Source organism: Acartia tonsa, chromosome 15 (assembly GCF_053477335.1).
Source record: "Acartia tonsa isolate MP-2025a chromosome 15, ASM5347733v1, whole genome shotgun sequence".
In the NCBI taxonomy this organism is placed as follows: Eukaryota; Metazoa; Arthropoda; class Copepoda; order Calanoida; family Acartiidae; genus Acartia; species Acartia tonsa.
This window is the reverse complement of record NC_137274.1, coordinates 9,078,332-9,189,515: the sequence shown is the minus strand read 5'-3', so window position 1 is coordinate 9,189,515 and position 111,184 is coordinate 9,078,332. Positions and strand designations below refer to the sequence as shown.

The following is a 111,184-nucleotide window of genomic DNA, read 5'->3' as shown; positions in this document are numbered from 1 at the left end:
GTGGGGGGGTGTAGTCTGAGGGTATACCCACTCTCCTAGCAATACTAGTGGGGGGGTGTAGTCAGAGGGTATACCCACCCTCCTAGCAATACTAGTGGGGGGGTGTAGTCAGAGGGTATACCCAGCCTCCTAGCAATACTAGTGGGGGGGGGGGGTGTAGTCAGAGGGTATACCCATCCTCCTAGCAATACTATGGGGGGGGGGGGGTGTAGTCAGAGGGTATACCCATCCTCCTAGCAATACTAGTGGGGGGGGGGGGTGTAGTCAGAGGGTATACCCATCCTCCTAGCAATACTATGGGGGGGGGGGGTGTAGTCAGAGGGTATACCCACCCTCCTAGCAATACTAGTGGGGGGGTGTAGTCAGAGGGTATACCCAGCCTCCTAGCAATACTAGTGGGGGGGGGGGTGTAGTCAGAGGGTATACCCATCCTCCTAGCAATACTATGGGGGGGGGGGGGTGTAGTCAGAGGGTATACCCATCCTCCTAGCAATACTAGTGGGGGGGGGGGGGTGTAGTCAGAGGGTATACCCATCCTCCTAGCAATACTATGGGGGGGGGGGGTGTAGTCAGAGGGTATACCCACCCTCCTAGCAATACTAGGGGGGAGGGGGTGTAGTCAGAGGGTTTAGCCCCCCTCCTAGCAATACTAGTGGGGGGGGGGGGGGTGTAGTCAGAGGGTATACCCACCCTCCTAACAATTCTAGGGGGGGGGTGGTTAGTCAGAATGAATACCCATCCTCCTAACAATTCTAGGGGGGTGGGTTAGTCAGAGGGTATACCCACCCTCCTAGCAATACTAGGGGGGAGGGGGTGTAGTCAGAGGGTATACCCACCCTCCTAGCAATACTAGTGGGGGGGTGTAGTCAGAGGGTATACCCACCCTCCTAGCAATACTAGGGGGGAGGGGGTGTAGTCAGAGGGTATACCCACCCTCCTAGCAATACTAGGGGGGAGGGGGTGTAGTCAGAGGGTATACCCACCCTCCTAGCAATACTAGTGGGGGGGTGTAGTCTGAGGGTATACCCACTCTCCTAGCAATACTAAGGGGGGGGGGTGTAGTCAGAGGGTATACCCACCCTCCTAGCAATACTAGTGGGGGGGTGTAGTCAGAGGGTATACCCACCCTCCTAGCAATACTAGTGGGGGGGGGGGTGTAGTCAGAGGGTATACCCATCCTCCTAGCAATACTATGGGGGGGGGGGGTGTAGTCAGAGGGTATACCCATCCTCCTAGCAATACTAGTGGGGGGGGGGGTGTAGTCAGAGGGTATACCCATCCTCCTAGCAATACTATGGGGGGGGGGGTGTAGTCAGAGGGTATACCCACCCTCCTTGCAATACTAGTGAGGGGGGGGGTGTAGTCAGAGGGTTTAGCCCCCCTCCTAGCAATACTAGTGGGGGGGGGGGGTGTAGTCAGAAAGTGTACAATTACATTTTCTTTTTAGTTGGCTGAATAACTTTGGGGACTTTTATTGAATTTTGAATATCTGGATCATTTAGTTGAGTGTTTAAACAAATCAACTACTACTAGTACTCTTCAGAAGGGGTAATTATGTGTATCATCATTGAGGATGTGCATTAGTTTAGCATGGACAAATACAATTTTGGGAACAATTTTGTAACTAAAGTCACCTCTTTATAAGAAGCTTCACTGTAAAGGGGATATTTTTATGCCTTTTGACCCATTTTTATGTAAGAGAATCTTGTCGGTTCAGCAGTTTTCAAGATAATAAACTAAAACACAGAAAAACCATATACCATAGTTCTTAACCCATACAGAGGGGGGGGGGAGCTAATAAGTTTTTTCAATGTCATGTTTTTGTAGGTAAGATAGATAGCTGTGACTTCATGACTTTTTAAGTTTAGTAATTATGCGTCAGCAAGAGTTGATTTTATAAGGATATCTGGTCTGTGTCGGTCATGGTGTCTGGTCAAAGACGGTTAGGTGGCACAAAAATTAGAAAAAATTCTAAATAAATCTTAATTTCGGCATTATAGCGGCTAAGGAGCGGTCTGACCGCTATGGCTAGAAAAGATAATTTTTTCTGAAAATACACATGAACCACCAGAAAAACGTCTCTATCTATAACAGGAGCCAAGATAGAGAGGGTCTAAATTAGCCTCCCCCCCCCCCCATCTATTAAGGTGCGAATTGGGGCCCAATCTGTAAGGGTTAGTATGATTCTGCTAAAACACAAGAAAATTTTTAAAATTTAGATTAACAGATTTTTTTATATTTAATTTTTAAATTCTTTTTAACCTTTTTTCGTAAGAAACTGTAATAATGGGGAAAGGAAGAATAGACCCAACAACAAGCATGCTTCGCCCTTTCGCCCCCACCTTTGCTGATAACGAAGATTTACCCAATATCACCTATCACCCCTATCACCAATACCCAAGAAATTGACTGCCAAGCTCTAACCCCATTTTATCTGCCAAATGTCATGTATAGCTGTCAGCAGATTAATGAGTTACCGACTCCTAACAACTCTCACTGTGCAACAAACCCATCCAGATGATTTCCCCCCAACCCTGTGGGGCTCTATTGTAAATGAAAGAGGGTAGTTTTCTATTTCTCTTCTATTTAACTTTTGTTAAATTCTGTCAGGTCAGGTTATTTTTGGTGCTGGGTAGCCTTGCAGAGTTAGGGCAGCGCTGGTAAATGCCCCATAGGGTTAGGGCCCCCTTCACAGAAGCCTATACCTACTCTTCCCTTACCCAACTAATGTTCCCAGTAGCACTTAACCTAAACTAACCTTCAACAACACATACACTAAGCTAAAGGCAAAATCAGTATTAATTTTATGATTTTTAATTTTAATATCGATAGATGATAATATGATGTGATAATAACTTTTAGTTTATGATGACTTTAGTGGGACGTGGTGTCATTTTGGATTCTAGACCCTTCCCCCCCCCCCACAAACCTTAAGATAATTGTGGTTTAATAGACAATAAAACCCTTTGATTGCACAACCTTTGTCTGCTCTATAGGAACATTTTTGTAAAAGCGTTGGGTTAATTAAACATAATGGTGTTAAAAAATAAGTTTAATTTCACGCACCCCTTTGACAAAATCCTATTCACGCCCACACAACAAGTATATAATATGCATTTTAGATCAACTGAATTTGAATTGCCGATTGAGTACACAGTTTCCTATCTCAATATTTACTAGCTAAAAAACTTTTTAAAAAATTAAAATTTTAAATGTATAACAGATTTGTACATTAAACATTCAAAAATTAATTTTTCAAATTTTGATTTTTTTGGAGGTTTGATGATTTTTTTTATAGCTAGTAGTAGATATTGAGATAGGATGAGGAAACTGTGTACACAATCGGCAAAGTTGATCGCATTTTATTAATGTATTAAGTTATTAGCAACTTGAAGTATTTACCCCTTACTTTATTTTCTTTTCATATATATTTAACCGATTGAGTAATTTAATTGCCATTTCTCGCGGTCGTTTGCGGTCATGTGTCATGTTAGACGGGTGACGCAAATTTAAGATCTCGGTTTTTGCTATTTGATTTACTGTTTTTCTCTATTAGATGAAAGCAAAAGCTTGCAAGATTATTTAATTCGCTATAATATAAAGATAATTTTTTCTCAAATCACGAAATCTTGGATCTGAAATTTGCGTCAGCCTTCCAACACGCGACCGCGAGTAAGGCATTAATTTATATGACTCCATCAGATAGGGTACCAAATAATGCCACGGTCGTAGCGGTCATGCGTCTTGCGTCATATTGGATGGGTGACATCGTTTTACAGAAAATTTCCCATGAATATTTAATATTAATATTACACTTTAATGTGCGCGGAAAAATGTCTATAATACAATACAATAAATAACTATTTTAGCAGTACAGCTACTCTATATATTATATATTCAGCTACTCTATATATTATATATTTATGTCCGTATGTCCGTCCGTCCATATTTCACAAAGTTTAAGTATTATAGCAAACAAGGTTTCGTGATTGTATCAGCATTTACATTCACACTTTATTAATCACTAGTTGCTACGCCCCTAGAGAGGCCTCTAGTTGTACTTTAAATGTTTTATTATTTTTGGATTACTGATTCCTATTACAATAAGGTACAATATTATGAGCGAAGCAACTCTATAATCAAGTCCTAAAAATGTCAGTATGTCTTTACAGAATTCTGTATTGAAGAAGTTTTGCAACATATTTATGTATAATTTTGTCAAAACTTATATATTCATATTTTGTAAATAAAGTTCTGGCACTCTACAAGAGTTAATGTTCGTTTGTCATACCGTTTCAGAGCTTCGCTTTTACGGATCTTGTCATCCTAGTTTAGTTGAATTTCAACTCTTAACAGTTAAAACAAATATTAAAAGCAAATAAAGCCAGCTCAACATAAAAAAATGTTCGAAAATTTTATTATCATAATGTAATAGGATGACTATCTTCCATTCTATATATGTAATACACCTTACCATAATTAAAGACGTTAAAGCTGGTTTCTACTGCTGCTATGTCAGGTGTGAATTATAGATGATTAGAGTGAGGGGAATGCCTTGTCCCAAATTAGTAGAACTCATTATTATGAACAGTTAGAACTTCCTGACAAGGCTCGTGCAATCAAAGGGTTGTATGTCTGTATGTATGTATCCTCTAGAGGTTATCTATTTATCTATATTTGGTATTTGGGGGTGTTATTAATACTCGCCTCTTATATTATTGCCACTGAAAAGTCATGACTTGAAAATATTTTAGTACAAAAACTTTTTATATTTTATTTTAGAGTTTTTAAGTTTACAAAAACAAGGATGACAACATCCATAAAGGCGAAGCTCTGAAATGGTAGGACAAACGAACATTAGCACTTGTAGAGTGTAAGAACTGAATAATCAGAATATAAATGTATAAAAGTTTACACAACAATTTAAGAAATTTTTGTTCTTGAAAAACTGCTTAAATACAGGATAATGTGAAGGACATACTTACATTTTTAGACTTGATTATAGAGATGCTTCGTCAATAACATTGTACTTTGTTGTCATAGGAATCAGTATAGAAAAAATCAGATCAATAGGATTATTACATCACATAAAAAATCCACATGTTTAAAAAAGACGTACGAACATTCTGGTAACAATTATAGAGTTGCTACGCTTTCTAAATCGTACCTAACTACTACAGAAATTACCATAAAACGTTTAAAATTGATAGGACAATTCTAACAAGCCTAAATTGACGAAACAAGCTATCCGCCTTGGACGGATGAAACGACCCTAATTAAAGAAAAGCTTCAATTAAAAAAAAAACAATGACAAAGGCAGCAAAATAATTACAAATGTTAATCTTTATAATGTCATAATAAAGTAACAGGATGTCCGTTTGTCTGTCTGTTTGTCTCTGTGTAACAAAGGATCTCGCTAACCGTTGAACCGATAGGGCTCTCCTTAACATGGTAGCTTCTCATAGGTCCCGGGGAGGTTTATAACTATTTTGGGGGAGGGGACCCACCCTCCCAAGAGAAATCACAACAAAAAAATTTTAAAAATTTAAAATTTGTAAACTTGAACGCAACATCGTTAAGTATCATAGATACTTGAGCGCAACATAGATATATCATAGAGACTTGAACCAAAAAAAAACATTTAAAAGTACCACTAGAGGCCTCTAGGGTCGTAGCCGCTATTAATGTCATATTGAAATATTACAATTATATTACTTCTTTATAACATCTATTGTATTCTTAGTGGTGAAGCTGAAGATGATTAAAGTCCCTCCACAGATTATAACGGCAAAACAAAAATTAACCAATTTTATGAATTTTATCATTGGTCAATTACGAGGTTTCTACATTCTCCCTCCCCCTCTTTTCAAAATGAAATCTTTAATTTAATACAATTTTAGGGTATAGTCCCTTTCGTGACAACGCCTCTTGAGGGGCATTTAATCGTATTTTCACAGTAGCTTTAATAGGTTATTTAAGGTTGGGTTAAGTTATTGATCCGCATTGTGTGGCAATAGGCCGCACAGGGTTGGAGCCCCCCCCAGTGGCTAGAAACAGGAGAAAATCTACTGTGAAAATACGACAAAAGCGTGAAAGAGCGTTGTCATGAAAGGGACTATACCTTAATTATATATGTAAAATTATTAATAGAATGATTATGTATTATTACAAAATAAAACTTTTTTATATTAAAATAAAAATGATTTCTTATGCATATAATCATATGTTTTTATTTGCCTGTATTTAGTGTTGTTTATTTTAAATTCTTGTAATACATGATATTTCTTTACATATTTGTATTTTTTATTAGCACAGCTACTCTATAACTAGGATTTTCTACCAATGCAATGGAATGGTAACTTGAGATGCAGAAAATCTATCATTAGATTTCTATGGTCACTGAATATCTGCTCTAAAACATGTTTTCTTATCCACTTATGAATGTTGTCATACTTCTAGTAGCTAAAATTATGGGGTAAATATGATTTTCTCTGCTGCTATTGAAGATCTACTGCAAAATTATCTCTGTGCATCTAGTCTAAACTTTGTTTTGTCCTTCTGTCTATCGGACATGCCTCAAAATGTTTTAAAGATTTCGTGATTTTCTTTTTTTTTTGCATATTCTCTCTCTTTCTTTGTTTTAATAACCAAACATCTGCTTTATATAAATGGAGGAGTAGGTTGCGCTAAACAGAAATACACATAATCATTCTAAATATTACTATTTTTAAGTCTTAAAACTCACACCTTTACAGAATTTTAGTGCAACCTACTCCTCCCTTTATTAAAACGTTTGTCTATTCTTGATGTTTTGGGTTCTGTGCGTCTTATTGATATTGTCATCCTTATTTCTATAAAGGGATGAGAGGGGCCAATATGTTAAACACTATATCATAGATTTTGCCTTATTAGTTATTAATGACTATAATTAAACCATTTGATACATATTATATGAGCAATTCTTCTCTATAATTGATGTATGTTTGTATGTAGCCCTGGTTATATTTAGTTAGGATTCAGATGTAAACGAAGATTTGAGGTGAGAATCCTTTGGCCAATCTTAAAATGGTAAGCTTCGCGCTCTGTTGTTACATTTAAAGCTGTCTATATGTCTGTACCCCAAAAGATATAGCTATCTGTTAAACCAATATGGTTCTATTTTACAGTGGAGCTTTTTAGAGGTCCAGGAAAGGTTTAGGAAAATAAACCCTCGAAAAAAACACCTCCACAAAAATATATTTATTGTGAAGGTTCGACTCCTCCCCCTTTTCCTTCAAGTGCTCCTAGAGGCATCTAGGGGGGCTAAGTCGCTAGTCTAAGATATTGTTACCAATTGTTAAACTAATGAACTGCATTGAAATAAATATTAATGTAATCAATTGAAAATTAGCTTTGCATTTTAATTTAAAATTAATTAATGTTTTATATTATGCAAACATGTTGAATCAAATAATAGTTATTTGTTGTATCGTATTATAGACAGTTTTCCGTGGATAGTAAAATGAAAAATTAAAAGATTAAAACCAGTTTTGTTACCCCTAAGGCCTGTGCTACAAAAATTGGTAATTACCCCATGATTTAAAAAAAAAATATTTTTGGAAAATTGTCTGCAATACGATACTATACAAGATTTTCCTTTACGGCTGAGAATTGATTCTAAACCAGCGGATATATATTTTGGCTTCTAAGCCATACTGGAAACAAAATAAACTTATTCAATTAAAATTTTAGCTTTGTATTTTAAATAGAAATAGAAGAATAGAAGCATATTCTGAACCCTTTTTTCGTCAAATCTAAGAAGGAACATTTCTAGCAGACAAAAGTATTGTTTTCTTTTGACTCAAGCTGATGTGGATTCTTAAAAAATTATAGACTCGCTACTCGATAGTAAGGCAAAATTATTTTTGTGAAAAATCATCCAATAGCACATTAAAAATCTACAAAAATTAAACAAAATCATATGTTAATAACCCTTTTAAGATTTTATTTAATTTTTGTAAATTTTTTTATTTGATTTTGGAGGATTTTTCACAAAAATAATTTTGCCTCACCAGCGAGTAGCCAGCCTAACTTTTTTTTTAAGAATCTACCTCGTTACGAAGCTTTCAAATTTAAACGAAATTTTTGGGCAATTAACATTGATTCCGCAAAGCTTTCTACTAAGAAAATATACTGTTTACAGCTGACTTTTATCTATGTATGAAATGAAAAAAAAACATGCATTCGTAACAAGATGTGTACAAAATTTCAACCAATGAAATTAAATGTATGTACCGATGCGATTCTCCTATTGGCTCAATCAGACATTCCCTCTCTTTCTTAGTACCTTTATTGTATTTAAATATAAAATTTATTAATATTTAATATTATGCAAATATGTAATGTTGAATCAATTAAAGCAGCGCAAATACTCTATACCCAACTTTTGTCCGTCTGTCTACATTTGAGTGAATATAAAGTGCATAGAAAATCCTAGTTAGCCATTTATCTGGAACAATCCGACCACATTAATAATACAAAATAACAGACATTTGTAATTTCAATCATTTCATTCATCAAATATACTGGTCTAGTTTTATAGACAGCTTTCCAGTGGATATTATGCAGATAGTATGGTTGAGAACCGGTTCTAATCCAGTGGATATCCAGTGGAATTAATTCTTATCTTGTCTAAATAATATTGTTTAAAGATATATTGTCACTTATAATATGGAATTCCATGAACACAGTAATAGTGTCTGACTGATTATGACGTAACAAAAAAATTAGCCAATGATAGGTCGTTATTGACCAATGGTAAAATTTATAGTGGCCTCTCATTGGCTATTTTTTTTTTGTTACGTCATAATCAGTCAGACACTATTACTGTGTTCGAATTCCATCATAAGTGATAAAATAAAGTGATAAATTGTTAATTCATTTTTTTTAAACGGATTATTGTGTCAGATTGACCAAACTATCATTTTTTGTGACTAAAGAAGTAAAATTTTATGGATATAATTGACTACAACGAGATGTTTTGTTCCATATTTACATAATTGTTCTTGTTATGCTTTGTTTAATAGTTATTAATTAGTATAGCATAGTCTTTCAACGCGTGGTAATCGAACCTCACTGATAACATTGAGGTGAGAAAAACACTTATTTTCTTTAAAAGTTGGTTTTTCAGAGCAGTACAGATAAATATACTGATAGACAAAGCAACGTAGAGAATATAAGTGCTGCGCATCTTCTTTCAGAAAAATCTTAGTAAAAGTAGAAGGGTAAAACATTTTAGTCAGTGTAGAAATATAATGTTTCTTATGACTAGATGCTTATTGGTCAGTAGAATCATGACAAAAAATTCAACCTTCTATCTCAAATAGCTCCTGAGAAACTCACATTTATTTCCCAAATAAGACAGACAGACAGACAAAGTGAATTAGAACTAGTTCTCAGCCATACTGAAAAATCATGGATAACATTGTATTACATGCATTTTTCTTCATATATTAAAAAATCATAAAATTAAACCAGTTTTGTTAGCCCTTGCATTCGGCCCCTCAGAAGTAACAAAACTGGTTTAAAACCAATATTTTTTCATTCTTATAACCGCGGGAAGCAGTCTATAAAACAATAAATGACTATTATTGCTTTTCAAAAACTCCTCCATGAGGAAAAACTTTAGGTATTCTTTCAGAGGATGATTTTAATAAGGCTACGTTGTTTCATAATTGTGCTATGGGTGGCAATAGGAGGTGGAAACATTTACCTTCAAGATATTCACAAGGATCTACAAGGTAAAATCTGTGACTGTGTTGATTGATTGATTAGCCTCCAGAGCTTCGTCAATTCAGTTTGTTGAATTATCTGTTCATGTTAAGCCCTCGTCAAGTTGTAGAAAATTTGCTGCCATTTTAGGTTGGGTCCATAGGGATAAAACATCTAGGTTCGTAGGGTTATTCAGGCATTCAAACAGATGTAAAGTGGTATGTGGTGATTGGTTGCATGAAGGACAACTGTCATCAGGTTTTTCTCCTAGGACATTGAGGACGAGCCTGTACGAGGTGTATCTATCTGGAGCACAACAACACTGGAGCCTGTACAAGGTGTATCTACCTGGAGCACAACAACACCGGAGCCTGTACGAGGTGTATCTACCTGGAGCACAACAACACCGGAGCCCCAGCAAAGTCTTCTACCCTACTCCTCTCAGAGGATTTATCAAGTCAGTCTGTGACTATGTCGTAACATATAGTGCATTATGTAGCTTGTTGTTGGGAAGGTGATAAATTCAAATATTGGCCCGATTCCTCGTTAAACGTTAATAGCGGTCCCTTCAACTGTTTTGTCAGGTGCCAGCAAAGAAGATTAGGTATAGAATAGAATCCCAGGTAGAAGATTCTACCTTGCTTGTCTGAAATAAAATTAGAACTTTTGAAAGACCCAATAGTTCTTCGGGTTTTTAGTAAAATCACATGATCTTAGAAATTTTCCAGATATATTATTAAAATAAGTGCCGTTTTTAATAGTTTACCAAAAGCTAAAAGAACTGGCATTCGGCAATTCACAATGGATTAAAACTTTATGTCATGTGCAAACCCATGTACAAAATTGAATTTAGTAAAAAATATTTCTTCTTTGGGTGCCAGACATGAATAGTTAGAGTATGTGGAATGCTCTGACCCTAAAACAACTCATCACCATGCATAGTGAGGACTTCTTTACAAATGTCTTAAAATCAAAGTGTTGGTTGTATAAAGGACATATCACCATATAATCATGCACAGCAAAAAAGCAATATTTGAATTTCATTGACGCACTGAAATAAGTTATCGTGGTGTATCTTGTCCTCATAGGCATAGTATCTGCACAGTATGTTGGTTCAAAGCACTGTCTGTAAATCATAGTTTGTCCACTTGCCGTTTTGGAGGTGTTGGGTTCGAGTATTGACCACATTGCATCATAATAGAGATGTTCAAAACGCTAAAGGGGTGTTCACCTCCATTGAATTTTAAAACCACCTTTTTTATCCCCCTAAAAATTTAAAAATACATTATATCTGCCCCAACCTATGAAATCCCTCATTTTAACTCCCTTACAATAAAAAGCTTAGATATTCTTAGGGGGTTATCACCAACCTATCCCTAGTAACTCCTGTGCACGAAGTTTAATAAACTCTCTAATATTAGTAATAGTAATAAGATACATTAAAAATATTATCATCTTTTAAAAATCTTTATTATTTTCACTTTTCCTAATCTCACATATTCTTTTATGTTCGTTGAAAGGCTAAGGAACCCCCTACCCTAGAAAATTTAAGATTTGGGCCAAATATATTTTTTTTTATCATTGACCTATCCTTCCTGATATGTTTCAGAATACCTGAATTTTATATAATAATTTTATAATACCTAATTTATATTGTAAAATCAAATTCTTTTATCAAGTAAAAAGTTATCACTAATCTAAGATTTTCTGACAAAATTAACACAAAAATATGTTTGTAATATTTTCTGATGTTGAAATGGACATGCAAGACTAGTTTGATAAAGTTCCACTATTAATTAATGCATAAATTTTTCATATAAATCATGTTGATGTATTGACTTTTTAAAGTATGAACTTAGTTAGTTGGTCATAGAATCAGGACATTATACAACTTTGTAAGGAAGGTAAAGAATAAAGCAATTAAAGGGACTGTGAACGAGAAAATTTCTCATCAGATTATCAAACCTTAACATCATCTCATTCATATAATCTCAAAGATAGGGCAAAACTGTCTCTCATTTCCTTTAAAAACGGCTTTTTCCGCCGATTTTTACTACGTCCAAGATTGGGAAATAAATTTCCGGACTATATAAATGTGCAGTTATTTGTCTTTTTCTCCTTCTATAGCTAAAACTAAACATTTTGACATAGTTCTCTATTTTTCCCAACGGTTAAGCTGACGTTTAACATAATCCTTGCTTTAAACCAATGCAATGTATAGTTACTTAGAAATTGATAAAATAAGCAATATTTTTTATTGAATACCAATTACAATAACAAAGCTAGAAACAGGTTTTTTTATTAGTATCCAAGTAACTTTAGATGACCCTACTCTCGCCTACCTTTAATTACAAATTTGTAAATAATAAAGGTGCAATATTTCTTTATAAACAGTCTGATAAAAGTGTAAACAAATTCTCAAAAGTGGGTTATTTATTGTCCAACACAATAAAAAAGGATATTATTATTTTAAATAACCTCTGAGATTCAACCCTTTGTAGACAGTGAGGTATTTTTTTGTCAATAATACAAATTTAAAATAGATCTTTATTATCGAATTACTAGGTTATTAAAAAACTAATTGGCAATTTTATATCATAAAATAAATCCTTAACAGTAAGTAAATTTTTTCAACTGTAAAGACAAGTTAAATATCCCTACAAACATTATAAGAAACAAAAACGTTCAGATTTTTCTTGTTTTTTCCTTTTTCCCTCCTAAAATACCATAAAATCAAGGCATTATTCCTGGATATTTTTGTTAATAGGACGTTTTTGGTTGATCAGTTTAGTGAAATGTGCTTAGAAAATGTTAAGATTTGATAATCAGATGAGAAATTTTTACATTCACACTCCCTTTAATGTTAACAAAGAATCACTATTATTTTAATTCATAATTACCTTGTATTATTTGTGATAAAGTTAGTAACTTTAAACCTTAAGCACCTAATTAATATGAAAAATATTTTTTTTTAAAAATTTGTTTTGTGTCACTTTTAGTATTATCTGTTCTTTACTGTAATATTTACAAGAGGAATAAATAAATGATTTTTAGGTTAACAATGTTAAAATTTCTGCGATTCTTATCATTCTCATTGGCCAATTCTCAGGAACAAAAATGTGATAATTCTTTCAGCAAACTTGTCCCATTCAATTTATTGATTCTTAAATTAAGATGCGTATGTTACTAATGGCCTAGATAACTTAAATTAAGATGCGTATGTTACTAATGGCCTAGATAACTTTACTATGTTCTGTTGTGCAAGATATATATTTTTATTTGAATCTGTCTTTCTATTCTCATGCAAATTTAGATCTCTTTCTATTGGATACAACTTTAGTTAATAGTTACACTTGTTAAAAACTTTTGATTATCAAATTTTGTATGAAGGTCAATTTTGCACATTACAAGGTAATTTGATTACTTCAAGCATTTCAGAAAGATCACAAGGTCCTTTATTAGAACCAAGAACAGTATCAAACTTATAAATGTATTACATCCTGTCAACCTTCACACATACTCATCACTAAGGTTTTACTTTCAGAAACAACAGTTTTTGTTATCCTCTGAAACTGATTTGGTGCAGATTGGAGATGGCTTTAATAAGGTAATTTTAACTAAATTAAATTTGTTACTCCTTATAATACATTTTAGGGGTTACAGGCTTCATATATGAGCTCTCACTAAATAACTGTGAGTTAAATGTGTACATTTGATGATCATTGAAGAACTATTTCTAATTGCCTCAACAAATCTTATTGAAGCAAAATTTATTGAAATTTTGATTGCAAAAGTTATGGATTGAAGAAAATTTTATGAATTATTATTTGGATACACAATTACAAAAAATATGACAAAAGTACTTTTCTTGCCTGTTTTTATCTTTAATATCTAAAACAAAAGTTTAATACTTTCTATTCTTTGATCTACTATATCATCAATATATTTATAAGATGAGTTGCAGCTTGGAGTGTTTAAAGGTACCAGGGTGTGATGGATTCACTCTAACAGTAAGAATTATTGTTGATTTTATTGTGTAATTTTTAAAATCATAGTTTAATCAAATATTAAAGTCTGAGATAAGTTTAGATTTTTATGCACAATCTTAGTGCCAATGCACCTTACAAGGTTAGATGACGCCAGTAGTGATCGAATATAGTTTAAATAAAGTCTTCAGAAGCAGCTGAAACAGGAAGGTGTCAGCTAAGAACAGTATTTTGTGGAGGAGCTAATCCTGCAAAAGTTACAGGGCCAATGTTCAGCAAAGATTGCAGAAGCAGTAAGTTTCTTTCCTAAAAAGCTGAACAGATTTTAGCAAAGCCTTTTCTATTTTCTCCAAAGCTAATTAATAAAAAATATTGATTATTTTATCAATTTCTAAGTAACTATACATTTGTTTACAGCAAGGATTATGTTAAAAGTCAGCTTAACCGTTAGGAAAAATAGAGAACTATGTCAAAAAGATTATTTTTAGATATAGAAGGAAAAAAAGACAAATAACTGCACATTTATATAGTCCAGAAATTTTTTTCCCAATTTGTACATAATAAAATTGGCGGAAAAAGCCGTTTTTTTAGGAAACGAGAGACAGTTTTGCCCTATCTTTGAGATTATATGAATGAGATGCTGTTAATGTTTGATAATCTGATGAGAAATTTTCTCATTTACAGTCCCTTTAAGTTGATAAAACCTAGTTTTGTAAATTTTTTTGAACATGCTTTGTACAGTTATACAATATTATACTAATAATATTACCCTCACAAAAAAAAACAACATAATTTGCAATTTTAGAATTGGGAGGACTATTGTTTTCATGCTTCAAGAAGTATTTAAAAATCTGAATGAAATGTTATGATATTAGGATATTTATTTTAACCTTTAGGCATTTTCTTGCTGGTTTTATAGTGTTGTTAATGAATCATTCATAATAGCTTATTTGACCTAATAATCAAGAGAAAGATTAGGATTTTTATAAAATTTATGATGAATTTTCATTCCCTTAATTACCTAACATTTTTTTTTAGATATGTTTTATGAAAAGTCTTTTATAAAAGGTGGTAGATATAGGAAGTTTGAAGCTTCAAATCAAATAGTCCTAAGAATGCATATTTTAATTTGTTTATTGTTACAGGAATAATAAATGTAGGTGATCATCTGTTTGCTGTTGACACCTGGTCAGATCAGGATTATATCCAAGAGGTTGGTAACTCTATTGAAATTTCTCTTCTATTAAATCATAGTGATAAATGATTTTCAATAGCCTGAACTAACATATGTAATTGTAAAATAATTTTAGGTTGGAAATGTAATTTCTTTTTTCAGTTTAATGGTGTAAAGTACAGGTTTAGAACATTTTTTTCTTTGGATGAGCCAGATACTAAGCTGAAGGTTGGAAAGTAAGTTAAAAATAATTTTTTCCAAACTGTGTCTCATTTATGTTTGGAGTCCATATTACATTTAAGTAAATTAAAATGATAAAATGTGTTAAAACATTGAACCTTCCAACTAATAGATCTCCCAATAAATTAACATGCATGAGATATCATTAAAACTTAAATTGTTAAACATTGAATAAATAAAATTTTGTGAAGAAAAATCTCTAGAGGAAGTCTTTGACAATTTTAAGGTTCCCAAGTTTATCTTCCACTTCAGGCTAGAATCAAAATCACAACTTTTTTTATAAAAGGGGATCTAATATTTATTCTTTTGATGTTATATTTTAGGGAGGGATGGGTGATTGAAGGGGACAGTGGTAATATCTACTTTTTTCAAAATTATAAATATTCTTTTAAAAAGTTTTAAAATCAAAATTGAATAGTATTTGTATCTTTGATGATAAAAAACTAATGCACAATAATATTTACATTTTTGTAATATATAGCCTTATTTGCATCAAACCAACTCATAAACTTTCCTGAATATGCTACTCCAAGACCAATGGAATCTTCTGTATCTGCTAGGTTTTCTGGTAAACAGTTTTCTTATTATTAGAAAGGAATAATTTAAACTGCCATAAAGCAAATTTTTTAAATTGCTTTAACATTTAACATGAATCAATTAAGTAATTATCTTGATATTTTGTAATTGAATGAAATGTATGTAATCAATAACAATGTGTTTAGTTGACTGTAGTTATTCTGATGTCAGTTTTTTGGTACAGTAAGTTGAGGGGGTATGATGTTAGTCTGAATAGTACAAGGATCTCATAAACTTCTTGTAAGGTCATGCAATTTTGTAATAGAAAATAGAAATCCATAGAAAACATAATTTTCAAAAAAAAGTTGCCAATCTAACTCCATGGTTATACTGTTAACCCATATGTCTGCTAGATCTTGTCACCTATTAAAGATTAAGATTATATATTGTTCTATTTTAAAAATGGTTAGAATTACTAAGAGTTATTACTTAATGATATCTACATACTTTTCTTATCCAAGGAGGGAGGTGACAGAACAACTGATTATAAATACTATTCCACTGTTGACGAGTGTTATCTTTTCTGCAAGAACAATGATAAATGTGTAGCCTGGTTGTTTAAACCAGACAATGGCAACAGTAAGTACATTTTGATAAAGAGTGCTGGATTCTAAATTGAAAAGATATAAAAGATATAAATTACAGTTTTTATAAACAAAGCTCAAACCTGGTCAAACTATCCATGAGAAGTACTTCTTGCCTAATTTCCTTTCCATTCCACCTTTTCATTTTCAACATTTAAAGAAAAATGAACCAGGACGGTGGGGGTTAGGTTATTATGTTTTAATAATGCACTGAGGGGAAAACATCAATTAAATATTTCCAGAATGTGTCCTTCTGAATTACTATGATGAAATGTATAAGTATTCTGGAAGAATATCAGGTTACAAATATTGTGCTAAACTTGAGCCATTAACTACTGCTACCATATCTACCAAATGTGTTTCTACTGTAACCAGTTCACCAATAACATCTACAACAAAAACTACTACTACAACAACAACTCCACTACCATATTGTCCAAGTAATGATATTAATTTTACAGAAATGAATTTCTAACAAATTATTTTACTGCATATTATTAACTTAGGGTTATCAAATATTCCCTATATTATTTAACTAGAGTTGGCTCGATATAACTATCTCACTATTGGCTAGTTTTCTATAAGTACATAACTATTTATCTATTTCAATTTTCCTTCCTCATCATTACTTTCTAAAAGAAAGAAGTAAATGTTTAATATTTTAAATGATTTTGAAAAGATTTCTTCAATTATATTTTTTATTTACATTACCATCACCAAAGGGTTAATAGGATTAAAATTTTAGTTTTAATATTTGAACACTACGGAAGTGTCGCCACAATCAAATTCTTTTAAAACAGAGTTTTCTTAGATTTCTATATTATGAACGTATATTTTTTGTTTATTAAATTAAGATTAAATACTTCAATGTAATTCAAATATCAACATGGATTGAAAAACTTTATTCATTCCATAAACAAATAGAATAAAGGTCTTATCGCTTTGGTCAATGAGAGTTTAATGATGATTATTGGAGCACTATGTTAAAAATTAGAAGAATCTATTAAATAAAAGTTATCGCAAATATATTCAGTAAATAAACGAAATAATAATAATATTTTTTTAGGTGATTGGATTAACAATCTAGATGCAGGTGATAATATTATTACAATGTTTTCATCTAAAACTGACCACAACTTGTTGGGTAGGTGATAGATTCAAATCTCGGCCCAACACCATATCATAACTAAAGATGTTAAAAATGGATCATCACTTTGATGCTAGAATATTTTTTTTTAGGACTTTGTTATGTAATAATTGAGGGAGACTTGACATGGGATGAAGCTAGGAGTGCTTGCAGGTTATTCTTTTTTTTCTTCTTTATTTCACAGTTCTTTAAATTGATTTTAAAACTTCCATGAAAATCCAAAGTTTCTAAAAATATCCTTTTACTTAAAACAATCAACCATTTCTCTTGACAAAATATGCATCAAAAAATAGTTTACCAAAAATATAAATTTACAAGGAATTTGTTTCCAAAAAAATAACTTTATATGCTGGTAGGTAGCTGCTAAACAGCTGGCAGCACATTCTTTGTTCACAAACCAAAAGAACTTAAATTTAAAAATAAAATAAAAATCAGCTAGATTATACAATTACCAAAAAAAAAACACAAGATTGAGACATATACTGTTTAGCAGCTGGCTGCATTTAAAGTTATTTTACAAAAACAATTTTCTTGTACTTGAGCTTCTACTATATTACATGAAGAAATAAAGAAGAGGATGCTGATTTGGCTTATATCAGAAACCAACAAGAACAAGAATTCATCATAACAAGTAAGTATAATTAAATACCCAATTATAGCTAAAAACTTCAGTGTCTGTCCTAAAACAACAAATAAAAAATTATATTATCCTTTATATGAAGTAGTAAGTTACACTATAATTTACTATGGTTGTATGTCTTTAATTCTGTTATACTTTGGGGGAGGAAATGGTATTTACTCAGCTGCTATCAATACTAGATGTCTGATTTTTCCACATTCCTATTATGAAGCAGAGTTAAGAATATAACATCTTTTTTAAGAGTGTGTTCTTTTAACCCTTACAGATGAGGGGGGGGGTCATATTGACCCCCCTCCCCTCTAGTTTTTTCAATGTCATTTTTTTGTAGGTAAGATAGAGAGTTGTGACTTCATGACTTTTTAAGTTTAGTAATTATACGTCGGCAAGAGTTGATCTTATAAGAATATCTGGTCTGTGTCGATCATGGCGTCCGGTCAAAGTTGGTTAGGTGGCACCAAATTTAGACTTTATGACCGATTTTTGTCCGGCTTTTACTACAGACATATATCATGAATATCGTGGCTTCTATTTCAGCTAGAGACCTATAACTTTTTTTTGGTAAATCCTTGAGCAACAATAAACAGATAAAAATATTAATTGGCGCTGCCAACTGCCGTTTTACCGCCGTAACCGCCGAAAATGGCGGTTTCTGTTATTTTCCGTTTTTCGGCGATGATCAGTAAAAGTAATTTTTTTGTTATGAAAAATAAAAGTTTGTCCTAAAATTCATTCATCCTAGCTGCAAAATTGGCCGCTCTACAACTGTTTTAATATTTAGCAGCTGGCCACTATAAAGCGGCTAAGGAGCGGTCTGACCGCTATGACTAGAAAAAGTTATTTTCTCTAAAAATACACATGAACCACCAAAAAATTTGTTTATGTCTTTAACTGTAACAGGAGCCAAGATAGAAGGGGGGGGGGTCAATATGACCCCCCTCCCTGTTCTATTAAGGTGGGAATTGGGGCCCGATCTGTAAGGGTTAAACAGCTTTTTACCAGCTTTTGTCTCTTTGTCTAATTTCACATATCTTTTATTTAAAGGGAGTGTGAACGTAAAAATTTCTCATCTGATTATCAAATCTTTTCTAAGCACATTTCACTACACTGATCAACCAAAAACGTCCTATTAACAAAAATATCCAGGAATAATGCCTTGATTTTATGGTATTTTGGGAGGGAAAAAGGAAAAAACAGGGAAAATCTGAACATTTTTATTTCTTATAATGTTTGTAGGGATATTTAACGTGTCATATATAGTTGAAACAATTTACTTACTGTTAAGGATTTATTTTATGCTATAAAATTGCCAATTAGTTTTTTTTATAACGTAGTAATTAGGTAATAAAGACCTATTTCAAATTCGTATTATTGACAAAAAAATACCTCACTGTCTACAAAGGGTTGAATCTCATAGGTTATTTAAAATAATAATATCCTTTTTTATTGTGTTGGACAATAAATAACCCACTTTGGAGAATTAGTTTACACTTTTATCAGACTGTTCATAAAGAAATATTGCGTCTTTATTTTTTACAAAGAAGGTGTATCAACTTTTTTTTTATAGCTAGCCGGTTCTTTTAGTAAGTAGTAGATGTAAAATTTTTCATAGAATTCAGATATGCAATCGGTTTTTTTTGTAGACCTCTTATTTTTTAAGTAATTTAAGTTTTTTTTAAAGATAATTAAGTCAGTTTTAAGGTACTAAAACGCAACAAAATAAAAGAAGAAAATGGCCAGTAAGAACAAAAATAGTAAGATCTTTAATTTGACACCTTACTTTTAAAATTCTGTTGAGTAATTATTGAAAAGATCTATTTTTTTAACCTCGGTTTAATAAAAACTTTAGACCTAAATATTTTCTCAAACAGACATAAAAAACATGGGTTCATATACAGCATGACCCTCAAAAAAGTATTTTTAAGCATCTGCAGCCCTTATTTCTCAATGAATTATTAAAAAATGCATATGTCCTTGTTCTCCATAGTATTCCACGTAAGTAGATATAAAAATATTTTTTTTACCTCCATTAACACCGGAGATTTTTAGAGCTAAAGTTTTGAAAAAGTGACTGAGAAAAAGAATTTTTTTTTGGTTCTCTTATTTTTTGGATGGTTATATTATGTTTTTCTGGCAATTGAATAATGAGACATAAAGAAAAACAAGTTAACTAAATATTTCTTTTTTATTACACCTAAAAATATCAATTTTTAATGGCAAAAAATACTACTGAATGAATTGATTATTTGCAAATTTTAGGTTATTTATTAACCCTTATTTATAGAAAAGGATTAATTATGACAGTTGCTCCGCCTACTTTTCTGACATCTCAATTATTTAATAAGGGGTAAATTAAGCTTTTTAGACTAAAAAAGCATTATGTTTTATTTTTATTTTCTTTATAACTTTTTTGTTATTAAAGTTAGGATTGTGAAACAAAAACAATTTTCCTGCTATATTCATAGAGATTTATTTGGTTTTTTAATCTTAAACAATTTTGCCTAATAAGTAAGTTTTTCAAAATATCATTAAACTAAAAAAACTCAAAAAATATGTGTAAAAAAATGCTTTTTACTAAAAAACTAAATTTTTTATTTCATTTTTGTATAAAGTTTCTGCTAGTAACAAAAATAAAAGGATTTCTAGCTTAATTTTGCTAAAAAAGTCGTATCATGTTAAAAGTTACTTTTTCCTCAGTCACTTTTTCAAAACTTTAGCACTAAAAATCTCCGGTGTTAATGGAGGTAAAAAAAATATTTTTTTATCTACTTACGTGGAATACTATAGAGAATAGGACATATGCATTTTTTAATAATTCATTGAGAAATAAGGGCTGCAGATGCTTAAAAATACTTTTTTGAGGGTCATGCTGTATATACCTTTAGACTCAGAAAAATATTACGAATCCATTGTAAGCAAAATTGAAAAAAAGTAAAAAAATAAAAAAATAAACAAATGGCCAATTATATTTTTTGTTCAGGCAACACTATTGTCTTCCCTTTTTTACCCCCTCTTTACCCCCTTCCCATTTTTATACTCAATTCAAGAATTAAGACGTTGCCTGTACAATATAATATGATATTTTCATATAATTCCTTTTATTGTAGTTTATATACTATATTGTAAACTTTTTTTTTCAATTTTGCTTACAATGGATTCGTAATATTTTTCTGATTCTAAAGGTATATATGAACCCATATTTTTTTACTTGTGAAATAATAAAATTAAGTTCAAAGTTTTTATTCTCGTGGGTTTAAAAAAATCGATTTTTTCAATAAGTACCTGACAGAATTGAAAAAGTAAGCTGTCAAATTAAAGATCTTACTATTTTTGTTCATAATGACCATTTTCTTTCTTTTTTTGTTGCATTTTAGTACCTTAAAATCGACTTAATTTTTTTTTTTTAAACTTAAATTACTTAAAAAATAAGAGGTCTACAAAAAAACCGATTGCATATCTGAATTCTATGAAAAATTTTACATCTACTACTTACTAAAAGAACCGGCTAGCTATAAAAAAAAGTTGATACACCTTCTTTGTAATTAAAGGTGGGCGAGAGATGGGCCATCTAAAGTTAATTGGATAATAATAAAAAACCTGTTTCTGGCTTTGTTATTGTATTTGGTTTTCAATAAAAAATATTGCTTATTTTATCAATTTCTAAGTAACTATACATTGTTTTAAAGCAAGGATTATGTTAAAAGTCAGCTTAACCGTTAGGAAAAATCTAGAACTATGTGAAAAAGTTTAATTTTAGCTATAATGGGAGAAAAAAGCAATTTAATGCACATTTTATATAATACAGAAAATTTCTTCCTTTCCCTGTACCTTATAAAAATCGTCGGAAAAAGCCGTTTTTTAAGCAAACAAAAGCGCGTTTTGCTCAATCTGTGAGATATCATGAATTAGATGATGTTAAGATTTGATATTAAGATGAGAAAAATTTACGTTCACAGTCCCTTTAATTGACCAAACTTATAAATAACAATGTTTTTAGAGATGTGTCTAAGCCGCTGAACTAAATTAGTTTTGTTGAGATATCATTGATTTCTTTACTAGGTCTAGGTTTACAACTAGTAATTAAGTGAAAAACTTTGAGTTCAACCAGGGGTGCAATATATATATACTATCTTCGATTCTTGGGGGTAATTATTCACTAAAATGTTTAGTGGTGTGGGATATCTCAGAGGATAAGTTCTCACCTAGTTTCAAAAAGTAAATGTTCAAGGTATTTGCTATTTTTTTTTTTGTCTGCAATCTTAAGCCTATCTATATTTAAATATTTAATTTCATTAGAAAATTAGAACTTGCCTAAAATTGGTTAGCTGCCCTCTTATCATTCTATTCCTTGTTTTTTCCACCACTATACATAGCCGCCTGTTGTTTATATAAATATCTAAATATTGTTTTAATCTTGGGATATCAAACTATTTGTTTTTTTTTAGATTTTCTGCAGACCAGATCTTGCCCTGGTTTGTATTGTAATAGATGCGGGGTTTGGATTGGACTAAGAGACACTGTGGGAGAAAATCAAACTTATGAATGGTCTGCTAAGTTTCCAGGTAAATAAATGAACAACTTGAAAGAAAATTAATAAGAGACACTGTGGGAAAAAATCAAACTTATGAATGGTCTGCTAAGTTTCCAGGTAAATAAATGAACAACTGGAAAGAAAATTAATAAACTCTCAAAATCTAAACCAGGTGTACAATATAAGAACATTCTGTTCTATTTTAGTTACCTTTACAAATTGGATACCTGGAGAACCTAGTACAGATGAGGAACACAATACAAAAAGGATACCTGGAGAACCTTATGCAGATGTGGAAAGATGTGGAGCCCAACAGGTTAGAAATTTTATTGCTAGAAATGCCAAGTTTATATTTTAATCCTACTAGATAAGAATAATTCAACTACGAACTCTACTTTCTGTAAATCTAAGCTAAATTTATTATTTCATTGTACATCAATTTACATGGTTACAAGCCAAAATTAGCAAATGGCCATAAATCATATTTAAGTGGAGCTTGTTTTATAATTACATTTTTTGGCTATTTCTATTTGAAAATAAAAAATTTAGAGATTAAATTTATTTGTTGACATGTTTAGACACAGTAAACAATCAAAATTCAATAAAATGAGAGAATGTGGTATTTAATTTTGGAAATCAATATAATCTACAGTCTATTGTCTCTTTCCTCCATAAAAAATGTAATAATTTGGATCGTGGAAAGAAAATGAAGTAGCAGGTTTCATCGTATTTTCACAGTAGCTTTTCTAGCCTCTGCAGAGGCTTTAACCCTGCAGGGCAATCATTAACATTTACCTAACCTAAAATAACATATCAAAAGCTAATGTGAAAATACAACAAAACCTGATACTTTGTTTTCTTTCCATGAACTGTATATTTTTTTAGACTATAAGCCCTTATAAATGGTGGTACACCACATGTTCAGATATAAGACCTGCACTGTGTGTTAAAAAAGGTAATACAAGATCAAGGATACCAACATCCATAAGTAACAAAGTATAAATCACAAAACCTTTTACATGTTTAATATGGATAAATGTTAATTTTTTGTAGCCTTCCTCACAAACGTTCAGACATATTAAATATATATATATATATATATTCAATCATGTACTGGATCCCAATTGGTTATAGGTAATCTTCACTATAAAAAAATCAAATGTCTATTTTTAAAAAAACAGCGAGAAAATCACATTTTTACCATAGCTTTACAGAATAACAGACAGACAGACAATAAGAATCATCAAGTATATCTCACTTGGAGCAGTTTTTGTAGAGTATGATAAAAATAGGTTAATCATAAAAATAATTTGAATATACCTTTATTAGATGATTTTTGAGTTACATTTAAAAAGTTTAATTTATTTTGGTAAAAGTAACAAATTCAAACAAATTATTTCTAGCATAAGTTACAAGAATATAATTCAACATATAGAATTTTTATCATCATAAGTAACTAAGTATATAAGTTGGGCATCACTAAAAATAGTCACAATACTGTCTTTTTTCTAAAAAATAATCCAGATCGGAAGATTTTTAAGAAGCATGTATAACAAGAGTATGATTTTCAAGTCTTGATATTTTCAAATATATGTCCTATTAATAAAGTTTGAACTATTGAACAGGAAAAAATATGTGGTTCATGCATTTACTCTTTTTCTTAGATTTAGATTTCTCAAGCACTATATTTTATTTATTTATATCTTGCTAAAATATCATGACACAAAAATGATGCCTATATATAAGATATGTCTGTTTAAGCTGTTCAAATTGTTTAAATTAAAAGGAGCCACATTAATTGGTTTTCCTCTATGCATCTAATTGCTTAATGTTAAAAGATTTTTAGTGGTTAAGTCCAGATTTTATAGTTCAAGTGATATTATTTATTTGAGAGACAAAAGTACCTAATAAGAAGCCCAGTTAATCAAAACAATAATCACAAATTGGTGAAAAACAGTAATTGAAATTCAATCTGAAGAATACACAAGACAGATATTGGAGATTGAAAATTCTTGAAATCTATATTATTTGTTTCAGAAAATTCATGTCTTGAAGGATGGTCTCATTATCCGCCAACAGGTAAAGTTATACCTTCTATCACAAAAATAAATCTCTTTTAATTCGAATAAAAATCAAATTTAATATATTCTAACCTTTCAGGTTCCTGTTTCAAAACTTTAGATGAAAAATTGTACTGGGAAGAAGCTAAAACTAGGTGTGCTGCGATGGCCAGGGGTTCAAGCCTTGCCTCAATAACAACAAGCGAAGAAAACAATTTTGTTGTAGGTTAGTATTTAAGTAATAAAAGATGAATGAAAGGAATTATCATACCACAAATATTTTTAAAATCAGACAAAAATGGTTAAGATTTGTAAATGTTCTTACCCACAATAGATTTGGAAATTATTTAATTTTTGAGCAAAAATGTTAAAGAAATATAAAAAATAAAATATAAAGTTACATTCATTTATAGACTCAAAAGTCTCTTAGATCAACAGAAAATTTAATTTTGATTGCAGTACCAAAAAAATAAAATCAGACCACAACCACCTAAAACAGAATTGTAAGACAGTCGTGGTTAAAAGCATGCTTAAGACCAGTCTGTCCACTATGGATGTTTTATACTTAAATATGCTTCATAAAATGCATATGTTGAGAATAGCTTAGAAAATCACTTTTTTCCCAGATGTACATTTATTCTTCTTTAGATCTCATAAGAAAAGTTGATATGAATGAGCAAGTTGGATTTTTGATGGGAGCTAATGACATAGAGAAAGAGGGGTTCTTTGTTTGGCTTGATGGATCTGAAGGTAAACTTACCAATAAATCTACACAAAATATGTGTATTCTTATTGTGTTGGTTTTGAACTATTTTTAAACAAAACAAAAATTTGCTGCAAAACTCATGAAATTTGGAGATCTTATGTAAATTAAGAATGGCTTAAAACATCTATAAAAGCAAAACTCTGGGATGCAAGGACTAACAAATGTTAACACTTGTAGAAGGTCAGAACTGAATAAGCAGAATATTAATGCATAAACCAAAACAAACATGTAAACCTTTTACGTACAGGATAATGTTAGGAAGCCTGCAATAAATACACCGCTTTCACTGCTGAAAGACTGCCACAATTAGACCCAATAACCCAAATTTGATCCTTTAGCTTTAATAACAAAAAAGTTATACGCATTTCAAAGACATTTTAAGTAAATGTAAAAAATCAACATGTTTTAATTGAATGCATGAACTTTCTATTAATGATATAGAGTTGATCTGATTCATAATTCATACCTATTTGATAAAAGAATCATCATGCAAAGTTAAATTGAATGGTTAGATGGATAGATGGATAGACAGACATTCGGATTGACAGACATACAGAAGGACGGACCTGCACTAATTATATACCTTCTGGTCCTGTGGTGGTTTTAGGCTATTTCCTTGGGGGGTGGGACACCACCAACCCCCCTAAAAATAAAAAAATCTCCCCTATTTTTTTTAATGTAGTTACCTTTTTTTTAGGAAAGAAGGACCAATTTTTTGGGGGGGAGGTACCTAATTTTTTTTTTAAACTAACTCTTGGGGCAAAGCCCCTATGGGCAATAGGCGTAGTTGCTAGTAAAATATAAAGAAATATTTACAAATAATAGATCAAACATTAAGGCTAATTTCTTTTCAGTTACATATGCAGATTGGTGGACAGGTCAACCAGATAATGGATGGAAGAAAAATGAACACTGTATCCATGTAAGACTGTTTTTGTTAGTTGTAATAATTCTTTTTATCTGCATTGATATAGCTAAAATTATATTTTTAAAATCAAAAAAGCAAAAGTTTTAATATTTACCAAATTTAATTTTGACTTTATAGTGGTGGAAAAAATATGACTATAAATGGAATGACACACCTTGTAATACAGGTATGTCAGCAGTGTGTCAGATGCCAGGTATTCTTATTCATTTTTAAAACTCAACTTTAAACCTCTAAACTAGCATATTCAACTTAAATAACTCTCTCCTTTATTTATTTTTTTCACAGTTTTTATTCAATCTTCATAATTTTACTGAGCAGAAAACAAATAGACAGACAATCCTCATATTACTTTGCCCATTCCTTTGGAACTTTGCATCTGATTTGCCAAATTTTCCTCAAGTTTCCTGACACCATCTCTCATATGAATTGATTTTTCTTGATTTTAAACTCTTTGTTTATACAATCTTTCTATAAAATTTTACATGTTAACAATTTCTTTTATGTTTAATGTTTCTGAACCCCTTCATATTATTTTAAATGCCTGACATGGCTTCAGTAAATAAATCTTAACATACTTACATAAGTCTCCATTATATGCAAGCTAGTTATTATTTATGCATTATTACTCTTAATAACAAGCATAAGCTGGAATAGAGGGATATTTCTCAGTTTAACTGTAGAAAAGCTTTGGGGGAAGGTATAACAACTCAATATTCCTTGAAATCTAAATTATTTGTTTCAGAAAATTCATGTCTTGAAGGATGGTCTTATCATTCTCCAACAGGTATACCTGCTTTCAATAAATTCAAAAGGATGAAAAATATTTTAATGTGATTTAGTACATTTTAATTAAAAATCAGGTTCCTGCTTTAACACTGTAAATGATGCACTGAGCTGGGATGAATCCAAAGAAGCATGTGCTTCTTTAGCCTATGGTTCAAGTCTTGCCAAAATAACCACAGAGGAAGAAAACAATTTTGTAATAGGTTAGTATTTTAAAAAGAATATAATTAAAATAAAGCATACCTATTATGAAAGAAAAATGAAGATTTATCAATGGATGTTTTATAGTTAAATACTTGGCTTCAGTTGTCTATCTTAAATACAAGACAAGAAAATCATGATTCTCCCAATAGACTTTATTCATATTTAGAACTCATGAAAAAAGTTGATGATAATTTGAACTTTGGATTTTGGATGGGAGCTAGGGACATAGACAGAGAGGGATTCTATGTTTGGCTTGATGGATCTGAAGGTAAATTTACCTTATAATGTACTGGGTTGGTTTTAAGCTATTTTATTTACTAGAGGTTAAAACACACTGCTCACCAAAAAATTTTGAACTATTGGGAGCTTAATAAAATATAAAGAAATGTTTTTCAAATGAAATTAAAGCTTATTTCTTTTCAGTTACATTTACAGCTTGGGGTGTGGATCAACCAAATAATAACAAAGAAAACCAAGACTGTGTCCTTGTAAGACTCAATTTTTAGTTTTTTAACCTGAGCTGGATCTTTAAATCATTTCAATGGTGATCTAAACCACCCAGCGCGAAATTTCAGCCAATCACAGCGGCGCATTTTAAAAATACGCCGCTGTGATTGGCTGAAATTTCGCGCGGGGTGGTTTAGATCACCATTGAAATGATTTAAAGATCCAGCTCAGCATAAATATATCTAAAATTTGATAGATTTTCTTAAATTAAAAAAGTATCATTTTCAATTTTACCAAAAATTTCATTTTATATTTACAGTGGTGGAAATCAAATGGCTATAGGTGGAATAATGAAAATTGCAATAATGGGATGGCAGCTGTATGTAAAATGCCAGGTATTTTTATAAACTGCAGTTTGTGGGTGAAAACTATTTAATGATTTTTTCAGAGGTTTTTCTAATCTTCATCAGTTTACTTGGCAGAAAACAAACTTTACTTTGCCCGGTGATTTGATAATTTGTATTTATTTTGTTAAAATTAATTCCAGTTTACTGACACAATATATATTATGAGAATCAGATAAACAATCCTTTGTTTGTACAAACTTTTTAAAAATTAAGTTTTATCAAAATGGTTGTGTAATGGTTCTTCCTGAATCCATTCATATTTTGTCAAATGCTTGAAATAAATCTTAACACACTTTAGTACAAACCTTTCCATAAATCTCAGTGACATGCAAGCTAGTTATTATTTACATTAAAGGGACTGTGCATCTAAAAATATATCATCTGATTATCAAATATTATAATTTGAAAGCAACTTTAGCTATACTGTTCAACTAAAAACGTCATATCAACAAAAATATCAAAGATTTATGTCCATGATTTTGCTGCATTTTGAAAGGGAAAATTGGAAAATCTGGACGTTTTTTGTTTATTATAATGTTTCTCTAGGGATTTTTAACTTGAATACATAGTTAAAACAAATGTCCGTTAAGGATTTATTTTATGACATCAAATTGCCAATTCTATTTTAATAACACTGTAATTTAAAAAAAGATCTATTTTAAATTTGTATTATTGGGAAAAAAACCTAACTGTCTACAAAGGGTTGAATCTCAGAGGTTATTTAAAATGATAATATCCTTTTTTATTGTGTTTGACAAAAAATAACCAACTTAGAAAATTTAGATTACTGTTTATGAAAAAATAGTGCACCCTTTTATGTACAAATTTGTAATTAAAGGTGGGCAAGAGATGGGCAAACTGAAATTACTTGTATACTGTTAAAAAAACTGTTATTTTTCGGTTTGTTATTTTAGGCTTATTCTATCAAATTCTATGTAATTGTAAATAGGTTTAAAGCAAGGATTATGTTAAAAGTAGGAAAAACTGGCAACTATGTCAAAAAGTTTTGTCTTTACTATGGAAGGATAATTATAATGTATATACTCCAGAAATTGTTTTTAAGGAAACGAGAGCCCTTTTTGCCCTCTCTTTGAGGTTATATGAAAGAGATGATGTTAAGATTTGGTAATCTTATGAGAAATTTTTCATGCACAGTCACTTTTTTCATTTCAGCATTTTAATGTGGATACAAAATTGAAAGAAACTGACCTTCGACATGCTTAATGGAAAGCAATATTTTACATATATATTACATAATTTTGATATTTTTTTTCTCAATTTAATATGGTTTGGAGAATTAATTTAGATAAAAATAATTTTTTGTTTAATTTCTTATTTTTTAAAAACGCAAAGCTTTTATATAATTAGCGTTGGTGTTGCATGAATATTTTTGGGGATACCAATTCTACACAGTAGCCATGCCCACTAAGTATAAAAAAAACCTCTTTTTGATCAGAAGTTTACAAACTCATAAAAAGACCATTTCTCTATCCAGCTACAAATAAACACGGTCAAAATTTCTATGATTTATCAACAATTTCAATCAATAACTTGTTCTAACTTATTAAATCAATGACTAGAAAATGAAATCAAATAATGATAATGAAATAATGTGGGGTGCATTTAAATTAAATGTTGATAAAAATTGTAAAAACTCAAACCTTTCAACAGGGGTTAATAATATTTTTAGTTTGACCAGGCTAAAAAAAACTTTGTAAGGCTAATCTTTAAACAGGGGTTTGTAATAATTCAGTAAGTTTATAAAACTGTTCATGGCTACTGAACTAACCAAGAACAATTAAAACACATATATTGAAGCAAATAAATAAGTTGATTTTCCTTCTAAAAATTATAAAGATAAAATTATCAAGGCTTTATCCCAAAAATATTTTTAGAATTGTAATCATCAAAAACATTTTTGATTTGAAGACATATCAGAAATAAGTAGCCCCTTAAAAAAGATATAAGTTGTTTAGAATTATCTATAATACAAAGTAGAACGATGTCTGTCTGTCCGTCTGTCCGTCTGTCTGTCCGTCTGTCTGTCCGTCTGTCTGTCTGTCCCTTAAGATCTCGGTAACCACTGAACCGATCGGATTCTACTCTTCAGGGTATCTACCTATTGGTCCTGTGGTGGTTTTAAGCTATTTTCTTGGGGGGTGGGACACCTCCAACCCCCCCAAAAACCAAAAAATCCCCCCCCTTTTTTTTTTTTTTTTTTTTTTTTTTTGAAGGAGATTTCCATGGTCCTTTACGATTTTCGCCATATTTTTTTTTATCACCTCTTGGGGCAAAGCCCCTAGAGGCTAGGGGCAAAGCCGCTAGTCTATAATACAAAGTAGCTTGATGTCTGTCTGTCTGTCTGTCTGTCCGTCTGAAGCTTAAGATCTCACTAACCACTGAACCAATTGGGCTCTACTCTTTAGGGAATATACCTACTGGTCCTGTGATGGTTTTAAACTATTTTCCTGGGGGGTGGGACACCCCCTGTGAAGAGACCCATCGAGAGTTGTCAGCATCCCTAAAATTAACCTTAAGAAATAATATTTTATAATAACAAACAAATAAAAAAATCCTGAAATTTAAAAAAAAACGAAGAATTACAAGCAATAATAAACAGTTTAAAAATCAAATTATCAAGCTAATCACCAGAAAAGAATCCAAAACAAGAGAAATTTTTGCGAGTCTTAAACCAACCACGATCGAGTGAAGTTTGGACTCGCTGTAAGAGACCTAAGAATATTGAAACAAGAGGTAAAAATCTTATTTATATCTATTTACACTTATAAAGTAGCTACGCCCCTTAATTCACTCATAGAGTAGCTACCCCTTAATTCACTAATAGAGTACCTACGTTCTTAATTCACTTATAGAGTAGCTACGGTATTAAACAAGCTGTAGAGTAGCTGTGCTATAAACCCCTTATAGAGTTACTACGCTCCTTAAACGTCTAACAATAGGCTGCGCCCCTAAGGAAGCCTTGAAATAACCATATATTAATTTTTTTCTAATCTAGATTTGTTTGTAGAAGGCCGTTCCTTATTTAAACTATCTATAGAGTGGCTGCGCCCCCAAAGAAGGCTTAAAATAACTGTATATTAATCTATTCTAATCTAGATTTGTTTGTAGAAGGCCGTTCCTTATTTAAACTATTTATAGAGTGGATGCGCCCCCAAAGAAGGCTTAAAATAACTGTATTATTTTTTTAAATATCTATAATTGTCTGTAGAGAGCCGGACCTTGTTTTATTGAGTAGCTGCGCCCTAAGGAAAGACTTAAGAGGCCAAGCATTAATCTTCTTTTTTTTATTAAGATATATCTTTATGAGAGGCGGACTAAATATCTAAATATCTGTTGAGTAGCTGCACTCTCAAATACAGGCCTATAAAGAAAAGTATCTAATGAAATTAATAGTTTTTTTTATGTATCTAGAAATTCGTGAATGATGCACTGTTGTATGACTTAGGCGGACCTGTTTATCAGACTTCTGGGACAAGACAAGAAGCCTCATATTGGTCCACCCCAACAGAGCTGTCCCTGCAGTGTGCACTGTTTTACTCTACTTATTCTTAGGTAAGAAAAGGTAGCTATAGATACTGATAGAGTAAAGGGGAGCTTCCATGAATAGGGTTTCATCAGTTTAGGTATCTAAATAAACCCGAAGCTATACCTATACCTAAGACAGCCAGTACCTAATTACCCATACAGGGATGTAATGAGTAGATAACCCTAACCTAAATAAGAGGTTCCTAGATGGGTTTGTGTTAAAAAAATCGTCCTAACTTACCTATACATTAAACTCTATAATTCGTTGATAACAACTACAGCTTATGTTACATTAGAGTAATCATTTAAAAGAGTAAACCTTACCCTAAAGGGTCAAGCCAATGAAAGGTATTTAAAGGATTAAACCAGCTTATTTAATTGTACCAATAAGCCTTCCAGATTTGTCCGGCTATTGGGTTCTCTGACTTATAATAGTTTATTGTTTCAGTATTCAACGCAGTTGATGCAACCGTAGAGAGACACTGCTTACATGTAAATTAATTCATAACCAGAGTCCTACAAACAATTAATACCTACAATTTTAACCACCGTTTTATCTACATGTCTAATTTATATGTTACCTATATAATTATGTGCTATTATAAATAAATTGTCGTTTTTAATTTATTGTTAATTACTGGTGGAGAATTTAAGATCCATACGTAGCTATGTAGCACCCCCAACCATCCCAAAAATTAGAAAAAAACCACCCCATAAAAAAATTGAATTACATTTTTTGGAAAATCTCAGTAACCGCTGAACCAATTGGGCTCTACTCTTCAGGGAATATACCTACTGGTCCTCTGGTGGTTTTAAGCTATTTTCTTGGGGGGTGGGACACTCCCTCTCTCATTCTCTTATGTCTTCCATTTTTACACTTAAATTTGATCAAATTTATTTGGTAGATTTCATGAATATAATAGAGATCAATTTATCAGCCCATGTTTTATCCCTTTAGATCACTGGTTTTATAATATGATATTATTTCAGTTGATTGCAGAAATGGATTTGTCAATGCAAACACAGGTAAATTAAATTTGTTTATCTTTTCATTCACCTCTTAGGTAAATAAATGAGATCTTAAAGAAATTATTATGAGTTTGTTATACATTCATTATAAGTTTACAATCCTGACACAATTTGATATGAAAAGTGCTATAAAAATTCAATTTTTAAAGTTGCTACAGTACTTATAAATTCATTTATATGATTATGTGTTAAACAAACTTTTTAATTAAAATATTTGCATTTCTTTTAACACAGATAGAGTTATTAATATTGGTACATCTAAAATAAAGTTAAATTTCTGCTGCTTTTTATCATTTTTCTTGATGAAAACAGAAAAAGTTACAAGCATGGTTTAAAATGTTGCCCCAAGTGACAAAACAATTTTTTTAGTGCAACTAACATAACAGGAAATCAGTACAAGTGTAGAATAATATTTTTGGCGAAACAGCTCAAGAGTTTTTGAGGAATGTAGTATTAGGAATTCACAATTAAATTCAGTTTAGTTGTTGTGACAACTTGTCTCATTAAAATGATTATTAGAACAGGAAGATATGACAGAGGTATCATTGGATTATATATATATTATAGATATCCAATACAAAATATTTTGATTGTTGATTGATAAACAATAAGATATAAGTTTCTTAGTTTTTTAATATATGCGATCATAACATTTCATGTATTTGGCCATTTAAAAACAATGATTTAATTCATTGTCTTAGTAAAAATTGCTTTGGGTAAAAATTAACAAAATAGTGAGTAAAACCCTCATATTTACGCAAATACATATTTATACAGGGTCATTCAAGAGAAATTATTTTTTTAAAAACTTAATTATGCATAATAATTATTTAAAATCCTTTGTTTATTTGGAAAACCTATTATGGGACATTTATGTTTCAAACATCTAAAAATAATTATTTCAACAAATTATGCCCTAAAAATCGGTTTTTTCAAAGATTTACTAATTTAAAGGTTGTAAGAAAATGCGCACCTTTTTGAAATTCTAATTGCGCAGCTTGTGTTAATGGTAGAAAAATGTTGCGCATACCGTTAGATTCTTCATGAGCTCTAGTTTTTGCAAATATAAGTACCGTTTTTGTGCTATTTGTAGTTTAGGAGCTACGTTGAAAAATGTGAGAAAAAGGTTGAAAAGTTTTAAGTAATTGGAACATTTTATATTGGAGCTACTATACCATAGGTAGCACAGAAATGGTTTTTATTATTGGGGGGGGGGGGGGTAATCACCACTTTACCCCCCCCCCCTTGGACGTCCTTGATAATATCAATATTTATACATATAATATTAAATGGGAATTGTTATCTGATTTTTCTCACACCTCCCTAGTTTTGTTAGTTTTTTTAGACTAATTATGAAAGAGAGCATATTGATTTTTTTTCCTTCTCATATTTTTTCCAAATTATTTCTCCTTTAGATTTATTTAAATTTAATTCTTTATAAATCCTTAATATTTTCAGGACATTGTTACAAAGTGTTAAATGATAGAAATAGAACTTGGTATGAAGCAAAGTCTGAATGTGAGGCCCAGGGTGCAGAACTAGCTTCAATACGCTCAAGTCAAGAGTGGCAATTTGTAAAAGGTTTGTTACAACTCTTTAGAATATAAAGAAAAGACTATATGCCTGAAAGAATTATGGTTGGGGAAATGTAAAATTTGTCATCCCATTATCTGGTTAGAGGAAAGCCCCACATGGTTAGGGCACTCAAAGTGGCCTCACTCAGAATTTAATCTTAAGGTGGTTTTAGGCTATATTTCTACCTAAATTTTACGTCTTTGAATACAGAGCCACTAGATACAATGGGCAGAGCCGCTAGTATGAAATAATTGATGAATGACATGGTAACAATAAATGATAACATCCATAAAAGTGAAGCTAAAAATCTGGGTAGGACAAACAAACATTAATTAAGTATTTTTCCAACTAATAATGAAAGGTAACTTACAAATTATCTTATTATACAAAGTTACAAGATTTTAGGACACAGTTGCTATTATGAAACAAAATAATGAAATTGTATCAAAAAAGATGATAATTCATAAAAGAATGAAGCTCTAATATCATGGTAGGACAAACAACCATAAGCGCTTCTAGAGTGGCAGAACTTAAAAAGAATATATTTCTATATATTTAAACAAAACTGTATGAAAAGTTACAAAATTTCAAAAATTAGCAAAACTAGATAATTATTTTATTTAAAAAATGTTCTTAGACATACCTAACTCTTAAAGAATTCACCATGACAAGTTTGAAATTAATAGAAAAAATATATCTTTCCTAAATTAACAATACAATTATCCATAAATACCAACCAATAGAATTGAAACTGCAAATAGGACTAGTATCATGTTTATCTGCATGTTATATTATTATTTAGATAATATACTAAGTGGAGTTACTAATTATGTACATCTTGGTGGTACAGATGTTGAACAGGAGGACACTTGGTTGTGGAGAGATGGATCTCCAGGTATTAACTGTTTGGTAGTTAGTATATAACAAATAGATAAATAAAAAGGGTAATTTTTTTTTGTAGTTACATAAAGTTGGGTCCACACACCCCACCCGAAGGCGTGTTAGGTTAGAAAAAAAACCCGCAGAAACGGTTTACACAGGATGTACTGGGACCTTATGGTGAGTTCAGAACATGCTTTCCCTAAATTGAATTAGTACCTTCCCATTGTAGAAAATTTTAAAATTACTTTTGGTGATCAAATTTTACTTTTATTTTTAGACCACCTTCACCTAAACTCCTTTATTGTCTTATTTTGTCTTTCATGTTCATCATGCAAATTCGCTTACATTACAGTTGAATTGACAGATATTGGAGCTTCCTAAAAAGGTCTCTAACAATTTTCTAGCTCTAATACTTTTTGAGATATCTTATTTCAAAGTATTGTTGTAAAAACATCTTTTAAACAGCAAAAAGTTGAAATAAAAAAATAGTTATTTTAGAGAAAATTTCAAGTATCTTCATGTAAATCCTTCTAATATTGCTCCAAATTGACCAAATTGGACAGTTAAGGTGCCTAAAACTATCTACATTCAATGGACAATCCAAATCCACACTTATTAAGACTTTATAAGTCAACAGGAGCATGATGAAGTGAATTTTAAAAATGCTAAAGGAAAAAATATTTGCTGTTTATTTAAATAAATTAAAATTTAATCAATTTTAGGATAAGTTATGGTGTATAAAGTTGTCACTTTGTAATGAGAAAGCCAATAAAACACAATCATATGATATTTTGAACCAATAGAAACATATCTTAAGAAAAATAGACATAATCAATGAAAATAAACAAAAAAAATTGTTAGAATTTTAAGCATTTACAAGCAGTTTACAAATGTAATCTACTAATTCTAGTAATTTTTTCTAAGAATAGTTTATTGGCCTTTTAAATTTTTTATAACCTTATGAAACAAAATTAGTTTTTGCCACCTTAAATAAGAAATCATAGTATTTTAAAGACTTCCATGGATGATCTCATATATAATAAAAGAAACAATTTATTCTTAAGCCACATTTTTTTTGTTAATATACACTATTAGGTACTCTAAACTAATACTGAGATTTTTAAAAATAATAAATCATAATCAATTATGAGTTTCTTGTACCTTAAAACACATTTTACATTATTAAAAATGCCTTAAAAGTGATTTTTAAATAAAATTTAATTACAGTTTTTTCTTTGATATTACATTTTAGCCTTCTCCTGTTGACTTATAAAGTCTCAAAAAGTGTGGATTTGGATTGTCCATTGAATGTAGATAGTTTTAGGCACATTAACTGTCCAATTTGGTCAATTTGGAGCAAAATTAGAAAGATTTACATGAAGATACTTGTAATTTTCTCTAAAATAACTAATTTTTTATTTCAACTTTTTGCTGTGTAAAAGATGTTTTTACAACAATACTTTGAAATAAGATATCTCAAAAAGTATTAGAGCTAGAAAAATGTTAGGGACCTTTTTAGAAAGCTCCAATATCTGTCAATTCAACTGTAATGTGAACGAATTTGCATGATTAACATGAAAGACAAAATAAGACAATAAAGCAGGTTAGGTGAAGGTGGTCTAAAAATAAAAGTAAAATTTGATCACCAAAAGTAATTTTAAGATTTTCTACTATGGGAAGGTACTAACTCAATTTAGGGAAAGCATGTTCTGAACTCACTATAAGGTCCCAGTACATTCTGTGTAAACCGTTTCTGCGGGGTTTTTTTTCTAACCTAACACGCCTTCGGGTTGGGTGTGTCCAAAATCCAGTCAAATGCAATCATTAGATCAATCTGTTCTTAACCCTTAAAGATCGGGCCCCAATTCCCACCTTTTCAGATCGGGAGTGGAGAAAAGCCCCCCCCCCCCCTCTTTCTCGGCTCCTGTTACAGATAGAGACGTAAAATTTTTTCTGGTGGTTCATGTGTATTTTTAGAGAAAATTACTTTTTCTAGTCATAGCGTCCAGACCGCTTCTTAGCCTCCTCCCCCCCCCCCCCCTCGATATGTAAGGGTTAATTTTGATCAAATGCATATTGCATAGTATACTTAAACACAAAATTAAAAACAGTTTAAAAACCTAATAAGCAGATTTGACTGAAAGCTTTATACATATGATCTAATTTTATGGAATTACGAAGAAAAAATTACCCTCTTTTTTGGTTTTTCTCAATATATCTTTGAATTTTTTAGTGTTTAACAGGCTTTTAAAAGAAACAGATTGGGTACTTTCACTCAAAGTGCTGGTTGGGTACTGAAACTCCCTCCTCCATTATTGCAGAAATCCTCCCTATACAGATTTTTACCTGCCCAAAAATAAAAAAAAAGATTTATGTCCCTTATGTTCTAATTTATTTGATGTTTTAGGTTGATTTATTTATTCATATTTTGGTAATAATTGAATTTCTCGTATTCATTCGAATCCGGTGGATAGGAACCGGTTCTCATCCATACGAAAAAACTATGTCTAGCATCGTATTATATCTAGCTTTCTACGAATATAAAATGTACAATCATCAGATTAAAACCAATTTTTTAGCCGGTGCCTTCGGCACCTCAGGGCTAAAAAACTAGTTTTAATCCTATAATTGTACATTCTATATCCGCGGAAAGCCGTTTATAATACGATATGAGAAATAACTATTCTTACTTTATAATTTAGTTAGTTTTAATGACTTGAAAAGCTGGGCTCCACGAAACAACCCTGAATGGAACTGTATTGCAGTAAATTGATTTTTTATAATCTTAGTACCTGAAGAGAAGAATAAGAATAAATTTTAAAAATATTGATCCAAGCAAGAGAACTCCTTGTAAATTGTAAATTAAGTTCATGTCTGCAACATTTTGGGTTTGTTAGTTATTTTCATGATTTCTTTAGCTAGGATCAATATCTTCAAAACTAATTTTTGATCCTTACTGTACTTTAAAGAAAATATAGTACAATTTGGTTTAGGTTAATAAAGCTGAAAAGAAAGAAAAATTTGCCCCTAAATTTCAAAATTAATAGTCTGTTCAGTAGGTAAATGTACCACATTCAAAATAAAGAAAGATCATTGAAATTGACCCAATCTAGTGAATTCTATATTGACAGAATAATTTTTATAAAAAAAAGGCTATACATAATTTTGTTGTATTTTAAGCGAAAATGTATGAATTACAGAATAAAAAAAATCCTACTTGAATATGGATTACAATTACATCCCAATGCATATTACAGTATCATTTTTAAATACGTTAATTTTTCAAATACAATAAAAGCATCAAGGACGTCCAAGGGGGGGGGGGTAAAGGGGTGATTACCCCCACCAAACGAATTTGGGGGTGCCATGGGTACCCCCAAATTTTTTTCCATTTTACCCCCCCCCCCTCCCCAAAAAAAATAAATAATCCCTAACAAAAAAAATTTTTGCGCGCTTCACACACATTTTTATACTAAATATTTTAAAATTAGGTAGGTACCTTTTTACACTATTAAATTACCCCCCCAAAAATTATACCCCGGGGATAAATTGTGAGGGGGGGGGGGGAAATTTACCCCTGCCAACAGATTTCAGGGGGGATAATTATCCCCCCAAGCAAATTTTACCACCAAAAATTAAAAAAGCTTGGACGCCCCTGAAAGACATGATTGAATGCTAGCTTTTCTACTTTTAGACTTTCACTATCTCCAGTGACAATTGGCAATGGTTGGACGTTGACTGCGATAAACCACGCTATGCCATGTGTAAATATACATATAATTAAAATACAAGGTAATTATACAGATACTCATAATAAATATTTTAAAGACAAAGCGTAATAAATAAAAGGGGGTAAAGAAGCAAATAATGAGTAAATTTTACAATAGTAGAAACTCTTATATAAAAAAAATCAGTTTCGTCCAGAATGAATAGTTTTTTTTGTTAATTTAGGCATGTTAGAATTGTCCTATCGATTTCAAAATTTGCATAGTAATTCCTGTAGTAGTTAGGTACGATTTAGAAAGTGTATCAACTCTATAATCATTACCAGAATGTCCGTACTTCCATTTTATACATGTTGATTTTCAGCTTTTTTAACAACAAATTTTTATGAGATAAAATTAGTCCATTCTTCTGAATTTTGGAATAATGATTCCTAGGTCGACAAAATACACTGTTATATGCAAAGCATCTATATAATAAAGCCCTAAAAATGTATGTATGTCCTTAAACATTATCCTGTATTAAAACAGTTTTTTAACAAATTTACTTACAATTTTGTTAAAAATTCATATTCTGATTATTCAGTTCTGACACTGTACAAGTGTTAATGTTTGTTTGTCCTATCGTTTCAGAGCTTTGCTTTTATGGATGTTGTCATACTTGTTTGCATTAAAATTTAAATCCATGATTAATATTATGTAAATGTTCCACGCTAAAAAGACTTTTAAAATTTCAATCTTTTTTACTTTTTAGCATAATGAATTGAATGATGATGACCTTGGTAATGATATGAAGAAAATATTTTTTTTGAAATCTTTTTTTTCGTTTTTAAATTTTTTTTATAAAATAAATTATTTTTGGCTTCATATTTTGGCTCTATTTATTTAAAGATATAGGATGTTTGCCTGTCCGATTGTCTGAATTTTAGGATTTATATAATCTGAAACTTTAATTAGAGAACATAGGTCTTGAGATGGTTTCAGGCTATTTTTCTGCCCCCTTCGTACCACTTTGTATACAGAGCCCATGCATGCTAGGTGCGCAGCTGCTAGTATATAATAACACTTTAAAAAATAAAAAAATATCTAATTCACAAGAAGCAAGATGTACAAAATTGCAATACTGTGAAACCTTCTGTTCTACTGAAATATTATTAGCTTAGTGTTGCTTTACTGAACATATACTTGTTTATCATTTAGACAAAATTATTATGATGTGTAAACTTTAGATATACACAATACATGCATAGGTAATGTAATATTAAGATTGGATATGAGGATAAGTAACATCCAACCAACAACCAACACTTTGATTGCATGATCTTTGTCTGAGAAGTCCTAACTGTGCTTGGTAATGAGTTGCACTTTTTTATGGGCCCTACTCTTTTATATATTAAAGCCATACACCATACCCATTTTTAATTATGAGGTTGTGTTGGGCCAAGATTCGAACCTATCACTTTTCCGATGATGAACAGATACAGTAGGCTCCATAGTAACTTTAGAATTTAAAATATCAAATCAAATAGGATTTCATAGGATTTGGACTAACAGACTGACAGACATACAAACAGACAAAGTGAATTAATGATGAGCTTCCCTACTAAAAAAACATGTGTGTTTAAAGTTTTTATTTCAAAGTTATTTTGTAAAATCAGGATTTATTCAATTACGGTTCTTTCAATGTTTCTCAAATTCCATGGTGGAGTGTATGATTGTGTTGGATGTAAATTTCTAATGATTCTTCCTATCTCCATGATTATAGCCAAGTTTACACTCTTTCTTACAGATGAATGGTAATCCTCCTGTGATTCAAATTATGCTTTACTAGCCTCTAGAGGCGTGTAATAGTTATTTATCGCATAATAAACACCTTTCCGCGGTTATAAAAATGTACAGTTATAAAATTAAAATCAGTTTTTGCAGCCCCAAAACAGGTTTCAATCTTATGATTGTAAATTTTTAAATACATACTTTACATAATTTTTCAGTATGGCTGAGATCTGGTTCTAATTAAGCGGATATTGATTGGTTTCGAAGCAATATTAGTAAATATTTATATATGTGGTAATATGTTTTCACATGTGGGAATTCATCTTAACAAGTAGGGAAATTTTTATACCTGTGAGGATATGCTTGAATATTTGGGAAAAAATTTTACCATGTGGAAAATGTTAAAATGCTGGAAAAAATTTGAACATGTGCAAAAATATTTATACATGTGGTAATATGTTTGCACATGTGGGAAATTATCTCAACATGTAGGAAAATATTTGATTTTTTGAAAGGGTGGGAAAATAATGAAGAGCGTGAGAAATATAAGGCATTCCTGAGGTTCCAGTTGTCCAATTTGTGTTCATATCATATAGCTCTCCAAATATGGGATCTGCAGGTTTATCCAAATGGTCCAAACGCATGCAAACTAGAAAAACAGGACAGGTTAGTTTATTAATATTAGGGATATTGAGGGATAAGACAATGAATGATAAAATTCAAAAAATCACTTTGGTAGATTAATATTACAGTGGAAAAGTTAGTGTGATATTATGTGAACACCTTTATCAATTATTATATGTTATCCTATATGTGAATTTTGTCATTAGGACACTGCTAGTTTGTACCAACCAAACAAGCATTAATAAAAGTACCTAATATAACCTAACAAAACCTGACCTAAAGTAACAAAGAAATAAATTATAAAGAAGATTGATAACAATGCTGACAAGACACTCAATGGAAATTTTTAATACTTTCTGATCAATTAAGTTGGTACAGTTCTATATGAAACTATTGCTTAAAATTATTAGTTGAAAAGTTTAACCATCCAATTAATATCTAATAAAGATTTCTAAAGGTTTCATGCCAACAAATAATATAAAACTTTGGTTACCAAATTCACATAAATTTAGCTTTCTAAAGGGTGTTTAAAAAATAATTGCTCACCATATTAAACACTTAAAATCTTGGAGATAGACCCCATGATGTTAAAAGTTTTGATGGGCTATGTAAGACCTTTCTATAGACACATTAACCAGATTTCTTACTCAATCCTTGACGATTTGGCATCAAAAGACATACCCAAGAGATTAAAGCTTTGTCTATTTTTAGTTCTTGATGTTTGCCATATCTTTCTTTTTTATTGGCTGGGATTGTATTAAAAACCTGTTCTCTTATATAGAAAGGTCTTTACAAGCAAAATCAAAATCAATATGTTTATAAGTATTATAACTAGGTAGGAAAATTTACATTTTATAATTACCTTCAGATTCAATACCAACATTTTTATAAGTATTAAAACTAGGCTGGGTTATTTTTTACTTTATTATTACCTTCAAAATCAACTTGTTTATCAGTATTATAACTAGACTAGGTAATTTTTATTTTATCATTACCTTCAGATTCAAAATCAACTTGTTCGCCGGTGTCGTAACCATCATTTGGCTCCCAGCGAGCCTTGTTTTCTGGTTTAGCCAAGGTTTTACTGAATAGGATATTTTCAAAAAGCACTCCTACATTACAAATTATTTTTGTCAGTTCATCTGTCCATATGGTACACCAAAAAAAGTTTTTGTAATCTTTTAGTTTATTTTATATTTATTTAGAAACATTTCAAATACTGACTAATGCAACAAACCTCCTTTGATTGATCAACCCTAGCCTAGTATTTTGAATTTTTTTTTATCAAAGAATTGTTGATGAATCTTAAGGATAAGATAATTGACAATAGATTTATCTATATCCCCAAATTGTGATAAACAAAATTTCCATTTTGTAGTTTAATTTATTGGTTGGGAGATTGGACACCAATAATAGTTAAACCTGCCCAAGAATATTTGAATTATCAAAGTTTTTAAGCCAACAAATTAGAGAACATGTTTACAAAAACCTTGGGTTCTATTAAAATACAATCCAATGTCACCTCCCTCCCACTGGGCACAAAAAATGTCTCACTTATTTCTTTGATGCCAGAATAGTTTCCAATCTGTGATGGGAGTACCATCCAACCATCTCCATGCTGTTGCCATCTGATCTTCAGCCTTATTAACTAGTTGGCAACATGTCTCAAATTAGCCGAGACTAAACATGTAGCGCATCTGCTTGTTGGGAGGTAATAGATTCAAATCTTGACACCGCATCATAACTAAAGACATTAAAAATAGTTCTACTGCTACTATGTCTGGTGCGCGACATTAATAGATAGAGTAAGGGAGAATGCACTTGCCCAAAACAGACAAACTCTCTAAAACAGCCAATAGCATTTTCCAACAGTGGAAGATCAATATGGTCATGTTATGAGTTCTATGTGTACAGATTTTTGCTGGAAATTTTTTAATTTTGAGTTTTTTAAAGCAAAGCTTTTCTATAATAAGAACCAATCCATCTATAACAGTTAGCTCTTTCTTTAATTTAGACATGTTAGAATTGTCCTATTGATTTTTAAGTTTGCATTTTGTTTTCTCTGTTTTCCTCTTTTTCTGTTTTTCTGAAGAATCCCTAACATTAACTCTAAGCTAATTATCTTCAATAACAGCCAAGAAAATAATATTGAGAAATGTTTCCTGCGCCAGTCCAATTCTGATAGTTTCCATGCATCCTGAATATACAATTCAATGTTAAAACCAACAAATATTTTTTGTCACAATCACACCAAAAAATCACATTGTTTTTCCAATGCTAACTGTTTTTCCTATTTTACATGTTTTTGCCAGGGGGAATTTGCAATGGGGATGAGCAAAGCAAACTAGAAAATACACCTCCCTTGATCCAGAATCAAGAGAACTGACTCTTTAAGGTGGTGTATTCAGACAACATAGGTGTCAGGTGAGATGGATACACCCCCTTGTTGTCCATCCATCCAATAAAAATTCAAAAAAAGCATCCCCGAATAAGTAAATTGATTTGCGATACACACCCCTTCTGCATACCAAATTTATATCTATTTAAAATAATCTAGCAGTTGTGCTCATTGGGGCTCTGAGTTCAAAATAGAATAAGAGGTCTACCATTTTTAACATGTTTAGTATGAAGAAGTAGGGTCAAGACTTAAGCCTGATACCTCATGAATTCTTTAAGAATTCTTCAAATAGATTACTAACCTGATAAGTCCAATTTGAACACAGACATACTTGTAATTTGTGAAGGAGTTTATCAAACCCCTAACAATTATACAAATTATATGATAGGCCAATACACAGACTAATTATACAAATTATATGATAGGCCAATACTCAGACTAATTGATTAATGGCAGGCCAATATACATTACTATTGTATAAAAATCATCAGAAGTTTAAAGACCATAGGACAATTACATTACAATTATAATTACCGTAACCAATCAAGTTCTTGTTTAGAATTAATTGAAGTCAGCTGAGCACCATATTCCACACAACTTTGCAGCAAAATATTAGTAGCCTCTAGGGGCATTTAACTAAAGGGGGTGAGGGTCTTTATTACAATTAATCAAAATGTATCCAAACAAATGTCTTATGATAACGTTTTCTCATTTGTTGGCTTAGCAACTTATTGAATTCCGATTCAACCAATAATTGTAATCTACATAAGGGGATAATTTCATTGGGGATGTACATCAATTCTTAGTCAGAGATCTAAAGGGATAGAACAATGGCTGATATATTGATGTACATCCACATACACAAAACTACTCCTTCTGTAGATTGCAATTAGTGGTTGAAACATTTGGATGCTCAACTTAATGAACCAACCAATCATCAATCATTAAAAGTTTCCAATGTTTTTCAATCAACTAATAAGAAAATTTTATTATCAAACTTTTGGGACAATTAATAAATATCCCCATCCTTCTGTCCCTAAAGTACTTTATCCTTATATAGATATTACAGGATGTCTGTGTGTCTGTTTTAGAGATTATTTTAGAAAAATCTCTCAAAAAATGTTTCCTCAATAAAATTGTCTGTTCATGTATAAATATTGATTCCTGGCTTGTGCTTTGTAAAATCCCAGGGTCCCTTTTAAATCATCTTTTTAAATATTAATAAATAAATAAAACTTATAATAAATATTAAAACGATGATGACATCAAAAAAAGGGAAGCTCTGAAATGGTGTGAAAAAACGAACATTAATAATAGTAGTGTCAAAACTGAATAAGCAAAATATGAATGTATAAAATCTAAACAAAATTGTAAGTAAATTTGTTTAAAAACTGCTTCAATTCTGGTAACGACTATAGAGTATTATTGTTAATGACGTACCTAATTATAGAAATGCTTTGCTTTCAACAAGGGTGATAACATACACTAAAGTAAAGCAAACAGAATCAGACAGATGGATAAAATAATTTTTTTAGTTTGTAACTCAAGAAGCTCAAGAAAATAGGCAAATTAAAAAAAACTTTTGGACGAAGTATCTGGAATGATATGAATGTCATATTAGAATAATGTATTACAAGTTTTGCAGTATGGCTTCAAAACTGATTAATATCCACTGAATAACAACCATATTTCAGCCATACTGATAAATCATGAATAGCAAAAGTTACAGAAAAATAATAAAATAATCATAAAAATGATAACCAGTTTTCTCTGCCCCGGGACTAACAATAACCTTTTGTTTTAATTTCCGCAAAAAGCTTTCCATAAAACTACGCAATAAATAACTATTAAAAAGATGAATTTCCCTTTTGCATATTTGTGCCTATCAATCAGATACCAATAATCAGTCTCCTCTCTGTGGGACCAAGTTCTGAATATTTCAACAGTTTCATTTATAGTTTTATCCTTTAGTAATAGGATGTATGCCTGTCTGTGTGTGCCAAATTATTTCGCTAACCCCTCAACCGATAAGTTTTTCCCGTATAATGCTAGCTTCAGTTTTCTTGATATGGTTCTCCTTTAGTAAGCCAGCTTTTGTCTGCCTCCGAACTGGAATTAGACTGAAGAGGGTGCTCTGTTAACCAAAATATATTTGAAAATAGGAACTGTGAAGAAATTTAGCTCTATTCTTTAGTAACAGTAGGTATGTGTGTGTGTGTGTGCTTGTAAGAGTAGAATCCGATCGGTTCAGCGGTTACCGAGATCTTAAGGGACGGACAGACCAACAGACAGACAGACGGACAGACATCATTCTACTTTGTATAATAGATTATATAGCTATTATATAGATGATAAACCCATGATCATGGCTCAACACGGTTCCTACTGCTGATAATTCTGGGGCACAACATAAATAAGATTAGGGGGAATGCCTTGGCCAATAAACAGGACTTATCATATAAAGGTCATATAATCATAGGGTTGGTTGTCTGATGGATATCCTTGGGTGTCAGAGTATCATTACACATGGATGATGCTCTGGATTCTCTAGATGATCACTTAAATCAAAGGAGAATCCCGCCCATACGAGGTAATGGTTATTACAAGTTGATAAGTAGCATAGGTGGCGCTGTTATCAGTGGAAAGATATTACTCGGTCATGCAAGCTCTCCACTGAACAGCTCTGGGACAAGCATCTTCTGCTTCTAGCATAGCCCTGAAAAATCAGATATAACTAGATAGATAGTTAGATAGATAGATAGATAGATAGATAGATAGATAAATTGATAGATAGATAGATATATCGATAGAAAGATAGATAGATAGATAGATAGATAGATAGATAGATAGATAGATAGATAGATAGATAGATAGATAGATAGATAGATAGATAGATAGATAGATAGATATATAGATAGATAGATAGATAGATAGATAGATAGATAGATAGATAGATAGATAGATAGATAGATAGATAGAAAGATAGATAGATAGATAGATAGATAGATAGAAAGATAGATAGATAGATAGATAGATAGATAGATAGATAGATAGATAGATAGATAGATAGATAGATAGATAGATAGATAGATAGATAGATAGATAGATAGATAGATAGATAGATAGATAGATAGATAGATAGATAGATAGATAGATAGATAGATAGATAGATAGATAGATAGATAGATAGATAGATAGATAGATAGATATATAGATAGATAGATAGATAGATAGATAGATAGATAGATAGATAGATATATAGATAGATAGATAGATAGATAGATAGATAGATAGATAGATAGATAGATAGATAGATAGATAGATAGATAGATAGATAGATAGATAGATAGATAGATAGATAGATAGATATATAGATAGATAGATAGATAGATTGATAGATTGATAGATTGATAGATTGATAGATTGATAGATTGATAGATTGATAGATTGATAGATTGATAGATAGATAGATGGATAGATAGATAGAGAGACAGACATACAGACAGCCCTGCACAATAGGATGGGTGATTTTGGACATTTTTATCTGAGACCAAAGCGGGAACTTGCACATGTTTTTAATACACCTCTGGATGATTTAAAATTTATCTAAAGTCTAAAAGCCGTTGGCTACTGCACATACAATTGTATAGGAGTCAAAAATTAATTGATTTTTGACATATTTTATCTGAGGAACTTGCTCATGCTTTTTATAAGAATAACTAGCAGCTTTGCCCCAAAAGGTAATTAAAAAAAAAATAAGTACTACTTGTGCTGCCGCCAGTAGTTTTATGTGAACTAACTTCCCCATAAGAAAAAAAATTGAGGAAAAATAGGTACCTACACAAGAAAAAAAAATTGGGGGGTTATTTTTTATTTTTTGGGGGGTTGGGGGTTAAGAGATATAAGTTTTCCGGAATTTTAATGTAGGGAGTAGATTTGAAATCTGCAGCAAATTTTAAGGATTTTTTATAAAATTCGTTTTTTGTATAATTCTTTATCTAAAAGCGGAAATACATTTTAAGTTAATTAATTTTGACCAATAGGATAGTTGGATTTTAAACTACCTGCGCTCTAATTGGTTGAATGATGTACGACATCCAATCAGAGCGCAGATTTTTTAAATCCACCAATCACGGATACCAAAATTAATTAACTTAAATTGCATTTCCGCTTCTAGATAAAGAATTATAGAAAAAACGAATTTTATAAAAAATCCTCAAAATTTGATGCAGATTTCAAATCTCCCCCTAACTTTAAAATTCCGGAAAACTTATATATCTTATTACACATGGATGATGCTCTGGATTCTCTAGATGATCACTTAAATAGAATGAGAATCCTGCCCATACGAGGTAATGGTTATTACAAGTTGATAAGTAGCATGGGTGGCACTGTTATTAGTGAAAAGAGATTACTCGGTCATGCAAGCTCTCCATTGAACAGCTCTGGGACAAGCATCTTCTGCTTCTAGCATAGCCCTGCAAAATCAGATATAGATAGATAGATAGATAGACAGACAGACAGCCCTGCATAATAGGATGGGTCGATTTTGGACATTTCTATCTGAGACCTATGCGGGAACTTGCACATGTTTTTAATTAGTACAATACACCTCTAGATGATGGGACTATCCATGAACTAGAGCATGTGATTCTTCCAGCATTGATCCTAAGTATTTTCTTTCAGAATATAATAGGTCACCATTAATCAATAATATATTGACGAGATATTTTCTGTTTCACCATGTTTTTTAGGCATTTTGATTGATTTTGAAAACTATATAGTAATGTGATATATATGGTAAATCTACAGACACATATTTGTATTACGACTTTGGTACAGTATAAATAACTTTCAATATATATTAGTTTATAATATATATACAGGGTGGGGCAAATAAGACCGGACAAATTCTAACTTCTAAACAAATGAACATAAAATCGTCAATTTTAAAGATTTTTAAAAAAATTTTTGAATAAAATTGCTGCCAGCCCTAATTACCGCCTCTATCCGCCTTCTCAACCGCCGGCAGGTCCAGGTCAAAATGTACCTGTCCAAGCTGGCGTAGTTCTCCTTGATAGTGGCAATGAGGGAGGTCTTTGTGGTATGGGCAAGTCTATTGGTGCATGATTCAAAGTAGCCCTAGGCCCAAAAGGCCATTGAATTAAGATCGGGCTGCTGGGAGGCCAGATTTCCTTAGGAACGTGAGTAACCGCAGGATCCAAATTCGCCCAACTTTCAAGCTATCCTTATACACAGAGGCTCTTATTTAGACCACAGGTGAGCTAGAACAACGTGCTTTACCTTTTCGGAAATGGCATGAAGTTTCAGCTAGGGTTGTCAGCGCAACCCATAGTCTACAATGAGTTTTAAAGTTCAATATGGGTCCCTGAAGTAAATAACCGAGAAATTTTGACGAACTTTCTCATTTTTGTGACGTTTTTAACATCTCAAAATATGCCCCGTATCAATTTGCTGGAGTACTACGGCCAAGCCATTTCAGATAGAGAGCTCTAGTCTTTTCTAGTGTCTTACTTATGTATCTAACAGTATCCCCAGCAAGTTGCATAACTCTACCTACAGATGGGCTGAGGTCAGATTTAGTGGGCCCTAGTCGAGAATCCAGATTAAACCACCAGCACATTTGGAATTTGCCTTGTTGAACATATGCGCGGTTAGCTCGTTGTACATGTCTATCTTCGTCCAAAGATTTTTTTGTGCCAAAAGCTCATTACTTAAGCTTTTTATAGTGTGGTCAAATGTCCTAATTGTTCAAGTAGTTTTGGTGCTATGGCCGTTTAAAGTTTGTCCGGTCTTATTTGCCCCACCTTGTATGTTTTACCTTTATGTACAAGAAATCGATAATAGTAACATATACTTTATGAAGCTAATTTTTTTAATAAAATGGATATTTGATGATACATATGCAAATACTCATGTTATATATGTTGTAATATAATTTATACATATATGTTGTAATTTAATCCATATTAGCGTTAATCTAAACATACATATGAGAAATAGTTAGTGTACTTTTGACTTTTTATTATTATTAGCATTTGACAACATAGACAATTAAAGACACCTCAAACTTAACAAAACGTTCGATACAATTTTGACTAAGAATGCTGGACATTTTTTACTTATCTTATCTTGAAGTGGTGAAATATAAATTTTCTTGTCAATATACTAATAATTAATAGTGACCTAAATATATATTCTGAAAGAAATTACTTTTTTTTTAATTTGGACATTTTTATCTGAGGAACTTTTATAAGTATAATACACCTCTGGATGATTTAGAATTTATCTAAAGTCTAAATACTGTATAGCTATTATTGAATAGGAGTCAAAACATTGCCCGCTGAAAAAGCCATAATGTGCTTTGGTCTCAGATAAAAATGTCCAAAATCAACCCACCCTACTGCACATTGAGATATATATATTTTTAATTTTTAAATTTAAAATTTATTTTTTTACTTTTTCTTTTTTAAAACTAGAATAAAAAGAATTGGATTTGTCAAATTTAACCGTTCGCCCCCTCTATTACCTCTACAAGCCTCTAGAGGCCTATCTGCTAGAACCTATTTTCATATACAGGGTGCGCCACATAAATCCGGACTTTTTTAAATGGCCATAGCGCCAAAACTACTTGACCAATCAGGACGTTTGACCCTACTATAAAAAGCTTAGGTGATGACCTTTTTGCCCATGAAAATCTTTGGATGATGGAGGACGTGTACGCCGAGCTGGCCGCGCATATGTTCATCAAGGCAGATTCGAATTGCGCAGATAAATTACCGTGGATTTATGACTTGGGCCTACTAAATCTGACCTCAGCCCATCTGTAGGTGAGATGGACTAATAAAACTTGCTGGAGATACTATCAGATACCTAGTGAAAACACTAGAAAAGACTAGAGCTCTCTATCCCAGCTGACTTGGCTGTAGTATTCCGACAAAGTGGATCGTGGTAGATTTTAAGATGTCAAAAACGTCAAAAATCTTGACAATTTCTAGGTTCTTGACTTCAGGGGCCCATATGGAACCTTGAAACTCGTTTTAGACTAAGATAACCCTATCTTAATCTTCGTGCCATTTTTAAAAAGGTATAAAACGTTGTTCTAGCTTAACTGTGGCCCAAATGAGAGCCGCCGTGTCAAAGGGTAGCTTTAATTAAAGATAGGTTAATTTGGATCCTGTTGTTACTCACTCCTTAAGGAGATGTGGCCTCCCAGCAGCCCCGATCTTAATCCAATGAACTTTTGGGTCTGGAGCGCCATTAAAGCATGAACCAATAGACGCACCCATACCAAAAAGACCTCTCTCATTGCTCCTATCATGGAGAACTTCGCCTGCTTGAACAGGGACATGGTGACCAGGGTCGGCGGGCGGTTCAGGGGGCGGGTAGAGGCGGTGATTGAGGCTGGCAGCGATTTTATTAAATAATCTAATAGTCATATACCTAGGTTGCTTCCCAGTTTTTTAAATTCAATAAAATCTTTGAAATTGACGATTTTATGTTTATTTGTTTAAAAATAGGAAAAAGTCCGGATTAATGTGGTGCACCCTGTATATCCCACTTACCATTGACTTTTTTGTTTCTTGTATTTTCTGAGGGCATTCTTACATCTGGTCCCAATCTTTCTATCTTTTACATTTGGCCTTATAATAGAGGTACAATATAAATGGATATTATGACAGGGTGAAAATATTGTCAATTTAGGTAATTTACTGGTCAGTTTGTTCATCTATCAGGAGGGAAGGGGGTAAAGGGAGTGTATGGTGGATCGTTGTTTTAGCCTGCTAAAAGTACACAGAAACCGTTCAGAATTTGTCTTGTTCAAAGTGAAGCCCAGTGAGGTATATTAGACTTATCAGACTTATAGAGTAGATTCTTACTTTGAATTAATACCAATTGTATCAAAAGAGCAATTCTTTATTAAGGTTACAAAATAATGAACAAACACAGATAATAAAATGTAGATTAAGATTGAAGAAGCAGCCCTGCACTTAGGCGGCCAATGCTACAAGGCGGATGTCTGGTTGAAATAACAGCCACTCACAAAGGGGAGTGGGGACAAAACACCTAATTTAAAAATGTCTAACTAAAAATACCTAACTAAAAACATCTAAGTTTAAAAATTGCTAATGTTAAAAACACCTACGTTAAAAACACCTAATTTAAAAACAACTAATTTATAAATGCCTAATTTAAAAACTAAAAATGCCTAACTAAAAATACCTAATTTTAAAAATGTCTAATTTTAAAAATGCCTAATTTAAAAATACCTAATTCTAAACTATCTAAACGCCTAATTTAGAAATGCCTAATTCTAAAATATCAAATATTTTGATAACATTAATCCAATTGGCTGATTGTTATTGCTGAAGGATCTCGCTAGTCGATGAACCAAAGGGTAGCTGTTGAGGTCTTGATGCTGGAAGGACTGGCTATATCAAAACATAAATATCAACTAAACTCAAGATGTAGTGGAGAGAAGCAGGCTTGCTGGCAGGTTTACTGGTGGCCGCTGCGGGGGTCACAGGGAAAGGGATTGATATACTTGACTATACCACACCAGATATTTTGATATTCACGGATAATTGTCTGTAATGCAATTCTTAGCATGATTTTTCAGTTCTTATTTTTAGAACCGGTTCTAACCCAACGGATATAAATCGGTTTGGAAGCCATACTGAAAAAAAACTTACCAGTACTTATATTGAGTTCCACAGTCTGTCTCAGTGAAGGTTCTACACTTGGTCCACTCGGTCTTCTAGATAGATAGATGGCTAGATACGAGATAGATAGATAGATAGATACAAATATAGATAGACAGAAATTCAGTTAGACAGACAAGACAGACAGACAAAACAGACAGACAAGACAGACAGATAAACATAAAAGAAAGACACACAGACAAAAATACACACGCACAGACAGACACAGAGACCTACTGAAAGACAGATAAACAAGACAAATATATAGACAGACAGGCAGACAGACACACAGGCAGACAGACACACAGACAGACAGAGTGACAGACAAACATACAGACAGACAGGCAGACAAACAGGTAAGCAGACAGAAAGACAGACAGATAGATAGGCAAAAAGACAGACAGAAAGACAGAAAAACAGACAGATAGACAGAAAGACAGACACACAGACAGACACACAGACCTAGAGACAGACAGATAAACAGACAGAAACACATACAGACACACATATAGACATACAGACAGATAGACAGACAGACAGACAAAGGGACAGACACACAGATATATACCTACTTGAGCATCAGCTAGATAAACTTGAGATAAAATCAGAAACAATAATTTTAAAATTCTGAACATGATATCTTAAACAGAATATATAATTAATATAATTTCAAATATGGCTTCCAAACGAATTAATATCCGCTGGATTAGAACCGGTTCTCAGCCATACGGAAAAATCATGGATAACACAGTATTAAAATTTTAAATTTTTTCACAATTTTTAGATTAAAAAATATTAAATCAATACCAGTTTTGTTTGCTCGGGCCTAAAAAAAACTGGCTTTAATCTCAATAATTTTACATTTTAATATCTGCGGACAACTGTCTATAATATGATACTATAGATAACTATTCTAATATGGATTCAAAACCGAATAATATCCACTAAATTAGAACTGGTTCTCAGCCATACTGAAAAATCATGTAAAACATTTTTCCCCAAATATAAAAATGAAAATTATAACATTAGAACTAGATTGCCCCACTCTCTCTATTATTTTAACCTGCCTGAATAAGAGCTATACGTTACTGGTTACTACGTTACCCAAAGTTTTAAAATAACATTTTCTTATTCGTTTGCTTAACAATTTTTGAGATTTTGATTGGTTGGTTTATAAAGTTCAGTGTCCAAACGTTTCAACCACTTATTGAAATCTAAATAAGGAACCATTATTGTATAAATATTGGGGATGTACATCAATTTATTGGCCATTGTCTTATCCCTTTAGATCCCTGAATAAGAGCTACACAATACGATGACTGGAGATTGGGTTATTACATATCTTGGAATTCTTAAAACCTGTTCCCCCCTCTCTTTTTCGTTCCCCCTTTTTAGCGTCATTCTTGATGTTCATACAAATGCGCCAATTTTTAAAATATTTTTTTTATTAAAAATGACATCTGTTTGGTTTTCCAGTGCAATTAAGCTTTTTTTAGGTACGGGGAAGGTTTTTAACTATTTTGGGAAAGCGTATCTCCACCCTGCCAATTTAAAATCCCCCGCCTCAATTTTTTTTTTAATATTTTTTATAGAACACCTAGAGGCTTCTAGTGGGCGTTGCCCCTAGTCTTTCTTAAAATAAAAGCTATGTCTTGCATTTTTTTTTCAATTAGGTGTTTGATCACGAATTGCACATGACAAAATTTTTTTTCTAATTTAATCAATATCCTAATAAGATAAAAGTTATGCTTGAAAATTGTTTTGATAGCTATTATTATATATTGCATTTTTATAAAAACGTGAAAGTTGAGATCAGAATTTGCGTAACTTTTGCGTCATTTCTATTTTCGGAATTTTCTTACCCGTCATCATACAATACTGTCAGACAGACGGATGAACTGAAAGGTCCTAAATATGGAAAAAGCTTTCAGAGAGAAAGGGGACAATGGGTTGTTTATTGAACCAGTTCCCAAAGTTTTATAATAACATTTTATTATTCGTTGGCTTAACAATTTTTGGGATTTAGATTGGTTGGTTTATAAGTTTAAAGTTCAAACGTTTTAACCGCTAATTGAAATCTAAAGAAGGGATCATTTTCTATAAACATTGGGGATGTACATCAATTTATAGGCCATTGTCTTATCCCTTTAGATCCCTGAATAAGAGCTATACAATACTGTCAGACAGACGGACGGACTGAAAAATCTTAAATATGGAAAAGCTCAGAAAGCCCAAATTATGTCAAAATTATCCATGTGACGTAATAAAATTAGAGAGATAAGAGGAAAAGTGGGAAAGAAAACCCCTAAAAAAGGGATGTACAATCCCTCATTTTTATTACGTCACATGGATCATTTTTGACACAATTGGGCTTTGTTGAGAAGCTTTGCTTTCAATATTGTTAAACATGTTGTAAAGCAAAGTTTTGATGAAAAACTAAACTGATACATTTGTGAAATATGAGTTAGTGATTTATTTACATTTTTGCAGGGATCTAAAGGAATGAGATAATTGCCGATAAATTGAAATACATCCCCAATGATGATTCACATTCTATCCCTAGTAAATTACAATTTATGGTTAAAACGTTTGAACATTGAACTAATCAAAATTCAATAAAAGTCTCCAAAGATGTTAATCCAATAATAAATCATTACTTTTAAAGATTGGAGACTAGTGTAATAAACATCCCAATGTCCCCTCCCTCCCTGCATTTTTGGATCTAGTTGAGTTCATGCTATAATATTGCTGAGAACGTATATATTTATGACAGACAGATATACAGACAGACACACAGATAGACGGATAGACAGACAAACAGATAGACACACAGACAGATAGACAGACACACAGACAGATAGACAGACACACAGACAGACAGATAGACAGACACACAGATAGACAGACAGACAGACATATAAATAGACATACAGAAAGAATGACTGACAGGCAAACAGACAGACACACAAAACAGAAAGACAAACAAACAGACACACAGATAGACACACAGATAAACACAGAGACAGACAGACAGGTAAACAAACAGACAGACGGTTAGATAGACACACAGACAAACAGACAGACATATAGATAGACACAAAGACATACAGGCAAACAAACAGTCAGACATACAGAAAGACAAACAAACAAACAAACAGACAGAGAGACAGATAGACAGACACACAAACAGACAGACACACAGACAGACAAACAGACAGACAGATAGACAGATAGACAGACATACAGGCATACAGGCATATAGATACACACGGAGACAGACAGACAAACAAACAGACAGACAGACAGGCAAACAAACAGACAGATAGATAGACAGACACACAGATAAACAGACAAGCAAACAAATAGACAGACAGGCAAACAAACAAACAGACAGATAGACAGACACACAAACAGACAGACATACAGATATATACATAATTGAATGTTAGCTATAATATTGCAGGAAAAGATTATCTCCAAAAATAATTTGTACTTTAAAGACTACTGACTGCCAAACGGCTGAACGTACAGGTTATGACAGACAGATATACAGACAGACAGACAGATATACGGACAGACACACAGATAGACACACAGAGAAACAAACAGACAGACAGATAGACAGACACACAAACAGACAGACATACAGATATATACATAATTGAATGTTAGCTATAATATTGCAGGGAAAGATTATCTCCAAAAATAATTTGTACTTTAAAGACTACTGACTGCCAAACGGCTGAACGTACAGGTTATGACAGGCAGATATACAGACAGACAGACAGATATACGGACAGACACACAGATAGACACACAGACAAACAAACAGACAGACAGACAGGCAAAAAAACAGATAGACAGACACACAAACAAACACACAGACAGATAGACAGACAGACAGATAGACAGACACACAGACATACAGATAGACAGACACACAGATAGACAGACAGACAGATAGACAGACAGACAGATAGACAGACAGACAGATAGACAGACAGACAGATAGACAGACAGACAGATAGACAGACAGACAGACAGACAGACATATAAATAGATATACAGAAAGAATGACTGACAGGCAAACAGACAGACACACAAAACAGAAAGACAAACAAACAGACACACAGACACACAGATAAACACAGAGACAGACAGACAGGCAAACAAACAGACAGACATATAGACAGAAACACAGACAGACAGACACACAGATACATACATACTTGAATAATATTGCTACAAAACAAATATATGTACTTTAAAGACTACTGGCTGCCAAACGGTTGAACGTACAAGTTATTACCGTACATAGTTATGAGCTGAATGAGAAATTCAGAGAGAGAGGGGACAATGGGCTGTTTATTACACAAAGTGCCAAAGTTTTTTAATAACATTAACAACTTTGGGGACTTTTAACGAATTTTATTGGTTTAGTTATTAAAGTGGGTGTTCATACGTTTCAACCACTAATTGTAATCTGAAGAAAGGGTAATTATGTGCATTAACATTGGGGATGTACATAAATTTATTGGCTATTGTCTTATCCCTTTGAAAAAAACACACATAAAATATGTCTTTATTGCTCAATTGAGTATTGACTATTAGGGTGGGTTGATTTTGGACATTTTTGGACCATAGCGTTTTTTATACACCTCTGGATGATTTAATATTTATCTTAAATCTTAGGTTTTGATGAGAATTGGATAGGTTTTTTGGTCAATCTAAGGCTAGGAACGAGATATTTTGAAACGAACAAAAGTTCCTGATTCAACTTCTTAACGTCTTTTCTATGAGCACCATGAAATCATATTCACAAATAGCTATACAATTGTGGGTGTGTTAGCCAACAAATTTTAGACTTTAGATAAATTTTAAATCATCCAGAGGTGTATTATACTTATGGAAATCATGTGCAAGTTCCCGCTTTGGTCTCAGATAAAAATGTACAAAATCGACCCACCCTAATAAGCAAACTTTTATAAATACTCATAAATGCTACAGAGCGAAGCTAGCCCTAAATGTAGGTCTGTCCACTACACCTACCATCATATATATACCATTTTAGTTTTAAAAGGATACACAACCTTTAAAACATAAATTATGCTTATATTTACAACTTATTGGCCTAAATTTTGCTGTAGAAAATTTCCTTATTAAGCACAAAAAAAGTATTTTTGATGCAACAACAAAAAAAGGCATAATTTTACAAGAATAAATGAGATAATTCACAATTAGACACTCAAAAGTTCCATTCATAAATTATATTGCATAAATTACATAAGTAAAAGAATTTTTTTTCTTCAGAAATCCAATGGTAACACCAATCAGACAACTCTTTAAATGCACAACCTATTTATATCGCGCATCTGACATAGCAGCAGTAAGAACCATTTTTAACGTCTTATTGTAGATGGACGGTAAGACAAAAGGACATACTGACAGTCAGAATTGTATATAGAGATTGCTACTAAACAAAGATGACAACATCCATAAAAGCGAAGCTCTGAAACGGTAGGAGGAACGAAGATTAAGACTAGTAGAGTGTCAGAACTCAGAATTTAAAAGTATAAAAGTCTAAAAAAGTGTAAGTAAATTTGTTAAAAACTGAGAAAATTTAGGATAATGTTTCAGGACATACTCACATTTTAGGACTTGATTATAGGGATGCTTTGCTTATAACATTGTACTTTGTTGTCCTAGGAATCAGTGTTTAAAATGGACGTACTGACATTCCTATGTTGATTATAGATTTGCTACGCTTTTTAAATTGTGCCTAGCTATTACAGGAATCACCATGCAAAGTTTAAAATCGATAGGACAACTCTAACATGCCTAAGTTAACGAAAAGAGCGATCCGTTCCGAACGGACGGACGGACCAACCCTATTATAGAAAAGCTTCGCTTTTAAAAATGGGTGCGTCAATTTAACTAGAATCAAGAATAGATTTAGTAAGTCTAGATGCTCAAACTCGCCCAATTATCAATCAAATATTAAAAAAATTCTAGCAGACAAACATTTCTTTTAAATACGATTTTTCTAAAAATATGAGCAATAAAATTTTCGTCTTTATAATTTTTAGAAAACTAGCTCTATATGCTAAGAAATTCAACTTTTAATTATTGACTGGGTATTATACGTATATTTGGGTATAGTCCCTTTCATGACAACGCCTCTTAAGGGGCGTTTTGTTGTATTTTCACAGTAGCTTTTCTCCTATTTCTAGCCCCAGCAAGGAGGCTCTAACCCTGCAGGGCAATCACCAAACTTAACCTTACCCTTCAAAAGCTACTTTGAAAATACGACAAAACACCCCTTAAGAGGCGTCGTCACGAAAGGGACTATACTTGTATATTGTTTTGTCATTTTCTTCACATTATACAAACGGAGAAATTTTAATACGATATAATTTAACTTTATCCAAATCTTTATCCAAAAAATGTGAATATTTAAAGCTGATTCTTCAAAAAAAAAAAAAAGCATTCAACCCCACGGAGAGAGGGGACATTTGCTTTTTATTACACAAGTCCCCAAAGTCTTATAATAAAAGTTTTCTTATTTATTGGCTTAACAACGTTGGGGACTTTTAATGAACTTTGATTGGTTGGTTCATTTATTTGAGTGTCTAAATGTCTCAAACACTAATTGTATTATAAAGAAGGGCTAATATTGTGTATTATCGGCCATTGTCTTATCCCTTTAGACCCCTGAATTTACCCCCCTATATTACTTTTTAAGTTTGACGGATTAACGTGTCTAACAGCCCATCTATGGTTATAAATCTATTGTCTAGGCAATGAAGCGCAAATATACTTGAAAACCTGCTTGGAGCCCCAGGGAGGGAGGGGACATTGGACTGTAAATGAAACTGGTACCCAAAGTATTATAAGCGCTATATCTTATTCTTAAGCTTTAAAATTTTAGGTATTTTAATAATTTTGATTGGTTACATGCAAACTAATAATCTTTTCAATAAATATTTTAAAACTGCAGAAGCTGTAATTTTGTCTATCATCATTGGGTATGTATATTAATTTATTGTCCATTGTCTTATCCCTTTAGATCCCTGTTGAGGCTTTGTATGATATCAGCCAGCCGACTGTTGCATAAAACCAGATTTTAAAAGAGAAATTTCCTAACTGCATGGGCCCCACACGGTGTACAAATTTGAAACAAAAATATTGTAAATCCCTTTTTTGATAAAAAAATATCAATGTACTTATTAAAGATGTAGGTAGGTCGTTTATAAAACAGTAAAAGAATTAAGATAAAAATTTCTTGTAACATACATTAGTTTATTATTTATATGACCCCAAAAGATTTGGGGGGGGGGGGGGAAGGGGACAAAATAGCCATCTATGGTTTTTGTCTTCATTCTGTTGAGAAATTATTAGTTGAGTAAAATGAGGTAAGCATGTTTTGGGCCCCACATTCTTGGTCTAGAAAAACAAATTATAAAACCTGCTTGGAGCCAGAGAGGGAGGGGACATTTGGGGACCTTTATTGAATTTTGATTTGTTGGTTCATTTAGTTAATTTTCTAAACATTTCAACCACTAATTCTAATTTACAGTAGGGGTAAATTTTGTGTATTATCATTTGTGCTATCCCTTTAGATCCCTGGCTTGGGGCCCTCTAGGAGACAAGTAAAAGTAACTATTGCATAAGTTGGAATTTCTATTTTAGTTTGGCTTACACACATATAAAGGGATCATGAATGCAATTAGAATATTTTGGTTTTAAAAATATTGTTGATTTTTAGACTTTTAAAAAAATTTTAACAATGGCTTTGTTTTATCTATAATACAAAGTAGCTTGATGTCTGTCCGTCTGTCCGTCTGTCTGTCTGTCTGTCTGTCCCTTAAGATCTCGGTAACCACTGAACCGATCGGATTCTACTCTTCAGGGAATATACCTACTGGTCCTGTGGTGGTTTTAGGCTATTTTCTTGGGGGGTGGGACACCCCCAACCCCCCCAAAAATAAAAAAAATCCAACCCCCCAATTTTTTTTTTTTACATTTTTTGTAAAATCTCAGTAACTGCTGATCAAATTGGGTTCTACCCTTCTGGGAATATACCTACTGGTCCTCTGGTGGTTTTAAGCTATTTTCTTGGGGGGTAGGACACCCCAACCCCCCCAAAAATAAAAAAAATCCCTACTTCCAAATTTTTTTTTTTTAATTTTTTTAAAACAAAAACCAGTAATTGGGTTGGGGGAACCCCACTACAACATGGGGCGAAGCCCCCATGAATCCAACCCCCCCAAAAAAAAATCAAAATATTTTTTTTTCCATTCTAATTTTTGTGTATGTGAACAACCTAGGTCTAATTTTTATGAATTGAAATTTTTGTGTATACGACAAACAACATGAGTTTAACCCATTAGTGCCGAGCGCCACTTTTATGGGCCGATCAAGCTGAAAGTTTCAGGGAAGCTTTATAATGGTCAAAACGGAATTCGTATTTTTTTGTTGTGCTCTAGTGGCGTGCACAGGAAAGTTGCAAAAAAACCCGGTTCGGCTCGGCCATAAATACCAACCAGGCATTATTACCCGTTTTTGGTGCTTTCCCCCGGCGTTAAAACCTGGTTTTCCTGTAAAACCCGGTTATTTTGACCTAAAATCGAAAAATGTAATTTTTGAACGCCAAAAGTGAGATGAACACTTTTTAGAACTTTGATACGATCCGTAATTGAAAACTACACAACCTCATGTAATCTATAGAGCTACAAGTATAATACAAAGCGATTTATTTCAAATTTAGTGTTTAGCCGGCGATTTTGGGTAAAAAAACCCTGTTTTGTTGTTGTTGTCAAAAAACATCTATTAGTGAAACCGGGTAATAAAAATTTCAGACTCCAAATGGAAATGCCGAACCGGGCTTATATAGGGCGTAAAAAAACGATAAAAAAATCATATAAAAAATAATAATTTAAATAAAATGAATTCACAAATAGATGTACTTGTCAATAAACTTTAGATTTAACGAAAAAAAATCAGCGACTTTACTATAAAAACAAAAAAGTTAGATGGGGTATTTTGAATTTTCATGATTTTCAAACTTTGTTGATCTATACCGGCAAACGGAAGTAAGCAAAACTACCTGCTCCAGGGGGAAATGAAAGCCAGGGTAGTAGAGGGGGGATTCATACTGAGAATGATGCAATTATGAAGCCGAAAACCGTTTTTTTTTACATTTTCTGGAACCGGGTTTTAAAACCCGGTTCGGCACTAATGGGTTAATTTGTACAAATTAAAATTTTTGTGCTTAAAGCGCACAACCTGGGTTTAATTTTACCACAGAGTAATTAAACAAAGAATATTTTTTTGAATATTTCTATTAAGGAGGGTTGACTTCCCAAAACTATATAGAGGCTAGGGGCGAAGCCGCTAGTCCTTTTAATAAAGTAATAGGATGTTTGTCTGTGTGTCTGTTTGTACAAAAGGATCTTGCTAACTACTGGACCGATCGGGTTCTCCTTAACAGGGTAGCTTCTCATAGGTCCCGGGAAGGTTTATAACTATTTTAGTGGAGGGGAACCACCACCCTCCCAAGAGAAATCGGCCCTAGAAAAAAATCCCCCCTCCCAAATTTAAATTTTTTTCACTTCTTCTTTTAAGATAATATTATAAGTTGGGTATTAAATTCGACTCTCCCCTGCTCAAGTGCCCCTAGAGGCCTCTAGGGGGCAAAGCCGATGGTATAAAGTAGAAAGGTTTTTATTTAATTTTTATCACTTATATCACTTCTTATATGATGCTTGTCACCAAAAACAATTTTTGATGAAGAAAAATATATTACCTCCGTCATACAAATTTACCCTTAATTTGGGGTTGCCCCCCCATAAAAAGCTATGACGTCTTAGTGTGTGGCTCCCAATACAACATAGTTCCACCAGATAGAAAGAGTTAAAAAAGACATGTAAATGATCATATTGCGATGGCATTTAAAGTAAACAATGCAATCGGAGTGTTTAATTCAAAGGGGTAGGTAAAGTTGAAAAATCCTTAACAATTCCAAACTAAAATTTAAATAGCCCAAAACCATCCCAGGACCCATGACATCATTGTGAAGCTTCCACAAAATAAATAACAAAACTCAAGAACACAAATAGGGGCGATAACTCTTTGGAGGGTGCCAGGGTAATGGTATTAATATATTTGTGACAATTGTTTTTATGACAAAAATTTAAGCCCAAAATAAATCATAATATTAGTTATTTGGATGCTCCCCAGAATAAAATGTTTTTCTGGTTAAATTTTAGTTTAGATTAGGCCTAACTTACATAATACCAGCTTGACTGCCTATCTATCTATCTCTCTATCACGCAGTAGCACCAGCTTGACTACCTAGTTGCATATAACCAGTGTAGACATCAACATGAAACGACTCAACTGTGTATGTTAAAGTTTTTTGTTCATTTTTAATAAAATAAGGATGACAACATCCAAAAGTAGTGAAGCAAAAAAACATCTAAAGATTTTTTTAAAGAAACATAATGGGATGATAAATACTAATCTAGAAATTTATTTTTGTTGCTATTACCAAAAAAATGATGGACAGGTGGACATTACAAATTAAAGAGCAGTAGCTATCAAATAAAATTTTCTTAGAAACACTTCATTTCTGAACAAGATTGGAGGAGGGGGGGGGGGAGAATGAGTTCTTTGATTGACTATACTATTTGAGGGAAAGCACTAAACAATATATTCTTTTAATTTATATTTTACTAGCATATATGTCCCTAGAATCCTCCAGTTGCACTTGGAATTGGAGGGAGAAGGGGGGAGTCAATTTATCATTTTTTATTTTAATTTTAAATAGTAAATATTTTTTTTAATGGGGGAGGGTGAGTATTTTTTTCCATGGGCGACTTTTCTTGAGAGGGTGGTTGAATTTTTTTTATGTGATATAATTATCCTATTTATTTGATTCTTGGAATGCTGATTCCTATTATGATAAGGTAAAAGCAACGCATCTCTTTAATCAAATCCTTAAAATGTGAGTGTGTCCATAAACAGTATCCTGTATTTAATCAGTTTGCCAAAAATTTACTTACAATTTTGTTTCAGCCTATTCAGTTTTGACACTCTACAATGTTATTTGTCCTTTGCTTTTGTGGATGTGGCATTCTTTTTTTTATATTCATTTTAGTTGTTTTTTTAAACACAATGTATGATTATTTAGTCTAAAAAGAAATTTTTGATTATTTATATATACATTAAGTTATAGAATTTAATTTTGTTATTTTGGGGAAATTTTTGTGATATTAAAATTATAAAATAAAAGATCAAAACCAATTTTGTTTAGCCTAGCAGGGTTGAAGAGCTGGGCTAACAAAACCAGAATTAATAATATATTATAATTTTTATTTTATTATTCATGGAAAATTACCTCTAAACATGATTTTTCAGTATGGGTGACAGCTTAGTCTCTTCCTGCATATATTATTCAGAGGTGAATTCTTTTTTAAAAATTTTGGCTCACTGCCTCTCTAAATTTTTAGCAAGCCTCACTGATTTTAATGAGGCAGTGAGTCGGAAATTTTTTAAGAATTCACCTCAGTTTTGAAGCCTTACTGGAAAATATTTATCAACTTAAAATATTAATCTTTTTATTTAAGGTCTTCCTGCTGTTACTTGTGTATCCAATTATATCTTGTGCCCCTGTACAGGTACTTTATTAATAATTAATGGATACACCCCCAGAGGCTTCTAGGGGCATATTAGGTTGAAGTCACCCCCACCACATTAATTTTTTTCTATTTTTTTATTTTGGGAAACAATTTAATCTAGAGGCAATTTCTCTAGGGGTGGTACACACAGACACACATCTGTTATACAAGGATCAATCAAAATATGTTTGTTTGTAGGAAAAAACTGAAGTTTCTTGTTCTCCTGAAGACACCACACAAGTTGAACTTGATACAACAACTCCTGAAGACACCACACTGGCTGAAATTGATACAATAACTCCTGAAGATACAACACTAGCTGAACTTGATACAACAACTCCTGAAGACACCAAACTAGCTGAACTTGATACAGCAACTCCTGAAGTTTCTACAATAACTGAAGTAGAAGCTAGAAATATGGAGTTCGGTAATGAAAAATTTATCTTAATTATTTCAAAATTAATAATCTTTAACACATACAAGACACAAATAGTTTTGCTCATTTTTATTTGATGTTAAAATGTGTTTTTGTCACAGAAGATTTTTTCTCAAGGTTCTCAGGAATCTTAGTATAGATGCAGGATGGTTTTTTTTTCATTCAAGATAAATCAACTCTTCTTGGGTCCAAAACCAATTAGTTTTTATATTCATTAGGTTTGATTATAGCATCTGAGGCTGGAAATACAAGTGAAGTGATAAAGCTGTTAAGCAGAGGAGTCAACATTAATGCTTATGATCATGAAGGTAAAGATTAAGATATATTATGCATTCCTTTAAATTCAATTATTTAAATGAATTTTGCTAAATACAAAGTAGAACAATGTTTGTCTGTTTGTTTGTCCATGTTTGTATGTCAAGTAAAGGAGAGTTTGACATTATTTTATCAAGTATGCCAATATTTTATCAAACAAAGCAAAATGACAAAAAATATAAAAATGAGGATAAATTTTACATTTTTTTCAATTTATTTCATCTAAATCAATCTATAAATTTACAACTTAATGTGAATAAAATTGCAGCTGCGTTCCTAGCATCTAGGGGATCACTATTCCAAGTGGTATAAAAGATACAAAAAATAGCATAAAACCATTAAAATTTTAAAGAAGGTGTCTTAACTTTTTTTTATTTTCATTAAAATAGCTAGTCAGTATTTTTAGTAAGTTGTAGATGTAAAATTTTCTATAGAATTTAATTATGCAATTGTTTTTTTTTGTAGACTTCTTATTTTTAAAGTAATTTAAGTTTTAAGAAAAAAAATTTGGTCAGTTATAAGGTACTAAAACAGGTACTAAAAAAGAAAAAAATGCCATTATAAACAAAAATAGTAAGATCTTTAATTTGACACCTTACTTTTTTAATTCTGTCGGGTAATTATTGAAAAATCGATTTTTTTAAAACTTGGTTTAATCAAAACTTTGAACATAAATATATCCTAACACAGGCATAAAAAATATGTGTTCATATATACCTTTAGAATCAGAAAAATATTACAAATCCATTGTAAGCAAAATTGAAAAAAAGTATAAAATTTTTTTTTATTAAAATGTCCTAACATATTGTATTATACAGGCAACACTTACTTTACCCCCTTCCCATTTTTACTCTCAAAACAAGGATTTAAGATGGTAAAAGGGAACAGGGGGGGGGGGAAGTAAAGGTTGCCTTTATGATATAATATTTTCATTTAATTTCTTTTATTGCAGTTTAATTTACTATTTTGTAAACTTTTTTTTTCAATTTTGCTTAGAATGGATTTGTGATATTTTTCTCATTCTAAAAGTATATATAAACACCTATTTCTAATGCCTGTGTTATGATATATTTAAGTACAAAGTTTTCATTATCTTGGGTTCCAAAAAACAGATTTTTCTAATAATACTCAACAGAATTAAAAAGTAAGGTGTCAAATTAAAGATCTTACTATTTTTGTTCATAATGGTAATTTTCATCTTTTTTTGTTGCGTTTTTGTACCTTAAAACCCACTTTACTTAAAAAAAAACTTAAATTACTTTACAAATAAGAGGTCTACTAAATAAAACGATTGCATATCTAGATTCTATGGAAAATTTTACATAAATCAAATAAATAAAAATCAAAAAGTTAAGACACCTTTTTTAAAGGATCTAATTGATTGCTGGACTTTTATGGTTCCCATAATCAATGAAGCTTCTCATTGGTACTAAACACACCCTGATCATTTTTTTAAAACCTAAATATTAATTAGATCTTCAGCTCTCTCCTTCTCTCAAGTGTGCCTAGAGGCATTGAGGGGCGTAGCCGCTAGTTTATACACATAGATTATTTCAAAATTTTGATAAGTTAGGAAAAGCATATTTTGACAAGTAAAGCAGAGTATGACAATAATCACCCAAGTAAATCAAAGTATGCCAATGTTCCCCCAAGTAAAGCAGAGTGTGACAAAACAGGGTATTGGCACACTCTGCTGGATTTGATCCGTAGAATGTTATACATACTGTTAGAATCGTCATTAACACTATATTTTGAAAATATAAGTGCTATTTGTAGTTCAGGAGCTTTGTTGAAAAATAGGAGAAAAATACATAATGGTTAAAAAATTCCTTTAAATAATTAAAATATAAATTTCCCAGAACAGGTTTTCCAAATATATTAACCCTTAACGGAGGGGGGGGCGTTCAACGCCCCACCCCTCCGGTTTTTTCTGTGTGTGAAAGATAAAGAGCCCAAACTGCGTGACTTTTTAAGTATGGGTATGACACATAACTGAGAGTTGGAATTTTTTGAATATCTCCATCCTGGCGGGCACAGGATGCCAGCAAACCTGACAGAGTCATCCAGGTAAAGAGCAAAAATATTTTTTTTGACTAAAACAAAACATTTTATCATACTAAAATACTAAAATATTCTCTAGTAGTACATCCTTATATGAAATACAGGTGTTCAAGTCACTTTCAGGTTCCAGGTATGATCCTGCAGGTCCTGATCCTCCAGGTCTCCAGAAATCTTGAAAAAGCTCCTGTGGCCACAATTTTTGACTTAGAAACTTTAAATTTTAAACTTTTCTTACATGTGTACATCACGTATCAAAAGATCTGCCACCGTTTTCCCGCCCACCGCCGACTGCGGCGGCTGGCAGCTGCCAAGTACAGTTCGGCTGCTGAAATTTATATTTTAATATTTCCAATGTAAAATTTACATAAATATAAACATTTTCTGGAAATAAATTGTTCTTCTAGCTTCAAAAATAAGAAAATTACAGCCGTTTGAAATTTTTAAGTAAAACAAGACCTAAAAACAAAGGTTGTTAAATAAAAGGGTAAATGAGCAAAAATTGACTTAGACTTATAAAAGGATGAAGTTCATTATCAAACAGGGGACTTGCACAAAAAAATTTTGCCCTCGAGCTCTAATAAGACCGATTAAGGTGCAGCAAGGGGCCCAACTGTAAAGGTTTAAGCATTTTATATAACTGTTTTATTTTCTATGCATAATTAGGATTTTAAAAAAGACATTTCTCATAAAACACCCTGTGTCATATCTTAATACAGTTAGTTTTTTAAGACAATTTTCTTGAAAGCAATTTTATCCCACTTATAGTTATCAGAATTTAATGATTAATTTACCAAGTGGGGAAAATTGCTTTCAAAAAGTTTTCATAAAAACACACTGTATATCCTTTATTCTATTTGTCTAAATTTTTATCTATATATTATATAAACATATATATTTATCTGCATACTAAATGTATAATAAATCTAATATATTTATACAGGGTGTTTTAAATAAAACTGCGTTTTCCGGTTTTAGGATACATCTAGTAGGGGTATGAAAAAAATAATTATATATTCTTATTCTCTATAAAAATATGGATCAATTTTATAAAAGGTGTTTTTCAATATCTCTTAAAAAATAGCACTTTTTAGAGCTTCAATAATTCAAAATGTATGTGTGTTGCTTTATTCTTGCAGAATTTAGGGCTATAACATCCAAATAAAATCTTCTTTTTACTTGAAAATGACATTATAGCATGCTCACCCAAATATTCTAATAATTACATTTAAAATCTAATTCAGTAATGATTTTTTTAAAGAATAAATGACCAATTTTATCTATCTTTAATTATGATTCAATTATGATCATTCAATTATGATCTCAAAACCATTCCTCCTACCCCTCCCCTTTTAATCTTTTAATCCCTTTTGATTTGACAGTTGTGACATATTAAAGTGATCACGAAGCTGGAATATTTATGATATATGTCAGAGATTTATGTTTTTTAAGAGTATTTTTTTTTAAATTGAGTCTTAAATACTTCCCATTTAAAAATAAATCAAACTTTAAAAATATTAATTTATTCCCTTGAAAACATTTATGTGTTTTGTGTTTTATATTACATATCTTAAAACCTATCAAAATCGACAAATAACAGTCTTTTTGTTAAAGTTTACTTGCAAATTTAGAGTAAAATAAATTCTTTTGTTACATACATATTAAACTAACAAAAAAAGTTTGTAATTTCTTTTTACTGGGAAATTAAACAATTTCTACCGATAATCGAAAAGATATTACCAAATATGGGTATAATGTCAGCTGATTTATAGTTTTCAATTGTGCACATAGCACCCTCATCCTATCTCAATATTTACTACTCGCTAAAAAAGCTTCATCATACTGCAGAGCTAAAAATACGATTAGGCCCCCACATAATTGGGGGATTTTAAAGTTTTTACTATAGATTGAGAAAGTTTTTAGATATTATGGTTTTTTTTATTTTGGGGTAAAATTCTTGCTTATATTATATTTGATTAATTAACTAAGATCTATAAAAGATATTTAAAAGAAACAATCTTTAAAACATGAATTAATTAAAGGTTTTTGCTATAAGCGTTTTCTGAGTACAGCCAGGTTGAATCAAATACACACACACACACAAACATACATATGGACTCCACAGAACTTGATTGTTTAATACTTCAAAACATGGAATAAGATAAAGAGCACACAAATTATATTCTTTTAATATTAATCTGTTATTTATGGATGTACATTAATTAAAGCAAGGCTTTTATCTTAATCCTAAACACAATGTAAAGATGGTTCCTGAGGTAATAAATCAAGTCAGTTAGCAATAAACCTATACAAAAATTAAAATAAAATAACATGTTTTTTCAATTATGGGAATAAAATTATTTACTTTTTATAGCTATTGAAATTTTCCCGTACTGGTCCAAACTTACAACTTAAAATACACTGAAGGGACTGCGACTTTTACAATATTCAGTAATGTTTGGTTTCTATACTTCAACTTAACAAAATCCATTGGTACCATTTGTACCAACGAAAGATAAGGAGGGGGGACGGAGAATGGAAGAGGGAAACACAAATGGCCAATGTAAGTGAGTGAGTGTGTGTGTGTGTGTGTGAGTTAGGCTGCGGGCGTGTGTGGGCGTATAATGACAGGTATTTAATTAAATTTGACACATTAGGATGATTATTTTATGATGATAAAATGCTTATTTTTATGTAAATACTAAAGAAAGACTGCTATATTTTATGCTGAATATGTGCAGCAAATAATATTTGTTTATTCTATTTAAATATTTCAATTATTAAATATCATTCTTTCTACAGATTTAAACAACTTTTCTTTTGTCTTCATAACAACGCTTACGTATCAGAATTTAGTTAATCATTTTATAAAATGTAGGGAATTTTGGCATTAAGTTTTAAAGAAAGTTTGAAGACAAATATTATTAGAGGTTTATTACCAAAATATTGATTTTTTTGTTTTTATCTGTAAGCGAAGAAATGGCTTATTTTCTTACAGTTTAATTGTTGCTCAAATTTTAACATTGATTTCATGCAGAATTGATATCACAATTTCAAACTGATTTTTTTCTAACTTAGTTGAACTTTTAAGGCATTACTCTATGAAAGTTACTTAAAAAATAAGAAAAGATAAACGAAAATGCATTTTGAAAGAAATTCATTCGCAATCACTTTAAGCTAATATAATATAATTAGAAGCACTTTTACAACATTTTAAACTAAGATAGCTTGCTTATTTTTTAAGATATTGAAATAAATTAAAAAGTGACTTGTTTTATTTATAAATGCACATCGAATTAAAAGAGATTTTTTATGAAAAATGCCTTTGCAATAGAGAAATAGAAAAAACTAGATTCTGAAGAACCTAAAAAGCACTTTGCATGTAGCCAAAAAAAGAAAATATGTAAAAAATCTCAAATGGGGACATTGATTTAAAAAAATAAGTTAATTAAATTTAATTGTTGTCACAGATTTAGGATCAGGCATATTTAACCTACATGTACCTATCAGTACAGCCACATTTTTAGAGATATCGAAAAACACCTTCAGTAAATGTTATGTACATTTTTACAGAGAATATTGACCTATAATTATTTTTTTCATGCTCCTTCTGGTTGATTCCCAAAACTGGAAAACGCAGTTTTTTCTGAAACACATTGTATCTAGGATGGGTCAGTCTTATATATGCATCAGAGGATGGAAATTACTTCTATCTGTCTATAGTTCTATCTATCTTTTTATAAATTTCATGTGAAGTAAATTATTTTGTACATCCAACCCATTTTTGTCAAAATGAATTTTAATTAGATGTGATGTACGTAAATAAGTTGTATCATATATTATATATATTTACTTCATATTCATGTTTTAAAATCCATCCAGACAAAAATGGGTTCGATGTACAAAAAGATTTACTTCACATGAAATTTAGTAAATTAAATTGCCTAAATAAAAGTGTTTTGGAGTGATCTTGATAAAACAACACCTTTCGGAGGCAGTTGATGCTTAAATAACAAATGAAAAGGTCTATGGCCCTTAAACGACTCCTTCCCCCAAAAAAGAAGCCAAATCTACTATTCCAAAAAATGCAATCTTTGCTTGACAGAAAGCTTCGAAATAATGAAAGCTTTCAAATCTAACATACAAACTTTAAACACCAGAAATGAAATCTTCAGCAAGTGTCCACACAGAGAAAAGTTCCTTCTTTCAAAGTGCATGACATGAAACATATTCAAAGCAGTATTTTTTTATATAATATGTATTAATTTGTAGAACTGCAAATGATAAATATGACCTATTTTTGTCTATTTAAAGATTCCCTTTAAACACCTCCCCCTTTTTATATAAAGATGCTAATTCCCCCCCAACCCCAAGAGGATATAGGCAGTAAAAAAAAACCACAGGGGGCACAATTTTCTAACACTTCTTTCTCATTTAGTCTTTAAAAAGGATTCAAAATGCATGGACATATATCTTTTTAACTCTTATTTTATACATCTTAATTGGAACTGATGATCTATTTTTATAGAGAAACATATGTATTCCACCAATAAATAGTTAAAAAAATTAAATGTGTTTATACATATAATAATATTTTTAATAATATGCACAGGGTGTGTCCCAAAAGTCTGAAAATTTGTAGAATAGAAAATTATTGTTATTAATCAAAATCTGTATCTATATCACAGTTTTTAGTCACTTAGAAATAGAAGAAAAAAATTAAAATAAACAAAAAAAATTTTCCCATTTGTTTTTAAATACAAAAAAAATATTGATCTGGTCAGAAAACACTTTAGTCTAACACATTCAGACACTTTATAGATTAACCAAGTTGAACCAATTTTTAGCTCTAAAGACACAAAAACCACACTTACAGGGTATCCTAATGTGAAATTTGACAACCTTATAGTCCCAGGTCCTCCTTTTTAACACTATGCCCACAGATGATAAGGATTTAAGCCAAAAACGATTTTTTGGACAGGTATTTTGAGTATTACACTAAATACACTTTTTGTTGGACACCCTGTAAAACTAGTGTTGGCCAAAATAGCATTATGTGCACTTTTTACATGAGTAAACAATAATTTTGGTATATAAAATGTGACTAATGTGATGAAAAAAATTTTTTTATTTTTAAAATTGTGAAAATGTTTTTTAAAATTTTTGTTACCTACCTTCATAGATAGCTTCTAGACATCCAGGGAGACTCTGAAATTTTTTTTTGGCCATCCATCATCCTTGAATCACCCCACAGACCAAAATATAGAGTATTACCAAAATCGTAGAGGTAGTACAGAAAAGTGGTACACTTGGCAAATAATGCACCATATACATATCTATTTATCTTACTATAAATCACAATAATAAATACTTGTGAAGATATCATTAGAAAATGGAGCTAATAGCAAAGCAAAAAATAACTATGGTTAGTTGCATAATATTATTATATTGAATAATTCATATATATATAAGATCTTGATGTATTCTTTCTTCTTTCTGTCTATATTTATATCTATCTATCAATAAATGTCAATACTAAATAAATAATAAATCTAATATATTTATATCTAGGAAAGACCAGTCTTATATGTGCAGCAAAGTGGGGTAGGACTGATGTTGTGAAGATATTACTAGAAAACAGAGCTGATATCAATGCAAAGGATAATTATGGTTAGTTACATAATATTATTATTATACAATATTTCTATCATATATCTTAATATATCTTTTCTTCTATCCGTCTATAATTCTATCTATCTATTATCTATACATATCTAACTATAAATGACAATACTAAATATAAAATCTAATATATTTATATCTAGGAAGGACCAGTCTTATGTATGCAGCAAGTTGGGAAGAGACTTATGTTGTGAAGATATTATTAGAAAATGGAGCTGATATCAATGCAAAGAACAATGATGGTTAGTCATGTAATATTATTTTTATACAATATTTCTATCTATCTATGTTCTATCTTACTATAAATTATCCTTCCTTCTATCTCTGCATTATCTATACATATAATTTACCTTACTATAAATGACAATACTAAATATATACTAGATCTAATATATTTATATCTAGGAAAGACCAGTCTTATAATTGCAGCAAGGTGGGGAGAGACTGATGTTGTGAAGATATTATTAGAAAATGGAGCTGATATCAATGCAAAGAATAATAATGGTTAGTTACATAATATTATTATTATACAATATTTCTATCATATATCTCAATATATCTTTTCTTATTTATATCTATCTATTATCTATACATATCTATTTATCTAAATATAAATAACAATACTAAATATATAATAAATCTAATATATTTTTATCTAGGATGGACAAGTCTTATATATGCAGCAAGGTATGGAGAGACTGATGTTGTGAAGATATTATTAGAAAATGGAGCTGACATTAATGCAAAGACTAATTATGGTTAGTTACATAATATTATTATTATACAATATATCTATCATATGTATAATATCTTAATATATCCTTCCTTCTCTCTGTCTATATTTCTATCTATCTATTATTTATACATATCTATTTATCTGACTATAAATCACAATAATAAATATATAATAAATCTAATATATTTATATCTAGGATGGACCAGTCTTATGTGGGCAGCATGGAGAGGAGAGACAGATGTTGTGAAGATATTATTAGAAAATGGAGCTGATATCAGTGCAAAGGATAATGATGGTTAGTTACATAATATTATTATTATATGATATCTATAATACAAAGTAGAACGTTGTCTGTCTGTCTGTCTGTCCGTCTGTCCGTCTGTCCGTCTGTCTGTCCGTCTGAAGCTTAAGATCTCAGTAACCACTGAACCGATTGGGCTCTACTCTTCAGGGAATGTACCTACTGGTCCTGTGATGGTTTTAAGCTATTTTCTTGGGGGATGGGACACCCCCAACCCCCCAAAAAATGAAAAATTCCCCCCCCCAAAAAAAAAATTTTTTTTACTTTTTCTTTTTAAATCTAAAATACAAAAAATTAGTTTGATCAAACCTCTTGGGGCAAAGCCCCTAGAGGCTAGGGGCGAAGCCGCTAGTATTATATATCTTTTCTTATTTATATTTATCTATTACCTATACATATCTATTTATCTAATTATAAATCACAATACTAAATAAATAATAAACCTAATATATTTATATCTAGGAAAGACAAGTCTTATATATGCAGCATATAGGGGAAATACTGATGTTGTGAAGATATTATTAGAAAACGGAGCTGATATCAATGTAAAGGATAACGATGGTTAGTTACATAATATTATTATTATTATTATATGATATTTCTATTATATATATCTCAATATATCTTTTCTTATTTATATCTTTATATTACCTATACATATCTATTTATCTAAATATAAATCACAATACTAAATATACATATAATAAATCTAATATATTTATATCTAGGACGGACAAGCCTTATGTGGGCAGCAAGGTTTGGAAAAACTGATGTTGTGAAGATATTATTAGAAAATGGAGCTGATATCAATGCAAAGGATAATGATGGTTAGTTACATAATATTATTATATAATATATCTATCATATATTTTCTTTCTGTATATATTTCTATCTTTCTATTATCTATACATATTTAAATGTATTATATTATATTTATTATATGATATTTCTATCATTATCTCAATATATCTTTTCTTATTTATATCTATATATTATCTATACATATATATTTATCTTACTATAAATATCAATACTAAATAGATAATAAATCTAATATATTTATATCTAGGAAAGACCAGTCTTATGTGGGCAGCAGAGTTGGGAAATACTGATGTTGTGAAGATATTATTAGAAAACGGAGCTTATATTAATGCAAAGGATAATTATGGTTAGTTACATAATATTATTATTATACAATATTTCTATCATATATCTCAATATATCTTTTCTTATTTATATCTATCTATTATCTATACATATCTATTTATCTAAATATAAATAACACTACTAAATATACATATAATAAATCTAATATATTTATATCTAGGATGGACCAGTCTTATGTGGGCAGCAAGGTTTGGAAAAACTGATGTTGTGAAGATATCATTAGAAAACGGAGCTGATATCAATGCAAAGGATAATGATGGTTAGTTACATAATATTATTATTATATAATATATCTATCATATATATTATCTTAATATATCCTTTCTTCTCTCTGTCTATATTTCTATCTATCTATCATCAATACATCTTTTTATTTGACTATAAATGTCAATACTAAATAAACAATAAATCTAATATATTTATATCTAGGAGGGACCAGTCTTATGAAGGCAGCATATAGAAGAGAGATTGATGTTGTGAAGATATTATTAGAAAACGGAGCTGATATCAATGCAAAGAGTAATATTGGTTAGTTACATAATATTATTATTAATACAATATTTCTATCATATATATTATCTTGAAATATTTTTTCTTCTCTCTATCTATATTTCTATCTATCTATTATCTATACATATCTAACTATAAATGTCAATACTAAATATATACTAGATCTAATATATTTATATCTAGGAAAGACCAGTCTTATAATTGCAGCAAGGTGGGGAGAGACTGATGTTGTGAAGATATTATTAGAAAACGGAGCTGATATCAATGCAAAGAATAATAATGGTTAGTTACATAATATTATTATTATACAATATATCTATCATATGTATAATATCTTAATATATCCTTCCTTCTCTCTGTCTATATTTCTATCTATCTATTATTTATACATATCTATTTATCTGACTATAAATCACAATAATAAATATATAATAAATCTAATATATTTATATCTAGGATGGACCAGTCTTATGTGGGCAGCATGGAGAGGAGAGACAGATGTTGTGAAGATATTATTAGAAAATGGAGCTGATATCAGTGCAAAGGATAATGATGGTTAGTTACATAATATTATTATTATATGATATCTATAATACAAAGTAGAACGATGTCTGTCTGTCTGTCTGTCCGTCTGTCCGTCTGTCCGTCTGTCTGTCTGTCTGAAGCTTAAGATCTCAGTAACCACTGAACTGATTGGGCTCTACTCTTCAGGGAATGTACCTACTGGTCCTGTGATGGTTTTAAGCTATTTTCTTGGGGGATGGGACACCCCCAACCCCACCAAAAATGAAAAATTCCCCCCCCCCAAAAAAAAAAATTTTTTTTACTTTTTCTTTTTAAATCTAAAATACAAAAAATTAGTTTGATCAAACCTCTTGGGGCAAAGCCCCTAGAGGCTAGGGGCGAAGCCGCTAGTATTATATATCTTTTCTTATTTATATTTATCTATTACCTATACATATCTATTTATCTAATTATAAATCACAATACTAAATAAATAATAAACCTAATATATTTATATCTAGGAAAGACAAGTCTTATATATGCAGCATATAGGGGAAATACTGATGTTGTGAAGATATTATTAGAAAACGGAGCTGATATCAATGTAAAGGATAACGATGGTTAGTTACATAATATTATTATTATTATTATATGATATTTCTATTATATATATCTCAATATATCTTTTCTTATTTATATCTTTATATTACCTATACATATCTATTTATCTAAATATAAATCACAATACTAAATATACATATAATAAATCTAATATATTTATATCTAGGACGGACAAGCCTTATGTGGGCAGCAAGGTTTGGAAAAACTGATGTTGTGAAGATATTATTAGAAAATGGAGCTGATATCAATGCAAAGGATAATGATGGTTAGTTACATAATATTATTATTTGATATTTGTATCATATGCATAATATCTTAAATATTTTTTCTTCTCTCTATCTATATTTCTACATATCTATCTATCTATCTATCTATCTATCTATCTATCTATCTATCTATCTATCTATCTATCTATCTATCTATCTATCTATCTATCTATCTATCTATCCGGAGTGGGGACAAAACCGCGACAAACAAAACCGCGACAGGGACAAAACCGCGACATAACAAAACCGCGACAGGGACAAAACCGCGACAGTGACAAAACCGCGACATTGCAAAAAAATCTATAATAAAAAAATCTTAATGCTAGAAGGTCATGGCCGCAGAGCTCGGTCCCCTGGCCTGCCTAGCCGCGGGCGCTCGGCCCCCTTGCCTATAACCTAACCTAACCTAACCTATATGTTTGAATGTTTAATGTTAATTAACACCTAACCTATATGTTTGAATGTTTAATGTAAATTAACTTATTTATAGTTTAGAATTTCGTGGATTTTACAAAAAGTGGTTGGTAGATTTTTTTCAAATTTTTCAATTTTTTTTACAATATTTAGGTTAGGATAGACAGACAGATGGATAGAAGGATAGATGGATAGATGGATAGATGGATAGATGGATAGACAGACAGACAGATAGACAGACAGACAGACAGACAGACAGATAGATAGATGGATAGACAGACAAATGGATAGAAGGATAGATGGATAGATGGATAGATGGATAGATGGATAGATGGATAGATGGATAGATGAATAGATGAATAGATGAATAGATGAATAGATGAATAGATGGATAGATGGATAGACAGACTGACATTCTACCTTGTATTATAGCAGCTTCTCCTTGTATCTATGACCTCTATTTTAAATTGCAATGTTAGATTACTCATTTGAATAGATTACTTAATAAATATCTTAAAAAAATATATTGAGTTTTTTATTTTGTTTTTTTTATGTTTTTTTTCAGATAAGGTAAAATGATGTTTTATTTGTAGAAGGGGCGTTGTAGGGGCCATATAAATATATTAAAAATATATTAAGTTTTTATTTTGTTTTCTTCTTAGTTACCATCTATGTATTGCAATGTATTGCAAATTTAAGGAAGGAGGGATGTAGGGGCGATGGAGGAGTGATGTAGGGGATATCAAGTTGCAATGTAATATAAATTTGGAGAAGGAGCAATGGAGTGGCGATGAAGGGGCGAAGTAGGGGCCATCAAAGTGCAATGTAATACTAATTTGGAGAAGGAGCGATGTAGGGGCCATCAAAGTACAAAGTAATATAAATTTGGAAAAGGATCGATGTAGGAGCCATCAAAGTAGAATGTAATATAAATTTGGAAAAGGAGCGATGTATGGGCCAGCAAAGTAAGTACAATGTAATATAAATTTCAAGAAGGAGAGATTTAGGGGCGATGAAGGAGCGATGTAGGGGCCATCAAAGTACAATGTAATATAAATTTCAAGAAGGAGAGATGAAGGAAAAATGTAGGGGCGATGAAGGAGCAATGAAGGGGCGATGGAGGAGCGATGTAGGGGCCATCAAAGTACAATGTAATATAAATTTCAAGAAGGAGAGATGAAGGAGCGATGTAGGGGCGATGGAGGAGCGATGTAGGGGCCATCAAAGTATGTACAATGTAATATAAATTTCAAGAAGGAGAGATGAAGGAGCGATGGAGGAGCGATGTAGGGGCCATCAAAGTACAATGTAATATAAATTTCAAGAAGGAGAGATGAAGGAGCGATGTAGGAGCGATGTAGGGGCGATGGAGGAGCAATGTAGGGGCCATCAAAGTAAGTACAATGTAATATAAATTTCAAGAAGGAGAGATGAAGGAGCGATGGAGGAGCGATGTAGGGGCCATCAAAGTAAGTACAATGTAATATAAATTTCAAGAAGGAGAGATGAAGGAGCGATGTAGGGGCGATGTAGGAGCGATATAGGGGCGATGGAGGAGCGATGTAGGGGCGATGGAGGAGCGATGTAGGGGCGATGGAGGAGCGATGTAGGGGCGATGGAGGAGCGATGTAGGGGCCATCAAAGTAAGTACAATGTAATATAAATTTCAAGAAGGAGAGATGAAGGAGCGATGTAGGGGCGATGTAGGAGCGATATAGGGGCGATGGAGGAGCGATGTAGGGGCCATCAAAGTAAGTACAATGTAATATAAATTTCAAGAAGGAGAGATGAAGGAGCGATGTAGGGGCGATGTAGGAGCGATATAGGGGCGATGGAGGAGCGATGTAGGGGCAATGGAGGAGCGATGTAGGGGCGATGGAGGAGCGATGTAGGGGCGATGGAGGAGGGATGTAGGGGCCATCAAAGTAAGTACAATGTAATATAAATTTCAAGAAGGAGAGATGAAGGAGCGATGTAGGGGCGATATAGGAGCGATATAGGGGCGATGTAGGGGCGTTGTAGGAGGGATGAAGGGGCGATGGAGGAGCGATGTAGGGGCCATCAAAGTACAATGTAATATAAATTTCAAGAAGGAGAGATGAAGGAGCGATGTAGGGGCGATGTAGGAGCGATGGAGGAGCGATGTAGGGGCGATGGAGGAGCAATGAAGGGGCGATGGAGGAGCGATGTAGGGGCCATCAAAGTAAGTACAACGTAATATAAATTTCAAGAAGGAAAGATGAAGGAGCGATGTAGGGGCGATGTAGGAGCGATATAGGGGCAATGGAGGAGCGATGTAGGGGCCATCAAAGTACAATGTAATATAAATTTCAAGAAGGAGAGATGAAGGAGCGATGTAGGGGCGATGGAGGAGCGATGAAGGGGCGATGGAGGAGCGATGTAGGGGCCATCAAAGTACAATGTAATATAAATTTCAAGAAGGAGAGATGAAGGAGCGATGTAGGGGCGATGTATGAGCGATGTAGGGGCGATGGAGGAGCGATGTAGGGGCCATCAAAGTACAATGTAATATAAAATTCAAGAATTAGAGATGAAGGAGCGATGTAGGGGCGATGTAGGGGCGATGTAGGGGCGATGTAGGGGCCATCAAAGTACAATTTAATATAAATTTCAAGAAGGAGAGATGAAGGAGCGATGTAGGGGCGATGAAGGAGCGATGAAGGGGCACTGGAGGTAAAGGACTATGGAGGGGCGATGGAGAGGCTATGAAGGAGCCATCATGGGGCTATAGTATAGCCTCTTATCATAAGAGGCGATATTAACGCCCCTTCAAAGGAGCTATTAAGAGGCCATGAAGGAGCTATAGCATAGCCTCTTATCATAAGAGGCGATATGAACGCTCCTTAAAAGGGGCTATCACATCGCTCCATATGATAAGAGGCTATGCTATAGCTCCTTGAAGGAGCTATAGAAAATCATCGCCCCATATGGAGCGATGTCATGGAAAGGACTATACCCAAAATTTCTCATCTGATTATCAAATCTTAACATTTTCTAAGCACATTTCACTACACTGATCAACCAAAAACGTCCTATTAATAAAAATATGCAGGAATAATGCCTTGATTTTATGGTGTTTTGGGAGGGAAAAAGGAAAAAACAGGGAAAATCTAAACGTTTTTGTTTCTTATAATGTTTGTAGGGATATTTAACTTGTCATATATAGTTGGAACAATTAACTTACTGTTAAGGATTTATTTTATGATATAAAATTGACAATTAGTTTTTTTATAACGTAGTAATTAGGTAATAAAGACCTATTTTAAATTCGTATTATTGACAAAAAAAATACCTCACTGTCTACAAAGGGTTGAATCTCATAGGTTATTTAAAATAATAATATCCTTTTTTATTGTGTTGGACAATAAATAACCAACTTTGGAGAATTAGTTTACACTTTTAGACTGTTTATGAAGAAATATTGCGTCTTTATTATTTACAAATTTGTAATTAAAGGTGGGCGAGAGATGAACCATCTAAAGTTAATTGGATACTTATAAAAAAAACCTATTTCTAGCTTTGTTGTTGTATTTGGTTTTCAATAAAAACTATTGCTTATTTTATCAATTTCTAAGTAACTATACATTGGTTTAAAGCAAGGATTATGTTAAAAGTCAGCTTAACTGTTAGGAAAAATCAAGAACTATGTGAAAAAGTTTAATTTTAGCTAAATGGGAGATAAAAGCAATTTAATGCGCATTTTATATAATACAGAAAATTTCTTCCTTTTCCTTTACCTTATAAAAATCGTCAGAAAAAAAGCCGTTTTTTAAGCAAACAAATGCACGTTTTGCTCTATCTGTAAGATATTATGAATGAGATAATGTTAAGATTTGATATTAAGATGAGAAACATTTACGTATTTTTTGTATAATTTTGGGTGTAATTTTTATCTTTAACATGTAAATATTTAGCTTCATCCATAAGACTGGAGGTCAGCAGCTGTCCTCTAAAGTGATAGGGGTCGAATTTCTTTTTTTCTAATATTTCTTATTCTAAAAATCATTAATTTCTACCGTATACTACATTTCATAATGATTAATGCATAAATCCCTTAAAAAATTGTCAATTTATTAGAATCAATCTTTAAAACAGGAAAAAAAAAATCATTTTTTCCATTGATTTGTTTTGGATTTGCATATCTTTTTGGTTCACCAGTTTTTAATGTCGTTTTTGAGATCTTGTGCTTCATTGGTGCTGATTAATGAAAAATTAACGGTGGAAACCAAAAGATGCATCTACATTTTATATTTACAGTAAAATTATCCTAAATGAATATTAAAACTGCTATTCTACTAATTCAGATTTGACTATTTTTTGGTTCTCAGTTTAATAATCAATCATATTTCTAGGAGAAACAGCTCTAGATCATATCCTATCCAGCACAGCTTGGACCACTGAAGAGATTATAGCTGAAATATCAGAAATACTTAAAGAAAATGGTAAGGATAGTACTTACATGAATATGGATTTCTTATCCCTATATAAAAGTTGTCTGTGTCTGTCAGTCTTTGTGTACTGAAGGATCTTGCTATCTTCTTTCCAGTGCAGCTTTTCATAGGTACATTGTACATTTAACCCTGCCTCTATTTGAAACTAAGGTTTTAATGAGCAGAAGGGGGTTGTTGACTCCCCCCCCCCCCTCCATTTGTATCAATAACAGACTAAAGGAAAATGTATAACATGTTAAATATAATGTTTTTTGTTTGCTTATTTTTTAAAAAAAGTTTTTCATATCTACATTTCAACAGTTAAATTGGTGTATTTCTTGCAGGCTTCCTTTAAATACATTTTGTGTGTATGACCGTTTTTGGTCTGTTTTTTACATAATTGGAGATGTACATAAATTTATGTTTCATTGTCTTATTCCTTAACATAAATGAATAACTTATACAAAATTTTAGAAATAAAAATGTTATATTATTACAGGAGGTAAGAGAGGAAGTGAGATTGAGTAAAAATATTTACAAGAAAAATCACAAGCAGGTAAGATATTTGAAAAATATATATTAATTGGTTGGGACACATAGCTGTTAGCTGATATATATCTATTTAATTCAAGCAAGCTTAAGTTAATAAGATAAAAATAAGTAAAGCATTCAGAGAAAAAAAGCCTTTAAAAATCTTAAAACTATAATCTAAAAATTAATATTCTAAACTGGAGTCTATCTGATGCTCTCTGCTGAAGAGAATTAAATCAGTTCAGTAGTTATTGAAATTTTCAGCCTTACTACTTTATATAATGAGTTTAACATAATGAGATTATTAACACCCTGAAGGGGGGGGGGGGTTAGTATCTCACTCTTTCTATCTGCATATGATATTTGCTTTTAGGAGTAATCAGCTCACTAATTCTCCAGAGTTCCTTCTCTCAAAATCTTCAATATTTCATAGAAATGATTAGACATTACATATTACTAACTCTCTTACTTATTCTATGTTATCTATATATTGTATTCAAATTATTAGCTTTTCTGTGAAAGCAAAATTGTTTAAAACTTAAAAAGTTTAATGAATATTTTTAGTGGTAAGTCTGATTGATGAAACAGCTTAAAGTGCCTCTAAAAAAAATTATGTTAAACAATAAAATGGCCAATGAGAGGCCAGTATGAATTTGGTCAATTACAATGTATACTGGCCTATCATTGGTCATTTCATTGTATGAGGTCATTTTTTTGGAGGCACTTTATGCTGTTTCCTGATGGATCAAATATTTAAAAGGCATAAGTATCTGAAAATTCTAAATTCTAAAATCTATGGTTGGATTCTTTATATGGAGATTTATAAAGTTTATTTACTATTATTTCTTGATTGTATTACGTTAAGGTGTGCTATTCAATAAACATTATATTAATATATTGCCATGATCTATATTAACCTATATTGTGTATGATGTATACGCTTTAAAATAACAAAGAATTCAAATTGGTCTAAATTAACCATAAAATCTAATGAGAATTATATTCAAATTTAATTTGAAACTTTTAATGATAAAACTGTACTGTAACACTAATTATTACTTTATATTTTAGTACTTATACATATATATGTTTGTAAACCTTTTCCATCATGACTTAGAATCCAATTAATTTCCACTGAATACAAGCAGGTTCTAAGCCATGATGAAAAATCATGTTTAGCATGGTTTTATAAAAATCATTATTTTTTTTAAAATTAAAAGAATTATTTACTTTTATTTGACTTTAGGTATACAAGTCATACTTGTTAAATTTTCTACAAAATTTGTTTTATATAAAACCATACTAGAAATATATAAAATTATATAAAGCATAGCAACTATATAACTAGGGTGTTAATAATATGGTCATGATTGTGTATCTAGCATACAGCCAACATAGCAACTATATAACTAGGGTGTTAATAATATGGTCATGATTGTGTAACTAGCATACAGCCAACATAGCAACTATATAACTAGGGTGTGAATAATATGGTCATGATTGTGTAACTAGCATACAGCCAACATAGCAACTATATAACTAGGGTGTGAATAATATGGTCATGATTAGCTAACTAGCATACAGCCAACATAGCAACTATATAACTAGGGTGTGAATAATATGGTCATGATTGTGTATCTAGCATACAGCCAACATAGCAACTATATAACTAGGGTGTGAATAATATGGTCATGATTGTCTAACTAGCATACAGCCAACATAGCAACTATATAACTAGTGTGTGAATAATATGGTCATGATTGTGTATCTAGCATACAGCCAACATAGCAACTATATAACTAGTGTGTGAATAATATGGTCATGATTGTGTATCTAGCATACAGCCAACATAGCAACTATATAACTAGGGTGTGAATAATATGGTCATGATTAGCTAACTAGCATACAGCTAACATAGCAACTATATAACTAGGGTGTGAATAATATGGTCATGATTGTGTATCTAGCATACAGCCAACATAGCAACTATATAACTAGGGTGTGAATAATATGGTCATGATTGTGTATCTAGCATACAGCCAACATAGCAACTATATAACTAGGGTGTGAATAATATGGTCATGATTGTGTATCTAGCATACAGCCAACATAGCAACTATATAACTAGGGTGTGAATAATATGGTCATGATTGTGTATCTAGCATACAGCCAACATAGCAACTATATAACTAGGGTGTTAATAATATGGTCATGATTGTGTATCTAGCATATAGCCAACATAGCAACTATATAACTAGGGTGTTAATAATATGGTCATGATTGTGTATCTAGCATATAGCCAACATAGCAACTATATAACTAGTGTGTGAATAACATGGTCATGATTGTGTATCTACCATACAGCTAACAACAGATTAACTGTGGCTTACTTTCTTATGGAAGGATTTTTTAAAAAGTAAACCTTTTCTCGTATTCATTTAAAACTGATTAATATTAGATGGATTAGAACCGTTTCTAACCCATTAAAAAAAAACTATGTTTAGCATCATATTATATCCAGTTTTTTACAAATCTAAAATGTACAATCATAAGATTAAAACCAGTTTTTTTAGCCTGTGCCTTTGGAATCTTGGTTTAATCTTATAATTGTACATTTTATATCTGCGGAAAGCTGTTTGTAATACGATGTGAGAAAAAACTATTGTGATTTACCTCTTAAACATTTATTTTCAAAAGGTTATATAAATGTTGAAAACTCTTGAATGCTGTGCTAATTAATGATATTTTTATCAATTATTATTGTATTTAGCATGTAAGGTTATATTTAGTAATAAGTATCCAAATCAAATTTTATTTCTTATAAAAATTAAATATTTTTTTTCAAAGAAGGTGTATCAACTTTTTTTTTTATAGCTAGCCGGTTCTTTTAGTAAGTAGTAGATGTAAAATTTTTCATAGAATTCAGATATGCAATCGTTTTTTTTGTAGACCTCTTATTTTTTAAGTAATTTAAGTTTTTTAAAAAAATAATTAAGTCGGTTTTAAGGTACTAAAACGCAACAAAATAAAAGAAGAAAATGGCCAGTAAGAACAAAAATAGTAAGATCTTTAATTTGACACCTTACTTTTAAAATTCTGTTGAGTAATTATTGAAAAAATCTATTTTTTTAACCTCGGTTTAATAAAAACTTTAGACCTAAATATTTTCTCAAACAGACATAAAAAACATGGGTTCATATATACCTTTAGAATCAGAAAAATATTACGAATCCATTGTAAGCAAAATTGAAAAAAAGTAAAAAAATATACAAATGGCCAATTATAATTTTTGTTCAGGCAACACTATCGTCTTCCCTTTTTTACCCCCTCTTTACCCCCTTCCCATTTTTATACTCAATTCAAGAATTAAGACGTTGCCTGTACAATATAATATGATATTTTTATATAATTCCTTTTATTGTAGTTTATATACTATATTGTAAACTTTTTTTTCAATTTTGCTTACAATGGATTCGTAATATTTTTCTGATTCTAAAGGTATATATGAACCCATATTTTTTTACCTGTGAAATAATAAAAGTAAGTTCAAAGTTTTTATTCTCGTGGGTTTAAAAAAATCGATTTTTTCAATAATTACCTGACAGAATTGAAAAAGTAAGGTGTCAAATTAAAGATCTTACTATTTTTGTTCATAATGACCATTTTCTTTCTTTTTTTTGTTGCATTTTAGTACCTTAAAATCGACTTAATTTTCTTTTTTTAAAACTTAAATTACTTAAAAAATAAGAGGTCTACAAAAAAACCGATTGCATATCTGAATTCTATGAAAAATTTTACATCTACTACTTACTAAAAGAACCGGCTAGCTATAAAAAAAAAATAGTTGATACACCTTCTTTCATGATAATCATAGATTGAAAGATAGATTTGGATATTTATTAGGAATATTTTGATTTAATTTCTGTACAAAGCAAGCCTGCAGCTAAATTTGGATAAAATTTCAAGTTTAATTTTGAAAAAAGTTTTTATTAATTATAAAATATTTTTCCCCCTAAGATTTTTGTCAAATTAGCCTCTAAATTATAAAATTTGGTATTGAGTTAGAAAATAAATCTGGTTGTTGGCTCAGGCTATAATGACCCAGAATTGTTTAAATTATAGATTTAAGAATAATGATTTAGCCACAATTAGTAATTTATGAATTATTAATTGTTCTAAGTAAAAATACTTTTAAATACAGTTTTTTGCATCCTAGAGTTGTTTTTCTGTTATTACAAAAATATTCACTAATTACTTTTAAATATACTAAATATATAAAAGTAACAAGTTGTCTCTGAGTCTTTGTGTGTGGGTGTTAGAAATTTTTAATAATGTTAAAAGGAGGTACCTACCTAATAATGAAATACTATGAAATATGTAGTAGTAAATACCCCCTCCTAAATGGTTGGGGTAAATTTTAAATGGAGGGGGGGGGGGGGGTAAAATGAAAAATATTTTGGGGGTGACGTAGGTAATCACCCCTTTTACCCCACCCCCCCTTTTTGGACGTCCTTGGTCTGTCTGCCTGTGTGTACCAAAGGATCTTGCTAAATAATTGCTAAACTATTAGGTTTGTCTCTCTATCTCTTATATCTTTTATCTAGCACCCAAAGTTTTATTAACAAATCTCTAATTTGCTGGGTTAAGAACTTTGGGTCCTAGATTGGTTGTTCTTTTAACTAACAGTGTCCAAACTTTACACCAAATAATTTTAATCTAAAAAAGGGGTAATTTTGTAATAATTATTGGGGCTGTTGCACATTTATAGTACATTTTCTTATCCCTTACAATTCCTGGATGTATAAAAGAAAATGAGGGGGAGTATCAACCCTCCCCCTCCTCATTTAAATAAGGCCTTAAAAACGGAATTGTACTTATTATAATTTTTAATAAAAATCACACAACCTTTAATAATAAAAAATCTTTATTTAAGAGTAATATGACGTTTTTCTGTCTGTCTGGTGCTTATTATCTTGTTAGCCGCTGAACCAATATGGTTCCTCTCTACAGTGAAGCATCCTAATATGGTTCCTCTCTACAGTGAAGCATCCTAATATGGTTTCTCTCTACAGTGAAGCATCCTGATATGGTTCCTCTCTACAGTGAAGCATCCTAATATGGTTCCTCTCTACAGTGAAGCATCCTAATATGGTTCCTCTCTACAGTGAAGCATCCTAATATGGTTTCTCTCTACAGTGAAGCATCCTAATATGGTTCCTCTCTACAGTGAAGCATCCTAATATGGTTCCTCTCTACAGTGAAGCATCCTAATATGGTTTCTCTCTACAGTGAAGCATCCTAATATGGTTCCTCTCTACAGTGAAGCATCCTAATATGGTTCCTCTCTACAGTGAAGCATCCTAATATGGTTCCTCTCTACAGTGAAGCATCCTAATATGGTTCCTCTCTACAGTGAAGCATCCTAATATGGTTCCTCTCTACAGTGAAGCATCCTAATATGGTTTCTCTCTACAGTGAAGCATCCTAATATGGTTCCTCTCTACAGTGAAGCATCCTAAAATGGTTCCTCTCTACAGTGAAGCATCCTAATATGGTTCCTCTCTACAGTGAAGCATCCTAATATGGTTCCTCTCTACAGTGAAGCATCCTAATATGGTTCCTCTCTACAGTGAAGCATCCTAATATGGTTCCTCTCTACAGTGAAGCATCCTAATATGGTTCCTCTCTACAGTGAAGCATCCTAATATGGTTCCTCTCTACAGTGAAGCATCCTAATATGGTTCCTCTCTACAGTGAAGCATCCTAATATGGTTCCTCTCTACAGTGAAGCATCCTAATATGGTTCCTCTCTACAGTGAAGCATCCTAATATGGTTCCTCTCTACAGTGAAGCATCCTAATATGGTTCCTCTCTACAGTGAAGCATCCTAATATGGTTCCTCTCTACAGTGAAGCATCCTAATATGGTTCCTCTCTACAGTGAAGCATCCTAATATGGTTCCTCTCTACAGTGAAGCATCCTAATGGTCCTAGGGAAGATTACCTCCAACCTTTCATTAAAAATCTCGCTTAGAAAAAATTTTTATCCCTCCCCCTCTGATATTAAGAAAAGCTTTTCTATATTTAGGGTCTGTCTGTTTGTCTGTCCGGAACAGATAGATAGATTTAACATGTTAGTATTGTTCTATCGATTTCAAACTTTGCATGATGATTCCTGTAAGGTACAATGTTGTAAGCAAAGCATCTCTATAATCAAGTCCTAAAAATGTAAGTAAGTCCTTACACAATATCATGTATTTACGCAGTTTTTCAGCAGATTTACTTACAATTTTGTTTCGTTCGAATTTTATGCATTTATATTCTTATTTTTCAGTTCTGACACTATACAAGTGTTAATGTTTGTTTGTCCTACCGTTTTAGAGCTTCGCGTTTATGGATGTTGTCATCCATGTTTTTTATAATATTTTATCCACTACTTATAAATGAGGTCATCTTTTTCTGTCTTAATCATATATTGCTACTCTCTAGGGGCACTTGAGGAGGGGAGAGTTGAATTTGATAACCAAACTTTTTTATTTTAGATTTAAAAAGAAAAGTAATTTTTTTTGGAAGAGGGTAAATTTTTTCCAGGGCGATTTATCTTGGGAGGGTGGTGGTACCCTCCCTCAAAATAGTTATAAACCTTCCCGGTACCTATGAGAAGCTAACCTGTTAAGGAGAATCCGATCGGTTCAGAGATGAGCAATATCCTCTCTCTCTCTCTCTCTCTCTCTCTCTCTCTTCTCTCTCTCACACTCTCTCTTCTCTTATAGAGACAGAGAGAGAATTGAAACTTAACTGAGGGAGAGGGTGTATGTTTATTTTGGCAGTATAGCAACTCTAAGTCATAAAAATCCATCTCTTTTTTGGTGGTTTCCTTTCTTACTTCTCCACTCATCCTTCCTTTTTATCGTATTTTTATGAAGTCACACGTGACATTTTAGCAGCATTTTAGGCTTTCTCGCCGTCATCACAAAAAAACCCACTTAATTCTACACTAATTGTTTCATAACATTCTTTGAATATTTAAAAACCTTAACACAAATGAACAATGTTGTTTTTACGGACAGACAATCAGACAAAGTGAGTTATAGAAAAGAACAGCTTCAATACTAATAAAAAACAAGGATGCCAACATCCATGAAGGCGAAGCTTTGAAACGGTAGGACAAATGATCATTAACACTTGTAGAGTATCAAAACTGAATAAGCAGAATATAAACGTATTTTTTAAAACAAAATTGAAAGTAAATTTGTTGCAAAACTGTTTAAATACAGGAAACTGTTTGAGGATATAGAACTTGGTTATAGAGATGCTTACCTTATTGTACCTTGTTGTAATATGAATCAGTTTTTCAAAAATCAGATGATAGAATTACTAATGGAATAACAGATCTATAGGATAGATGTATATACAGATAACTACCTCCCTCCCTTTTTCATTGACCTCTTTCGTCTGCTACCAATTTGTTTTCTGCTACTTGGCTGTGTTTACTATAACCACCACCATTAGTTAATTTTAAGTGACCCAATTGAGAGTCGGCACAAGGACACTGCGATGGGAAGATACAGTTATTTAACCCCTTCCCCCTCTAGTGTTTTACTCTGATACAGGAATCACCAAGTTTGAAATCGATAGGATAGTTCTAAAATGTCTAAATTAACAATAAGAACTATCCATTACGGACAGAACTTGATTATAGAAAAGCTTTGCTTTTCAAAATATAAATAAATTTCAGGAAATGTCTTTTATTTTGTCTAATATAGCTAATAGATATTAATTAATAAAATTATTAAATAAAAAAAAACAATAATGTTTCACAATTAGCGCAGTAACAACAATATTTTTATGAAAAAAATTCTACAGTAACGTTGTTTTTTTAAAGGAATTAAAGTTTTTTAAACTGAGGTGGATTCTTAAAAAAAACTTTTTGGCTCACTGCCTCACTAAAATTAGTTAGGCTTGCTAATTTTTTTTTTGTAAAAAAAACCTGCAAAAATTAAATAAAATCATAAAAGGGTTATTAACATAGGATTTTGTTTAATTTTTGTAGATTTTTAATGCGATTTTGGAGGATTTTTCACAAAAAGTTTTAGTGAAGCAGTGAGCCAAAAAAAAATTTAAGAATCCACCTCTGGTTGAAAATATTTACCTATTTTACCAAACAGACATGGCCCTAATTATATAGAAGCTGTGCTACATATTTTTTGAAAAAAAAGAATTATTATATTAATTTACACTGATTTTATAGTTATTATAATATTGAGTTTTTTTTAATTAATCACACTGTTTAAAAAATCAGTTCACGGTGAAATAATCCTGGTAACGAGTATCTCAAATGAACTTATGAATTTTAACGTACAGCTAAACGGCCAAACGACGAAAATATAGATTATGCTCGCACAAAAAAAGAAGGCCTACAAATAATCTGAAATTTGAAACAGTGCAAAGTGTCCAATAAAAAATGACGTCATACAATACAAATAACCAATGATAGTCAAGTATATATTGTAATTGACCGATGGTAAATTGCATACTGGCCTACCATTGGTAATTTTTTCTTAGACACTATACGCTGTTTCGAGGCCTTCTTGTAACAATATAAAAAGCTTAACATGTACGTTCAGCCGTTTGGCAGCAAGCAACCTTTAAAGTTCAAAAATTATTTTTTAAAGATGATCGATTCAAGAAACATTTCATCGTAAACTTGAAAAAATCCACAACTTAAAATTGTTGTCAAATAAAAAACTCCTATTATATTTTTTCAATTTTTAAAAATGATAGTAAGAGTTTAGTATTTGTCAATTTTTCAGGATTAATTTTTTTTAAAAAGTGGCTTCGCCCCTAGCATCTAAAGGGATTATGTTTCTGCCGAACCGATATGGTTCTCATTTACAGTGTAGCTTCTCATAGGTCCTTGGAAGGTCTATAGTTATTTTGCAGGAGGGTACAATCACCCTCCCAAGAGAAATCACAAAAAAACATTGATAAACAGCTGACCTTAACATAGATTGAAAAGAAAGCATTTTCTCGTATTCATTCGAATCCGGTGGATAGGAACCGGTTCTCATCCATACGAAAAAAACTATGTCTAGCATCGTATTATATCCAGCTTTCTACGAATTTAAAAATGTACAATCAAAAGATTATAATTGTTCACTCTATATCCGCGGAAAGCCGTTTATAATACTATGAAAGAAATAACTATTACATGAATCCTCTAGGGGCGTAGCCGCTAGTTATACATTATAGAAAAATATCCAGGGAGGGAGGAGACATCAGACTTTAAATTAATTGGTACCCAAAGTTTTACTAACAGAAGGGATGATTTTGTGTATCATCATTGGGTGCGAACTTTAATTTATCATCCATTGTCTTATACCTTAAGATCCCCTGCAAACATCCTTCTACTTTTTTTGTAGGATAACAGGTTTTATGACTAGATTAATTTTAATTATTATGACTAGATAAATTATTTCATTTTTTTTACAATAGTATTTAAACAAAATCACATATTTTAGTTATAAAAAAGGACAATTTTGTCCAACAATAATAACATTATTTTTTGAAGAATTCTCAAAAAATATTTTAGGGAAAAAAAATCTTAATTTGTACATAATTTTTATAAAATAATGGGGCTGGGCCGGATATCCGGCAATTTTCAACATCCGGCCGAATACCGGATATTGAAACTATACGGATACCGGATATCCGGCCATTATCAATATCCGGCCGAATACCAGATATTGAAACTATACGGATACCGGAGATCCGGCTGGTTTCTAATGCCGGATTATTGAGCCATTCTCAATATCTGGCCGGATACCAGATATCCGGCATTAGAAATCGGCCGGATATCAGGTATCCGGCCAAAAAAGTATCCAGCCCAACCCTGTAAAATAATAAGTACTTTTAGGTTAGGTTAAGTAAAGGACATAAGTGCCCCTTTTGGTTCCACTACCAAAAATTAAGACATTAAAATAATTATTTAATTTTTTTAAGATTTGACAAATTTTAAAATTTAACAAAAAAATATCTAATTTATTATTTATTTTAAAAATTAACAAAGATATACTATAATTATATAATTACTGCAAGAATTTGGAATTTAATTAAAAATTACTAAATTTAAAAAAACAACTAAAATTTAGGCAAAATAAAAAATTTTTTACACCTGGAATGTTTTTGATTTTTTGCAAAATCAATTTTTTTATGGGTTGACTTAATAACTATTGTCAATGAATATATTTTTTATTAGGCAAGTTTTATTTTTGGCTTAAAAATTTCTCAAACATTTTCAATTTAATTCACAAAAAATGTCTTTTTTGAGATGCTATAAACAAAAGTTCAAAAAGTTTTTTTCTGAATTAAAAATTAGTGAATTTGAAAAAAATCAGCAAAAATTTGACAGAATTATGAAAAAAATGAAAAAAAATTAACATTTTTTCATAACAAATTCACTAATATCATAAAGTTCACTTGAGCCCAAGCAATTTGGATTATTTGACTGACATTTCAAAAATATACTTAAAAGGGATAGTTGCATGAGGTGCATTTAACAAGTTTGGGTACTTAGAGTAGTGATTTTAACATATAGAATTGTGTTTTACATTGATGAATAACAAACAATTAGGTTGCATATATCACAAGAAAATAATTTTCAAGACTTGATTTTAAAAAACTATCTGGTAGAAAATATAAATTCTTTCAAATATATGCTTTATAGATGTAGTTTGAACCACTGAACAGGAAAAAATATGCAGTTCGCTAAATTCAAGTTTAAAAGCATTTTGTGCAACTACCCCTCTTAAATAAAACTGATAATTTAGCTGCAAATGATATTTCTATATTTTACAAGACATGTCAATTTGGAGGTTTTTAAAGAAAATTTACATATTTCAATCCAAGGTGTTAAAGGACTTATATTAAGAATGAATTTAACCAATATTTGAAAAGCTACTATTACTAGCATAATATGAGTAGGTTTGAGATATTTTTTTGTCCAATATTGCTTCGAACCGATTAATATCCAGTGAATTAAAAACTGGTTCTTAGCCATACTGAAAAATTATGTACAGCATTGTATTATATCTAGTTTTCTACAAATATAAAAATGTACAATCATAAATAAACTGGTTTTAATCTTATAATTATACATTTTTATGTCCGAGGAAAGCTGTTTATAATTCTATTCAATACATAACTAATTCTTGTTTGCTTTTAAATTTATAGCTACAATAACAATTTTAATTTATTATGGCTTTATTTGTAAGCAACAGCATTTTAATAACAATTCAAGAGTTGGGGCTATGAAGCACAATGTCCAGTTGGGAGCGCTAAGCTTTATTTGTGTCAATTTTGCATTAACACCCTGTGTACCCTGACGGTCTTTACGAAACAGGTTGAGCGCTTTAATTTTAATAGGCGCCATATCACCGCTGCATAAATTCATTTATATATTGCAATTAAAAAAAAGACAGCTGATCACTGTACAAGTTGATTAAGCAATGTTTGTGTTTGGGGGGGAGGGGAGGCCGGGGTGGTGATAAGAGAGAGCGATATACAGTTTATTTATCAACAACCACGTGTAAGGTATAATCACACCACGTGGTGTTATAGAGTATAAACAAAAAGATAAAGTTATGGCAAGTCTGTCATAGCTTGAGGATAAAATGAATACTCTCGCCGCGATAGATATTATTGTACACTGACAACCACGTGGACAGGAAAGCAGAAAAAAACACATTTATCATTTATCAGCTGGATGATAGCGACGAGTCCGTCCGCTGACCTCCAGCGTTGTCATTTGCGGAAAGTCAGGCGGTCGTGGATGACGCATTGATGACGCGTCTAAATCCAGATCGCCACTTGCACCGGAAGTGGTGCCACGTGGGCCACAATAGTGGGAGTAGTAGTGGCTGCCAGCTCCGCTGCCTGATCCACCATAGCTGCTTGTGAAATGACTACCAATACCGCTGCTGCCACCACCAATATGATCTGCTTCAACGCTACGACGATACGGATCATAATCGGAGACACGTGATCGTGAGCGGGAGCGAAGCCCACTGCTGCTGCCAACTCCACCACTGCCCACGCCACTGGACGACAAACCGCCATCACGGCCAGGGCCGATGATGGAGGAAGAGCCGCTGCCAATGCCGCTGCTAGTTGTCCCAGACGCTATGTAGTCGGTGACACTTGGCCGGCTGGAGACGCGTTGCTTTTGATAGCGCAGATAATCTGAGTCATGGTCGTATGACCGTCGTCGCCAGCATGACGTGGAGGAGCTTCCACTACCTGCAATATTAAACATTAAGATTAGTTTCATTGAAAACCTCCGCCTTTCAAAAAAAAATAATATATTCTTTTATGTACAAGCATGAAACAGCGTATAGTGTCCATTAAAAAATTACGACATACAATAAAAAAGACCAATGAATGGCCAGTATACATTGTTATTGACCAATGGTTAATTGTATACTTGCCTATCATAGGTCATTTGTATTATATGACGTCATTTTTTATTGGACATTATAAGCTGTTTCGTACAGGTCAACATACTGCAGATTAGACACTGGACAAGAAATTAATATCCTCCCTCATAATGACAAACAAAATTACCCTGATGAAGATCAAAAATGCTGTCAACTAATAGTTTCAACCAACCAATCTGTATTTAATAAAAGTACCCAATCTTTTTTAGCTAAAGAATGAGAGACCATGACCCTGCGAAACTCCATAAAATGACTAGAAAATAAACAATATCACCATAAGCTAGAAAAAATATTTTTTTTGTTATTTCTAAATATTTAATTATGGGTGGGGGGTTAAGTCGAGCCTCAAATTTTAAATTTTATATCAAAAAGAAAGTGAAAAATAATTGGGAGGGGGAGCGGTGGGGTAAACTTTTCACATTGATGTTTTTTTCTGGAAGGGTGTTGGTACCCTCCCCCAAAATAAGTTACAAACCTTCTCAGGACCTATGAGAAGCTACATTGTAAGAGAAGAATCATATCAGTTTAGCGGTTAGCAAGATCCTTTGGTACACACACAGACAGACAGTCTTACAGACTCAAAGGCAGAGAGACATCCAGTTACTTGTATGAGATACAACTAGAGAGAGGAGTTTATTACACTAGTCCCCAAAGTTCTATAAGAACCTTTTCTTATTTGTTAGCTTAACAACTTTGAAGATTTTAGTGAATTTTGATTGGTTGGTTTATTAAGTTGTGGTTCCAAATCTACTGAAGTGGCAATTTATGTAACATCATTGGGGATGTGCATAAATTTATTGGCCATTGTCTTATCCCTTAAGATCCCTGAGATACAAACAGCCTGACCTGCAACGCTGCCACCAAAATAGCCTGAATCCTTCTCCATTTGTGTCGGGGAGTTGGTCACGTTCCCTGTTTATAGATAAATAATAGACAAAGCCCAAATTGTGTCAAAAATTATCCATGTGACGTCATAAAATTGAAGGAGATGAGAGGAGAAGTGGGAAAGAAAACCCCTAAATAAAGATATGGATAATCACTAATTTTTATGACGTCACATGGATCATTTTTGACACAATTTGGGCTTTGTCTAAATCATGTAGCTGTGTTTAGTGCCCTAGGAACATGGGGATAGATGTCACAGCTATTGGCCTACCTATTCTATTAACGTCATAAGAGGGAAAGTGAAAAGGAAGTGGGAAAGAAACCCCTTAGAAAAGAGAATGGGTTTATAGGGTATTACCAGACGTCAATAAAATAGGTCGGCCAAAAGCAGTGACAGCTATCCCCATTTTGCTAGATCACTATATACAGTTTTACATAAATCATACATAAAAGAGAGCATCCTATATAAACGATATCCTTATATAAAAGTAACAGGATGTCTGTATAAGCATGTGTCTGTCAGTTTGTACCGAATGTGAAGCTCTTTTAGTCCCTATAAAAAAGGGGTTAAATTTTAAAACTGTTGGCCAAAGTATCCCGAATGACGTAATATTAGAGTAGTCTATTATTCTAATATGACGTCATTCAAGATGTTTCGGCCAAAAGTTTTTTAATTTATCCCCTTTTTTTGTAGGCACAATAAAGAACTTGACTAGCAAGTATCATAATGTAAATATGTCTACAATTGCTTCAAGTATTCAAGTATTTTTTATATCATATAAATCTTTTAAATAATCTAACATTCAAAATGTGGGAGGTAATATCTATTTATCTATCTATCTATCTATCTATCTATCTATCTATCTATCTATCTATCTATCTATCTATCTATCTATCTATCTATCTATCTATCTATCTATCTATCTATCTATCTATCTATCTATCTATCTATCTATCTATCTATCTATCTATCTATCTATCTATCTATCTATCTATCTATCTATCTATCTATCTATCTATCTATCTATCTATCTATCTATCTATCTATCTATCTATCTATCTATCTATCTATCTATCTATCTATCTATCTATCTATCTATCTATCTATCTATCTATCTATCTATCTATCTATCTATCTATCTATCTATCTATCTATCTATCTATCTATCTATCTATCTATCTATCTATCTATCTATCTATCTATCTATCTATCTATCTATCTATCTATCTATCTATCTATCTATCTATCTATCTATCTATCTATCTATCTATCTATCTATCTATCTATCTATCTATCTATCTATCTATCTATCTATCTATCTATCTATCTATCTATCTATCTATCTATCTATCTATCTATCTATCTATCTATCTATCTATCTATCTATCTATCTATCTATCTATCTATCTATCTATCTATCTATCTATCTATCTATCTATCTATCTATCTATCTATCTATCTATCTATCTATCTATCTATCTATCTATCTATCTATCTATCTATCTATCTATCTATCTATCTATCTATCTATCTATCTATCTATCTATCTATCTATCTATCTATCTATCTATCTATCTATCTATCTATCTATCTATCTATCTATCTATCTATCTATCTATCTATCTATCTATCTATCTATCTATCTATCTATCTATCTATCTATCTATCTATCTATCTATCTATCTATCTATCTATCTATCTATCTATCTATCTATCTATCTATCTATCTATCTATCTATCTATCTATCTATCTATCTATCTATCTATCTATCTATCTATCTATCTATCTATCTATCTATCTATCTATCTATCTATCTATCTATCTATCTATCTATCTATCTATCTATCTATCTATCTATCTATCTATCTATCTATCTATCTATCTATCTATCTATCTATCTATCTATCTATCTATCTATCTATCTATCTATCTATCTATCTATCTATCTATCTATCTATCTATCTATCTATCTATCTATCTATCTATCTATCTATCTATCTATCTATCTATCTATCTATCTATCTATCTATCTATCTATCTATCTTTCTATCTATCTATCTATCTATCTATCTATCTATCTATCTATCTATCTATCTATCTATCTATCTATCTATCTATCTATCTATCTATCTATCTATCTATCTTGCCTGCGCCGCTAGCCCCAGCCCCTGAGCAGAAACTATAGCAGGAGTGGTCCTTCCCTGTCCCTGTAGTATCCAATGTTAGCTCATTTTACAACAACAACCTTTTAAGACCTGAGATGCTGAAACAGTTTCTTTACAAACCTAAGTAATCAGTTTTGAAATATCTGTCTATTTCCTGTTAAATTAACTATTTAAAGGGATCTAACGTATAAAAAACTAACAGACTTTAAAAAGATGGGTATATATGAGTCTTTCTGTCCGCTAGTGTACAGAAGGGATTTCTAGAATGACTGCAAAACCGAATAATATCCGCTGGATTAGAACCGGTTCACAGCAAATCATAGATTCAATACCAGGTTTAATTTCATTTGATATCCTAGGATAGCTGTCTGTAATATGATGCAATAAATAACTATTAAACACTAATCTTTGTAAAATGAGCCATGATATTGCCTGCGACTGCTGAAACATAGGTTGACCGATATGGTGTGTACATGCTGCTCACAGAAGAGGTGTAGTCATGACCGCTGCTCCCACCGCTAGTATGGTGACCGCTATGTAGCCCGTAGCTGCTGCTTAGGTGCGGAAAGTTGTACCTGAAAACGTAATTAAGTTGTTATGATATGTTATTCTGTCTGTTTGTTTAGTTGTCTGTCTGTTTTTTATATCTGTTTGTCTGTCTATTTTTCTGTCTGTCTGAATGTCTGGTTGTCTGTCTGTTTGATGTATTTTTGTCTGTTTATTTGTCAGTCTATGCGTCTGTCTATCTGTCTGTCTATCTATCTGTCTATCGATCTGTCTGTCTATCTATCTGTCTATCTATCTGTCTATCTATCTGTATGTCTACCTGTATGTCTATCTGTCTATCTATCTGTCTGTCTATCTCTCTGTCTATCTGTCTGTCTCTCAGTCTGTCTATCTGTCTGTCTGTCTGTCTGTCTATCTGTATATCTATCTTTCTGTCTATCTGTCTGTTTTTTTGTCTGTCTGTTTTTTTGTCTGTCTGTTGTTCTGTCTGAAATCTATCTATCTATCTATCTATATACATATATATATCTACCTGGATGTTGAATCATAATGTGACTGGTAGCTAGCAGGATGGTAGTCACTACTCTGTATATATCTATACCTGGATGTTGAATCATAATGTGACTGGCAGCTGGCAGGATGGTAGTCACTACTCTGCTATCTATCTATCTATCTATCTATCTATCTATCTATCTATCTATCTATCTATCTATCTATCTATCTATCTATCTATCTATCTATCTATCTATCTATCTATCTATCTATCTATCTATCTATCTATCTATCTATCTATCTATCTATCTATCTATCTATCTATCTATCTATCTATCTATCTATCTATCTATCTATCTATCTATCTATCTATCTATCTATCTATCTATCTATCTATCTATGTACACCTGGATGTTGAATCATAATGTGACTGGTAGCTGGCAGGATGGTAGTCACTACTCTGCTATCTATCTATCTATCTATCTATCTATCTATCTATCTATCTATCTATCTATCTATCTATCTATCTATCTATCTATCTATCCATTTATCTATCTATCTATCTATCTATCTATCTATCTATCTATCTATCTATCTATCTATCTATCTATCTATATATCTATCTATATATCTATCTATCTATCTATCTATCTATCTATCTATCTATCTATCTATCTATCTATCTATCTATCTATCTATATATCTATCTATGTATACCTGGATGTTGAATCATAATGTGACTGGTAGCTGGCAGGATGGTAGTCAATGCTGCTCTGTTGCCTTGTGGACTGCACATGATGGTCCTGCCAGGCATAGGCACACATTTCAAAATTATGCTAGTATCCAAAGTATTGTAAATTATACTGGTACCCAAAGTAATGTAAATTATACTGGTACCAAAAATAATTGTACATTTTATAACCACTGAAAGCTTTTTATAATAAGATGCGATTTTAGTTTTACCAGCTGTTTGAAATCTGTTAATTAAACTGCTGGATGATTGAAGTGTGTGCCCTGCCTTGTATAGGCTGGTGCCCCGCGGCTCTGGCTCTTGGTGGGAGGGAGGAGGGGCTACCCCACCCCCAGATTTGTACATCATAAGATCCAAATCTGGCGAGGGGTCCAGACTCTTCTCATCTGATAGGGATTTGGGCACTGGGATTCTAGATAGATAGATAGAATGGATGAATAGATAGATAGTTATGTTGAAAGATAGATGGATAGATAGATAGATAGATAGATAGATAGATAGATAGATAGATAGATATATAGATAGATAGATAGATATATAGATAGATAGATAGATAGATAGATAGATAGATAGATAGATAGATAGATAGATAGATAGATAGTAGATAGATAGATAGATAGATAGATAGATAGATAGATAGATAGATAGATAGATAGATAGATAGATAGATAGATAGATAGATAGATAGATAGATAGATAGATAGATAGATAGATAGATAGATAGATAGATAGATAGATAGATAGATAGATAGATAGATAGATAGATAGATAGATAGATAGATAGATAGATAGATAGATAGATAGATAGATAGATAGATAGATAGATAGATAGATAGATAGATAGATAGATAGATAGATAGATAGATAGATAGATAGATAGATAGATAGATAGATAGATAGATAGATAGATAGATAGATAGATGGATAGATAGATTAATAGATTGATTAATAGATTTATAAATAGATTAATAGATAGATTGATAGATATATCAATAGATAGAAAGATAGATAGATTGATAAATTGATAGATTTATAGATAGATTGATATATTGATAGATTTATAGATAGATTGATAAATAGATTTTTAGATAGATTGATAAATTAGATTGATAAATAGATTGATAGATAGATTGATAGATAAATTGATAGACTGATTGATAGATTGATTGATAAATTGAATAATAGATTGATAGATTAGATTAAAAGATTGGTTGTAAATAGAATGATGGAAAGATAGATTGGTAGATAAATTGATTGATTGATAGATTAGATTTATAGATAGATTAATAGATTGATAAATTAATAGATTGAGAGACTATACCTGCTTTTTGGGTTGCTAGTTGAGGATGGGGAATATCTCTAAATAATAATATACAAATCAACCATTTGATTAAACAATCTTTGTCTTGGTGTACTTACATAATTAACAGTTACAAAAATTGATAAGATTGTTTTGAGATATATCGTATATTTTAGCCAGCTGCGAGCATTACTTTATCAGAGCAAACGAAAATCTGATGCTACAACCAAGTATTAATATATCCATTACTAGCGGTTACGCCCCTAGAGGCCTCTAGTAGCACTTTAAATGTTTTTTTCTATGTTGCGTTCAAGTCTGTAAGAAAAATTATTTTTTGTACTTTCTCTTGGGAGATGGTGGTACCCTCCCCCAAAACAGTTATTAAACTTCCCCGGAACAATGAGAAGCTAACCTATTAAGGAGAACACGATTGGTTCAGCGGTTAGCGAAATCCTTGGGTACAAACACACACACACACACACACACACATACACACACACATTCTGTTACTTTATTATAAGGATTTGTATATAAATTTCCTGACTATGATGACTTAATGGAGAACTATGATGACTAGTACTCGAACCACGTCCACCTGGGATAGATAGATAGATTTATTGGTCAGTTTGTAGAATGGAAGAGAATAAGGTAAAAGGGGGTATTGTTGTATTTAAAAACTAACATGGATAACAACATCCATAAAAGAGAAGCACTGAAACGGTAGGACAAACGGACATTGACACTTGTATAGTGTCAGAATTAACTGAATAATCAAAATATAAATGTATAAAAACTGCTTGATACAGGATAATGTTTTTGGACATACTTATATTATAAGACTTGATTATAGAGTTGCTTTGCTTATAACATTATACCAAAAATCGGATGATTAGATCACATAAAAATTTGTTGTTAAAAAAGTTTTAAAAAATCAACATGTTTAAAATGGACGTACAAACATTCTGGTAATGATTACGCTTTCTAAATCGTACCTAACTACTAAAGGAATCGCCCTGCAAAGTTTAAAATCGATAGGATAATTCTAACATGCCTAAATTAACGAAAAAAGCACGGACGGACCGACCCTAATTATAGAAAAGCTTCGCTTTTAAAAAGAAGATAGATGAAGAAGATATCTAGAGCTAATTATTCAAAGGGCATCTAGGGGCTATGTATACTAAAGGGTAAAGAGAAATCAGAAAAAATAGCCTTAAACCTTGCAAAGACTTCAGTCTAAAAAGAAAATAGTTTTAAACCGGGACCTGTGAGATGCTTCCTTAAAAAGGAGAAATCAATCAGTTCATTAGTAATTGTTATTTTTAGCTTTAGACAAAAAAAATCTTACTACTTTATATTTTAGGATATAACTTTTTATAACTGTGTATACAAACGCCATGAAACGTCATGAAATGATTTTCTTATTCTTAAAAGTTCAAACAAAATTTTATGAAAATCTACTTGAGGAGCAATTATGTTTATTATAATTAGGGGTAAAATGATATAATTTATAATCCATTTCCACATCCCTCCCTTATTCTTTATACTTTTACTTTTTATAGATTTCGAAAATTTTTCTTAAAATTTTTTGAAGATTTTTAAAAATTTAATTATTTTAATATTAAACCTATACAAGATTAAAATTTTTCTTTCCTATTTGATCAAGTAACCAGATGTCTGTCTGTCTTTCTTTATGTATGTCCGGTACATGGGATATATTTCTTAAAAGTGTCTATTGAACACAGAACCCTCCATTATAATTTGAAATAATTTAAAATCTTTTGAGAGGAGGGGTGAAAAAAAGCCCTAACACTACGGGGTACGCAATATAGCCTAACAATTGATGTAGAATATACGTGGATATTATGACAGGGGGGAAAAAGTCGTTAATTTAGCTTGCTAATATGGAGATCATTTGTTGGCTAGTTCGTTCATCCAGCATAAAAGGAGGTAATGTGATAAAGGGGAAGGGGGGATATTTTTTTCTTAGCCCGCTGCCAGTTTCACTTTGTTAGAGAACATGAAAATCTGGAGTAAGATCCAAGTAATAAACCTTACTAACTTAACTAACTTTATAAACCTTAAGTTCAAATTATTTTAAAATTTCTATTTATTTGTGTTGCCAGATTTAAAGCTATTTTCCAAATTTGAAACCTAAATTACACTGGTACCCAAATTTTTTTCTCATTCGTCATTCAAGACTGTGGATACTTTTATTGAATTTTAAATAGTTCCTTTCAAACTAATAGTGTACAAACTTTTCAATTAAAAGAAGGGGTAGTTTTGTAAACCATCATTGGATAGAAACATCAATTAAACGTCCACTGTCTTATCCATTCAGATGCCTGCATTTATAGGTTAGATTTTTACTATTAGGAAAGTTATTTTTCAAAACGTTTAATAGACATCTTTCCGTGGATAAGTATAGCTTAAACGGTTCTAATCCAGCGGATAACCAACGGTTTTGGTGTGAACTGACCTGCTCTGACATGATCTACCCAATCCAGAAGGCTCTCCTCTGACTTACTCCGGCGCTGGTGGTGGTGATACCCTGTCTCTCGAATCCCGCCGCCACCGCCACTGCCGCCGCTGTGAGTGCTGTGGCTGTTGGCAGCGGTGGATCTTGAGGACGAGTACCGGCCTCCTTCGCGACCCTCACGACGGTCGCCGCCACTCCCGTTTGGCACACTTTCATCGCTTAGGTATTCATGGCTGGCGGCGGCATGGGCAGCACCGCCGCCGCTGGCCGGCGACTGGCTGCAACGAGACCGGCTGCTGCTGCCCTGGCGCTTAAGATCGCCGGCGGTCCCTGCGCCGCCGCTCTGACCCCCCACTCCCTGAAAAGCGGAGGAGAGGTCATCAAGGCTTATCCGCTTAGCGGATCTATCACTTTTAGTCGATTTGGTCGTCGACGAGTATTCTTTAAGTTCATTTGGCGGCATTGAAACGACCCCCTTCCGGCGGGACCGGCTGGGGTCGAGATGCTTGCTGCTGCTGCTAGTTTTGCCTGCGCTGCCGCCCCTGTCGGCCCTATCACTGCAGGAGTACAAGGGGCTCACCTCACTCTCGTCACTTCTCACTTCTTTCTTTTCAGAAAACTCCACGTTTTTATTTTCATCCAAACTCCCTTGAAACGGTTTACCGTGAACCTGTTTGGTGGGCTGTGCCAGGCCCCCGCCACCGCTCGCGGCGGCTTCCAGCACAAACACTGGCCCCTCTTGGGCATCATAGTAGGTCGACTTATCGGCCGGGCTGCGGTCGTTTTTGTTGCCGGCCAGCGCGACGGCCGCTGCAGCGGCGCCCCGTGGACTGGCCCGTTCCTGCCCTCCGCTAACTCCACTGGGCGCTGCGCTAAAGCTGCCCTCCTTGCTTTTGCTGCGCGGCGGGGGCACTGGCGGAGTTGCGGTTGCCGACGACACACCGCTACCTTTATACTTTTTAACAAACAATGGCTTCTCATCTGAAAAACAATGTGTACTGTCCTCTTTGGACACGAGTTGGCTGCGACAGCTGCCGCCGTCCTCAGCCAACGGTGTTGTCCGATTATTGATGAGACAACACTCGCGGGATGTCTCACCAGTGTCAAGATGGATGGCGAGCTTGCCTGACACCGCCATATTCTCGCCGCACTCCTCATCCTCCCCCTCATCATCTTCGTCCTCTTCTGAGGCTTCATTGCCGCCATCTGCTGGGCCCCGCAGGTTATTTCCACTCCCTGTGGCTGCTGGCATTCCGCTGCTGTGTGTTGATTCACTTCCACTGACCCCGGTGCCGCCTAAATGTAATTTAATGAAAATTAGGATGACAACATCCTAAATGCGAAGCTTTGCAACAGTAGGACAAACAAAAACTTGTAGATTGTCAAAAAATGAATAGTTAGAATATTAATGTATAAAAGTTGAAACAAATTGGAAAGTAAATTTGTTGACAAATACAGTTGCTACACTTTCTAAATTGTACCTAACTACTGCAGGAATCACAATTAAAAGTTTGAAATTAATTAAAATGAATTAAAGACAATTTGAACATGCTAAAATTAACAAAAAAGCTATCTAAACCGGACGAACCGATGGACTAACCCTAATTATAGAAAAGCTTTGCTTGTAAAAATAGAAAGGAGGTATTTTTTTCAATGGGTGGGTGGTTATCAAACTCTCACACCAATTGCCATTAATTTTTTTACAAATTAAGTTTACATTTTTATTTCATGTTTTGTTTTCAGATTTCAAGTGATCCATTGAAAGATATTTGAAAGATAGCTAAAAACAATTTAAGAAAGACTCTAGGACAGAAAATTTGTATACATGAACAGAAAGACACAGCTAGATATAGATTTTGAGAACATTAAAAAGATGGATTTTAAGTATTTTACCTTTTTTGGGATTTGACCTCAACTTATTTTGGTTGAACCCCCCCCCCCCCCCATTCCCTCCCCCCTCAACATATTTAGACCCTGCAGGGATGAGAAAGCTATAACCCTGCAGGGCCTTATCACTAGGGTGATTGGTTATTCCTTAGGTGCCATTCTAACCTTACCTAACCTAACCCAAACTAAATAAATGTATAGGGACACCGCTGTAAGTATCAAACAGACAGAAATTGCGAATTCAAAAAAATAGATGGTGTTTAATCATATGAATATTTACAATAATCCATATGGTACATTATTTGCCAAATGTACCACTTTTCTGCACTACCTCTCCGATTTTGTTAATACTCTATATTTTGGTCCGTTGGGTCATTCAAGGATGCTGGATGGCCAAAAAAAAGTTTCAGAGTCCCTGGATGTCTAGATATCTAGCTATCTATGAAGGTAGGTAACAAAAATGTAAAAAACACCCATTTTTTCACAATTTTAAAAGTTAATTTTTTCATCAATCTTACATCCAATCTATACATTTTATACACCAAAATGATCGTTTATTCATGTAAAAAGCGCACATAATGCTATTTTGGCCAAAACTCTAATTTTACAGGGTGTCCAACAAAAAGTGTATTTTGGATATCTAGCGTAATACCCAAAATACCTGTCTGAAAAAAATCATTTTTTTTGGCTTAAATCCTGTGTTTTATCTGTGTGCATATGTGGTATATAACGGTTCGGACCACCCGGGACTATAAGGTTGTCAAATTTCACTTTGGGACACCCTGTAAATGTGATTTTTGCGTCTGTAGAGCTAAAACTTGGTCCAAATTGGCTATTTTTTTCAAATTACTCTAATATGAGTCTTAGTATGTTTGGCCATAGTGTTTTCTGACCAGATCAATATTTTCATATTTTTTGGACACCCTGTATTTTCAAAAAAAGAGAAAAAAATTTTTTGTTTTTTTAAAATTTTTTTTCTATTTTTAAGTTACTTAAAACTGTCATATAGATACAGATTTTGACTAATAACAATAATATTTGCCTATTTTACAATTTTTTACACTTTTGGGACACCCTGTGCATGTTTTTGAAAAATGATGGTTTTTGCCCATTTTTGGGGGGAAGGAGTCGTTTTAGGGCCATAGACTATTTCTTCATTTTTGTAGAACTTTTCAAGACACATAATTTGTTATTTATGCAAAAACCGCAAAAACCGAACCGTTTTGCCGTTATTCACCGCCAAAGGCAGAATTTTTTACGTTTTTTGCCGTTCCCGAGGTTGTAATGGGCATTTGTGGTAAGAAGACGTTGATTTATCAAGATAACTGTGAAATACTTTTATTTAGGCATTTTAATTTACTAAATTTCATGTGAAGTAAATTTTTTTGTATATCCAACCGATTTTTGTCAAAAGGAATTTCAAATGCACATGATTTATGTTTCTTTAATCACTTATGTTATAGCAATTGTTTATGTTATATTCACTTAATTTTCTTGTTTTAACAATTGAAATCCATCTTGACGAAAAACGGTTAGCTGCACAAAAAATTTTACTTAATATGAAATTTAGTAAATTAAATTACCTAAATAAAAGTATTTAAAAGGGATTTTGATAAATCAACGTTTTCTTACCACAAATGCCAATTACAACCTCCGGAACGGCAAAAACGTAAAAAAATTCCGCCTTTAGCGGTGAATAACGGCAAAACGGTTCGGTTTTTGCGGTTTTTGCATAAATAACAAATGATGTGTCTTGAAAAGTTCTACAAAAATGAAGAAATAGTCTATGGCCCTAAAACGACTCCTTCCCCCCAAAAATGGGCAAAAACCATCATTTTTCAAAAACATGCACAGGGTGTCCCAAAAGTGTAAAAAATTGTAAAATAGGCAAATATTATTGTTATTAGTCAAAATCTGTATCTATATGACAGTTTTAAGTAACTTAAAAATAGAAAAAAAATTAAAAAAAAACAAAAAATTTTTTTCTCTTTTTTTGAAAATACAGGGTGTCCAAAAAATATGAAAATATTGATCTGGTCAGAAAACACTATGGCCAAACATACTAAGACTCATATTAGAGTAATTTGAAAAAAATAGCCAATTTGGACCAAGTTTTAGCTCTACAGACGCAAAAATCACATTTACAGGGTGTCCCAAAGTGAAATTTGACAACCTTATAGTCCCGGGTGGTCCGAACCGTTATATACCACATATGCACACAGATAAAACACAGGATTTAAGCCAAAAAAAATGATTTTTTTCAGACAGGTATTTTGGGTATTACGCTAGATATCCAAAATACACTTTTTGTTGAGCACCCTGTAAAATTAGAGTTTTGGCCAAAATAGCATTATGTGCGCTTTTTACATGAATAAACGATCATTTTGGTGTATAAAATGTATAGATTGGATGTAAGATTGATGAAAAAATTAACTTTTAAAATTGTGAAAAAATGGGTGTTTTTTACATTTTTGTTACCTACCTTCATAGATAGCTAGATATCTAGACATCCAGGGACTCTGAAACTTTTTTTTGGCCATCCAGCATCCTTGAATGACCCAACGGACCAAAATATAGAGTATTAACAAAATCGGAGAGGTAGTGCAGAAAAGTGGTACATTTGGCAAATAATGCACCATATGTAACATTAATTCTAACTATAAATAAAATGAAATATAAAATCATCTGAAGAAGTAAATCTACTACTTGCAACGCAATTTGTAATACAATTTGTTATGTAAATCTAATATTTAAATGAATAGTATTAGTTTATAGATTCTATTATATATTTCAAAATGATATAAAAAAAATTTAAAAATAGGTATTTAACATTTGCTGAAAAAAATAAGAAATTTAAAATTACAGTCAATTAAAAAAATCAACAAATTAATTTTTTTGACCAACTGAAAATTTGGCGGCACATAAGTTTGTTTACCTGTAAAATATCCAGGGCTCATACGCACCCCTCCGCCGGGGAGGGGTTTGGAGTATTTGTGGTGGTAGTTCACTTCATATCTAAATATAATTATAATAAAGTAACAGGATGTGTGTTTGTCTATCTGTGTGTCTTTGTGTCTGTCTGTCTGTCTGTCTGTCTGTGTGACTGTCTGTCTGTCTGTGTGACTGTCTGTCTGTCTGTGTGACTGTCTGTGTGTCTGTCTGTCTGTCTGTGTGTCTGTCTGTCTGTGTGTCTGTGTGTCTGTGTGTCTGTCTGTGTGTCTGTGTGTCTGTCTGTGTGTCTGTCTGTGTGTCTGTCTGTATGTGTGTCTGTATGTTTGTGTGTCTGTCTGTGTGTCTGTCTGTGTGTCTGTCTGTATGTGTGTCTGTATGTGTGTCTGTCTGTGTGTCTGTCTGTTTGTGTGTCTGTCTGTGTGTCTGTCTGTGTGTCTGTCTGTATGTGTGTCTGTATGTGTGTCTGTCTGTGTGTCTGTCTGTTTGTGTGTCTGTCTGTGTGTCTGTCTGTGTGTCTGTCTTTCTGTATGTCTGTCTGTATGTCTGTCTGTCTGTCTGTGTGACTGTCTGTGTGTCTGTCTGTGTGTATGTGTGTCTGTCTGTGTGTCTGTTTGTGTGTCTGTCTGTGTGTCTGTCTGTCTGTGTGTCTGTGTGTCTGTCTGTCTGTCTGTGTGTCTGTCTGTCTGTGTGTCTGTCCGTCTGTGTGTCTGTCTGTCTGTCTGTGTGACTGTCTGTGTGTCTGTCTGTGTGTATGTGTGTCTGTCTGTGTGTCTGTCTGTCTGTCTGTGTGACTGTCTGTGTGACTGTCTGTGTGTATGTGTGTCTGTCTGTGTGTCTGTCTGTGTGTCTGTCTGTCTGTCTGTCTGTCTGTCTGTGTGTCTGTCTGTGTGTCTGTCTGTATGTGTGTCTGTATGTTTGTGTGTCTGTCTGTGTGTCTGTCTGTGTGTCTGTCTGTATGTGTGTCTGTATGTGTGTCTGTCTGTGTGTCTGTCTGTTTGTGTGTCTGTCTGTGTGTCTGTCTGTGTGTCTGTCTGTATGTGTGTCTGTATGTGTGTCTGTCTGTGTGTCTGTCTGTTTGTGTGTCTGTCTGTGTGTCTGTCTGTGTGTCTGTCTTTCTGTATGTCTGTCTGTATGTCTGTCTGTCTGTCTGTGTGACTGTCTGTGTGTCTGTCTGTGTGTATGTGTGTCTGTCTGTGTGTCTGTTTGTGTGTCTGTCTGTGTGTCTGTCTGTGTGTCTGTCTGTCTGTGTGTCTGTCCGTCTGTGTGTCTGTCTGTCTGTCTGTGTGACTGTCTGTGTGTCTGTCTGTGTGTATGTGTGTCTGTCTGTGTGTCTGTCTGTCTGTCTGTGTGACTGTCTGTGTGACTGTCTGTGTGTATGTGTGTCTGTCTGTCTGTCTGTCTGTCTGTCTGTCTGTCTGTGTGTCTGTCTGTGTGTCTGTCTGTATGTGTGTCTGTATGTTTGTGTGTCTGTCTGTGTGTCTGTCTGTGTGTCTGTCTGTATGTGTGTCTGTATGTGTGTCTGTCTGTGTGTCTGTCTGTTTGTGTGTCTGTCTGTGTGTCTGTCTGTGTGTCTGTCTGTATGTGTGTCTGTATGTGTGTCTGTCTGTGTGTCTGTCTGTTTGTGTGTCTGTCTGTGTGTCTGTCTGTGTGTCTGTCTTTCTGTATGTCTGTCTGTATGTCTGTCTGTCTGTCTGTGTGACTGTCTGTGTGTCTGTCTGTGTGTATGTGTGTCTGTCTGTGTGTCTGTTTGTGTGTCTGTCTGTGTGTCTGTCTGTCTGTCTGTCTGTCTGTCTGTCTGTCTGTCTGTGTGTCTGTCTGTCTGTGTGTCTGTCCGTCTGTGTGTCTGTCTGTCTGTCTGTGTGACTGTCTGTGTGTCTGTCTGTGTGTATGTGTGTCTGTCTGTGTGTCTGTCTGTCTGTCTGTGTGACTGTCTGTGTGACTGTCTGTGTGACTGTCTGTGTGTATGTGTGTCTGTCTGTGTGTCTGTCTGTCTGTCTGTCTGTCTGTCTGTGTGTCTGTCTATAATAATATTGAAGAGAAAAATTCACGAAACATTTATATTTTTTAATATTCAATATTTGTATGATGACTTATGGACTGTGACAGTCAAAGTAAATTACATACTGGATGCTCAGAACAACGGGTATTTTAATTTTGATACTCTTATCCATAAAAACTTAGAAAATCTTTCGTAAAACACAAAAGATATGGAAAAATGACGTCATACGTCAAAGTGACCAATGTGAGGCCAGTAAGAATTTTACCATTGGTCAATTACAGTGTATCCTGGGCTCTCATTGGTCAATTACAGTGTATACTGGGCTCTCATTGGTCAATTACAGTGTATACTGGGCTCTCATTGGTCAATTCTATTGTATAACATCATTTTTTTTGGTGTCACTTTACGCTGTCTCATTGGGAAATATTTAAAAAGCAAAAAAGCTGCCTGTCCTTTCATCTTTAAACACATCTTTTTTCAGTCGTTTATCTTGAATATTTATCTTCTAATCTATAGACAGACGGACGGACTAAAATTTGAAATTATAGAGTAGCTTCGCTACTAATAAATGGATAATCTTGAGAATAGTTATTTCTAGCATCGTATTATAAACAGCTTTCCGCAGATATAAAAATCCAGTTTTTAGCCCCGAGAAGCAGGAGCCACGGACTGAAAAAAAACTGGTTTTAATCTTATGATTGTACGTTTTAAAACTGGATATAATATGATGCTAGACATAATTTTTCAGTATGGCTGAGAACTGGTTCTGATCCACCAGATAATAATCAGTTTTGAAGCAATACGGGAATAGTTATTTCTCGCATCGTATTGTAAACAGCTTTCCGCGGATATAGAATGTACAATTATAAGATTAAAACAAGTTTTTTTAAGTCCCGAGGTGCCGAAGGCACGGGCAAAAAAACTGGTTTTAATCTTATGATTGTACATTTTTATATTCGTAGAAAGCTGGATATAATACGATACTAGACATAGTTTTTTTCGTATGGATGAGAACCGGTTCCTATCCACCGGATTCGAATGAATACGAGAATAGTTATTTCTCGTATCGTATTATAAACGGCTTTCCGCGGATATAGAATGTACAATTATAAG

The 111,184-nt window shown here is 32.3% G+C and overlaps 6 protein-coding genes and 2 long non-coding RNA genes across 9 annotated transcripts in view; 5 read left to right on the top strand and 3 right to left on the bottom strand.

The window, feature by feature from the left end:
- The first annotated feature begins 13,701 nt into the window (after positions 1-13,701).
- On the top strand, positions 13,702-17,462 carry LOC145307600 (uncharacterized). The gene is made up of 10 exons (XM_080150053.1): positions 13,702-13,760; positions 13,921-14,029; positions 14,882-14,949; positions 15,073-15,146; positions 15,474-15,502; positions 15,632-15,718; positions 15,873-15,904; positions 16,188-16,305; positions 16,553-16,750; positions 17,377-17,462. The coding sequence occupies exons 1-10, from the start codon at positions 13,704-13,706 to the stop codon at positions 17,460-17,462; spliced, it is 858 nt and encodes a 285-aa protein (XP_080006179.1). The 5' UTR covers positions 13,702-13,703.
- Positions 17,463-17,470: 8 nt separating this feature from the next.
- Positions 17,471-37,664, top strand: LOC145307599 (C-type mannose receptor 2-like). Its single transcript, XM_080150052.1, has 19 exons — positions 17,471-17,610; positions 18,021-18,088; positions 22,540-22,656; positions 22,832-22,941; positions 23,511-23,580; positions 24,663-24,704; positions 24,786-24,911; positions 25,334-25,435; positions 26,306-26,373; positions 26,497-26,572; positions 27,122-27,163; positions 27,240-27,365; positions 27,533-27,634; positions 27,790-27,854; positions 28,133-28,208; positions 32,757-32,792; positions 34,254-34,376; positions 35,173-35,265; positions 37,660-37,664. Exons 1-19 carry the CDS (start codon positions 17,528-17,530, stop codon positions 37,662-37,664), a joined length of 1,530 nt encoding a protein of 509 aa, XP_080006178.1. The 5' UTR covers positions 17,471-17,527.
- LOC145306868 (uncharacterized) lies at positions 31,653-32,389 on the top strand. The gene is made up of 2 exons (XR_013875248.1): positions 31,653-31,793; positions 32,215-32,389. It is a non-coding gene; the product is annotated as an uncharacterized LOC145306868 (long non-coding RNA).
- A 269-nt stretch (positions 37,665-37,933) lies between the features above and the next one.
- Positions 37,934-39,772, top strand: LOC145307322 (uncharacterized). Its single transcript, XR_013875395.1, has 3 exons — positions 37,934-38,016; positions 38,947-39,044; positions 39,729-39,772. It is a non-coding gene; the product is annotated as an uncharacterized LOC145307322 (long non-coding RNA).
- An 818-nt stretch (positions 39,773-40,590) lies between these two features.
- Positions 40,591-43,015, bottom strand: LOC145306809 (uncharacterized). The gene is made up of 4 exons (XM_080149103.1): positions 42,926-43,015; positions 42,367-42,455; positions 41,307-41,396; positions 40,591-40,782 (listed from the first exon to the last, which is right to left on the bottom strand). Exons 1-4 carry the CDS (start codon positions 42,997-42,999, stop codon positions 40,709-40,711), a joined length of 327 nt encoding a protein of 108 aa, XP_080005229.1. The 5' UTR covers positions 43,000-43,015; the 3' UTR covers positions 40,591-40,708.
- A 443-nt stretch (positions 43,016-43,458) lies between these two features.
- LOC145307350 (uncharacterized) lies at positions 43,459-53,129 on the bottom strand. Of its 2 annotated transcripts, none has more exons than XM_080149730.1 (9): positions 53,065-53,129; positions 52,484-52,548; positions 51,356-51,433; positions 48,185-48,247; positions 45,640-45,699; positions 44,936-44,969; positions 44,304-44,368; positions 44,071-44,130; positions 43,459-43,568 (listed from the first exon to the last, which is right to left on the bottom strand). In XM_080149730.1, exons 1-9 carry the CDS (start codon positions 53,125-53,127, stop codon positions 43,496-43,498), a joined length of 561 nt encoding a protein of 186 aa, XP_080005856.1. In that variant the 5' UTR covers positions 53,128-53,129; the 3' UTR covers positions 43,459-43,495. The 2 variants fall into 2 exon arrangements, with proteins under 2 accessions (XP_080005856.1, XP_080005857.1); XM_080149731.1 differs by lacking the exon at positions 48,185-48,247 and adding an exon at positions 46,423-46,485.
- A 9,641-nt stretch (positions 53,130-62,770) lies between these two features.
- Positions 62,771-85,002, top strand: LOC145307630 (uncharacterized). The gene is made up of 15 exons (XM_080150105.1): positions 62,771-62,894; positions 64,120-64,170; positions 64,369-64,597; positions 64,825-64,914; positions 72,551-72,649; positions 72,805-72,903; positions 73,067-73,165; positions 73,321-73,419; positions 73,594-73,692; positions 74,161-74,259; positions 76,401-76,499; positions 76,667-76,765; positions 81,554-81,643; positions 82,131-82,187; positions 82,536-85,002. Exons 1-14 carry the CDS (start codon positions 62,877-62,879, stop codon positions 82,157-82,159), a joined length of 1,299 nt encoding a protein of 432 aa, XP_080006231.1. The 5' UTR covers positions 62,771-62,876; the 3' UTR covers positions 82,160-82,187; positions 82,536-85,002.
- A 4,891-nt stretch (positions 85,003-89,893) lies between these two features.
- Positions 89,894-111,184, bottom strand: part of LOC145307696 (uncharacterized) — a 23,493-nt gene continuing 2,202 nt past the window's right edge. Inside the window, exons 3-12 of the mRNA XM_080150194.1 lie at positions 108,056-108,135; positions 103,234-104,529; positions 101,299-101,352; positions 100,779-100,818; positions 99,725-99,869; positions 99,424-99,509; positions 98,140-98,282; positions 97,690-97,749; positions 95,502-95,567; positions 89,894-94,458 (exon numbers count right to left, since the gene is read on the bottom strand). Coding sequence (XP_080006320.1) covers positions 93,911-94,458; positions 95,502-95,567; positions 97,690-97,749; positions 98,140-98,282; positions 99,424-99,509; positions 99,725-99,869; positions 100,779-100,818; positions 101,299-101,352; positions 103,234-104,529; positions 108,056-108,077 — 2,460 coding nt within the window. The 5' untranslated portion in view covers positions 108,078-108,135 and the 3' untranslated portion in view covers positions 89,894-93,910. The remainder of the gene's footprint in view (positions 94,459-95,501; positions 95,568-97,689; positions 97,750-98,139; positions 98,283-99,423; positions 99,510-99,724; positions 99,870-100,778; positions 100,819-101,298; positions 101,353-103,233; positions 104,530-108,055; positions 108,136-111,184) is intronic.

Coding starts and splice junctions, on each gene's coding strand:
- LOC145307630 (XM_080150105.1), top strand. Junction 72,904..73,066: donor CAATGCAAAGAACAATGATG/GTTAGTCATGTA, acceptor ATTTATATCTAG/GAAAGACCAGTCTTATAATT. Junction 73,693..74,160: donor CAGTGCAAAGGATAATGATG/GTTAGTTACATA, acceptor ATTTATATCTAG/GAAAGACAAGTCTTATATAT.
- LOC145306809 (XM_080149103.1), bottom strand. CDS start 42,999: ATGGCAACAGCATGGAGATGGTTGGATGGTACTCCCATCACAGATTGG. Junction 41,397..42,366: donor AGTTGATTTTGAATCTGAAG/GTAATGATAAAA, acceptor CTGTTTTTCTAG/TTTGCATGCGTTTGGACCAT. Junction 40,783..41,306: donor AAATTGGACAACTGGAACCT/CAGGAATGCCTT, acceptor TAATTTGAATCA/CAGGAGGATTACCATTCATC.
- LOC145307600 (XM_080150053.1), top strand. CDS start 13,704: ATGAGTTGCAGCTTGGAGTGTTTAAAGGTACCAGGGTGTGATGGATTC. Junction 14,030..14,881: donor CAGCAAAGATTGCAGAAGCA/GTAAGTTTCTTT, acceptor TTATTGTTACAG/GAATAATAAATGTAGGTGAT. Junction 16,306..16,552: donor TAAACCAGACAATGGCAACA/GTAAGTACATTT, acceptor AAATATTTCCAG/AATGTGTCCTTCTGAATTAC.
- LOC145307599 (XM_080150052.1), top strand. CDS start 17,528: ATGCTAGAATATTTTTTTTTAGGACTTTGTTATGTAATAATTGAGGGA. Junction 17,611..18,020: donor GAAGCTAGGAGTGCTTGCAG/GTTATTCTTTTT, acceptor TATTACATGAAG/AAATAAAGAAGAGGATGCTG. Junction 25,436..26,305: donor TTGGCTTGATGGATCTGAAG/GTAAACTTACCA, acceptor ATTTCTTTTCAG/TTACATATGCAGATTGGTGG.
- LOC145307350 (XM_080149730.1), bottom strand. CDS start 53,127: ATGTTCAGAATTTTAAAATTATTGTTTCTGATTTTATCTCAAGTTTAT. Junction 51,434..52,483: donor GGAACTCAATATAAGTACTG/GTAAGTTTTTTT, acceptor CTCTATTATAAG/GCCAAATGTAAAAGATAGAA. Junction 45,700..48,184: donor TGGAGAGCTTGCATGACCGA/GTAATCTCTTTT, acceptor TGAAATATTCAG/AACTTGGTCCCACAGAGAGG.